We start from the raw sequence: 144179 nt of genomic DNA, 5'->3' as shown, positions 1-144179 counted from the left end.
CCACTCCCCCCCTCTCCCCCCCCCCACTCCCTCCACTCCCCCCCTCTCCCTCCACTCCCCCCCTCCCTCTCCCTCCACTCCCCTCCCCCTCTCCCTCCCCCCCTCTCCCTCCACTCCCCCCCTCTCCCTCCCCCCCTCTCCCTCCCCCCACTCCCCCCGTCCCTCCCCCCACTCCCCCCCTGTCCCTCCCCCCACTCCCCCCCTCTCCCTCCACTCCCTCCACTCCCCCCTCTCCCTCCACTCCCCCCTCTCCCTCCACTCCCCCCCACCCACTCCCCCTTTAATCTCCCCCTCCCATCCCCCAAAGTTAAATTCCCCGACTCACGGCCAACGTCAGTGGCAGCGATGATTGCTGATGGTTAAACCATCCCCGTGACGACCTGGGGGGGAGGGGGAGGAGGTCACAAACGCCTTCAATCCAGCAGCGGATAGAGCAACAGCGGCTCAACAGCGCCAGTGTGTAGACTCAGACCGCAAGGCCCGGCCGCCTTTGTCTCTCCGGTGCTCGGGGCTTTGCGAATCCACCACCAGCGGAGGAGGATGGAGAGCCGTGGCCGGGAATTCAACTTGACTCGGGAGGGGTGGTGGTTGGGTGGTGTAGTTGGGGGAGGGGGGGGGTTACCGCAGTGCGCTAACCACTCGCGCCACCGCTCCCCGCACATCCGGTGACAGACCGCACGGCGTGAACATAGCGGGGCACAAATTTTTTACTCGAAATTTTCGTGACTGCAGGAATTCATATCCTTGGTTCTTTCGGTAAAGTCACGTAGGTAGAAAATAAAAATTTAATTTAAAACATTTATTAAAATTTTAAGCAAAAAAAACACTTGCTTTTAATTTTAATTTATCTGAATTTTTTTATTTTTATTTTCTATCTACGCGACTTTACCGAAACACCCAAAGGACACGGGCGGTGCTCGTTTAAGGCTAAGTCTACCTAGTGGTGGTGGGGGGTGGCTGGACCCGCTTTCACAACATTGGCGAGGTCGATGGAATTGTCACTGAACTCGTTCCAGGCGATGTTCGGAATCGCGGTGCGCTAACCGCTGCGCCACCACTCACAACGTACACAATAAACAAAGACAAAGGTCCCATCTCCACCGTGTAGCCTTCACAGACTGTAGGGCGAGAATCGAACCCGGGTCGCCAGGTTCGTAGCGCAGCGCGGTAACCACTACACCACCGCTCCTCCACATAACACAGACACACACACAGACACGAATCTACGTTAACATTAACAATACCACCAAAGGTACAATTAACATACAAAACAAGGGGGTGGGGGGGGCATAAACCCCTCCAATCTGTTTGTAAACAAAACCCAAACAACAATAGCCAAACAACAATAGCCAAACAACAATAGCCAACAACAATACCCAATAACAATACCCAACAACAATACCCAAACAACAATAGCCAACAACAATACCCAAACAACAATAGCCAACCACAATACCCAAACAACAATAGCCAACCACAATAGCTAAACAACAATAGCCAAACAACAATAGGCAAACAACAATAGCCAACCACAATACCCAAACAACAATAGCCAAACAACAATAGCCAAACAACAATAGCCAACCACAATAGCTAAACAACAATAGCCAAACAACAATAGGCAAACAACAATACCCAAACAACAATAGCCAACCACAATACCCAAACAACAATAGCCAACCACAATAGCCAAACAACAATAGCCAAACAACAATAGCCAAACAACAATAGCCAAACAACAATAGCCAAACAACAATAGCCAAACAACAATAGCCAACAACAATAGCCAACAACAATACCCAAACAACAATAGCCAACCACAATAGCCAACCACAATAGCCAAACAACAATACCCAAACAACAATACCCAAACAACAATACCCAAACAACAATAGACAAACAACAATAGCCAAACAACAATAGCCAACAACAATAGCCAACAACAATAGCCAACAACAATACCCAAACAACAATAGGCAACAACAATACCCAAACAACAATAGCCAAACAACAATACCCAAACAACAATAGCCAACAACAATAGCCAAACAACAATACCCAAACAACAATAGCCAACAACAATACCCAAACAACAATAGCCAACAACAATACCCAAACAACAATACCCAAACAACAATAGCCAAACAACAATACCCAAACAACAATAGCCAAACAACAATAGCCAACAACAAACGGCGCTCGCACACGCGACATTGAAACAGCACGAGATTCGCTACGCTAATGATCGTGCAATTAACCGTCGCTTATTAACACACGAGTCGCGTAAATAGTATCACACACACACAAATCTCTCTCTAACACACACACACATCTCTCTCTAGGACACACACACACATCTCTCTCTAGGACACACACACACATCTCTCTAGCACACACACACATCTCTCTAGCACACACACACATCTCTCTCTCTCTAACACACACACACATCTCTCTCTAGCACACACACACATCTCTCTCTAGCACACACACACATCTCTCTCTAGCACACACACACATCTCTCTCTAACACACCCACATCTCTCTCTAGCACCCACACACACATCTCTCTCTAGCACACACACATCTCTCTAGCGCACACACACATCTCTAGCACACACACATCTCTAGCACACACACACATCTCTCTCTAGCACACACACATCTCTCTAGCACACACACACATCTCTCTCTAGCACACACACACACACATCTCTCTCTAGCACAGACACACATCTCTCTCTCTAGCACACACACATCTCAAAAGACAAAGATCCCCCGTATAGCCTTAACAGACTGTAGGGGCAAGTGCTGTTAGCGAGCACCTATGAAGGCCGGAACGGTACACGAGGGGGTGGGTGGCCAGCACCACGCCCGACCGCCTTTGTCTCCCCAGTGGCGATGTTTACACACCGCACCAGGTACTCATTTAAGGCTGAGTCGACCTTGGGGAGGCCCAGGACCGGTTCAGATAATCGTCACTGGTGTTAGCCGTGAGCGGGAATCGAACCCGGGTCGCCAGGTTCATAGCGCAGCGCGCTAACCGCTACACTACCGCTCCCCACACACACATCTCTAGCACACACACACACACATCTCTAACACACACACACATCTCTCTCTAGCACACACACACACACACCTCTCTAGCACACACACACATCTCTCTCTAGCACACACACACACACCTCTCTAGCACACACACACATCTCTCTCTAGCACACACACACATCTCTCTCTAGCACACACACACACACATCTCTCTCTAGCACACACACACACATCTCTCTCTAGCACACACACACACACATCTTTCTCTAGCACACACACATTTCTCTCTAACACACACACACACATCTCTCTATAGCGCACACACACACATCTCTCTAGCACACACACACACACGTCTCTCTCTCTAGCACACACACCCATCTCTCTCTAACACACACACACGTCTCTCTAGCACACACACACAATCTCTAGCACACACACACAATCTCTCTAGCACACACACATCTCTAGCACACACACATCTCTCTCTAGCACACACACACACATCTCTCTCTAGCACACACACACATCTCTCTCTAGCACACACACATCTCCCTCTCTAGCACACACACATATCTAGCACACACCTCTCTCTTACACACACACACACATCTCTCTCTAGCACACACACACATCTCTAGCACACACACATCTCTCTCTAACACACACACACATCTCTAGCACACACACATCTCTCTCTAGCACACACACACACATATCTCTCTAGCACACACACACACATCTCTAGCACACACACATCTCTCTCTAGCACACACACACATCTCCCTCTCTAGCACACCCACATCTCTAGCACACACACATCTCTAGCACACACACATCTCTCCCTCTCTGGAGCACGCACACATCTCTAGCACACACACACCTCTCTAGCACACACACACACATCTCTCTCTAACACACACACACATCTCTAACACACACACACATCTCTCTAGCACACACACATCTCTCTCTAGCACACACACACACATATCTACCACGCACACACACATCTCTCCCTAGCATACACACACACATCTCTAGCACACACACACACCCCATCTCTCTCTAGCACACACACACACACACATCTCTCTCTCTAGCACACACACACATCTCTCTCTAGCACACACACACATCTCCAGCACACACACACACATCTCCCTCTCTAGCACACACACATCTCCCTCTAGCACACACACACATCTCCAGCACACACACACACATCTCTCTCTAGCACACACACACACATCTCTCTATAACACACACATACACATCTATAGCACACACACACACACATCTCTCTCTAGCACACACACACACACCTCTCTAACACACACATCTCTCTATAACACACACATACACATCTATAGCACACACACACATCTCTCTCTAGCACGCACGGTATAGCGGACGTGAACACCGCAACGCACCGTCAATGTCACGTGCACACCCCGTACGTACACACATACACGCGGCTTTGTTATGCAATAAGCACTTTGTGTGTTGCTATTTAACGCAAATACAAAGCGCTCGTTCTCTCGATAAAGACCACTTCCACCCCCCCCCCCAGTGGTATTGCACGGCACACCAAAGCGTTGGATGGAGGGGGGGGTAAGCAACCACGCCCGGCCGCCTTTGTCTCCCCAGTGGCGAGGTTGACTCGTTTGAGGCCGAGTCTACCTAGGGGAGGGCCCGGAAACGGTTCGAATAATCGTTGACCGGGGTTGTTGATGTTGTTGTTGATCGCGAGCGGAAATGGAACTCTGGTCGCCGGGTTCGTTGCGCAGTGCGCTAACTACAGCGCCACCGCTCCTCTCCCACCCTCCCCCTCCACTATTGAACAAAACCAAAGACAAAGATCCCCCTTAAAGCCTTAACGGAACGTTGGGGCAAGTGCTGTTAGCGAGCAGCACCTATGAAGGCCGGCACAGTGGCACACGAGGGGGAGCAGGGTGGCCAGCACCACGCCCGGCCGCCTTTGTCTCCCCCAGTGCCGATTTTAACGCACCGAAGCAGGTGCTCGTTTGAGGCTGAGTCGACCTAGGGGAGGGGGGAGCCTCGGGATCGGTTCAAATATCTGCCACCCGTCATTGGTTCGTGAGCGGGATTTGAATTCGCAGCGCAGTGCGCTAACCACTGCGCCACCGCTCCTCGTTGTCTCCGCGCTCCGGGCAACGCTTCGATCGAAACGCTAAAATCGACGCGAAGATGAAGACAACGTAGAGACGACGTCTAACGCGGAGATACAAAGGTGACCAGGGCCACCTTTGTATATCCGCAGTGATGCGAGGCTGTGTGTGACAGCAGCGGTTTAGTGGTGATGTTGATGCGCGTGTGTGTGTGGTGTGTGTGTGTGATGGTGGTGGTGGTGATGGTGCGTGCTGCTTGTGTGTGTGTGGTGTGCGATGATGATGGTGATGATGTTGGTGGTGGTGATGATGTTGGTGGTGGTGATGATGTTGGTGGTGGTGATGATGTTGGTGGTGGTGATGATGTTGGTGGTGGTGATGATGTTGGTGGTGGTGATGATGATGGTGGTGGTGATGGTGGTGATGATGATGGTGGTGGTGATGATGGTGATGATGGTGGTGGTGATGATGATGATGGTGGTGCGTGTGTGTGTGATGGTGGTGATGATGATGATGGTGGTGATGATGATGCTGATGATGATGATGGTGGTAGTGGTGATGGTGGTGGTGGTGATGATGATGATGTGTTGGTGGTGGTGGTGATGATGATGGTGGTGGTAGTGATGGTGTTGGTGGTGATGGTGTTGGTGGTGATGGTGTTGGTGGTGATGATGATGATGGTGGTGGTGGTGATGATGATGATGTTGGTGCGTGCTGCTTGTGTGTGTGTGCGCGATGATGATGGTGGTGGTGATGGTTGTGGTGGTGGTGGTGGTAATAATGATGGTGATGTTCGTGTGTGCTGCTTGTGTGTGTGTGGTGTGCGGTGGTGGTGGTGATGGTGGTGATGATGGTTGTGGTGGTGGTGATGATGGTGATGGTTGTGGTGGTGATGGTGGTGGTGTTGGTTGTGGTAATGATGATTGTGATGCACAATACGTACATACGCGTGAAGACGGCACGGGGCACGGGCAGCAGGAAACCCAACAACAAAAACGACCGCTCAAGACTCGGATGCCCGAAGCAGGAAGCAAAACGCGATGGTGATGTTGGTGGTGATGATGATGACGGGACTGGGCGAGGGCGAGCCGGGGTTGTGCTTTGGTTGGTTGGTGATGGTGAGGCGAGAGAGAGAGAGAGACAGAGAGAGCGAGGAGGAGGAGAATGATGTTGATGAGGAGGAGAATGAGGAGGTGACACAACAGAGCCGGCGTCCGGTTCACGCCCCTCCGTTTCGCAGCTGCTGCTGCTGCTGCATCGTCGATTTCAAAAAGGGACGCACCAATCCACGCCCCGCCCCCGCCGATGACTCTCCACCGGACGAATTTGTCGATTTAAAATTAAAATAATAACGTGGGCGGTGTTGGGTCGCGTAAAAATGTTGTGTCGTTAAAGCCGCCGCCGCCACCACCCGACACGGTTAATTGGTAAGGGGCTTGTCACGCGAACAAACCGTGGCCAATTCGTTGGTCGTTCAGCAGTAACCGGTTGTGTGTCTGGGAATAAACCCACAAGATTTGCAATTAGTGATCAAAGTTTTTTGGGTTAGATCGCGTGAATATTAATGTGTCGTGAAACCCGCCACCACCCGACACGGTTAATTAGTAACGGGCTTGTCACGTAAACAAAAGGTGGCCATTCGTTACTAGTTCAGCACTAACCGGTGTGTTGAAGAGTAACCCACAACAACATTTACAATTCGATTACCGTAACGTCTCGCCAGAAATTACAGCAATAGACGGGGGGTAGCTATGATGTCATCACTTGTGTGGCAATCAGGTGCGTGTGTTTTATGAAGGATCATTGCCCGAAACGTCAGCTATTATATATGTGCCCACCCCCGCCTTCCCTGTGTCCCCCCACCCTCTCCCCGTTTTAAGTATTACGCCGTGTGATTGATGATTGTGTTAAGTTGTTGTTAAATGTGATTTGTGTACAAGGAATATATTTTCGTGAACTATCTACGAGGGTTGTTCATGCGCATATAAGGTCGGAGGCAGGGGGGGGTGTCGTCTCAGATGGAGCTGTCCAGGCCTGAGCTCCAGAAAAAAAAATTTAATTCCCCGATAACATACATGCATTCTAGATTTGAAGCTTTCGTGACTGCAAGGATTCGTATTCTTAGGTTTTTTCCGGTAAAGTCACGTAGGTAAAACGTTAAAATTAATAAAAGTAAAATAAAATAAAAATCACGACGTTTCGGATGTTGTTTTACCTACGTGACTTGACCGAAAAAAACTAAGAATTAAAAAGAGAAATTTATTTATTTGTTTTCTCTTTTTAACCTACGTGATTTTACCGAAAAAACCAAAGAGAACATACACGCAGTAAACACGTAGGTACGCATGTTAAATTGCACACATCAAGATTACATTACGTGACACATTGCGTGAAAATTCCATCGTAAACCACATGTAGTCGATTCAACTATTTAATGGAGACCAGCCCCCAACATTCATAGGAAGCCTTTGGTGGGAGGGTCCAAATCATGCGCGTGTATGTATGTATGTGCCAGCCTCAAATTCGTACCTGGTGCGGTGTGTAAACATCGCCGCTAGGGAGACAAAGGCGGTCGGGCGTGGTGCTGGCCACCCACCCCCTCGTGTACCGTTTCGGCCTTCATAGGTGCTCGCTAACAGCACTTGCCCCTACAGTCTGTTAAGGCTACACGGGGGATCTTTGTCTTTTGCCAGACCCCCAAAGCTAAGGTGGATTGAGCCTGGATAGCGCTTGGAATTTGTGACCACCATGTCCAGGTGTAGCAAACATCAACGAACTAAAACAAAAAAACCGATTAACTTGTTTTTTTACCAGCTAGGGCTCCACCTGAGCTGTGTAGATCTTATTCAGGAGCTATCTGGCGATCGCAAATGATATAGCACAGCGAAGTGGGCTTACCGTCGTGTGGAAATGTATAGCAGTCAAACACTTATCGATGTTGATTCTTGATTTGGCGGGACAAGTCGGAGGAGCCGGAAAAAAATCCACGTGGCGAAAGGGAGAGAGAGAGACACGCAAACTCCAAATATACAGCAGTAGGCGTCAGGGTCGGAATGGAACCCACGACCTCCTGCATACCAGGCGAGGTAGTTAACATCGCCTAGCCACCGTGATGATGATGAGAGAGAGAGACGCAAACTCCAAATATACAGCAGGCGTCAGGGTCGGGATGGAACCCACGACCTCCTGTACACCAGGCGAGGTAGTTAACATCTCCTAGCCACCGTGATGATGATGAGAGAGAAACACGCAAACTCCAAATATACAGCAGGCGCCAGGGTCGGGATCGAACCCACGACCTTCTGTACACCAGGCGAAGTAGTTAACACCTCCTAGTCACCGTGATGATGATGAGAGACGCAAACTCCATATACATCAGGCACCAGGGGTCAGGATCGAACCCACGACCTCCTCGTACCAGGCGAGGATGTTAACATCTCACCACTGTAGTGATGATGATGAGAGAGAGACACCACAAACTCCAAATATACAGCAGCAGGCGCCAGGGTCAGGATCGAACCCACGACCTCCTGCGTACCAGGCGAGGGAGTTAACATCGCGCCGCAAGATACTATGTACGACTACGCACACGCAGTCAGATGGCGGGACAAATCACCAGAGGTGTGGACTCGAGTCATGTGACTTGGACTCGAGTCAGACTCGAGTCATGAATTTGATGACTTGCGACTCGACTTGGACTTGCATAACAATGACTTTGTCCCACCTCTGCAAATCACCGAGGGTATGACGCAGCGTTACTGAGTCGCTCATGCTCAGCCAAGCAGCTCAAGAAAGTAGTTCGGCGTTCAATGCTCAGCCAAGCAGCTCAAGAAAGTAGTTCGGCGTTCAATGCTCAGCCAAGCAGCTCAAGAAAGTAGTTCGGCGTTCAATGCTCAGCCAAGCAGCTCAAGAAAGTAGTTCGTCATTCAATGCTCAGCCAAGCAGCTCAAGAAAGTAGTTCGGCGTTCAATGCTCAGCCAAGCAGCTCAAGAAAGTAGTTCGGCGTTCAATGCTCAGCCAAGCAGCTCAAGAAAGTAGTTCGTCATTCAATGCTCAGCCAAGCAGCTCAAGAAAGTAGTTCGTCGTTCAATGCTCAGCCAAGCAGCTCAAGAAAGTAGTTAGTCGTTCAATGCTCAGCCAAGCAGCTCAAGAAAGTAGTTCGGCGTTCAATGCTCAGCCAAGCAGCTCAAGAAAGTAGTTCGGCGTTCAATGCTCAGCCAAGCAGCTCAAGAAAGTAGTTCGGCGTTCAATGCTCAGCCAAGCAGCTCAAGAAAGTAGTTCGTCATTCAATGCTCAGCCAAGCAGCTCAAGAAAGTAGTTCGGCGTTCAATGCTCAGCCAAGCAGCTCAAGAAAGTAGTTCGGCGTTCAATGCTCAGCCAAGCAGCTCAAGAAAGTAGTTCGGCGTTCAATGCTCAGCCAAGCAGCTCAAGAAAGTAGTTCGTCATTCAATGCTCAGCCAAGCAGCTCAAGAAAGTAGTTCGGCGTTCAATGCTCAGCCAAGCAGCTCAAGAAAGTAGTTCGGCGTTCAATGCTCAGCCAAGCAGCTCAAGAAAGTAGTTCGTCATTCAATGCTCAGCCAAGCAGCTCAAGAAAGTAGTTCGTCGTTCAATGCTCAGCCAAGCAGCTCAAGAAAGTAGTTAGTCGTTCAATGCTCAGCCAAGCAGCTCAAGAAAGTAGTTCGGCGTTCAATGCTCAGCCAAGCAGCTCAAGAAAGTAGTTCGGCGTTCAATGCTCAGCCAAGCAGCTCAAGAAAGTAGTTCGGCGTTCAATGCTCAGCCAAGCAGCTCAAGAAAGTAGTTCGTCATTCAATGCTCAGCCAAGCAGCTCAAGAAAGTAGTTCGGCGTTCAATGCTCAGCCAAGCAGCTCAAGAAAGTAGTTCGGCGTTCAATGCTCAGCCAAGCAGCTCAAGAAAGTAGTTCGTCATTCAATGCTCAGCCAAGCAGCTCAAGAAAGTAGTTCGTCGTTCAATGCTCAGCCAAGCAGCTCAAGAAAGTAGTTAGTCGTTCAATGCTCAGCCAAGCAGCTCAAGAAAGTAGTTCGGCGTTCAATGCTCAGCCAAGCAGCTCAAGAAAGTAGTTCGGCGTTCAATGCTCAGCCAAGCAGCTCAAGAAAGTAGTTCGGCGTTCAATGCTCAGCCAAGCAGCTCAAGAAAGTAGTTCGTCATTCAATGCTCAGCCAAGCAGCTCAAGAAAGTAGTTCGGCGTTCAATGCTCAGCCAAGCAGCTCAAGAAAGTAGTTCGGCGTTCAATGCTCAGCCAAGCAGCTCAAGAAAGTAGTTCGGCGTTCAATGCTCAGCCAAGCAGCTCAAGAAAGTAGTTCGTCATTCAATGCTCAGCCAAGCAGCTCAAGAAAGTAGTTCGGCGTTCAATGCTCAGCCAAGCAGCTCAAGAAAGTAGTTCGGCGTTCAATGCTCAGCCAAGCAGCTCAAGAAAGTAGTTCGTCATTCAATGCTCAGCCAAGCAGCTCAAGAAAGTAGTTCGTCGTTCAATGCTCAGCCAAGCAGCTCAAGAAAGTAGTTAGTCGTTCAATGCTCAGCCAAGCAGCTCAAGAAAGTAGTTTGGCGTTCAATGCTCAGCCAAGCAGCTCAAGAAAGTAGTTCGGCGTTCAATGCTCAGCCAAGCAGCTCAAGAAAGTAGTTCGGCGTTCAATGCTCAGCCAAGCAGCTCAAGAAAGTAGTTCGTCATTCAATGCTCAGCCAAGCAGCTCAAGAAAGTAGTTCGGCGTTCAATGCTCAGCCAAGCAGCTCAAGAAAGTAGTTCGGCGTTCAATGCTCAGCCAAGCAGCTCAAGAAAGTAGTTCGTCATTCAATGCTCAGCCAAGCAGCTCAAGAAAGTAGTTCGTCGTTCAATGCTCAGCCAAGCAGCTCAAGAAAGTAGTTCGTCGTTCAATGCTCAGCCAAGCAGCTCAAGAAAGTAGTTCGTCGTTCAATGCTCAGCCAAGCAGCTCAAGAAAGTAGTTCGTCATTCAATGCTCAGCCAAGCAGCTCAAGAAAGTAGTTCGTCGTTCAATGCTCAGCCAAGCAGCTCAAGAAAGTAGTTCGTCGTTCAATGCTCAGCCAAGCAGCTCAAGAAAGTAGTTCGTCGTTCAATGCTCAGCCAAGCAGCTCAAGAAAGTAGTTCGTCGTTCAATGCTCAGCCAAGCAGCTCAAGAAAGTAGTTCGTCGTTCAATGCTCAGCCAAGCAGCTCAAGAAAGTAGTTTGTCGTTCAATGCTCAGCCAAGCAGCTCAAGAAAGTAGTTCGTCGTTCAATGCTCAGCCAAGCAGCTCAAGAAAGTAGTTCGTCGTTCAATGCTCAGCCAAGCAGCTCAAGAAAGTAGTTCGTCGTTCAATGCTCAGCCAAGCAGCTCAAGAAAGTAGTTCGTCGTTCAATGCTCAGCCAAGCAGCTCAAGAAAGTAGTTCGTCGTTCAATGCTCAGCCAAGCAGCTCAAGAAAGTAGTTCGGCGTTCAATGCTCAGCCAAGCAGCTCAAGAAAGTAGTTCGTCATTCAATGCTCAGAAACCGCGTTATATAACGGTCGCGAACCGCGTTGTAACGCTGCGCGAAAAGCGTTCCCGAACGGAAGAACCGCGTTATAGCGGAGACGCATTAGGGGCCGTCCATAAATGACGTCACGCGATTTTGGACGATTTTTGACCCCCCCCCCCCTCGTCACACGGCGTCACAAAAAGTCAGACCCCCCTTCAAATATGACGTCACAAAGCTCTGCCGCCCCCCCCCCCTCCAAAAAAATAAAAATGATGCTTCAAATCGCTTTAAACTATTGCCATTGTAGTGCGTATTTAATGTGGCGCTGCACTCTGATGTTGTAGGAGAAAACATTTATAAAAAAAATATTTAATAAAGTAGAACGCGTTGCGTATATTCATTTAAAGTTGCGCATTTTGATATGACGTCACATTTCTCAAACCACCCCTCCCCCTCGTCACACATCGTCACAAATGTCCGACCCCCACCCCCGCCCCTAGGTGCGTGACGTCATTTATGGACGGCCCCTTATATCATTGTAGTGCGTATTTAATGTGGCGCTGCACTCTGATGTTGTAGGAGAAAACATTTATTAAAATGTCTATTTAATTAAGTAGATCGTGTTGTGTATATTTATTTCAAGTTGCGCATTTTGATGTGACGTCACATTTCTCAACCCCCCCCTCCCTCATCTTCTTGGTTTTTTCGGTAAAGTCACGTAGAAGGGAAATAATAAAATAATAAAAATAAAACATAATAAAATAATTCTCACGACGTTTCGGCCACAACACAAGCAGCCGTCTTCAGGTGGAGAACAGGTCTGTCACACATTGTCACAAATGTCTGACCCCCACCACCCCCCCCCCCCCAGGTGCGTGACGTCATTTATGGACGGCCCCTTATCGTGCCAACGCCCGCACGTTCGGGCGGGCATTGGTTGCGATGCCCTCTGCTGGTCACCACAAAGCACAGCTTCTGAGGCAGCCTTTGGTAACCCGATGGTGCTTTCGAGGGCGTCTTTCGAGGCTTGACTCCTTCGAATTCTCTTCTTCGTAATTTGATATCTACCCCAACTGATTAGCTCACAAGTGACGGCATCACATTGATCCCCCGTCTATTGAAGACCAAAACAGCAGGAGGATTCATCCCACAACTCCGTGTATCCACCGCACGAGGTAGCTATCACACGCGAGTCTGGGTCTACTTAGGGCAGGGGTGTCCAAACTTTTTGCAAAGAGGGCCACATTTGATCAAGTGAAGATGCCCGAGGGCCAATAGTTCCTTCTGACATTGTTTTAACCACAAAAGTTGCGTGGAAATACACACTGTTATAAAACAATTTTCATTGACACAATTACCTTTATTTTTCAAATGACAATGTAACCAAATATAAGCCACTCAGGCAGACGGGAACAACTCTAAAAACGCAATTCTGCCTTTCATTCAGTCAGATAACATTGAACAAACTGTATAGAAAACCTTAAATTTCCATGAGTTTTATGATGTATTTATTCTGACAGAGCTAGCGAGCCATAAATAACACGTTATAAGACCGAAGCTGCATGCCGTATGAAATCTGACCGCGGGCCGTGATTGGCCCGCGGGCCGGACTTTCGACATGCCTGACTTAGGGGATCCCCAGAATCGGTTCAGATATTCGTCAGCGATGTTGGCCATGAGCTGGAATCGGCTTGTCGCCTGATGACGCTGGTTGTGATTACAATGGTACATTCTGTGGGTTTAATCTCCTACACACCAGTGCGTTGAACTAGTGACTAATTGGTTCTTTCTGGAAAGTCACGTAGGTAAAGAAATAACAAGTATAACCCGTAAAAACAAAGTTTTTCCCTATAAATCCTTTATATGCGTCGCGGCTAGAGTCCTCTCGTCCTCTGGCTTGAGATGGCTGCCACCTATGGGTCAGATGATTGCATGCCACCATTAAGCAATTGGTAATTAAATATAATATTTTTGTCCTAAAAAGTGTAAAATTTTGGAAAAAAAATTTCACGAACATTAATTGTCACGCACAACGAGTCTGTGTGGAAAATGTCAGCTCGATTGGTATCACGGGAAGTGGGTTAAAAAACGACCGAAAGATTTGCACGGTCGTAAGCAAGCAAGCAAACTTAATATAAAGGATTAAAAAATGTTTTTTTTTATGATAGAATATAGTATTGTCATCAGTATGACATAGGTATTTCACGTTTGCCGTCGACAGCACATTGGGAAGTGGGTTAAAATTGAGTTACAATATTTGAGGATACGACAACGACAACAACATAGTGAGTTAAATAAATAAAAACGTGTAATAATAATAAAAAGACTAATTTCAACAACAAAATGCCAATTTCTATGGATCGCTCTGGAGGAGAGTACCGTGCCGTATGTGGGCGTGACCCTGGCTCGCTCGGCAGACACCTCCAGCTGCGATGTGAACGCGAAGCTCATTTGTGATCGTACGACTCCCTTCATTATAAATAATAATAATTATTATTGTTGTTTACTAAAGGAGGCGGGCAGGCTGGTCAAGCAATTAACACGAGTAACCGGTTTGGTTATTTTGTGTGCGCTGCTGCGTGTGTCACAAACGCAGCAAATTGCCGATATATAACTGCGAGTCTGGGTTCTGTGTGCGAGTCTGTGGGTCTCTGTGTGAGTTTATGGGTCTCTGTGTGAGTTTATGGGTCTCTGATTATGCGTGAATCTGTCTCATTGTGAGTACATGTGTCTCTGTGAGTCTATGGGTCTCTGTGTGAGTCTATGGGTCTCTGTGTGAGTCTCTGTGTGAGTCTATGGGTCTCTGTGTGAGTCTATGGTTATCTGTGTGAGTCTATGGGTCTCTGTGTGAGTCTATGGTTATCTGTGCGAGTCTATGGGTCTCTTGAGTCTATGTATCTCTGTGTGAATCTATGGGTCTCTGTGTGAGTCTATGGGTCTCTGTGCGAGTCTATGGGTCTCTGAGTCTATGTATCTCTGTGTGAATCTGTGGGTCTCTGTGTGAGTCTATGGGTCTCTGTGCGAGTCTATGGGTCTCTGTGCGAGTCTATGGGTCTCTGGATATATGGGCCTCTGAGTCTATGGGCCTCAGAGTCTATGGGCCTCTGAGTCTATGGGCCTCTGAGTCTATGGGCCTCTGAGTCTATGGGCCTCTGAGTCTATGGGCCTCAGAGTCTATGGGCCTCAGAGTCTATGGGCCTCAGAGTCTATGGGCCTTAGAGTCTATGGGCCTCAGAGTCTATGGGCCTCAGAGTCTATGGGCCTCAGAGTCTATGGGTCTGTTGTGGGTCTATGGGTCTGTGAGTCAATGGGTCTCAGTGCGAGTCTGTGTGTTTCTCTGCAACTAAGCAGAAATTTCCCACCCCCCAAACATCTGAAGTCTATTTCTTTTTACACATCCCATCAGCCGTGTATGCATGGCTTTTGAGTGTCCCAGAATGCCGCGTGACGTCACCCGGCCAACACACACGTGATTTTGCTTGTATCAGAGCCACGTGGCATAGTGTTGAAGAGCAGTCGCGATCAATGATTTAACCCAGTTAACGTCTTACCGGCTTAAAGGACCACATGAAAGCTAGTGCGGGGCCTGTAGCATATATAAAAGGGCCCTAAATAAAAAAAAACCACGTAAATATTAAAACAAATGTTTTACTTGCATCGCAAAGAAATTTTATTTTTTTCATTTGCTATACAGCCAGATAATACGACGAATCGCTAACCTTAAACACCCAGTCGTTCGTAAAAGTTGAAGGCGGTATAGTACTATAGTAATAGAGCAAGTGCAGAATCACTGAATCGGAATTGATAGCTTGAAAGCATTTAGTGGGGAGGGGCCTTGAATTTTGCGGGGCCCGTAGCATTTGTAGCTACTGTTGCTACGAGTATAATCCGGCACTGCATGAAAGTCAATGTCCACGCTCATCAGAAGCTCAGCGTGGTTTGTGTGGCTGCTGCTGCGGTGGCTAGGAGATGTTAACTACCTCTCCTGGTATGCACGAGGTTTGTGGGTTCGATCCCGACCCTGACGATGCCTGCGTGTATATTTGGAGTTTGCGTCTCTTTCTCTCTCCCAGTGGTCGCGTGGATTTTTCTCCGCGTCCTCCGGTTTTTCCCTCCAACATTAATTTAGAATCAACGTCACTGAGTTTAGATGTGTGTGGTTGCTGCTGTAAATTGCTCATGATGATGAGGCCACTTCGTTGAGCGATGATTTGTGATCGCCAGGTCGCTTCTGAAAGCACATTCCTGCGGAGGGAGCTGGTAGGAACGTTGGGTTGCTCGGTCAATGGCCAGGGTCAATGGCGGCGTGGTGTATTCCGCAAATATGCCCGACTGTGAGGGCGGGCACAAGCCGGCGTGAGTAGGTTAAACGTTGAGTTTTATAAGAGCACCACGGGGTGACCAGCCCCTCCCCACCCAGCCCCCACCCAGCCCCACCCTCCCCACCCAGTTCCTCCCTCCCCACCCAGCCCCTCCCTGCACGACGGAAGGACGGACACAATAATCCCCTGTGGGCTGGTGTAACCAGGAGGTTCCTACCAGTAAAACAGCTACATAGCTCAGTGGGCCGTCCATAAATGACGTCACGCACCTGGGGGGGGGGGGGGGGGTCAGACATTTGTGACGATGTCTGACGAGGGAGAGGGGGTTGAGAAATGTAACGTCACATCAAAATGCGCAACTTTAAATTAATATACACAACACGTTCTACTTAATTAAATAAATGTTTTCTCCTACAACATCAGAGTGCAGCGCCACATTAAATACGCACTACAATGACAATAGTGTAAAGCGATTTGAAGCACGTTATATTTTTAAAATGGAAATATGGTTTTGGGGGGGGGGGAATGGGCAGACCTTTGTGACGTCATATTTGAGGGGGGGGGGTCTGACTTTTTGTGACGCCGTGTGACGAAGGGGGGAGGGGGGGTCAAGAATCGTCCAAAATGACGTGATGTCATTTATGGACGGCCCCTTGGCCACAAGTGTCCCCACCACGCTACCATCTGGCTGCTTGAACACGTTCCTGCGGAGTGGGCAGGTAGGAACTTGTTTGGACAGCACATTCGTGCACGACAGACAGACAAATAATCCCTGGTGGGCAGTGTGGAACCTGTTGTTCCTACCTGTATAAAAGATAACTTGACTTTAGGTAGCCAGGCAGCCAGCCAGGTAGCCAGCCCCCTTAACTATCGGTCCCTCCCCCTTGCTTAGGCCCCTCCCCTGACCACCCCCCCCCCCCCCATATCCTTAGGCCCCTCCCCTGACCCCCCCCCCCCTCAGGCCCCTCTCCTGACTCCGCCCTTCCTTAGGCCCCTCCCCTCTCCGTACCCGGCAGTAGGTCTCCACCAATCAAAGAGCTGTTTATATTATACATTTATTTATGCACGACAGACAGACAAATAATCCCTGGTGGGCAGTGTGGACCATTGTTCCTACCTGTATAATCAACAACAGTTCACGAGCAACGAGGTGTTTAGGATACAGGGCGGTCCAAAAGTCAGGACACGTCGGGTTATTTATTCATTAATGTCGTCTCAACAACTGATCCTTATGGCGGTACCCCGGGGTAACCAAATAATACAAAATGGGCCGAGGAAATGAAATATTTTATTTCTGGGACACTATTTTTGTCCCAGGGGTGTACTTCAACTTCGCGACTGGGGTACCAATTAATCCGAAATCAGTGCCACTCCGCGATGTCGAAACGCCAAACATTGGCATAACAAAATCCCGATTTAAAGCTTTCGTGACTGCAGGGATTCATCTTCTTGGTTCTTTTGGTAAAGTCACGTAGAATGGAAATAAAATAATAAAAATAAAACATAATACATTTTTTTTATTATGTTGAAAAATAATTATGTTTTATTTTTATTATTTTATTTCCATTCTACGTGACTTTACCGAAAGAACCAAGAAGATAACAAAATCCGTCATCGAAAAATTCTACTTTGAAGAGTGCATCATGCACAGCTCGCCGAGATGAGTCGATTGCCACATCGCCGACCATCGACAGACTAAAAATGACTGCATCACGCCATGAGGTTCAAATCGTAAAGGGTTATTTAAGTTTCGATTTAAAGCTCTCATGACTGCAGGGATTAATCTTCTTGGTTATTTCGGTAAAGTCACGTAGAAGGGAAATAATAAAATAATAAAACATAATAAAATAAAATTTTCTCACGACGTTTCCAATGAACACTGCTAAGCAGCAGCCTTTCAGCTCTGTCTTCACCTGAGGACGGCTGCTTGTGTTGTGGCCGAAACGTCGTGAGAATTTTATTTTGTTTTATTTTTATTATTTTTATTATTTCCCTTCTACGTGGCTTTACCGAAAGAACCAAGAAGGCTATTTAAGTTATTTTAACAAACGCACAAAGCCGGCTTCCGTTTATTAACACGCAAACGCACGTTACACGAATCGTCTCTGAAATTAATTTAAGACGTTTCTTTTTTGTGTAAGATTAGCAGGTGTTATCTAAAAACATTCACCAATTGCAATGTTGATCTCAATTCCGTTCATTTTCTTCCCATTTAAAAATGTCACCTGAAATGGAAAGCGGGTCATGACTACCACCACCACCTCAACCACCACTACCACCACTTCAGCCACCACCACCACCACCTCAGCCACCACCATGTGGGGTTGGCGTGGTGGCGTTGGCAGTGACATCGCGATTTGAAATCGGCAAATTGACGACGCGCAGACGGGAAATGCTAACTAACGTAGTACCTTTAATTGTTCAAAGTTACATAGTTTCATCGTCAAGTACATAAAAAGTTAATACAAAAATAATAATCGTCATGACGACGACGACGACGACGTTGCTGCTGCTGCTGCTCCAGGCGACACAAAAATATATTTTATTTACAGAGAATGCGATGACAACGAATGCGACGCAAGGCTAAAACACGGAGCGCAGGAGCCGTTTGCAAAACGGTGGGAGGCGCGATGCACGAAGACCGGATGACCTCGACGCAGACAGACGCACACGCGGCAAAGTCCGCAACTTCACCGTTCTTCGTCGTGCGACACAGGGTGACGCACGCACTCGTCATCGTCATCGTCGTCGTCATCATCATCGTCACGTCGTCGTTTAAAATCACCGACGGGAGCCGCCCGCCACGAGAACTATGTCGCGCGCGATAAAAAAGAATTGTTCGCAAGGCGCGCCGAGCGCTTAAAAATTGGGGCCGCGTCAAAGTACACCCACGCTTGCAACAACAACAACAACAAAAAGGGGCTTTGCAAATTATTTTGGCCAAAAGAAACGTATTTTACGGTCCGGTTAAACGTATCCTATTAAACTTCCTATTTCCGCACGGTGGCTTGGTGGTAATCGATTCTAACAACAGAGCCATTGAATGCTTCGGGCGTGTTTGCATGGTCCTTGTACCGCTCGCCTTTTTGGCGTCCTTTGGGTCCTTCACCAGCGCCGGCGAGGCAAAGCCACAGAAAGGAGGCCGACTCTGGTGTAGGCCAATCAGTTTCAAGGACAATGCGAGGCAGCTTTTCGCGTGTTTCGTGCGTATGTACGTTGAACGTCCGTCGCGCCGTACGTAGCCAACCCGTGTCTTACCGCAAGCAAGTGCGGTCGACGCAGACTTGCAATAGGCGTCTGCGTGGCCGTTCGGACATGTCAATGCCGCTCGTTCCCGATTCGAACCGCTGTTTGGTGGGTGGCTGGGTGTGGCAAGGTTGTTCATTTGAAATCGAGCACGCCGATAATTATGAAGTCCGTGAGATTGAGCAGCGAGTCGAGAGACTATCGGCTTTCGACACTCGCTAGAATGTTGCTACGACACCCGCAATGTATTTTTTATGGGGGGCGGTGCTATCTCGACCACCGCCACTGCCGATGAGAGGCAGCGAAGGCGAAGCCGCCAAAAAAAATAAAAGACCGCTGGGCCCCAGAAAAAAGACGCCTTTGGGAAGGATGTGGGTCGGGGAACGGGGCTCACGTCGCGATGCGCGGAGCCACCGCCCGCTCACGTTTCTTCATGCGGTGTGACCGCATGATGATGACGACGATGACGACGATGAAAAGAAACAAAACAGGCAGCAGTCTCCCCGTGCGGTGTAGCGTTGCGCGCCCCTTTCTTTTTTGGAATGCATCTATTACTAATAACTACTACTAACTGCTACTACCACCGCCGCCGTACAGAGCGAGAGGAACCAGCACTGTTCTTTCTAAGGCGACGAGCGTTTGTTATTTGACAAATGTGTTGGGGTGTATTGTTGTTGATTTTGCTTGTTCACCACTGTCAACGCGGCAGCAGCAACAGCAACAGCGGGAAATACAAGGACTCCTCTGCTTGCGAACATGCGACTTATGAACTTTCTGAGATACGAACAAACATGTCCGTATGTCCAGTTGTCTGTTCGGATCGAGAGTCGTAAGTTCAACCGCCGCGCAATAAATGGCGGTGGTGGCATCTACATCTACAGAACGTGAAGAACCAATGGCATCTACATCTGCAGAACGTGAAGAATCAGTGGCATCTACATCTGCAGAACGTGAAGAACCAGTGGCATCTACATCTGCAGAACGTGAAGAACCAGTGGCATCTACATCTACAGAACGTGAAGAACCAGTGGCATCTACATCTGCAGAACGTGAAGAACCAGTGGCATCTACATCTGCAGAACATGAAGAACCAGTGGCATCTACATCTGCAGAACGCGAAGAACCAGTGGCATCTACATCTGCAAAACGTGAAGAACCAGCGGCATCTACATCTCCAGAACGTGATGAACCAGCGGCATCTACATCTGCAGAACGTGAAGAACCAGCGGCATCTACATCTGCAGAACATCAATAACCAGCGGCATCTACATCTACAGAACGTGAAGAACCAATGGCATCTACATCTGCAGGAGATTATACAACTTGTAAAGCCATTCCCTGTGTTTAGTGTACATCCCGTACAGTGTGTTGGGAATCGACAGGATTAAAATTGGACTTACGAACAAATCGACTTACGAACAGTCACCTCTGGAACCTAACTCGTTCGTAGGTAGAGGAGTCCCTGTCATTTGATTTAGACTCTACTTCCCCACCCTCCCCAAAGGCTCAAACTCAACATTCTAAACGCGTCCGTTTTAAAACCGCAGTCGCACACCGAATTTCCGGTCGGCCGTCGCGACGTTTTGGTATCACGTTGCACGCTTCCTAACGTGCGACTTGCTGTGTAACGTAACAACAACAAAAAGTAACTAAATATAAACGTGTGTATACATGAATGAAAACTCCCCATTGGCGTCATTCAATGAGGCAGGTTTGTAGTGAAAAATACAAAAGCAAAGTCTCAACGTACGGCCATCGATTCGGGCAGCATCGTCGACGGTAACCGTGCCGGCTATTGTACGCATTGGGCGAACAAATCCATCCATTTGAAAGCGACTGAAATCATCGATTCTTTTAAAGCTCGCAACACACACCATTCAAACGGGACGCTTGTTCAATTCGGGATATGTAGTACGTCGCCGAGCCCGCCCGCCGCAGCCACTGGAGGCGCTGTCATTCTCACCACGTGTCTTCTTTTCGTTTTAATCGAAACCACGACCCTCAAGAACGCCACCGATCTTTGCCGGGGAAGGGGTGGGTGGAAGTGGGGGAAAGGGATTGGTGAGGGTGAGGTGGTGAGGGTGGGCCGGATCGTACCACCCATAATTATCTCTTTCGTCACCGATGGAAGAACCTAATTGGACTAAACGTTTCCGTAAATTACTGGAATTCACGCCGATGTCTAAAACGGACAACGGTGACCTCATTACACATTCGGGCACGAGGTCGTAACTGAAGTCACTTGATAACAACGGGTTTGGTCTCAGCCACGTAACAACAACAATAATAATACAGCAATAACAATTAAAAAATCTCACTTCATTTGAAATACAAGTTATGCACTTGGACAAACGTTTGTACCTCGAACGCGAGTCGGCAGGCAGTCTTGAGAGGCAGGCAAAAACTGGTTGATTTGAATGGATATTGCTTTGTGTCGGCCTGTAGTGTAAAAAAATAAGCCCCAAAATAACACCGACAACACAAAGTTGCCACGCGCGAAGTCTCTCGCAACAGGAGAGGACGTGACGCGCAACAACGGGCAACGCCGAGAGAATTCTGGAAGTAATTCCGTCGCTAAAACACAATCCCCGGAACGCGGGTGCATTCCTCTTGTAGAAAATAACACTTAAACAACAAAACAAAAATTCACGGTAAAAAGACGTTTTCGCTGTCCCTTAAGAGCACGTCTGGCGTCACAGACAGCGAGAGAGCGAGAGAATATCCAATCGCGTGCGAGTTCTTACAAGTGGATCCGTGCCTCGGCCAATCGGTGCGACCGCTCATGGGAGCACTGTGACGTCGCTCCCAGGTTTGGCTGCGATTGGTTAAACAAACGCTCGCTCGCTTTTGGCGGGAAAGTCTTGCCGATAGTAAAAAAAACGACCAACGCTCACTCGCTCCGACGCCAAACGGCCCGTGCGTGGTTACATCTTCGTGATGCGAATGCGCTTATGCTGGACACGCACAATCGGGAAAACGACAACGCTCTTGTTTGCGTGGTAAAAATGTCAAATGTACAGCAGCTTTGTCCGCGGGTGGGTACCTTTAACTGGGGGGGGGGGGGGGGGCTACAGCTAAACCCTCGACTCGTGATTAACACAATAAATACAGATTCGGTGTATACTTTTTTTACCCTCTAGAGAAAAAAAACTCAACTATAAAGAGAACAAAAATGAGGCAAAAGTTTGTTTTAAAAAAATGTACTTTTAAAATGCCTCAACATTTCTCTCTCTTTGATACGCAAACTACGTTTCCTGGAATTCGTCGACACGAATGAGGCAACAACAACAAAAAAAGTTTGAATATATTTCGTAAAAAAAAAAACTCCCGACAAATTAAGACTAGCTTGTAATGTAATAATATTTAATCTTTTTTTTTTACGTTTTTTTTCTTACTTTTTTTAAAAAGAATTTCGTATAAAAAATACACGGCTAAACTACGTCATGCTTAAACATTAAGGCACTGTCGTGAATGCATTTCGGACGAACACTTTATATACACGCGCGCGGTTATAGAGAAAAATAACTCGAATATTTATCGTCATTCCTACATCTAAAAGAAACAAGGGGGTATCAAAAGCAGCACGTCTATAAAAAGGTACGCGGTAAACGAGGCGATATTCAATGCTTCCGATTGTTTGTTCTGCGGGTTCGGCACATTTAATTCAATTTCGCCCTCTTTCCGACCGTTAAAATTCAGCTTTTCTTTCATTTTCCCTGCCGGTGATGTTTCCACTTTTCACGTGTTTTTTTATTTTTCACGCTTCAACCTTTTAAAAATGTTTTTTGTTGTTGCGAAGGACCGTACCGCATCGTCGCCATGGTCCACCGGCAAATTGAAGAGACAAGCGGGCGCCACGGGGAAACGTAACCGCGCGGAGGTACGGTTGAAAAACTAAAATAACAAACAAACCATATTCCCAGGATATAAATGTCAGTTTGCAATTTGTACATTTTTTTGCCGGGCGGAGGCTTTGTAGGGAGGAGGAGTTTTTTTGTTATTCGTGCCGATTGCATTTTACTCGGTCAGGTGTCGTGGGTGCCAATCAACCTCGGGCCCATCATTCCTCCGGGACAGATAAAATACGGTACTAAGTTCGTGGGGAGGAAGGAAAAAAAATATATATACTCAAGTGTGGCACTGCGGGAGGGGTGGCCTTCGTCTAGCAGTGGATAGATTATGCGTGGGGGAGGGGCGGAGGCGGGGGAGTGATATCACTGGTCAATAAAAAAAAACATGTTTTTCCGGCCTGGACTTTTGCAGCTGTTTTAGACTAATTTCAGGGTGCTGATTCCAAATCTGATCTCAGATTTGCTCTATCACATCTCATTTTATGCTATCGGCATACCCGATTTTCATTTATTTTACCCGAAATTAACTCTGTCACTTATGATTGCAAGTTGTTGCGAGTCAGTGACTGCTTTAGTGTTAAAATATGGTGCTGTATTTTAGGATAGTGTGTTTATATCATTTTATGTAGATATCCACATTTATTTAATATTTTTCTTCTGCAGTTTTTATTGAAAATGCAATATTTGATATCTCAAAAAACCTGATGCGATAGACAAAACTCATGCCAGATTTGGAATCAGCACCCCAAAATTACCTTACAACCTTTGGAATACCTTATTATGCCAGAAAAAGTGTGTTGACCAGTGTATTCGAACCGGTCCTCGGTTTTCCTCCGCTGCCGATCCGTTCACCAACCCACACTGATCGGCGTGTGGCCAAGGAGGCCCCTTCCGCCGATCGGCGCGGTTCGCGAAGGCCCCCAAACCAGCGGCAGATTGACAAGAGGGCTGTGCACGATTATCATCATCATCACCATCGCCACTTTCTACGTTAGACTCGCACAAGTCAGCCTTGTCGTTTGTACGTGTGTGTGAAAGAAAAAAAACAGAAATCTAAACGTCCGGCGTTGACGCGCACGCGCGTCCATCGGCCATGGCAATTCCACATTCCTGTGGCGGTGGGCGGCCTGCCCAAAGAACATTTCGCTGTCGACTTGCCAGAGTGGCGCCACCTTAGGGGAGGGGGGGGGTCGGGGGGGAGGGTGCGGGCTCGCGATAATATGAGGGGGGGGCGATGGTCGCGTTGACGTACTCATGTCGGTGATGGTGGGGGGGGGGGGGGAGCAGCAAGAGTAAACTCAACTCCTCTGGGGCGACTCTGTGCTAGCGTTGGAAATTCCACATTCCTCTGGCGGGAGACGGGGGTGGGGGAGCGTCCGGATAAAACACCAACTCTTGGCTCGCGGCGACGATGCGGTGGCGCATGTAATAGCGACGATGATGATGATGATGATGATTACGATGACGATGGGTTAAGTTTTAAAATTAACTCCTGGTGGTGGCGGTGGCTAGCAGATCTGTCACAATGGCGGGAGAGAGGCGTGTGCGTGTGTAAGTAAAAAAAAACTAAAACCTCAGGCATGAATGGTGGTCACTGTTTAAACGATTAACGCAGCAGCAACACCGCCACCGCTATCACCACCGCCACCACCACCGCCACCACCACCGCCACCACCACCGCCACCACCACCGCCACCACCACCGCCACCGTCACCACCACCGCCGTCACCACTGTCACCGTCACCACCGTCACCACCACCGCCGCAACCACCACCGCCGCAACCACCACCGCCGCAACCACCACCGTCACCACCACCACCGTCACCGCCACCACCACCGTCACCACCACCGCCACAACAACGACGACCGCTCGCGATCGTCGAGTTGCGCCGTGCGACTTCGTCGCGAACGCCGGCCGGAATTCCGCGCAACCGTTTGACGAGATTTCAAAACGATGGCGGCGGTTGATGGCGGCGGTTGATGGGCGGCGATGACAACTACGATGACGCCGCCTCCTCCGCAAGATTCCCCAGGTGAAGGCATGCAGCAACGCACAAAGTAGCGCCAGGGAGAAGAATGTTTACGAGGTTTGTTTCGGGGTTTCTTCTCGCCTATTCGAAAGCCCTAAGAGCCTTTGGGTTTTCAAAATACCGCGATGGAAAAAATATTCTTCTACGGCTTCGGCTTTCGTTTTTTTCGAGATCGGAACGTTTGAAAGCCAACGGCGCAAGTCCACGTCGAATATTAACAAAAAGGTTTTAGTGACAACGAGAAATAGAACCCTGCAGGGCGACACACGCTGGGTTCTGTTCTCCAGTACAGACGTGAGGGCCGTGAGTCTACGGGTCTCTGTGTGTGAGTCTACGGGTCTCTGCGCGAGTCTACGGGTCTCTGTGTGAATCTATGGGTCTCTGTGTGTGAGTCTATGGGTCTCTCTGTGTGTGAGTCTATGGGTCTCTCTGTGTGTGAGTCTATGGGTCTCTCTGTGTGTGAGTCTATGGGTCTCTCTGTGTGTGAGTCTATGGGTCTCTGTGTGAGTCTATGGGTCTCTGCGTGGGTCTACGGGTCTCTGCGTGAGTCTACGGGTCTCTGCGTGAGTCTACGGGTCTCTGTGTGAGTCTACGGGTCTCTGTGTGAGTGTATGGGTCTCTGTGCGAGTCTACGGGTCTCTGTGCGAGTCTACGGGTCTCTGTGTGAGTCTATGGGTCTCTGTGTGTGTCTATAGCTTTCTGTGCGAATATGCGGGTCTCTGTGCGTGAGTCTACGGGTCTCTGTGTAAGTCTATGGCTTTCTGTGCGAGTCTACGGGTCTCTGTGCGTGAGTCTCTGTGTGAGTCTATGGGTCTCTATGTATGTCTACGGGTCTCTGTGTGAGTCTATGGGTCTCTATGTAAGTCTACGGGTCTCTGTGTGAGTCTATGGGTCTCTGTGTAAGTCTACGGGTCTCTGTGTGAGTCTACGGGTCTCTGTGTGAGTCTATGGGTCTCTATGTATGTCTATGGCTTTCTTTGCGAGTCTACTGCACACCCGATGCCTCGTAGTAGGCGTCTCTGCGGTGTTTGTGCCTCTTCCTATTTACGCGCTTTTGCAAATACTCGACGTGTGTGCGTTGTAGCGCCCAACGCATTATCCCCGGTCGCTAGGGGTTAAGCAAACCCCGATCGCCAAGGAACTGTTTAGCCAAAATTTGCGTCTCCAAGGAGGAAGCGCTCACACACACACACGCGCGCAAACTCTACCGCGTGAGGCCGGTACATCGAACAAAGATCATCGCAAGATCTGTTTGTTTTTTTTGCGGCTCTTGGGTGGTCTGGGTCGCTCACAGGTCAGAGGTCGGCGAGATGCCGAGCCGGCGCTGCTGCCGGGTTCGAATCCGGGGCGTCGCGGCGGCGAGACGTTGACTACCGCGCCCCGGCTACACCCTGCGACAGGCTTCACCGTGGCCGCCGTGTCAGTTAGCCCGCTCCGTTAGAGAGACGGCGCGCTGCATTCCGTGCGTTAGTTTGACGTCGCTTCCCCCGCCACCCGAACCTCCGAAGAACGCGGTTGGCTGCGTAGAAGTTGACCACACAAAGACAAAGGTCCCCCTCCCGCCCTTCCCCCCGTGAAGCCTCGGCAGACTGTCGGGGCGAGTGCTGTTAGCGAGTGTCACCTACGAAAGGTGGCACGGCAGCACGAGAGGCTGAGGTAGCCAGCACCACGCCCGGCCGCCCTTAGTCAGTGGCGATGTTGACTACACACTGCACCCAGGTACTCATTTTAGGCTGAGTCGACCTAAGGGGGGGGGAGGCCCAGGACCGCTTCAAATGATCGTCACTGGTATTGGCTGTGAGCGGGAATGGAACTCAGCTGGCCGGGTTCGTAGCGCAGCGTAGCGCTAATAGAGGTTTTGTTGGGTTAGATCGTATAAATATATAAATGTGTCGTTAAACCTGCCACCACCCGACACAGCCAATTAGTAAGGGTTGTCACGTAAACAGAACGTGCAAATTCGGTACGAGTACAGCACACCGCTTGTGTGTTGGAGAGTGAACCCACAACGTTTAGCACTCAGATTGTGTCGGGTGGTGGCGGATTTCACGACACATTTACGCGCGATCTAACCCATAAAACATGTATTTTTCATATTGGTCGCGAAAGCCTACGTGTTAAACCCGCTGCACCACCGCTCCCCACAATATTGTTCAACACACACACACACACACGCGTGCGCGCACAGACTCACATCTTTTTCCGACGCCGTCACCTTCCCTCTATAGGTGACCTCCGGGTGACCTCTCTCTCTCTCTCTCTTCGCGCGTCTATCAACTGCGGTGTCGCCAATCCTTCAACTCGCTCCCCCAGTCAACATTTGCATTCTTGAGAAGCTGCTCAGAATTAAACAAACAAAAAAACGCCGTCCGCTCGAACCACGTGGCAACAATGTTCCGGATCATCTTCCTTCTTAGATGCGCACCGCGGAACGCGAGGTTGTCACTGAGCTGTGTCTGACGACCCCCTCCGTCCACATGTCCGTCCGTCCGCCCGTCCGTCTGTCCATCTGTCTGTCCGTTCGTACGTCCATCCGCGTGTCCGTCCATCAGTGAGTGTGTTCGTCCGTCCGTCCATCAGTATGTGTGTCCATCCGTATGTCCATCAGTGTGTGTGTCCATCCGTGTGTCCGTCAATCAGTGTGTGTCCATCCGCGTGTCCGTCAATCAGTACGTGTGTCCATCCGTGTGACTGTCAATTAGTGTGTGTGTCCGTCCATCAGTATGCGTGTCCATCCGTACGTCCATCAGTGTGTGTGTCCATCCGCGGGTCCGTCCATCAGCGTGTGTCCATCCGCGTGACTGTCAATAAGTACATGTGTCCGCCCATCAGTATGCGTGTCCATCCGTATGTCCATCAGTGTGTGTGTCCATCCGTGTGTCCGTCAATCAGTACGTGTGTCCGTCCATCCGTGACGTGGGGGGGCACGATAACTCGCGTCAAGTCGATGGAAGAGGAGCGAAAGGTCAGAGTGCGTACCGTCACGCCGCTACGCGGGGACCCGGCCCTTATTCGCTGTTGAAATACGGCACACGCAAATTACAGCCCTTTGTCATTCCACACCCATCATCATCAGCATACTTAGAATCCACAGCCCATCATCGATCCAGTGTCGCTTAAATGAGTACCAAGTTTGTGGGAAGTCCCACAAGAAATTGGGTTTGTCGTATTTTTAAAATCCTAACGCCCGGCATAGGAATGTGGAATTTCCAGCAGTGACTAAAGGTTGCCGTTTGGAGGCTTGCAGAGCCTTGACGCCCATCGCTTTAGCGCAGAGGCCTCCGATTGAAACCCCTTGACACTTTATTTGAAATGGGGTTTTATGTTAAAAGTCTTCTCACGTTTGTGCAAAATTCAAGGCCTTCAGCCCCCATCACCACAATGACTGCAAGACCAAACAACAAAAAAGTCGCATTGAATGTGGCGGCTCACCTCGCTTTGAAAATTGCCTAAATTCCGCTCCCTCAGAATGATAAAATACTCGTTTGTCGAGAGGACGAGAGCGAGAGGAGAGATCGGTTGGTAAAGTGGTGCCCCCTACTGTTGCGCAAGGACCACAGTTCACCGGAAGGAGCCTCGAGAGGGGAAAAAAATAGTTCCGCGGGACTGTTCACCACCACGCGGAGGGGGAGGGAGGAGAGGGGAGGGAGGGGAGGAGGGAGGAGAGGGAAGGGAGGAGAGAGGGGAAGAAGGAGAGGGGAGGGAGGAGAGAAGGAGGGAGGAGAGGAGAGGGAGGAGGAAGGAGAGAGGGAGGGAGGAGGGGAGAGAGAGGGAGGAGGCGGGAGTGAGTAGGGATTGCGCTGCCCCGTGACCGCTCCGAATGGATTTCCATCAACGCACGCCAAGAAGACGACGCCGCCGAGCCCGACAGCGTGGCCGGGATGTACAATTGCAAAGAGTGGAACAACAAAAAACAAAATGCAATTCAACAATCGCTCTCAGTGACCCGAGAACGATTGTTTAAGCGTCGATTCGTCAATTAAAACGATGGTTATTATTTCGGGCCCAGGGTACTGCCACATTCGACGAAACATTCATTACTTGCGGGACTTAAAGCGGCGGGTGGCGTGTGCGTGCGTGCTCTTCGAAGACGTGAAAAACCTCCTGAAGAGATTTCAAAAGTAGTTCTACGTCGTCGTGTTCTGGGGGGCGGCGGGGCTGAGGGTGGGCGCGCGGCGGCGCTGTCCCCATCACGCGTGGCAGCGTCTCCGTGTCGAGGGCTCGACTCCGACGGGACAATCAGAATATATAGGTAGAAATCGGGCGACGAGTAACAAGAGTAGAAATAATACAAATTAACGAATACCAAAAATACCTACGGCACAATACTGCCTGGCCTGGCCCTGCCTCTCTTAATAATCCCACACCGGCGCAGTCTGGAAAACACCCACACACCCAAACCTACACACACCTACACACCCCTACACACACCTAAACACACACACCCACACCTACACACACCCACACACACCCACACACACCCACATCTACACACACCCACACGCCCAAACCTACACACACCTACACACACACACCTAAACACACACACTGACACCTACACACACCCAAACCTACACACACCTAAACACACCCACACCCACACACACCCACACACACCCACACCTACACACACCCGCACACCCAAACCTACACACACCCACACACCTACACACACCCACACACCTAAACACACCCACCCCTACACACACCCACACACCCACACCTACACACAACCACAAACACCCACACACACCCACACCTACCCACAAACCACCCCTGTTGCCATCATTGTCACTTGCGCAGCCCTCCCAACTATCGGAGACGCGAGTGATTCCACTTCGGTCATCTTCTTTAAGCCGGCGCTTGTTTAAATTTAAATGTATATTTTAGAAAATTTTTTATTTTATTTTATTTCATTGCGATGCTTCTAAAGCTGGGCCGATATCCTGCTTGCTCCTGGGCTCGCTCGCTACACCGACCACCGTCAAAAACAAAAAAACGCGCGGCTGGAAGGCCCCCGCCCCGCTCCGCCCCCCCCCCCAACCCTCTCGACGTTTTGCGGATCGTTCAGCTCCGGGCTTAAGTTTTCTCCCGGAACCTCCCCCGCCCCATCAGCTGGTAAGATGCAACGCAGGTAAGCACGTGACTAGGACTAGCTAAGGCCCCACGGCGAGAGGGCTTTCAACGGCGGTTGCCATTTAAGCGGCCGCCGCTTTCGCCGTGCGCCCCCTGCCACGGGAATGGGGGAATTCCCCGCGCCGGTTGGGGCGATCGTTTTCCATCCGGTTGAATCGGCGCGGCGATCAAAGGGCTCGTCGACGGCCTCGGACGCCGATAGTTGCGGCCAAACCTCCGTTATCTCCACCGCCGAGCTGCGGCCGTGAGGTGACCGCGGGTCGGGGCGGCCTCCAAACGGAGACGCCCCGAAAGAAAACAATTGCAGGGTCCGTCAAAAAAAATAAAGTGTGTTAACACTTTTGAGAATTTTCAAGAATAACCGTGAGAAGTGTGCCAACCGGCGCTCTGGAGACCACCTGGAGAAGATTCCGGGGCACGCGTTCGCAACTGGTGGCGAACGAGTGGAGGACTCTTTGAAGCTATTGACATTACACTTGTTATCATGTTGCAGTGTATTAGTATCCGTTCGTTTTACATTAAAAACGAATATGAGTGTTAACATTTTTTTGCACCCGGTATTTCACTTTTCTTTTTACAAAGCAGCCCCCTTCCTTACCCAACGACTTGGCGACCCGCCAACCCCTTCCTGACCTTCGACATCCTTGCAGCTTCCTCCTCCCCCCTCGCCCTCCGTCCGCCACACCTGACTCACACCTGAACGACACCGAACTGGAAGAAATCCAACCCAACCCACCGCCCGCCCGCCCCATCCACGCACCGCCACCGCCACCACCCATCCAACTCCCGGCAGCGACCTCGCGATCACGAGCGAGCGCCCTTTGGCCGAAAGCGACGGGAAGCGACGGGAAGCGACGGGAAGCGACGGGAAGCGACGGGAAGCGACGGGAAGCGACGGGAAGCGACGGGAAGCGACGGGAAGCGACGGGAAGCGACGGGAAGCGACGCACTCAGAGCCACGTGAGGAGGTTCTCCTGCTCCAGCTTCGAGGGGTTCAGCACCGACTCCACGTCGCTCAGCAGGTCGGAGCTCAGCGCCTCCTGCAGCGAGGGCATCAGGGAGTCCTCCCCGTCGACGCCCATGCCGTCGGCGCCCTCCAAAGCGCCCAGCTCCCCGGCGGTGCCCTGCACGGCTTCGAGGAAGTCGGGGAAGCGCGTCGAGGTCTGGGGCCCCGCGCCGCACGGAGGGATGGCCCCGTTGGGCCCCAGGCTCTCGCCTGCGTGGACGACCAACGGGGCGGGGGGAGGGAGGGGGGAGGTTAAGGGTCGGCGGCGGGTTGCGCGTGTGTGTGGGTGTGCGTGCGTGCGTGTGTTGTGCGTGCGTATGTTGTACGTGCGTGTGTATGTATTTGCCTATGTTGTGCGTACGTGTGTATGTACGTATGTGCCTATGTTGTACGTGCACGTGTGTCTATGTTGTACGTGCGTGTTTGTGAACGCACGTGCGTATGTTGCACGTGTGCGTATGTTGTACGTACGGCCATACGTGCGTATATTGTGCGAGCGTATGTTGTACGCGTGTGTGTATGTTGCGCGTGTGTGTGTATGTTGCGCGTGTGTGTATGTTGCGCGTGTGTGTGTATGTTGCGCGTGTGTGTATGTTGCGCGTGTGTGTGTATGTTGTGCGTGCGAATGGTGAGCTTCTTTCGCGCGGCATGTAGCCAACCGTGCCAACTGGAGGTTTGCCGCGGGGTGGCGGATAGGGGGTCGGGTGCAGGGGGAGGGTGCGGGGGGAGGGTGTGGGGGGAGGGTGTGGGGTGAGGGTGTGGGGTGTGGGGTGAGGGTGTGGGGTGAGGGTGCGGGGGGAGGGTGCGGGGGGAGGGTGCGGGGGGAGGGAGTGGGGGGAGGGTGTGGGGTGAGGGTGCGGGGGGGAGGGTGCGGGGGGAGGGAGTGGGGGGAGGGTGTGGGGTGAGGGTGTGGGGTGTGGGGTGAGGGTGCGGGGGGAGGGTGTGGGGGGAGGGTTGCGGGGGGAGGGTGTGGGGGGAGGGTGCGGGGGGAGGGTGCGGGGGGAGGGTGTGGGGGGAGGGTGCGGGGGGAGGGTGTGGGGGGAGGGTTGCGGGGGGAGGGTGTGGGGGGAGGGTGCGGGGGGAGGGTGCGGGGGGAGGGTACGGCAACGCTACCCGTGTCCATCTCCTCGACGTTGCCCAGGAAGTCCTCCGGCGTGCGGGGCAGGCTGTAGTTGCTCAGGCCCAGGCCGCTGTCCGTACTCTCGTCACGCGAGTGGAACGTCCCGCCGCTGCTCGTCCGCCCAGCGGATAGACAAACGCACACACGCACACACACACGCACACGCGCACACACACACGCACACGCGCACACACGCACGCACACACACACAGGCACGCACACACACACTCGCACACACACACACGTACGCGCATACACGCACACACACACGCACGCACACACTTACACACGCACGCGCACGCACACACGTGCACACACACACGCACGCACACACACATAGGCACGCACGCACACACGCACGCGAGACGGGCGAACGTGAGTTTCGAACGTAGATTTTTTTTTTTGGCCATAAACCCCCAACTCAACAGATGGGGGAAGTCTCATTTGGGTCACAGAGAGACACCCGCAGTGTCACAGAGACGCACAGATATCCATAGAGACACAGAGAGAGACGGGGAGATACAGAGAGACTCACAGAGAGACAGGGAGATACATAGAGATAGCCATAGAGAAACAGCGAGATGCATAGAGACTCACAGATACACAGAGATACATAGAGATCCATAGAGACACAGAGAGAGACGGGGAGATACAGAGAGACTCACAGAGATACATAGAGATCAATCGAGACACTGAGAGATACATAGAGGTCCATAGACACTGAGAAACACAGAGATCCAGAGACACAGCGAGATGCATAGAGACTCACAGATACACAGAGATCCATAGAGACACAGAGAGAGATCCGTCAAGACACACACAGAGAGACAGATCCATAGAGACATAAAGACTCGTCGAGACACAAAAAGACAAAGATCCCCTGTATAGCCTTAACAGACTGTAGGGGCAAGTGCTGTTAGCGAGTAGCACCTATGAAGGCCGGAACGACACACGAGGGGGGTGGGTGGCCAGCACCACACCCGGCCGCCTTTGTCTCCCCAGTGGCGATGTTTACACACCGCACCAGGTACTCATTTGAGGCCGAGTCGACCTAGGGGGAGGCCCAGAACCGGTTCAGATAATCGTCACCGGTGTTGGCCGTGAGTGGGAATCGAACCCCGGTCGCCGGGTTCGTAGCGCAGCGTAGCGCTAACCGCTGCACCACCTCTCCACACAAGAGACACACACAGAGAGAGAGAGACGCAAGGAGCAGTGGGCGATGGAGGAGGCCGTGTGCTCGGTGGCAGATGACGGGGAGCTCTGCATGCTGATATGAGCTACCCGTCGGAGGCCGTCGGACTGCGAGAAGGGCTGCATGCAGAACGAGAGAGAGCGAGAGAGAGCGAGAGAGTGAGCGAGAGAGTGAGCGAGAGAGTGAGCGAGAGAGTGAGCGAGAGAGTGAGCGAGAGAGTGAACGAGAGAGTGAGCGAGAGAGTGAGCGAGAGAGTGAGCGAGAGAGTGAGCGAGGAGAGTGAGCGAGAGAGTGAGCGAGAGAGTGACCGAGAGAGTGAGCGAGAGAGTGAGCGTGAGAGTGAGCGAGAGAGTGAGCGAGAAAGTGAGCGAGAGAGTGAGCGAGAGAGTGAGCGAGAGAGTGAGCGAGAAAGTGAGCGAGAGAGTGAGCGAGCGAGCGAGAGAGCAAGAGGGGGGGGGGGGGGTTTACATAAAGCCAAGTTAAAAAAAAAAAATTACGAAATGATGAACGAAGCAAAGTGCCGAATACACCGAGCATCTTCTTGTTTCCACTGATCGTAAAAAAAAAGAGAGAGACGCACAGAGACCGCGCGGGTTTCAAACTCGACGCGTTCAACCGATGCAGCGACTCGAGGGAGCGGGGGGGATGAGCCTCATGCCTGCTGAGGAAGGGGTCGGAGCTGGTGGTGATGGCGCGCATGTCCGCCACCATTCCAGGCGGCGACACGGGGTGCTGCGGAACCGCCTCCATGTCCATGGGGAGCTGAGTCCTCAACACGCGCTCCTGGGGGCAGAATCAAGTGGGATTTTAGGAGGGGAGGGGAGGGAGGGAGGGAGGGAGGAGAGGGAGGGGAGGGAGGGAGGGAGGGAGGGAGGAGAGGGAGGGAGGAGAGGGAGGGGAGGGGAGGGAGGGAGGGAGGGAGGGAGGAGAGGGAGGGAGGGGAGGGGGAGGGGAGGGAGGGGAGGGAGTGAGGGAGGGAGGGAGGGAGGGGAGGGGAGGGAGGTGCTATGGTGCTGGTAGCGCAGAAACAGGGGATGTGGTGATGGGTTTTTGAGGGTGATTTGTGTTTCTTGTTGGTGTCTATGAACACAGTGACACACAGTGGGACGAATGTTACACGGGAAACTCGCGTTATATCTTTGAAAAAAAAATACAAACAAACGACATGATGAACGAAGTAAAGTGCCGAAAGACTGAGCATCTTTCTCGTCTGATCGTTTTAAAAAAAAAGGAGGGAGGGGAGGGAGGAGAGGGGGGGGGAGGGAGGGGAGGGAGGGAGGACCTCTGGCAGAAAATTCCACGCGACCACGGGGAAAGAGGACACGCAAACGCCACACACAGCAGGCATCGTCAGGGTCGGGATCGAGCCACGACCTCCTGTATGCCAGGCGAGGTAGTTAACATCTCCTAGCCACGGTAATACCCCCCCCCACTCTCCCCCACCCCAACTCTCCCCCACTCCCCCACTCACCCCCACCCCCCACTCTCCCCCACCCCCCCCACTCTAATCTAACTAATTGGCTGTGTTGGGTGGTGGCGGGTTTAACGACACGTTTCTATATTTACGCGATTCAACAAAAAAAAACCTGTCTTATGGACGATATTGGTGGCGAAAAGCCTACGTGTTAAAGAGCTTCACAGCTCTTCTGATTCCTCCAGTGAAAATAAATATTACGATTCTGATTTCAGGGGGGGGGGGGGGGTAAAAAAAAACGGGCTTCAAAGCCTCATCGGGGATTCCTCCAGGGATATAAAAAAAAATATCTAAAACATTCCGATTCCAGATTCGGTTCGCGAGACCCGAGTCGGCTGTCGTTCGGCCACTTGCCACTGGGTGGCGTATGTGAGCCGGAAGAAAAGAAACCCCGAGCAAACTTTCGGTGACGATTTCGATTTAAAGCTTTCGTGACTGCAGGGATTCATCTTCTTGGTTCTTTCGGTAAAGTCACGTAGAATGGAAATAATAAAATAATAAAAATGAAACATAATTAGTTTATTATGTTTTATTTTTATTATTATAGCATAATTAGTTTATTATGTTTTATTTTTATTATTTTATTATTTCCATTCTACGTGACTTTACCGAAAGAACCAATTATGTTTTACTTTATTTTATTATTTCCATTCTACGTGACTTTACCGAAAGCACCAATTATGTTTTATTTTTATTATTTTATTATTTCCATTCTACGTGACTTTACCGAAAGAACCAATTATGTTTTATTTTTATTATTTTATTATTTCCATTCTACGTGACTTTACCGAAAGAACCAATTATGTTTTATTTTTTTTATTTTATTATTTCCATTCTACGTGACTTCACCGAAAGAACCAATTATGGTTTATTTTTATTATTTTATTATTTCCATTCTACGTGACTTCACCGAAAGAACCAATTATGTTTTATTTTTATTATTTTATTATTTCCATTCTACGTGACTTTACCGAAATAACCAATTGTTTTATTTTTGTTATTTTATTATTTCCATTCTACGCGACTTTACCGAAAGAACCAATTATGTTTTACTTTTGTTATTTTATTATTTCCATTCTACGTGACTTCACCGAAAGAACCAATTATGTTTTATTTTTGTTATTTTATTATTTCCATTCTACGTGACTTTACCGAAAGAAACCAATTATGTTTTATTTTTGTTATTTTATTATTTCCATTGTACGTGACTTTACCGAAAGAACCAAGAACCTTTCGGTGACGAGTTGAAGCTGGCGAAGAGGAAAACGAAGCCCCCGTTCTGTCCGATTGTCGTGGTCGTCTACGTACGGCGCGAAAGAAGTTCAACGCGCGGTACACTTTCCTTCGTGTTAATAATCGGAAGATAGGACAATTTTTTCCAAGTGGCGTTCGCCCTCTTAATTTATTATCCGCATTATTATTATTATTGTACATGGCGTTTGTCCTGCGAAGGTCCGACGAAGGCCCCACGGAGGCCCCACAGAGGCCCCACGAAGGCCCCCGTGCTCAGACGACGTTGGCGGGGAGCAGGGGGGAAGTTCCAGGGGTTTTGCCGTCGCGCCGTTTAGAGCCGCCAGACCTGACAGGGTTGCCCTGAGACGTCCGCTTCGAACATTCCACCCCCCCCCCAGCCCCCCCACCACTAAATACTGACAGCCCCCCCCCCCCCAGCACTTCAAGAGATACCCCCCCGCCATCAGCCAGACATAAGCACACTCACCCATCCACCCACGATGATGAAGATGTCGATGATGCTGATAAGGACGATGACGGTGACGACGATTATGATGGTGACGACGATTATGATGATGACGATGCTGATTATGACAAAGACCATGGCAATGATGACGATGATAATGACGGCGATGATGACGATGACAACGACGATGACGACAATGACCGTGGTGGTGACGACGTTGACGACGACGATGTTGATGTAGAGGACGATGATGACGACGATTATGATGATGACGATGCCGATTATGACAAAGACCATGACAATGTTCTAGATTTGAAGTTTTCGTGACTGCAAGGATTCATATTCTTAGGTTTTTTCGGTAAAGTCACGTAGGTAAAAACATTAAAATTAATAAAAGTTAAATAAAATTAGTTTTATTTTATTTTACTTTTATTAATTTTAATGTTTTTACCTACGTGACTTTACCAAAAAAACCTAAGAATATTAATACCATGACAATGATGACGATGATGACGAAGACGACGACGATGATGACAACGACGACGATGTTGATCTAGACGATTACGACGACGACGACGTTGACGATAACGACCACGGTGACGGCCATGAAGGAGGCGATCATGACGACGACGACGCCGACGACAATGATGACGACGTTCGAGCCAATGACCAACAACCACCCCGCGCTCCCACCTGCCGTATGAGCTGCTCCTGCCGCATGCGTAGACGGTCTTTCTCCATCTGCAGCCGCTGGAGCCTCATCTTCTGCTGCCTCTGCTGCTGCTGCTGCTGCTGCGCCACCATCGCTGGGGGGCTGCCCAAGGCCATGAGTGGGGGGCCCGAGGTCGGGGGACTCTGCGGAGCCATGCCCAGGGAGCCCATGCCCCCTCCGCTGGGAACCATGGCTGCTGCTGCTGCTGCTGCTGCTGCTGGGACATCACTGCGACACGTGGGGGGGGGAGGGGTCAAAGGGCAGGCATCGCAATCGTCATCATCGTCGTCGTCGTTATCATGAGCGTGATTCAGCATTGTCGTCATCATCATCATGGTCATCACTGTCATCATCACCATCATGATCATCATCATCATCATCATCACCACCATCATGATCATCATGATCATCATCACCATCATCACCATCATCACCATCATGGTCATCATCATCATCATCATCACCATCATGGTCATCATCATCATCACTATCATGATCATCATCATCACCATCATGATCATCATCACCATCATCACCATCACCATCATCATCATGATCATCATCACCATCATCACCATCATCATCATCACTATCATGATCATCACTATCATGATCATCATCATGATCATCATCACCATCATCACCATCATCATCATCATCACCGTCATCATCACCATCATGGGTCATCATCACCATCATCACCATCATGGGTCATCATCATCACCATCATCACCACCATCACCACCATCATCATCATGATCATCATCACCATCATCACCATCATGAATCATCATCATCACCATCATCACCATCATGGTCATCACCATCATGAATCATCATCATCATCATCACCATCATGATCATCACCATCATGAATCACCATCATCATCATCACTATCATGATCACCATCATGGTCATCATCATCATCATCACCATCATCACCACCACCATCATGATCACCATCATGATCACCATCATGATCACTATCATCATCACCATCATCATCACCATCACCATGACGGTCATCATGGTCATCATCATCACCATCATGGTCACCATCTTAATCACTTTTATCATAACACTCATCGTCGCGATTGTCATCATCATCCCGATCGTCACCACTCAGGGTGGAGCGGTGGTGCAATGATGAGCGCACTGCGTCGAGAACTCGGCGCTCCGAATTTCATTCTTGGCCACGGCTAACATCAGCGGCGAGTGGATATCACAGACCGGAGCACGTGGAGGAGAAGTGCACGCCACCACGGGGAGAAACACGCAAACTCCAAACATACAGCAGGCGTCAGGGGTCGGGATCGAACCCACGACCTCCTGCATACCGGGCGAGGCAGTTAACATCTCTCCGAGCCACCGTGGCGCCCCGATACGATCGAATGCGTTACGCGAGTTATTCAACAAGTGTCACTAGTGCCGGGAGAGAGAGAGAGAGGGCGGCGGGTGTGGGGACAAAGCTGATGTTATCATTTCGCTCGTTTGCAACCGTGCAGATTGTCACCGCTCGCTCTCACGCACCCGAAGCACCGCTCGGTTTGCGCCGGGGAAATTCGTTTTCTGAGCGCAGACACGCGGCACAAACTGAAAACGTGAAGACAAATATCCCAACACCACCCACTTCCACCGGCGCGCAGGCTGTTGGGGGGGGGGGGCGGCAAGTGCTGTCAGCGAGCACCAAACCAATACCGATACCAGCCGACATTCGCCACCAAGCGACGGTGAAAGTCACCACGGCGCCTGCGCCAGGCCAGGTGCACTTCCGAGGCCACGCCAAGTGTCGAGCGCCAACGCTTGCGCACAGGCACGCGATCGCAAGCCCGGAGCGACGAAGTTGTTGTTTCGATTTAAAGCTTTCGTGACTGCAGGGATTCATCTTCTTGGTTCTTTCGATTGGATCACGGGAAGTGGGTTAAAAAACGACCGAAAGATTTGCACGGTCGTAAGCGCGCAAGCAAGCAAGCAAGTGAACTTAATATAAAGGATTTAAAAAGAGTTTAGAATGGACGGAGCGATGGACCGACAGACAGACAGACGGGAGACGTGGCTAGTGAACGGACGGATGGACAAACGGACACGTGGATGGAGAAACAGGCAGACAGACTAAATGGATGTTTCCCAAGTCACATGGTCAGATGGACGGACAAAGACAAAGACCCCCCACATAGACGGACACGTGGACGCAGTGACGGACAGACAAATGTACGGTCAGATGGACGGACACAGAGACGGATGCGCGGACAGTTGGAGAGACAGGGAGAGACAGCCGGAGTGCGGCAGGAGCAGACAGCCAGGCGGACCCACGGACAGATGGAGATCGACGGGGAGATGTTTGGTAGAGTGGACAAGCAGACAGACAGATGTAATAACAAACAAATATACGGGCAGACAAGACAGAACGAAGTACAGATGGACAAGCAATCACACGCGGGTGCAGAAGGACACACGGAAGACAGCAGACACCCTGGCACCACGAGCATCCGATGTAAACGGATAAGTTTTATTTCACAATCTGTCAAATGAATCGTTACGGTCGGTAGCTGCATGGGAATTTGACTTCGCGCGTGACACAGAGTGGGGGGAGGGCGGTTGGGGGGGCGGGGACAGGGATCAGCCATGGACACAACGGGGAGATGATAACGGAGAGATGATAACGGAGAGATGACAACGGCGAGATGATAACGGAGCGAAGACAACGGCGAGATGATAACGCGTCTGCTACGATTTACGGAACCAGTGGAAACGTGAACCATGGCGCGTCTAATCTGTCACGTGTGCGCTCACGTTAAACAACAACAACAAACGAACAAAACACCGTGCGAAAAAAACAGGGAGTTCACGCCACGCTCTCGGAAGCGTTATCTTCAGCAGGAAAACGACCTCCGATTGTCACGGTTGGCTACGTACGGTGCGAAAGAAGTTCAACATACACGCATAAATAAACTCACGCAAAGACCCACAGGCTCACACAGAGACCCATAGACTCGCAAAGAGACTCCTAGTTTGTTGCTATCCTTCCCCCGCACTTCCGATTAGCGCGGTTGGCTACGTACGGTGCGAAAGAAGTTCAACATACACGCATAAATAAACTCACGCAAAGACCCACACAGAGACCCATAGACTCGCAAAGAGACTCCTAGTTTGTTGCTATCCTTCCCCCGCACTTCCGATTAGCGCGGTTGGCTACGTACGGTGCGAAAGAAGTTCAACATACACGCATAAATAAACTCACGCAAAGACCCACAGGCTCACACAGAGACCCATAGACTCGCAAAGAGACTCCTAGTTTGTTGCTATCCTTCCCCCGCACTTCCGATTAGCGCGGTTGGCTACGTACGGTGCGAAAGAAGTTCAACATATGTACGTGCATGCAACTCATAAGACCAGGATAGCCTCCGATTATAGCACGGTTGCCCGCCCCGCCCCTCGTCATAGGAATGTGGAATTGCCACCGACTTGTTTCGTTGAAGGAAACGGCGACGCTCCCGCAAGCGAAGGCGTTTGTCTCCGTTAATTTTGTTTTGTTTTCCCCTTTGTTTTAAACGTCAAGAGCACGCGACTATTTGTGGGCCATTATCCACCCCTCCACCCCCCCTTCTCCAACCTCCCGTCAGAATATAGTCATTTAGGGGTTTTTTTTCCCCGTGTGTTTTTTAAAGCCACGCGGGAACTGTCCACGCCGCCATCTCCCCCTGTTTTCATTTGTCGCTCCGTTTGATTCCAGACGAAGTCACGGTGACCCGCATGCACGCACAGAGACACGCACGCACAGAGACACGCACGCACGCACAGAGACACACAGAGACACGCACGCACAGAGACACGCACGCAGAGAGACACGCACACACAGAGACACGCACGCACAGAGACACGCAAGCATAGAGAGACACGCACGCACAGAGACACGCACGCACAGAGACACTCACGCACAGAGACACTCACGCACAGAGACACGCACGCACAGAGACACGCACGCACAGAGACACGCACGCACAGAGACACGCACGCAGAGAGACACGCACGCACAGAGACACGCACGCAGAGAGACACGCACGCACAGAGACACTCACGCAGAGAGACACGCACGCAGAGAGACACGCACGCACAGAGACACGCACGCACAGAGACACGCACGCACATCACAGAGACACGCACTCACACACGCACAGAGACACGCACGCACAGAGACACTCACGCAGAGAGACACGCACGCACAGAGACACGCACGCAGAATGACACGCACGCACAGAGACACGCACGCACAGACACACGCACGCACAGAGACACGCACGCACATCACAGAGACACGCACTCACACACACACGCACAGAGACACGCACGCACAGAGACACACACTCACAGAAACACGCACGCAGAGAGACACGCACAGAGACACGCACACTCATAGACACGGACTCACACAAACACGCACAGAGACACGCGCCAACACGCACTGCAACCACCGCCGATTCTCCCGCGGAAGTCCAACATTCTGCAAGCACATTTTTTTAAAAATTCAAAACAATCGCACGAGAACATCCTCTGCCCGTCCGCACGATACGTGGCCAATCGTGCTAATCTGTGGGTGTCTCTGTGGGTCTCTATGGGTGTCTCTATGGGCCTGGGTGTCAGTGAGTCTCTGTGTGCGTACGTATGTTGAACTGCTTTCGCACCGTACATGGCCAACCATGATAATTAGAGATGCTGGGGGTGGGGGTGGCGGGGGGGAAGGTCAACAAACTACCAGAGGTGTGGACTCGAGTCATGTGACTTGGCCTCGAGTCAGACTCGAGTCATGAATTTGATGACTTGCGACTCGACTTGGACTTGCATAACAATGACTTTGTCCCACCTCTGCAAACTACCGTCAATGAGCAGTTTCTAAAGAAATTTGTTTTGATTTAAAAGTGCACAGCTCCAACAACTTCGACATTTACACAAAAAAAATGTTTGCGGTAAGGAATTTATTAAATCCAGTCAACATATGCCGTATTATCCAGATCATGTACACAGGTCCGTGGGTTTGATCCCGACCCTGACGTCTGCTGTGTTTGAATGGTGCGCGTTCCGCGTTATAACAGTCCGGCGTTCCGCGTTCTAACGGCACGGCGTTCCGCGTTCTAACGGCACGGCGTTCTGCGTTCTAACGGCACGGCGTTCTGCGTTCTAACGGCACGGCGTTCTGCGTTCTAACGGCACGGCGTTCTGCGTTCTAACGGTACGGCGTTCTGCGTTCTAACGGCACGGCGTTCTGCGTTCTAACGGCACGGCGTTCTGCGTTCTAACGGCACGGCGTTCTGCGTTCTAACGGCACGGCGTTCCGCGTTCTAACGGCACAGCGTTCCGCGTTCTAACAGCCCGGCGTTCTGCGTTCTAACGGCACGGCGTTCTGCGTTCTAACGGCACGGCGTTCTGCGTTCTAACAGCCCGGCGTTCTGCGTTCTAACGGCACGGCGTTCTGCGTTCTAACGGCCTGGCGTTCTGCGTTATAACGGCACGGCGTTCCGCGTTCTAACGGCACGGCGTTCTGCGTTGTGCGAAAAGGAAGAACGCCGTTGCAGTGACAACGCGGTTACGTGGCGTGAACGCCGCAGCGCTGTTAAGCAACGGCTCACGCCGTGATTTTGTTTGCCCGGTAAGAGGCAAAAGCACCGACTAGGCTCACAAACGAGCAATGGACGAGATCGGGCAGCGATGCTGTCCGATTTCAGAAAGGGAATATGTTTTTATATTGTCGGAATCCGACGGGCTATAAAGCAATTATTTACAGATGTCCAGTAGGGGCACGAGGTAAGAGCGTCACAACAACAAACACGATAGGAGTGCAAAGGTAAACAAATCACCCAAACACAAACAACCCATCCACATCCTTCCAGGCGAAGCTCAGAGGTATTAACTTATTTTTCAGAAGCGACCTGGCCACAAACGATAGCTCAACAAAGTGGCTTACCATTTGGACATTTATGGCACCTAAATAATCTAATTAATCTCACTATAGTTCATGTTTCAGAGTTAGACTGATGGCATTCAGCTAAGTTGTCTTGTGGTTGTTGTTGTTGTTTGACTTGCATCCCACTGGGATTTTTGCACACAGTGTTTGGTGTACGGTGCTTTTTCTGCAATATTTTGCTGTCTTTTCTTGGATTTTCTGTTTGCACATAGTCACTACAAGATGTTTTCTTGTTCATGTTTTTGTTTTCTGTTTGTTGCAGTTGCACCCGATTCAAGAGCCGAATGGCTCACAGGGCTACACCTAATAAATCAACTTGAACTTGATGTTTCTAAACGTGGAGGGAAAAATCAGAGGAACCGGAGAAAAAAAAATCCACGCTACCACGGAGAGAGAGAGAGACACGCAAACTCCAAATACACAGCAGGTGTCAGGGTTGAGATGGAACCCACGACCTCCTGCATACCAGGCGAGGTAGTTAACATCTCCTAGCCACCGTGATGATGATGAGAGAGACACGCAAACTCCAAATATACAGCAGGTGTCAGGGTTGAGATGGAACCCACGACCTCCTGCATACCAGGCGAGGTAGTTAACATCTCCTAGCCACCGTGATGATGATGAGAGAGACACGCAAACTCCAAATATACAGCAGGTGTCAGGGTTGAGATCGAACCCACGACCTCCTGTACACCAGGCGAGGATTTGGTGCCGAAAGGCAGAGGGCCCTATGCCGAGAAGTAAATACCGCCAAGATATAAGAAACGCGTGATAAAAAAAATTAACCCGTAAAAACAAAGTTTTTCACTATAAATCCTTTATGTGCGTGGCATCGGTTTTATTTTATTATTCATTTGTGTTTCTTGAGTAAGAGTTTCATTTTTATCACATTGGTATTTTAAATAAAATATGAAAATTTTTTTTTCCTAAAAAGTGGAAATTTTTTTAATTTTTTTTCACGAAAATAAATTGTCACGCACAACGAGTCTGTGTGCAAAATGTCAGCTCGATTGGATCACAGGAAGTGGGTTAAAAAACGACCGAAAGTTTTGCACGGTCGTAAGCGCGCAAGCAAGCAAGCGAACTTAATATAAAGGATTAAAAAGAAATCTACATCTAAAATTCCCCAGTTGTTGTTGTTGTTGCTGCGGCCACGCTTAATGCGCGCAGCTGTCGTAAGAACGCAAGCTACGTCCAGAAATGTGGCTCCCCGCCTTGACCGCATCTCAAGAGTCTACCCCCCCCCCCGTCCACACGGCTCACGTCCGCGGCAGCGCGCACGGGAACACATCGCCGCCTGCGAATATCGAGGCCCCAAAAAAACTAAATAAAAACATTACGAGGCTTTTTTTATTGATTTAAAAAGAAAATCTAGAAAAAAAAAACATTAAAGTCCCCCCCCCGGTTATTGTTTGTTTTGCCCACGTGGGCTGTTGAGGCACTAATTGCCCCCCCCACCTCCTCGCCTTGAGAAAGTGGTGGAAATTCCACATTCGTATGGCATGGGCGAAAGGCGAGATGGGAACTACCTCGCCTGGTGTACAGGAGGTCGTGGGTTCGATTCCGACCCTAACGGCTGCTATGCATCTCTATGGGTCTCTATGAACCTCCATGGATCTCTAAGCATCTCTTTGTGTCTCTATGCATCTCTATGGGTCTCTATGCATCTCTATGGGTCTCTATGCATCGCTTTGGGTCTCCATGCATCTCTATGGGTCTCTATGCATCTCTTTGGGTCTCCATGCATCTCTATGGGTCTCTATGCATCTCTTTGGGTCTCCATGCATCTCTATGGGTCTCTACGCGTTCAGAGCATTTGGCTGCTGCTTTACAATTCCACACCACGACGACGATGATGATGATGGCAAGCCGCCACTTTGTTGAGCTATCATTTGCGATATTTAGAGTCGCTTTTGACAAAAAGATACGTAACTCGGCGGGGCCCTTGCACCCGGTAAAGCCAAAAAAATAAATTCTAGTTCAGTTTTAGAGTTGCTTCATGGGACAACCGCCGTTGGACTCCGCCGCAAAGCGGTTACCATTTTATCGACCCCGGGGGGAAATGATGATGATGATGGGCTGAGTCAACCCGCAACCAGGAGTTGAACTCGTACGTAACTTGCGAGCCGCTCGCTCTCTAGCCGAGCTGCCCGGCCGGTTTAACTTTATTTATTTTATTAGGGGCGTGCACGTTTCACTTGTGGTGACAGAGGCTTATCTGTTACATATTTTTGTTCAAACGTTCACTTTTACAGTTGAATACCCACGGTTAAATGACGTTGGCGTATGCCCACCACCGGATAACAACAACAACAACAAAAAACCTATAAACTATTTTAATTTTTTACTAGGTAAGGCCTCAAAACTAAGCTGGCATGATAATTGGTGTTTTACCCTTCTATCTGGCAACAAAACTGACACCTTTTTTTACAAGGAGTCATGTTTGCATAGACCACAATACCTGCAGCCATAATGCAAACAAAAAACTCTCATAATATCTGCACTGTCCTTGAAGTTGATTGGTCCACACCCGAGACAGCTTTCCTTAGAGCCTAGTCTCACATGGGTTGGACCAGATGACGTCAAAAGGCGCACAACTCAAGGACAACGCACCATCAGAGTATGAGGGCTCGGGGTGCAGCATTTACACCATTGGAACCTCATTTGCCAGTAAAAAATATGATAATTGGTTTTTTACCCTTCTATCTGGCAACAAAACTGACACCTTTTTACAAGGAGTCATGTTTGCATAGACCACAATACCTGCAGCCATAATGCAAACAAAAAACTCTGATAATGTATGCACCAGAGGTGTGGACTCGAGTCATGTGACTTGGACTCGAGTCAGACTCGAGTCATGAATTTGATGACTTGCGACTCGACTTGGACTTGCATAACAATGACTTTGTCCCACCTATGAGATGTGGACTCGAGTCATGTGACTTGGACTCGAGTCAGACTCGAGTCATGAATTTGATGACTTGCGACTCGACTTGGACTTGCATAACAATGACTTTGTCCCACCTCTGGTATGCACTGTCCTTGAATTTCGATTTAAAGCTTTCGTGACTGCAGGGACTCATCTTCTTGGTTCTTTCGGTAAAGTCACGTAGAAGGGAAGTAATACAATAATAAAAATAAAACATAATAAAATGAAATAATTTTTTCATTTTATTATGTTTTATTTTTATTATTCTACGTGACTTTACCGAAAGAACCAAGAAGACACTGTCCTTGAAGTTGATTGGTCCACACCCGAGACAGCTTTCCTTAGAGCCTAGTCTCACATGGGTTGGACCAGATGACGCCAAAAGGCTGGCATGTTGCTCTTTTTTCAGAAGCGACCAGGCTACCCACAAACGATAGCTCAACGGAGTGGCTTAGCGTGGAGACATCTACAGCAGCAGCTACAACGTAACAACTCTCAAACGCGTGCTCACGTCGATTCTAAAAACGTGGAGGGAAAAAACCGGAGGACCCGGAGGAAAAATCCACACGACCTCGGGGAGAGAAACACAAAAAACTCAAAATTTTCAGGCGTCAGGGTCAAACAGACGACCTCCTGTACACCAGGTGAGGTTGTTCACATCTTGACATCACGGCACCCTTTAGATACACTCCACCCTGAATGCTCCCAATCTCAGAAACGACAGTGGGGGTTTAAGCCTCGACGCCTGCTGCATATTTGGAGTTTGCGTGTCTCTCTCTCTCATCATCATCATCACGGTGGCTAGGAGATGTTAACTACCTCGCCTGGTATACAGGAGGTCGTGGGATCCATCCCGACCCTGACGCCTGTTGTTGTATATTTGGAGTTTGCGTGTCTCTCTCTCTCATCATCATCATCACGGTGGCTAGGAGATGTTAACTACCTCGCCTGGTATACAGGAGGTCGTGGGATCCATCCCGACCCTGACGCCTGTTGTTGTATATTTGGAGTTTGCGTGTCTCTCTCTCTCATCATCATCATCACGGTGGCTAGGAGATGTTAACTACCTCGCCTGGTGTACAGGAGGTCGTGGGATCCATCCCGACCCTGACGCCTGTTGTTTTATATTTGGAGTTTGCGTGTCTCTCTCTCTCATCATCATCATCATCACGGTGGCTAGGAGATGTTAACTACCTTGCCTGGTGTACAGGAGGTCGTGTGTTCGATCGTGACCCTGACGCCTGCTGTTGTATATTTGGAGTTTGCGTGTCTCTCTCTCTCTCTCTCCCCGTGGTCGTGTGGATTTTTCTCTGTGTCCTCCCGTCTTTCCCCTCCACATTTAGAAGCACGCATTGAGAGTATCTGCCTGCTATACATTTCCACGTGATAAGCCACTTCTCGTTGAGCTATCATTTGCGATGGGCAGGTTGCTGGCGAAATAAAAAAACAAAGCAGTTTCAATTTAGTTTATAATACTGTCCAGTAAATTTCCCATGAAAATGTTCTCAGACCTTTTAACAGCAAGATACGTTACGGTGTGTGCGGACGTGCGCACGCCTGCCGCTGATAAGCACCAACAATAAAACAAAAATGCTGGTATTAGCCAGCTCAGGCTTAACCATCGAGATGCTTCAATGCCGTTTCAACTTTGACAAAAAACGACGAAGAAAAAAACCCTCCAGAATCAGGAGGCGTTTTCTCCGTAACTGGACCGGTCATCCTGAACCAGGGCCGGATTAATGTTCTTGTAGGCCCTAGGCACTTATGTTTCGTAGGCCTTCAGTGATAATTTTCCAAAAGTTGCTACTGCTGCTCATGTCACTACTACTACCGCCGTTGCCACGCTCTTGTTTCACGTGTACACTTTGTTCAGCCGCTGGACAGATGTCGTTTTAGTGGTACGTTCATTATTTAGTCCGAGCCCTAATTCGATGGAAGCGCGCGCTGTGTGCCGCAGATAAGCAGATGAAATTTTTAATTATTGAGAGAGAGAAAAAACAAGATTAGCCTAAAAATAATTTCGGGGAACATTTCTTCAACAATTTTTTGGACTATTATTATTACTAATTTACCATGATTATCACTTGGGATGACGCAGCTTTAAAAAGGATGCCATTGATTTCCATCGATCGTGAAGATATATCTTGGTTACATTTTTCTTATCATTCAAACACAACAAAAAAACGCGGTCATAGTTTTCGTAGGCCCTTAGGCACAGTGCCTACTGTGGCCTCTTGGTTAACACTAGCCCTGAACGGAACTCTCTCTTCCAACTGCACACAAGCAGCATCCAAGCATCATCATCATCATTATCCACCTTCAAAGCAGTAGATGATGTTCCTCAAATGGGGAATGGATGATGAGGACGACGATGATGATGATGGATGATGGCGATGATCGGAAATGTTGATGACAGATATAAAAGCCGGATCCCGGTAGATGCAAAAACAGCGGCAAACCTTTAAATACAATGCGGATACATTTTTAAAACAGCCCACAATAAAGAATGAAAGATTGATGAAATCACTCGTCAAAAGGTTAGTGGTGGATTAAAAACGAAGATGTAGGTGCTAGCGAGTAGCGCCACCTATGAAGGCCGGCACGGCACACGAGGGGGTGGGTGGCAAGCACCACGCCCGGCCGCCTTTGTCTCCCCAGTGGCGATGTTTGTACACACCGCACCAGGTCAGTACCGGATGATCCTAGTAGCACAAGTAGCTACACATGCTACTGGCCCCGCACTTTAAAGGGCCCTGGCGCTAAATGCTTTCAGGCTATCAATTCCGGTTCAGTGATTCTGCACTTGCTCTATTACTATAGTACTATACCGCCTTCAACTTCGACGAACGACTGGGTGTTTAAGGTTATCGATTTGTTGTATTATCTGGCTGTATAGCAAATGAAAAAATATAATTACTTTACTATGCAAGTAAAAAAATGTGTGTTTTAATAGTTATGCTACTAAATTTAGGGCCCCTTTATAACAAATGCCACAGGCACTGCACTAGCTTCATCCGGCACTGCACCAGGTACCCATTTTAGGCTGAGTTGACCTCGGGGAGGCCCAGGATTGGTTCAGATAATCGTCACCGGTGTTGGCCCTGCGAGGGTATCGAACTCGGGTCGCCGGGTTCGTAACGCAGCGCGAATACCGCTACACTACCGCTCCGCACACACACAGATGTACACACAGACATACACACGCACACAGATGTACACACACACACAGACACACACACACAGATGTACACACACACACAGACACACGCACACAGATGTACACACACACACAGACACACACACACAGATGTACACACACACACAGATGTACACACACACACAGATACATGCACACAGACACAGATATACACACAGACATACACACGCACACAGACGTACACACACAGATGTACACACACACACAGATACATGCACACAGACACAGATATACACACAGACATACACACACACACAGATGTACACACACACACAGACACACACACACAGACACACACACACAGATGTACACACACACACAGATGTACACACACACAGATACATGCACACAGACACAGATATACACACAGACATACACACGCACACACATATGTACACACACACACACAGATGTACACACACACAGATGTACACACACACACAGACACATGCACACAGACACAGATATATATACACACACACACAGATTTACACACACAGATGTACACACACACACACAGACACATGCACACAGACAGATATACACACACACAGTCACATGCGCACACACACACAGATATACATACACACAGACACATGCACAGACACGTGCGCACACACACACATTTCAGGCCTCTTGCAGTGTTTTTTTTTAAACGGGCAGAGAGGAGGGGGAATTTTGGCGGGAAACTTCTAAGCAAGTCGTAAAACACAAACCACCACCACCACGGCCGCCACCACCACGGCCACCACCACCACGGCCACCACCGCCACCACCACCACGGCCACCACCACCACGGCTACCACCACCACCACGGCCACCACCACGGCTACCACCACCACCACGGCCACCACCACCACCTTAAAGCACAAAATGGAGGTGTGGTTGCCGCATGCGTGGGGCAGTGGACGCAAAGACAAAGATCCCCCCATATAGCCTTCTCAGACTGTAGGGGCAAGTGCTGTTTGTAGTGAGTTAGGAGCACCTGTTAAGGGGGGTGTGGGTGGCCAGCACCACGCTCGACCGCCTTTGTCTCCCTCGTGGCGACGTTTTCATACATCGGGCACCAGGTACTCATCTGATGGACGTATTGTTTTGCTTGAACGGGCGGGCAAGCAAACCCCATGGTGCCTCACAGGGCGAAGGGCTGCCGTGCCTCTCCATGCGTGCAGTCGAGATGCTCCTTGCCCGGTTCTGCTTGGGTTCTGTGCAACAATGTTCTTGTTTGTTTACCAGGTAAGGCGCACCGAGCTGTTACAGCTCTTTTTCACAAGTGACCCGGCCACACAAAAGTGGGCTTATCGTGTGGAAATGTATAGCGGTAGCCAAACACTTCTAAACGCGGAGAGACCCATAGAGATGCATGGAGACCCAAAGAGATGCATGGAGACCCAAAGAGATGCATGGAGACCCATATAGGTTCAGAGACCATAGACATCCATGGAGATGCATGGAGACCCATAGAGATTCAGAGACCATATAGATCCATGGAGGGTCATAGAGACCCATAGAGATGCATAGAGATCCATGGAGGGTCATAGAGACCCATAGATATGCATAGAGATCCATGGAGGGTCATAGAGACCCACAGAGATGCATAGAGATCCATGGAGGGTCATAGAGACCCATAGAGATGCATAGAGATCCATGGAGGGTCATAGAGACCCATCGAGATGCATAGAGATCCATGGAGGATCATAGAGACCCATAGAGATGCATAGAGATCCATGGAGGGTCATAGAGACTCATAGATATGCATAGAGATCCATGGAGGGTCATAGAGACCCATAGAGATGCATAGAGATCCATGGAGGGTCATAGAGACCCATAGAGATGCATAGAGACCCATAGACGTGCATAGAGAGGGAAAAACAGGAGAACCCGGAGAAAAATTCCACGCGTCCACGGAGAGAGAGAGACACGCAAACTCCAAATATACACAGCAGGGGTCGGGGTCAAACCCACGACCTGCATACAATGTAACTGATTTCAGACAAATATCACAGTGATGAAAATTGAGACTGCAAATGACTGATTTGGGATTACGTAGCAGCAGCAGCATCGCCACCTGCTGAAAACAATGGTTGAGATGCAGTGAGACTCTCCTGGGCCAACCACAGTGGCTAGGAGATGTTAACTACTTCGCCTGGTATACAGGAGGTCGTGGGTTCGATCCCGACCGCGGCACCTGCAGTATATTTGGAGTTTGCGTGTCTCTCTGTCATCACCATCACGGTGGCTATGAGATGTTAACTACTTCGCCTGGTGTACACAGGAGGTCGTGGGTTCGATCCCGACCCCGGCACCTGCAGTATATTTGGAGTTTGCGTGTCTCTCTCATCATCATCACGGTGGCTAGGAGATGTTAACTACCTCGCCTGGTGTACACAGGAGGTCGTGGGTTCGATCCCGACCCCGGCACCTGCTGTATATTTGGAGTTTGCGTCTCTCTCTCTCATCATCATCACGGTGGCTAGGAGATGTTAACTACCTCGCCTGGTGTACAGGATGTCGTGGGTTCGATCCCAACCCTGACGATGCCTGCTGCTGTATATTTGGAGTTTGCATGTCTCTTGTCAAAGGCTGCAGCCACTAGAGGCCGCTATGTTAAAAAAGAAATCTCTCCTAGAAAAAAAATGTACAATTCTCGTGTTGCTCAAACCTTGCTCGTCTCGATCGGACACGCATCGGAGATGGCGGTGGAAATTCCACATTCCCATGACGGGCACCAAGTCTACTCCACACCAGCACCGATTGTGTCCGCTGTGTGACCCCTCTCTCTGACGGCGGGGGGGGGGGTGTGGCGCCAATGCAGAAGCAGTGCGGCGTGGGAAGGGACCCCCAGACCCTGGGAAGCAATTACGAAGCGGCGTAAACAGTCGATTACGCCGCAGGAGGGAGTGGTGTTCACGCACGTGTACATTGAACTTCTTTCGCACCGTACGTAGCCAACCAATGCTAATCGGAGGTGCGTTGCGGCGGGGGTGGGGGGGGGAGGGGACACAAAATTTAACGCAAAAAGCAGTTCTACAAAAAATGAGTTTTCAATCTGGACTTTAAACATAAAAATTAGTTTTCAATCGAGAAGGACGGGGCCAAATTTCTATTTAAAGCTTTCGTGACTGCAGGGATTCATGTTCTTGGTTCTTTCGGTAAAGTCACGTAGAAGGGAAATAATAAAAGACTACAAATTGAACATAATAAAATAAAATTATCAGGACGTTTCGGCCACAACGCAAGCAGCCGTCCTCAGGTGAATAAACAGAGCGTCCTTAGGACGCTGTCTTTCCGACAGCTCTGTTTCTTCACCCGAGGACGGCTGCTTGCGTTGTGACCGAAACGTCGTGAGAATTTTATTTGATTACGTTTTATTTTTATTATTTTATTATTTCCCTTTCTACGTGACTTTACCGAAAGAACCAAGAATAAGGACGCGGGCGTTTAGACGAAGCGCTGCTCTGCGCTCCACTGCTGGTCGGCTTGTCACTGTCCAGTCACAGGGCCCCGAATGCGCCCGGCTGCTGGTAGTGGGGGGGGGGTACGCAGGAAAAGCCTCACCAAGTCTGCCAAGTTGGTCTTTGTGCAATAGGTGGCGACGTTGCCGTTTGTTATGGAAGGGAACCGTTGCGGAGCCGGCCCGACAACAAGCAAACTTCGCTCGCTCGCAACAACCACAACAACAACAACCGCCACAACAACAACAACAACAACCGCCGTTAGTCACCAAGTGGCGGTCGATGTCACCACGGAGAACCTCGGGCCCGAGACGTCATCGACTGACAACGGGCAAAGCCAGAGAGAGGACGAGCGCGACGATTGTACACTGGTCAACACACTTTTTCTGGCATAAGGTATTCCAACGGTTTTAATGTAATTTTGGGATGCCGATTCCAAATCTGGCATCAGTTTTTGTCCATCACATCAGGTTTTTGAGATATCAAATGTTGCATTTTCAATAAAAACTGCAGAAGAAAAATATTAAATAAATGTGGATATCTACATAAAATGATATTATAAACACACTATCCTAAAAATACAGCACCATATTTTAACACTAAAGCAGTCACCGACTCGCAACAACTTGCAATCATAAGTGACAGAGTTAATTTGGGGTAAAATCAATGAAAATGGGGTATGCCGAAAGCATAAAAACGAGATGTGATAGAGCAAATCTGAGATCAGATTTGGAATCAGCACCCTGAATTAGTCTAAAGCAGCTGCAAAAGTCCAGGCCAGAATTTTATTTTTGTTGACCAGTGTAATTAACGCGCGCGGCCGGCCGGATACAGGGGCTCCTCTGCTTGCCAACATTCGACTTACGGACTTTCAGAGACACGAACAAACCCTGTCCGTAGGTCCAGGTGCCCGTTCAGACTGAGAGTCATAAGTTCAGCCACCACGCAATCGATGGCGGTGGTGGCATCTACATCCGCAGAACGTGAAGAACCAGTGGCATCTACATCTACAGGAGATTATACAACTTTTAAAGCCATTCCCCGTGTTTAGTGTACACGCCGTACAACGTGTTTAGAATCGACGGGAGTAAAGTTGGACTTACGAACAAGACCTCTGGAACTTAACTCGTTCCTAAGTAGAGGAGTCCCTGTATATTTATCGATGCCAAGTGAACCGGACGGACGGCTGCTCCCCACCTCCTCCCGTTCGGTCGGCCAACACGGGGGGCGGGAGGGGGGGGGAGGCCCCCGATACCCGTAATCCCTGATACCCATAATCCCTGATATCCGTAAGCCGGCACTTTGGGGCAGGGGGGGGGGTGGTTTTGGGTTTTGTTGGCGGCACAGGAAATGAGGTTGGCTTCGCGAACCCGTTCTGCGTTGCGAGCGCTTTGGGGGTTGTTTGGCCACGGTGAATTTCCACGCGACGATCAAGGGGCCATCATTTTGTGTCCAGATTCTCTCGTGAGAAAGGGCTGCTCATAGCTCGGTGGGCCTCGCCTGGAAAAATAAACGGAGTTTACAATTTATTGTTTTCACAGACCTAACATTGCCCCACTTACTAACATCGCCCACAGACGGCCCCATCACCTGTAGAGAAAAACATTGCCGGCAGACTAACAGGTTCTTGGGTATACAAAGCACTGTCTACATAGAAGTGTGAGCTCAAGTGCGAGTCTGGCGTGACGGTCTTCTTCGCTCCTTGCTCTCAAAACTTTTCCACCGCTTCCTCCCTCCCTCGCTTGCCTCCCTCCCTCTCTCCCTCTGGCTCGCTCGCTCCCTCCCCTCGCCCGTATCACGTGTATCTATCTGCTCAAGACTGGAAAACACCAACGAGCGGCCTGGGTTCGTTATCGGCCTTCGCTATTGTGCGGCAGCGGCAGCAGCAGCGGCGACGGCATTGAGTCACTTGCGCCTTAGTTTAGTCTGGGAGTACGGCGCACTTAAGCGATGACCTTAGATAGGATTGGTGCGGGCACAAAAGGCAACAACAAATTCCACCCGTATAGCCTCAATAGACTTTGCAGGGCAAGTGCTGTTCAGCGAGGAGGCACCTTACGAAGGCCACCAGGGCACACGAGGGGGTGGGTGGGTGGCCGGGTGGCCCAGTGGCGATGTTTACACGGAGCACCAGGTACTCATTTGAGGCCGAGTCGACCTAGGAGAGGCCCAGGACCGGTTCCGATAATCGTCACTGCCGTTGGCCGCGGGCCGCGAATCAAACCCGGGCCGCCGGGTTTGTGGCGTGGTGCTCTCGAACCGCTTGCGGGTGCGCGCACACCCACGCACGCACGCACAGGCACCAACGGCCGAACATCGCATGGGAACGCGCAATAATCACAAAGCCGTGCGGGCCGTCTGTCTTTGGCAAACTCCCCGTGACCACGCGCACCGCCGATGTCATAACCAAAAAAAACATTACGAACGAAAAAAAAATCGCAGGCAACCATAAGAAAAACAAGATTGTCCCGACAGCTTTTAAGGGACGAGATTCGAGGTTTTGAACGGAAGTGGGCCGTCAATCAAACCGCCCGGGACGGGATTGGAAGCCGTCTATCGGTCGAAAGACGCGGCAACGGGTCAGAGGGGAGTGGACGGACCGATCGCACGGGGGGGGGGGGGGGAGGTTACTGAAGGAGGAGAAGGAGGAGGGGGAGATCGTGGCCCCAATAAACCCAACAGGACGGGGCGGTGGGAAAGCCACTCCGTGCCCTTCATGTGGCGTGCGAGGAGGTAAAGCCGGATTTCACGGCTCTCGCACGCCCACAGGCGGAGACGCGTCTGAGGTCACTCGAAGGCATGCCGGAGGTAAAGCTCTCTCCTGATTTGATTGAGATAATTTCATTTATTGTTTTATTATTATTTTTTACCTACGTGACTTTACCGAAAAGCTCTCTCCTCTCCGCTATCGCATTCCGTGGGCCGCTCCCTCTAAATCAGAGGTCGCAAACGGGTTTTGATTCCTTACCCGTACCCGGCCGCACCAGGGTCGCAAACGGCTACCCGGCCGGGTACGGGTAGCCGGGTATCGGGTAGGGTACGGGTATCGGGTACCCGGTCCCGAACGGGATAAAAAATATATATAGTGGGTGGGGGGGGGGGGGTTCTTTTTTCAACAGCAAAAAAACTAAATCTAAAGTTGAGTGTTATTCCAAAATCTCCCCCGTTGGAAAAACAAAAACGTCGTAAAAAAAACCACGTTATTTCGGTTCGTTCTCCGATGTCGAAATGTTCCAGGGCAAGTTTGCAAGAATGCGCGCACAATAAAAAGGTACGAGCGTGCGCGTACTCGCACGTAGCGGTGAGTCAAGCTCGTGCGCACGCGACGGCGTTGGCGGGGATTTCTTCCACACGTTGAATTGTAACTCATGGAACATTCCCCCCCCCCCCCACCAATTTATGTTGGCTTAACCCACGACAAAGAGAAGCTTTCTCTAAATATGTCTATTTTTTTTTATTTCTTCACCTGGCAAAGAAAACGCTTTGGCAACGGTTTTTCGCAAATGTAGAAAAAAATCACGCCGTGCCAACCAAAATGTGACTCGGCTCACTGAGAGCAAAGACAAAGCTACCTCCTCCCCCCGTATAGCCTTCAACGGACTGTTGGGGCAAGTGGCGGTGTTTACACACCGCACCAGGTACTCATTGGAGCTTGAGTCAGTTTCAGTTTCATGTATTTGGTATAGCCCTGTGAGCCATTCGGCTCTTGAGTCGGGTGCAACCGCAACAAACAAAAACATGAACAAGAAACATCTTAAAGTGACTACGCGCAAACAGAAAAATCCAGGAAAAAACAGCAGAGTCTTCCAGATAAAAGCACCGTATATCAATGCTGTGTGCAAAAATCCCAGTGGGATGCAAGTCAAACAATAACAACCATAAGACAATTTAGATTAAAGTTATCAGTCTACCTAGGGTGGAGTCCAGCACCACCCCCGGACAAAGATAAAGATCCCCCATATAGCCTTAACAGACTGTAGGGGCAAGTGCTGTTAGCGAGCACCTATGAAGGCCGGAACGGTACGCGAGGGGGTGGGTGGCCAGCACCACGCCCGACCGCCTTTGTCTCCCCAGTGGCGATGTTTACACACCGCACCAGGTACTCATTTAAGGCTGAGTCGACCTAGGGGAAGCCCAGGACCGGTTCAGATAATCGTCACTGGTGTTAGCCGTGGGCGAGGATCGAACCCGGGTCGCCAGGTTCATAGCCGCTACACTACCGCTCCCGGACACACACAGACACACACACAAATACACACGGACACCAACACACCGATGCACAATACCACAAACGTCACCACCACCCCTACACGGATACCTGCCCGGGCCCACCCAACCACCTACCCTCGCCTAACAGCGCACCCGAGATCCCTCTCCACCAATCCTTCCCTCTCTCCCCGTTACCCCTCCTCACCCCCTTTCCTCTCCTACCCCACATGCCACCGGACCAATTTCCAAACCTCCCGGGGCACAAAAAATGAGAAGCAGATGTGGTGGGAAAGCGCCGAGGTCCTTGGTAGCGCGGGTAGAAGGGCTCCTCTGTTCAGACGCCTCGGATTCGTCATTATTTGCACGGTGTTTTAAGCGCCTGTGATAATCGCGAATGATAATAATCATTATTCTTTATTGTTAATTATACTGTTATTAATTCTAGTTATATAATCGTTGTGATAGTAATTGTATAATCATTAATGTTATGTAAAAATAACAATTAGTATAATGGAATAAGTATATAATTATTGTTAATAATATAATAGTATTATAATAAGTATTACTACTTATTTAAATAATTATGAATGATACAATTATTCGTGATGTTTGAACATTTTATTATTAGAAAAGCAAAGTTAGAATAACTTTGCCGACTGTCCCATTATTATAAAGACTATTATAATTATTATCACGTGACGTTTCGTATCTTAATTATTGCCATAATTATTACATTGGTCAACACACTTTGTCTGGCACAAGGTATTCCAACGGGTTTAAGGTAATTTTGGGGTGCCGATTCCAAATCTGGCATCAGTTTTTGTCTATCACATCAGGTTTGTGAGATATGAATTAATAATGCATTTTCAATAAAAACTGCAGAAGAAAAATATTAAATAAATGTGGATATCTACATAAAATGATATTATAAACACACTATCCTAAAAATACCGCACCATATTCTAACACTAAAGCAGTCACTGACTCGCAACAACTTGCAATCATGAGTGACAGAGTTAATTTCGGGTAAAATCAATGAAAATGGGGTATGCCGATAGCATAAAAATTTGATGTGATAGAGCAAATCTGAGATCAGATTTGGAATCAGCACCCTGAAATCTGTCTAAAACAGCTGCAAAAGTCCAGGCCAGAATTAGTGTTAACAATCAGGCGTCGATTCATTCATTAACATCAGCGGCCACAGGCTCACCGTCGTGTTATCGCGTGCGCGTCAAATCCGTACACGTGAGATGGGCAGGATCTGAAAAAAAACCTCCCAAGGGCTCGGGTTCTGGTGTTTGAAACGTTTTAAATAGGTCCGTGCATCGACGGACACAATAACCAATAGCGATTTAAAAACCACATTCATTCAATGCATTTTCTGTCGCACGTATCAAGGGTCGTAAAGTATACGTTGATGACCTGGATTGATCCAACATATCCGTAAAACCGGGGGGGTGGGGGAGGGAGGGCCTAAGATACAAAACCTCACGATCGATCCTGGACACGTGTGGATTCTGATGACCATTCTGATATTTTGTAGGCCCACTCCGACAATTACCACGAAGAAGTCACAGCTGAGCAACGGCAGTGCGGCCATCGGAAATTGTTCGTCTCCGAACCTCCGGTTATATTATCGTCCACGACGTGGCCGGCAAACTGAAGCCAAGGGGAAAAACGAAATTGTTTCCAAGGTTCGAGTGCGGTGACTTGCCGCGTCTCGAACGTACCTTTCGAGTCGAATGAACGCGTTCATTTCGCACACGTTCGTCAATAAACGTTCGACCACTTCACGTGGTTGTTCACGATATCTAATGCGCGCTTAGTCCGTCTCTCCCCTCCGATCAAGCAGCCTCAGTCCCCCTCATAACCTTTGCGTGAACAGTCACCCACGCTTCCGCGGCCGTCTGGAACGCTCTCTTCCCTTCCGATATTGGGAAGCCACTGGGAGCCATGCACTTTTAAATCGCCATCGTCTGGATTGTCAAACGCACCTTTGTTTCCCCCCCCCCCCCCCCAATTCACGGAACTGCCTTTTGTGCGTTTAGATTAGCGCGGTTGGCTACGGTACGGTGCGAAAGAAGATCAACATACGCAGGCGTGCGTAACCTCTTCACTTGTGCGTAACCTTCACCTGACGATGTCGGCGCGGGGTTGAGAGGGAGGGTCAGGAAAACTCGCTAGCGGTTTAAGCCCGTCGCCCGCCTGCCCGCCCTCCGGCGCCAAAGCCTCGGAGGCCTGGAGAGGGGGGTGGGGGTGGCGAGTTGTACCGGGGCGATACTCTCGCCGGCGGCAGAGAGCCTCATTTAGCGGTCATTTGCCAGGCGCGCAAAAACCAGCGGGCGAGTGGAGGCGCTTCTCTGTCTGCGGCCACGCGAAGCGGTGGCGGTGGAGTGGTCGCTTGCTGCTGCCGCTTGTGTTGTTGTTGTTGTGTTGTTGTTGTTGGTGGTTGCTGCGGATTTGATCGCCAGCTGTTGCCATGAAGTAAAATGGAATCTCGAATCCCTTCACCCCCCCGCCTCGACCCTTAACCCCTCTCCCACCACCGCCCCCCCCCCCCGCCCCTGGCACTCGCCACCCCACTCTCCCACCGCCTCTTGTTTACGAAATGAAAATCTTCTGCCGGGACGTGTGCATGCCGCTGGCCTACCCAGCTACGTACGGCTGGCTTTGGGCCCAGGGCGCAGGACGACTGGCAAATGCGTGGCGTGCGGCGCACACGGGGGTGCTGTACGTGCAAAAGGCGAACAAACAAAAAAGAAAAAAACGCCCCAAAAAAATTTTCGGATGTTACGACGACAACAACAAAATATGAACTGTTGAATTAAAATGACAGACTAGGGTGCAGCAAGCGGTTGAAACTTTGGCCAACTTTTCCCGAGAGAAAAAACTATTTTTTTTTACTATTTGACGGCAACGCTCGTCTCGGAGAGGGCCTGTGGGGCTCGAATTGCGAGAGAGGGAAAAATAAACTACCAGCACCACAACCACCACCACCACAACCACCACAACCACCACCATAACAACCACAACAACCACAACAACCACCACAACAACCACCGCCACCACAACCACCAAAACAACCACCAGCACCACAACCACCACCACCACCACAACAACCACCACCACCACCACCGCAACCACAAACATCACTACAACCACCACCACAAACATCACTACAACCACCACCACAACAACCACCACCACCACCGCAACCACAAACATCACTACAACCACCACCCCTTACCGGTTTTCCAGGTGCCACATTTTAGCTACTGCGTCGTGGTGAAGCCCAAGGCGCACGTTTTGCGGCATAATTAAATTGCAAACAATTAACGTGATACCACAGGGCCCGCATGTGCAGCGGGGTAGAATTAATGTGAATTAATGTGAATTAATGTGAATGATTTAACGTGAATTATGAACAGCCCCCGGTTCGTCCATCGACCGCTGGATGAAGGCCTCCACGCGCCGTGTCATTTGTGGCGGTCATCGTCGTTTGACCGTACTTCACCGCGCTCGCCAGTGTGGGTTGGTGAAGCGGTGGGCGGGGGGGTTGGGGGGGAGCGGTGGTGCAGCGGTTAGCACGCCTTGCGCGAGGCACCCGGCGACCCGAGTTCGAATCCCGGCTACGAGTATTTAAACTGGTCCTAGGGACTCCGCCCTAGGTCGACTCAGCCTCAAATGAGTACCCAGTGCGGTGTGTAAACATCGCCACTAGGGGAGACAAAGGAGGCTGGGAGTGGTGCTGGCCACCCACCCCCTCGTGTGCTTTTCCGGCCTTCATTAGAACGTGAAGAACCAGTGGCGTCTACATCTGCAGAACGTGAAGAACCAGTGGCGTCTACATTTCCATAACATGAAAAACTAGTGGCATCTACATCTGCAGAACGTGATGAACCAGCGGCATCTACATTTGCAGAACGTGAAAAATCAGTAGCATCTACATTTGCAGAACGTGAAGAACCAGTGGCATCTACATCTGAATAACGTGAAGAACCAGTGGCATCTACATCTAAAGAAGTTGAAGAACCAGTGGCATCTACATCTGCAGAACGTGAAGAACTAGTGGCGTCTACATTTCCATAACATGAAAAACTAGTGGCATCTGCATCTGCAGAATGTGATGAACCAGCGGCATCTACATTTGCAGAACGTGAAGAATCAGTAGCATCTACATTTGCAGAACGTGAAGAACCAGTGGCATCTACATCTGAATAACGTGAAGAACCAGTGGCATCTACATCTAAAGAGTTGAAGAACCAGTGGCATCTACATCTGCAGAACGTGAAGAACCAGTGGCGTCTACATTTCCATAACATGAAAAACTAGTGGCATCTACATCTGCAGAACGTGATGAACCAGCGGCATCTACATTTGCAGAACGTGAAGAATCAGTAGCATCTACATTTGCAGAACGTGAAGAATCAGTAGCATCTACATCTGCAGAACGTGAAGAACCAGTGGCATCTACATCTGCACAACATGAAGAACCAGTGGCATCTACATCTGCACAACATGAAGAACCAGTGGCATCTACATCTGCACAACATGAAGAATCAGTAGCATCTACATCTGCAGAACGTGAAGAACCAGTGGCATCTACATCTGCACAACATGAAGAACCAGTGGCATCTACATCTGCACAACATGAAGAACCAGTGGCATCTACATCTGCAGAACGTGAAGAACCAGTGGCATCTACATCTGCAGAACGTGAAGAACCAGTGACATCTACATCTGCAGACCATGGAGAACCAGTGACATCTACATCTGCAGAACGTGAAGAACCAGTGGCATCTACATCTGCACAACATGAAGAACCAGTGGCATCTACATCTGCACAACATGAAGAACCAGTGGCATCTACATCTGCAGAACGTGAAGAACCAGTGGCATCTACATCTGCAGAACGTGAAGAACCAGTGACATCTACATCTGCAGACCATGAAGAACCAGTGACATCTACATCTGCAGACCATGAAGAACCAGTGGCATCTACATCTGCACAACATGAAGAACCAGTGGCATCTACATCTGCAGAACGTGAAGAACCAGTGGCATTTACATCTGCAGAACGTGAAGAACCAGTGACATCTACATCTGCAGACCATGAAGAACCAGTGACATCTACATCTGCAGACCATGAAGAACCAGTGGCATCTACATCTGCAGAATGTGATGAACCAGCGGCATCTACATTTGCAGAACGTGAAGAATCAGTAGCATCTACATTTGCAGAACGTGAAGAATCAGTGGCATCTACATCTGAATAACGTGAAGAACCAGTGGCATCTACATCTGCAGAACGTGAAGAACCAGTGGCATCTACATCTGCAGAACGTGAAGAACCAGTGGCATCTACATCTGCAGAACGTGAAGAACCAGTGACATCTACATCTGCAGACCATGAAGAACCAGTGGCATCTACATCTGCAGAACGTGAAGAACCAGTGGCATCTACATCCACTGGAAATTATACAACTGTTAAAGTAATTCCCCGTGTTAAGTGCACATGCCGTAGAACGTGTTTGGAATCGACAAGAGTCAAGTTGGACTTACGAACAAATCGACTTATGAACAGACCTCTGGAACCTAACTCATTCGTAAGTGTAGGAGTGTGTGTGTGATGAGCGTGACTTACAAGTGCGGTAAGTAAACAGTAACGCAACACGCTCGTCAAAAACACGGAGTGCTGTGCGGCCTTGAAAATAAATAAAGCAAATCATATTAATAATAGGGCAACGTTACAGGCAATCGCCACGGTGGCTATGAGCTGTTAACTACCTCGCCTGGTATACAGGAGGTCGTGGGTTCGATCCCAACCCTGACGCCTGCCGCTGTATATTTGGAGTTTGCATGTTCTCCCCGTGGTCACATGGATTTTTCTCCGGGTCCTCCGGTTTCCCCCCCTCCACATTTAGAATCAACGTCACGCGTCTGGGAGTACTTGGCTTCAATACATTTCCACTCGACGACGATGGTGGTGAGCCCACTCCGTTGGGCTATCATTTGCGATAGCCTGGTTGCTTCTGAAAAGTTTAGTAAGTTCAGAGGCCCTACCTGTTAATATAAAAAATAGTTTAGTTTTAGTTGCCATAGCGCGTGGCCACAAGCACAGTCGCGTCGTTGACGATTGCGCCGACACTTTTCCCGTTTTGTTCAACCGCGCTCGAACCGCCATCCGCCGACCGCGAAACGCCGTCACGAAAGTAACTCGAGCGAGAGGTAAGCGAAGCCCGGATCTGACGGATCGATCGACGGATCGATCGATCGAATCGCGGGAGGGGGGGGGGGGTGGGGGGGGGCGGGGAGAGGGGGGGGGGGCCAAAGAGCGCTTTGTGTCCAAATGGTAAAGCGTCGCCACGGACTTACTGTAGCGAGGGTCAAGTCGTGGATCCAGCCATGACGTGGTTTTGTTTTTGTGATTTATGAAATAAATTTCGCCTTCAGGAGTACAGGCTTGCTCCCAGCCTTCCGGAAGGGGACCTGCATTAACACAAAGGACACGAGAGTGTTAGAATTTGTTTAATGTTTTATTATTATTATAATTGTTTTCGATTTTTTTTATTTTTGTTTAACCGGTTAAATCTACACTACGTTAGAGTTTCAAGGTAACCCGCGGTTTAATGCCGATGAAAAATAAAATAAATAGGATTGCGTGCTGCTGCTGCTGCTGGATATATGTTGCTTTGCGTTCAGTCGGCTCCGCTGTGACCGCACAACTCTTTAAATCAAATAAGCGCCAAATTTGTGCCCTTCATTTTACGCCTTTGGTCGACCGGTTGGGTGGATTGTTCGCAAAAGCCTTAGCTGGAGGCCCGAGCCGTGGAGGTGGTGGTGGTGGGTGCTTCGACTCTTAAAAATGCCGACAGCCAAAGCTTCGCGAGGACAAAACCTGGGATTGTGAGGAGAGAGTGAGTCTGTGAGGAGAAAGTGAGTCTGTGTCTGTGAGAGTGAGGAGAGAGTCCGTGTCTGTGAGTGTGAGGAGAGAGTGAGTCTGTGAGAGTGAGGAGTGAGCGAATCTGTGTCTGTGAGAGTGAGGAGAGAGCGAATCTGTGTCTGTGAGAGTGAGGAGAGAATGAGTCTGTGTCTGTGAGAGTGAGGAGTGAGCGAATCTGTGTCTGTGAGTGTGAGGAGTGAGCGAATCTGTGTCTGTGAGGAGAGAGTGAGTCCGTGTCTGGGGGATGAGAGAAAGAAAGCCATTGGCCGAGACTCCAAACTGAAAACGTTCCTGGAAAATCAAAAACCCCGCCGGAAATGTTAGTATTTTTGTTCGCTCAACAAAAAAAATGTTGCGCAAAGGAATTGCTTAAATCCGGTCAACACGCGCCGTGTTATCCTGATCATGTACACAGGAAGTCGTGGATTCGATTCTGATCACGACGCATGCACGACGTCGCACACGCGCATCACGCACACACCTGTGACGTCACACACGACACGCCCATGCGAGACTGCTACGTCACGCGCACACCTGTGACGTCACACAGGACACGCCCACGCGAGACTGCTACGTCACGCGCGTCGCGCGCACACCTGTGACGTCACACAGGACACGCCCACGCGAGACCGCTACGTCACGCGCGTCGCGAGCGCACCTGTGACGTCACACAGGACACGCTCACGCGAGACCGCTACGTCACGCGCGTCGCGAGCGCACCTGTGACGTCACACAGGACACGCCCACGCGAGACCGCTACGTCACGCGCGTCGCGAGCGCACCTGTGACGTCACACAGGACACGCCCACGCGAGACTGCTACCGTCACGCGCGTCGCGAGCGCACCTGTGACGTCACACACGACACGCCCACGCGAGACTGCTACGTCACGCGCGTCGCGAGCGCACCTGTGACGTCACACACGACACGCCCACGCGAGACTGCTACCGTCACAAAAGATCCCCGCGACGTCATTGGCAGGCCGTGGCGACCCGCCCCACCGCGCAAGCGGCGGCGGTTCAATTAATAATTTTTGTTTAAAAACGACCTCGCGAAAATCATCCCGGGGAGAATTTTTTTTGTTTCGTCTTCTCGTCTCCCGACCACCTGCGGAACCATGGGGCGGCGGCTGCCGGCATCGCGCGCGAAGATCGACCGGAGGCAACGCACGAGACGACGCCGCTGCTGCGTTACAGTCGTCGCCTACCGACGACGAACGCAGTGACCCCGCGCTCCCTGGCCATGCTCTCACACCGTGAAGGACGGGGGGGGGGGGAGAGGGGGCCTCTAAATATGCACGAAAAAGAAAGTGAATAATAAGTAAACAAATTTAAAAAAATTGACGAATAAATGTTTTTAATCGGTCCGAAGTAAAGTATGAAACGAATGAAAATGTGTACCGTTAAGTGAATAAAATAATAATAAAATACATGTTAATTAATCAATTGAACATAAACAACATACAAAATGTGGAGAAATGCTAAGTGAATATATAAACCAGTACAGCCCAAAAAAAACTACGAATCAACACGAAAAACGAGGGAGATCGGGATACAAAGTTCTCTCAAGCGATAATATTCTTTCAGATGCGATAAAAATCTACAGGCAAGCCCTCGATGGGGCCTCTTAGGCTTGATGTCGCTGAGAGATACAGCTTTGTCATGGTGGCGAGATGTTAACTACCTCGCGCCTGGTATACACGAGATCGTGGGTTCGATCCCGACCTTGACGCCTGCTTTATATTTGGAGTTTGCGTGTCTCTCATTCATCATCACCACGGTGGCTAGGAGATGTTAACTACCTCGCCTGGTATACAGGAGATCGTGGGACCGATCCCGACCCCGATACCTGTTGTATATTTGGAGTTTGTGTGTCTCTCTCTCATCATCATCACGGTGGCTAGGAGATGTTAACTACCTCGCCTGGTATACAGGAGATCGTGGGTTCGATCCCGACCCCGATACCTGTTGTATATTTGGAGTTTGCGTGTCTCTCTCTCATCATCACCACGGTGGCTAGGAGATGTTAACTACCTCGCCTGGTATACAGGAGATCGTGGGTTCGATCCCGACCCCGATACCTGCTGTATATTTGGAGTTTGCGTGTCTCTCTCTCTCTCTCCCCGTGGTCACTTGGATTTTTATCCAGGTCCTCCGATTTTTCCCCGCCACATTAAGACACAACATCGCGCGATTAGACTATCTGGCCGCAGCTATCAATTTCCACACGACGACGATGACGATGACGATGACGACGACGATGACGACAAGCCACCACTTCGTCGACCTATCATTTGTGACGGCCGGGGTCGTGTCTGAAAAACAGCTGCGTAGCTCAGCGGGGCCCTTAACTGACAAAATAAACAAAATATTTCGATTTAAAGCTTTCGTGACTGCAGGGATTCATCTTCTTGGTTCTTCCGGTAAAGTCACGTAGAATGGAAATAATAAAATAATAAAAATAAAACATTATAAAATAATTCTCACGACGTTTCGGTCACAACGCAAGCAGCCGTCCTCAGGTGGAGAACAGGTCTGTCGAGAAGACAGACCTGTTCAGACGCTGTCTTCTCGACACACCTGTTCTCCACCTGGGGACGGCTACTTGCGTTGTGACCGAAACGTCGTGAGAATTATTTTTATGTTTTATTTTTATTATTTTATTATTTCCATTCTACGTGACTTTACCGAAAGAACCAAGAAGATAAACAAAATATATATTCATTGTTCCACTCCCCCCCCCCTCATACAAAGCCTGAAATAAGCCAAGCAGGGTGGAGGGTCGGGAAACAGTGACCGAGGGACGAGGGACGAGGGGCGCAAACCGCCGCAGAAAAGACGGGAAGCCGGATCCGGAGGGGTGCAGGGAAACACACATTGCACCATATTCTTGGTTCTTTTGGTAAAGTCACGTAGGAGGGAAACAATAAAATAATAGCCTTAGGTTTTTTCGGTGAAGTCACGTAGGTAAAAAATAATAATAAAAACCTAAGAGTACGATTTCCTTGCAGTCACGAAAGCTTCAAATCTAGAATAAAATAATAAACAAAAATTCTCACGACGTTTCGATTGCAACACAAGCAATCGTGCTGTGGTTTTCACACCTGATGATGATTGCTTGTGTTGCGGTCGAAACGTCGTGAGAATTTTTATTGTTTTATATTTGTATTATTTTATTACTTCCCTTCTACGTGACTTTACCGAAAGAACCAAGAATATGAATCCCTGCGGTCACGAAAAGCTTTCAATCAAAATGTAAACATTGCACCGTTTAGGCCGCCTCTTCTGTTCTTTCCTTTCCGTTCTTTACGTCAGGAGCGTGTTTTTGTTGTCCCCCTCTCTCCCTTCCACCCGTACTGAAAACAAAAAGTTCCCCTCTCCTTTCCCCCTTTGGGTGGGTGAGACGGACCCCCACACCTCCTGCCGTATGGTTTGGGGGCAGCGGCCCCATTCCCTCGCTTTGTATACCCCCCCCCCCCCACTTTTCATAATCGGTTTGGCTTCATGTTGACGGTGTGTGTCTGTCTGCGCACGTGATGTATCGGGGCCGAAAATTGCCTCGATGAAAATGAACGTGTCAAATAACGATGAAGCTAATGGTTTAAAATATATATATAAATGTTCAGTTTTTTTTAATTTCATGTCATAATCAGCATAATTCAAAATCACGGAGAGCGAGTTTGTGAATATCCAGGGAGCGCTGTGTTGAGTAATTCAAAATCTCGGATAGTGAATTCGTATATATAACCAGGGAACGCTTTGTTGTGTAATTCAAAATCACAGATAGTGAATTTGTGGAAACCAGGGAATGCTGTATTGTGTAATTAAAAATCACAGAGTGAATTTGTGGAAAGCAGGGAATGCTGTATTGTGTAATTAAAAATCACAGAGTGAATTTGTGGAAAGCAGGGAACGCTTTGTTGTGTAATTCAAAATCTCGGATAGTGAATTCGTATATAACCAGGGAATGCTGTATTGTGTAATTCTAAATCACGGATAGTGAATTCGTGTATAACTAGGGAACGCTGTATTATGTAATTTAAAAAAAATCGCAGACGGCGAGTTTGTGACGAACAAGGGGATGCTGTAGCAGCCCCGGGCCGTTCAAGGTGCAGGGTTCTGACTTACCCAGATTCTGCTGCTGCTGCTGCTGCACTCCCATGCCACGCTGCTGCTGCTGCTGCTGCGTCGCTGGGCTGGCTGGAGAAGGGAGAATCATTTGAGGGCCCAAAGATTTCCGGGGATCTTGCCAGGTTGTCGTCTGGTCGATGTGACTGCATTCGGAGACACACACACACAGCATCGTCGTCGTCGTCATCGTCACCTTCAACATCATCGATCATCGTCAATGATCAACATCATTTCGGGGGAAACAGTGACACGGCAGTTTATGGAATCAGAATATGACTTTATGTACTGGAGGAACAAACGGTTGAAAAACACGATAGGAGTGTAAAGTGTAGGAAAGGTAAACAAATCGCTAAAAATAAATACGAAAAAAACTAATCTATTTTTTTAAATCTTACCAGGTAAAGCCCACTGAGCTATTAGCTTCTTTTTCAGAAGCGACATGGCTATCACAAATGAAAGGTCAACAAAGTGGCTCATCATCATCATCACATGGGAAATTTAAAGCGGCAAAATAATCTCAATCATGTAAATGCACTCAGCCTCGAGACACGAGTTCGATTCCTGGACACTTGCTAATCTACGCACACCACGCACTCAGCCTCGAGACACGAGTTCAATTCCCGGACATGTACTAATCTACGCACACCACGCACTCAGCCTGGAGACACGAGTTCGACTCCTGGACATGTACTAATCTAAGCACACCGCACACTCAGCCTGCAGACACGAGTTCGATTCCCAGACACGTGCTAATCTAAGCACACCACGCACTCAGCCTGGAGACACGAGTTCGATTCCCGGAGACGTGCTAATCTAAGCACACCGCACACTCAGCCTGGAGACACGAGTTCGATTCCCGGAGACGTGCTAATCTAAGCACACCGCACACTCAGCCTGGAGACACGAGTTCGATTCCCGGAGACGTGCTAATCTAAGCACACCGTGCACTCAGCCTGGAGACACAAGTTCGATTCCCAGACACGTGTGACATCTCAACCAGCCCTGCCTATCCAGCGATGGCACCAACCCGCAATGACCGGCATGGTGAAGTATGGTCAAACAACTGCTGGGGGGGGGGGGGCGAGATGCACCTTTCTGGGGGTGTGCGAGACACGGGCAAATTCTTCTTTTTGAAGGTAAATCATCGAAAGCGCAACTCGAGCACGGGCAACGTGAGTAACGACTTAGTGTGTTTCATCAAGCCCGACGTATTTATTAACATTATATATATAAAATAAACATTGCGATTGAAAACCAATGGGGTGCAAGGCTGCAATAAAGCTCAAGAACCATTGATCGCGAATTCGTAATTCGGTGCGGCGGGAGGGGTGGGTGGCTGGGTGATTGACTCATTGCCTCAGTCCATCATCTCTCCGGGTGGGGGGTGGGTCGCTAAAACGAGTACCAACTTCGTGGTGGTGGTGGTGGGATATCGAAAGGGTGTGGAATGTCCACGGCTGCTGCAAACAGCTCCCTGCCCCATTGCTCATTTCAGTTGAAATCCGCCGCTCATCTTTCAGCAACAGCAGCACCGCACTGCCCTTTATGACGATGGAAGAAAGGAAAAATAGCGGAGAAAGGAGGGTGGGCAGGGGGGTATACAGGAAGGATGTAAAATAGATGGGGGGGGGGCGGTGGGTCGGGGGGCGGCGGTGGAGAAGAGAAGTGAAGCTATGGGGTGGAAAAAATCAAGTGGGTGGGTGTGTGGGTGGGTGGTTGGATGGAGGGATGGGTGGTTGGGTGTGTGGATGCGTGGGTGTGTGGATGCGTGGGTGGGTTGTTGGGTGGGTGAGTGTGCGTGGGTGGGTGAATGCATGGATGGGTGGGTGAATGCGTGGGTGGGTGAGTGAGTGCGTGGGTGGGTGGGTGAATGCGTGGGTGGGTGGGTGAGTGCGTGGGTGGTTGGCTGCGTGGGTGAGCGTATGCGTGGGGGGGGTTTGGTGGAAAGTGTGAGTGGGTGGGTGGGTGAAAGGGTAATTGGGTGGGTGAGTGGGTGGGGGGCAGCTGGGGCGTTTAATGTCGCCTCTTTTTTTCCACTTCCGTGACCTTTGGCCCAGTTGAGTTCTGAGGTTGGTCACATGACACGGGGCCAGCGGGTCACGTGGTCTCCTGGATCCGATACTCGCAGAAACTACGACTGCGGCGGCAACAACAACCGCACAAAAAAAAAAAACAGCTGGTGGCCAAGATCACCTTACGAGTGAATGCGGTGGTCCGGGCACAAGCGGGATTAGGGGGCCGGCGAGGGGGGGGGACCGCCGAGGGTACGGGCAGGCCAGCCCCTGGTGCTTAATCGAGGGAGTCATACTCTTTCGTTTTTTCGGTAAAGTCACGTCGGTAAAAAATAAATAAATGAAAAAACAACTAAATTAAATCACGACGTTTCGGAGGCAACGCAAGCTTCCGCGTCTTCAGGTAGAACCGTTGCAGACAAATTCATTCGTTTATTTTTTTACCTACGTGACTTACCGAAAAAAAACAAAGAGTGTGACTCCCTTGCAGTCACGAAAACTTCTTATTCATTTCCTTCTGCCCTTCGCCAGCGCCAGTCGCACCGCCATCGTCGCCCACCAAACTTCTTTCGCGCCGTACGTAGCCGATCATGCCAAATCGGGAGCACCTTCTTTTTTGAGCAGCAAGCTGACTGTCGCGTGGTCACGGCTGCCGAACGCGCGACGTTGCTTCGAAGCGCCGAGTAAAACAACCAGGGGCACCCGGAGAAAGAAATAAGTATAACCCGTAAAAACGAAGTTTTTCACTATAAATCCTTTATATGCGTGGCAGCGAACTTAATATAAAGGATTTAAAAATATATTCGCCTGTGGAGGACGTGGGGATCGATCCCGCGACCTTTGGCATGGGAAGCGAGGGCGCTACCAACTGCGCTACTCCGCCACGGCCTGTGGAGGGGTTACGCTCTGGGCTCTTACACTGACGTTCAGCCAAAGCCATGAATGCGTTATATTTGAATATATGTAAAATAAATTTTTTTTGCCTAAAAAGTGTAAAATTTTGGGAATTTTTTTTCACGAACAATAATTGTCTCGCACAACGAGTCTGTGTGGAAAATGTCAGCTCGATTGGATCACGGGAAGTGGGTTAAAATACGACCGAAAGATTTGCACGGTCCTAAGCAAGCAAGCAAGCACGCAAGCAAGCAAGCAAGCACGCGAACTTAATATAAAGGATTTAAAAAGAACTAAAACCACGCGACCACGGCGGAGAGGGAGATCAAGAGAAGGAGAGACACGCGCAGGCTCCAAATACACAGGCGTCGGGCGTCGGGATCAAACCCACGAACCTCCTGTATGCCAGGCGAGCTAGTCAACATCCACGCTACCCTGGTGCGTCCAATACAGCTTGCAGCAGTAGAAGCAGCAACGGGACGGGATCATCCTTCTCGACATGACACGGGACCCGCAGCGTACTTGTTCCACGCACCTGGCCACGGAAGTTCGAACAGCCTCGACGGAACGTGCGTGCCCGCTCGCGTACTCACACACGTACTCACACGCGTACTCACACGCGTACTCACACACGCGCGCACCAATACAATGCCCGACATTCGCCATTAAGTGACGGTGGCGTCACCACGGCGCCCGTGCCAGGCCAGGTGCACTTTGAGGCTACCACGTGAAGTGGTCGAAGGCTCGCTGACTGACAGGTGGAGGTCTCGGGACAGACCCCACGTGGTGCCATGGGTTGGCCGACTAAGATGATCGGTAGATGCACCACCAGCTGTACCCACCCTACTGTGCCAGGCTAGGTGCAGGAGGAGGTCTCGGGACAGACCCAGCAGGTGCCATGGGTTGGCTGACCGAGATGACCAGTCGATGCACCGCCAGCTGTACCCCCTACTGTGCCAACAGTACCGCTCACCACCACCACCACCGCACGCGCAAACAAATCATAGGGACCCCCCCGGCCTGCCCCAACTCCACCCCCCCCACTCCACCACCCCCAAGGTCCACACGCTGCGGAAATTAATTAAGCGGAGTGACGATGACACCGAACGCGGTGTCGGGGAAGTGAGAGGCACGGGGGGGCCGCTGCTAAACTTAGCCTGGGTACAGTCGGCCGCCAGAGAAGCCTCAACGTGGGGTCACCCATGTGGATCAACATCATCGCCATCATCATCATCAACAACAACAACATCACGATCATCATCACCGCCACCACAATCATTATCATTATGATCACCGCCGGCGCCACCACCATCACCACCGCCATCATCACCATTATCATCACCGCCACCACCGCCATCATCACCACCATCACCACCATCATCACCGCCATAATCACCACCATCACCACCATCATGATCACCACCATCATCACCGCCACCACCGACATCATCATCACCACCATCACCACCACCATCACCATTATCATCACCACCATCATCATCATGATCACCACCATCATCACCATCATCACTGCCGCCACCACCGCCATCATCATCACCACCACCACGAAGCTCTTTCTAAACAGATGTCCAGTAAGGGGCAAAGTCAGAAAAGTGATTCAGCACAAACGAACGCCGACGGACGTCACAAGCGGTGTAAAACAGACGCGTGCAAAATGGCTCCGTTGGAATTGAGCAGAGCAACGTCGACTGACTCCACTGCTTGGAGCAGCGAGGCGGGCGTAGAACCCGGCACAGACGCCCGCTCGCCCCACCGCTCGCCCCACCGCTCGCCCCACCGCTCGCCCCACCGCTCGCCCCACCGCTCGCCCCACCGCTCGCCCCACCGCTCGCCCCACCGCTCGCCCCACCGCTCGCCCCACCGCTCGCCCCACCGCTCGCCCCACCGCTCGCCCCACCGCTCGCCCCACCGCTCGCCCCACCGCTCGCCCCCCCGCTCGCCCCCCCGCTCGCCCCCCCGCTCGCCCCCCCCGCTCGCCCCCCCGCTCGCCCCCCCGCTCGCCCCACCGCTCGCCCCCCCCGCTCGCTCCCACGTGAAGAGTTCTGGCACCTCCGAGGTGTCTGGGTGGCACTTTAAAACATAATAACAACAACAACGGCATTGAAGTGCACAGATGTGCAATCGTGATCTCTCTCACCCCCCCCCACCCCGGCAAAAGCGACGATCGGTTGGAGATGGGTGTGAAGAGGGGTGATGATGATGGGTGTGACGAGGGCTGTGGAAGGGGTCACGAGGGCTGTGGAAGGGGTCACGAGGGCTGTGACGAGGGTTGCGGCTGGCTGGGTCACGTACGAAGACGAAGATCCGCCAACCGTACCGGTCACTCGCACCTCCGATGAACACGGGTTGGCTGCGGCTGGCTGCGTGCGGTGCGAAAGATGTTCCAATGTATACACGGGGTTGGTATCCCCTCACCATCACCACTACCACCACCGCTAGCACCAAAGGCAAAGATCCCCCGTGTAGCCTTAAACAGACTGCCGGGGCAAGTGCTCTTGGTCAGTAGCAGCAGCACCTACGAAGGCCGGCACGGCACACGCACCGCACCAGCTGCTCATTTGAGGCCGAGTCGATCTAGGGGAGGCGCGTGATCGCGTCGGATTATTGTCGCCGGCGTTGGCGGTGAGCGGGAATCGAACTCGTGTACAGAGCACGCACGCACACACACGCACACACACACACACACACGCGCACACACGCGCACGCTCACATGCACACACACGCACACACGCTCACACGCTCACACAGACACACGCGCACACACATGCTCACACGCTCACACGCGCTCACACTCGCTCACACGCGAACACACGCGCACACACACACGTTCACACGCTCACACATGCTCACACGCACACACATGCTCACACGCTCACATGCACACACACGCTTACACTCTCACACAGACACACGCGCACCCACGCTCACACATGCTCACACACACACTCTCACACACGCACGTTTACACACTCACACACGCACGTTCACACACACACACTCACACGCTCACACTCACACACGCACGTTCACACACACACACTCACACGCTCACACTCACATTCTCACACACGCACGTTCACACACACCCACACTCACACGCTCGCACACACAAACGAGGTATTGCGTCGTTGAAGCCGCGTGTCTGTGTGTTGGGAGCGGTGGTGCAGCGGTTAGCGCTACGCTGCGCTACGAACCCGGCGACCCTTTTCGATTCCCGCTCACGGCTACCAACACCGGTGACGATTATCCGAACCGGTCCCCGGGCCTCCCCTAGGTCGACTCAGGCTCAAACGAGTACCTGGTGCGGTGCATAAACATCGCCACTGGGGAGACAAAGGCGGTCGGGCGTGGTGCTGGCCACCCACCCCCGAGCATGCCTTCACAGGTGCTACTCGCTAACAGCACTTGCCCCAACAGTCTGTTAAGGCTACACGGGGGATCTTTGGGGGGGGTGGGTTGTCTTCGTGGGGAGCGGTGGTGCAGCGATGAGCGCTGCGCTACAGAAACCCGGCGACCCGAGTTGGACCAACACCGGCGGACGATGATTTGGGTCGATCCTGGGGCCTCCCCCCGAGGCCAACCCCCCCACACCCCCCCCCCCCCCAAAAAAAAAAAACAGCCTTGCGAAAGCTACACGGGGGAGCTTTGTCTTTGCGCGAGTGCATCTGGCACACATTTGGTGGCTGGGAGTAGGGGGGGAGTAGAGGGGGAGGGGAGTAGGGGGGAGTAGGGGGGGAGGGGGGTAGGGGGGGAGAGGGGGGGGAGGGGAGTAGGGGGGGAGTAGGGGGGGAGGGAGGTGGTGGACGTGGCGGCAGTGGGGGAGGGGGGGGGGGCACGGGGGGGGCACGGGGGGGGGGGGGTGGCAGAGGGAGAGGAGGGGGTGAGAGGGAGGAACGGCTGTGTCCATCCTCACCACATCCTCACCAACAGCCTCACCACTTTATCCTCACCACATCATCCACACTACATCATCCTCACCACATCATCCTCACCAACACCCTCACCACACCCTCACCAACACCTCTCCAGAGGTGACAGAGCGAGCACACTCACCACAGTCACCTGCACCTCCGATTCACACGGCTGGCCACGTACGGTGCAAAAGAAGTTCCAACGTGCGCACATATATACACAAAGATAAAGATCCCCCGTATAGCCTTAACAGACTGTAGGGGCAAGTGCTGTTAGCGAGCACCTATGAAGGCCGGAACGGTACACGAACGAGGGGGTGGGTGGCCAGCACCACGCCCGACCGCCTTTGTCTCCCCAGTGGCGATGTTTACACACCACACCAGGTACTCATTTAAGGCTGAGTCGACCTAGGGGAGGCCCAGGACCGGTTCAGATAATCGTCACTGGTGTTAGCCGTGAGCGGGAGTCGAACTCGGGTGGCCAGGTTAGGTTCGTAGCGCTAACCGCTGAGCCACCGACCACCCTACACACTCACTGACCCACCCAGCCCCACTCACCCACTCGCTCACCCACCCACCCACCCACTCGCTCACCCACCCACTCACTCACTCACCCACCCACCCACCCACTCACTCACCCACCCACCCACCCACTCACCCACTCACTCACTCACCCACTCACTCACACACCCACCCACTCACCCACTCACCCACCCACTCACTCACTCACTCACCCACCCACTCAACCACTCACCCACTCGCTCACCCACTCACTCAACCACTCACCCACTCAACCACTCACCCACCCCCCCACCAACTCACCCACTCAACCACTCACTCACCCCCCCACCAACTCACCCACTCACTCACTCACCCACCCACTTGCTCACCACACTCGCTACCCACCCACTCATTGCTTAATAACTGGTGTTGACGACCATTAGCGGGAATCGAACCAACACCACGCCCCGACCGACCGCCTTTGTCTCCCCAGTGGCGATGTATCTACACACCGTACCAGGCACTCATTTGAGGCCCAGTACCAGTTAAAATAATCGTCACTGGTGATCGAACTCGGGTCGCCAGGTTCGTAGCGCAGCGTAGCGCTAACCGCTGCACCACCGCTCCCCCCAACGTGTTCGCTTACCGACCATTCCCCTGTTCACGATGGGCTCTTGCGGGTACAGTAAATATTAATCAATGCATCGCTTAACCGCGTTTCATTTAAATATTACGTGTTCACAACGGTGTTAGTATCTTCTTGGTTCTTTCGGTAAAGTCACGTAGAAGGGAAATAATAAAATATTAAAAATAAAACATAATAAAATAATTCTCACGACGTTTCGGCCACAACGCAAGCAGCCGTCCATAGGTGTTAGTATCTTTACGTATTAATATCCATTGTTAAAATATTTACAAAGCACGTTTTTTCGGGTAAAAAAAATTGGGGTTAACTTTCAATGCTATCGGAACCGAACTAAGCCTTCGTAACGCGCATATTTCCTATCCTCGCTTAACGACCAAATCACTAAACGATCGGTCTCGTCGAGCCAATTACCGTCGTTAGGAGGAGAGGAGCTATCTACTCCTAATTCGTTCAAGTCGCGTGGTTGTGCGGCCCAAGCCAGGATTCAAACCCAGGTCTCTCTCCGCAGTGCCAGCTCAGCGGCTCTTGACTTCCCCCAACCCTGGCCACCTTGTTCACCTCACCGGGGCACACTTTCCTAACCCCCCCTTTCCCCCCCCCCTCCCAACGACGCGCGCGCAACTTCGTTCGTTTCCGTACGTCATCGGGAAAACGGAAACGGAGGAATTGCTTTTGAACGAAAACAAAATAAACAAAAGAACTCCGCCGGTACGCCCCAACGCCTCGCCCGCAAAGGAACGCGCGGCACGGTTTTTTCGCCGCTGGTCGCGAGCGACGACGCCTTCATAGGAACGACGGTGAGGCCGAGTAAAATTCAAGCCGCGCTCGCCGATGTGGACGTGGACGCAAGACCGACCGACCGACCGACCGCGCCCTGCTAAAAAAATAAACTTTTACAGAACCTATAGTAGTAGGTATTTACCCTTTAAACTGGTACAAAACTGACACCTTTATACAAGGCATCATGTTTGCAATAACCACAACACAAGCAGTCAAAATGCAAACAAAAAGAAACAAACTCTGATAATGGTAATAATATGCACTGTCCTCTCGAAACAGTGAAAGGGTTAAGCAACAAAAACTAAAACGCGACGGGAATCTTCAAAGCCTTGCGCTGCAATGCGCGTGCCACGTGCGCGCACCATCACTCGGTGCCCAGTGTACCTTTAAAGAACAGGTGGTTCCGGTTGGCATGGGTATTTATTTATGTATCCATCCAATCCCCCCCTCCTCCCTCCTCCCTCCTCCTCAACTCACTCTCAACGTAACGGGTCTGGCGGCTCCAACACACAGCGTGGGATCAAAGTCTCCGCCACAACCACCACCACTTCATTTTTTTTTTCGCCGCCCCCAATGCGGTTGGCATCGCGTTAAGGATTCGGTGGCAGGGGTGGTCTGCATTTTGTTGCTGTTGCAACAACAACAACAACAGGAGAGAGCGAGAGAGAAAGGAGACATTTCAACATATTTACTCACTTTCCCGTGAACATTTTTTTCCAACGGGGGGGGTTTTGTTTCGGTGGCAGGGGTGGTCTGCATTTTTTTGCAGCAACAACAACAACAGGAGAGAGCGAGAGAGAAAGGAGACATTTCAACATATTTACTCACTTTCCCGTGAACATTAATTTTTCCACTGGGGGGTTTTATTTTCCTTTACCACGGAGATCAATCCCACACGCAGGCCAACAACAAACTCCTCTGGCCAAGGGTTTGCTTTCAGCATTTTTATATTTTTTTATGGCGGGCAGGAGTTGCGACCACTTAAGAATAATATGCGTCAAGGCTGCGCGGTTTTATATTTTCGCCGCCACAGGCTAAGGAAGACATCGGATAAATTCAAGCGGGGGCGGTGGGGACGAAACAACAGGATTTCTCCACGAATCTGACTGTCCCGCCTGATAATGCTCGTTGTAATTACTGGCGAAACGTCGGACTCAGATTGCAAACGTTGTGGATTTGCTCTCCAGCACACTGCCGGTGGCGCTGTAATAGTACACTACACTACACACTACACTATATATTACACTATACACTACACTATACATATACACTATACACTAGTGCTGTTCTAGTAACGAATAACGCCTGCTGCTGTATATTGAGTTTGTGTGTCTGCCCGCTTTGTCGACCTATCATTTGCGGTAACCAGGTCGTTTCTGAAAAATAAGCTATGCAAGCTCGGTGGGTGTGGGGGGGGGCCTTACCTGGGAAACAAACAAAAAAATGGTTTAGTTTAGTTTTAATAGCCGCTTTGCCTGCCGCTCGGAAAGCAAAACTCCCGTCACTGTACGACGCCGAGCGTCGGTCGCGTTTCACCGGCGCATTACCGGCAGCGGTGCAATCCTGCCCTGGTGTTTGTGGGAGTTTCTTTTTTTTAAATCCTTTATATTAAGTTCACTTGCTTGCTTGCTTGCATAGGACCGTGCAAATCTTTCGGTCGTTTTTTAACCCACTTCCCGTGATCCAATCGAGCTGACATTTTGCACACAGGCTCGTTGTGCGTGACAATTGATGTTCGTGAAATTTTTTTCCAAATTTTTACACTTTTTAGGACAAAAATATTATATTTAATTACCAATTGCTTAATGGTGCAATGCAATCATCTGACCCATAGGTGGCAGCCATCTCAAGCCAGAGGACGAGAGGACTCTAGCCGCCACGCATATAAAGGATTTATAGTGAAAAACTTTGTTTTTACGGGTTATTCTTATTTCTGCTGTTGCTTTTTCGTTGACGTCAGCCGGCACGCTGAAACTCGCTGCGAGTCGAGTTGGGGGTGTAAAAAAATGGAGCGGGATCAGCGCTTCTTAAATCCCCCCCAACCCCCCAACGTCTGGCAAGTGTGGAAGAGTAGGCCAAAATCACATCATCTCAGAGCCCCCAAGTTGACAGGCCCCTCCTGCCGGCAGTGGCAGCAGGAGAAAGTGAATTGCAAGGCGACGCTTCCATAACCTTGCGACCACCTTCCTGCCCCACAATTCCGCAGTCTCTCTCGGTGACCGGTGTACAGTACACCGGTCACCCGTCCTCTCCGAGCGTGTCAATGTTTAACCGACCCCACTCGCACCAAGGGCACTCTCCATCGATGTTTTTAATAAATCCATGTCCTTCAACCAGGAGCGAGCGACCTGCGAAAGCTGAAATACTTCATCCCGTCACGCGGGGGGGGGTGGGGTTAGCGAACGCGGGCGTGCCCCATGTCGCCCACGGTTTTGGGAAGCAACTTTTAACATCGTCGAGATTGAAAACTGATTTTTTTTATACTTATTTTTTTGTGTTCGGTTTGTCGTCCCCACCTTCCCGCACCTCCGATTAGCACGGTTGTGCGGGTACGTACGGTGCGACAGAAGTTCCCCATACGAACACTCAGCCACCCACCCACACACACAAAGACAAAGATCCCTCCCCCCCCCCCGTATAGCCTGCACAGACTGTTGGGGCAAGTGCTGTTAGCGAGCACCTATGAAGGCCGGCACAGCACACGAGGGGGTGGGTGGCCAGAACCATGCCCGACCGCCTTTGTCTCCCTAGTGGAGATGTTTACACACTGCACCAGGTACTAATATTAGGCTGAGCCGACCTAGGGGAGGCCCAGGAACGGTTCAGATAATCGTTACCGGTGTTGGCCGTGAGCGTGAGCGGGAATCGAACTCTGGTCGCCAGGTTCGTAGCGCAGTGTGCTAACCACTACACCACCGCTCCCCCTACACACTCACCGACCCACCCACCCCCACTCACCTACTCAAGCACTTACTCACCCATCCACTCATTTCCTTCGAACTGATTTTTGTCTTTAGTTTGCTGTCCCCCTCTCCGCACCTCCAATTAGCAAGCATACACCCATCCACCCACTCACCCACCCACCGACCCACTCATACACTCACCCACCCACCCATACATTCACCCACCCACCGACTCATACACTCACCCACCCACCCACTCATACACTCACCCACCCACCCACTCATACACTCACCCACTCGTACATTCACCCACCCACCCGCTCAACAACCCCCCAACACAACGACGCTTCTGCGACGCAGTTAACATCGCCAAGCCGCGCCCAGCACCACCACCACCGCCGCCACCTCCCGTCCAGCGGCACACATAGGGGGGGGGGAAGAGGCGAGGCAGATTTAACCCCACCACAACTACGCAGTATTCTCACCTTCACCGGTGGAAACCGATGATCGGACGGGCAATTGATTCATTGATATTCTTGGTTCTTTCTGTAAAGTCACGTAGAAGGGAAATAATAAAATAATAAAGCATAATCAAATACAATTCTCACGACGTTTCGGCCACAACGCAAGCAGCCGTCCTTGCTTGCGTTGTGGCCGAAACGTCGTGAGAATTTTATTGATTTATTTGTATTATTTCCCTTCTACGTGACTTTACCGAAAGAACCAAGAATATGAATCCTTGCAGTCACGAAAGCTTTAAATCGAAATACAACTACTTTGTTTCATCAAACCCTTCGTATTGATTAACATTATACTTTTTGTAATAGCTTTTTACCCTTTCAACTGGTACAAAAACTGACACCTTTTTACAAGGCATCATGTTTGCAATAACCACAACACAAGCAGTCAAATTGCCGCCTTGTATGAAGGTGTCAGTTTTTGTACCAGTTGAAAGGGTAAAAACCTATTACTATATTTTGCCACTGGTAAAGGAGATGTCTCATAGTGTAAATTATACTTTTGTTTGCTAAAGATTGACAACCAAAGAGATGCAAGGCCGCAGTAGAGATTCAGAACCACGCTGCTCCACGGATAGTCTCACCCACTGCCCCCCTCCATAGGAATGTGGAATTTCCACCGCTGGGCTCAGAGGCGTCTGTGAACAGGAGATGATCGCCAATGGCTCATTCGTGTAGGAAACCGCTCTGGCTTGTTACCGATTAATTTTAATCCAGCTTCACCCACTCCCCCACCGCCCGATCTGGGATTTGACCTCCTGACCTCCCGATTTGGGAAGTCTTGAGCGCGACCGCCACGTTTCCCCCGCTAGCCAAGGCGGGACCTGGCTCTCTGCGAGCCTAATAACGATCACTAAAACTCAACCATTTTATTTAGTTTTACTAGTTAAGGCCCACCGAGCTAAAGGCCCACTCAGCTATTGGAGCTGTATTCTTGATTTATTTCGGTAAAGTCACGTAGATAAAAAAATAAAAAAGATAAATAATTCTCTCTGCCTGATGAAGGCCGCTTGTGTTGCGATCGAAACGTCGTGTTTTTTTTTGCTTTTATTTTTAATGAAATTTTAAATTTTTTTCTTTTATTTAAAAGTTATTTTTATTTTCTATCTACGTGACTTTTTTTTCTATCTACCAAAAGAACCAAAGAACATGGATTCCTGCAGTCAAGAAAAGTTTTAAGTCAACATCTATTGCAGCTGTTTAACAGGAAACGACTTGGGGCCCGTCGCAAACGACGTCTCAACGATGACGAAGGAGGAGGCTTGGGAGAAGAGGCTTATCGTTGCGTGGAACATTTACAGCAAGCGGCCGAACCCCAGAGGTCGCAAACGGGTTTTGATTCCTTACTCGTACCCGGCCGCACCAGGGTCGCAAATGGGTACCCGTACCCAGCCGTACCCGTACTCTACCCGTACCCGGCCGGATACGGGTAGGGTACGGGCACGGCCGGGTACCTGATTGCGACCTCTGGGATGAAGCCATGTTGCAGGCGCGAGTGGGTTGATTCTAGGAACTTGAATTGTGAGAAGAGACAAGACGTTGGGAAATGAGTGACAAACGGTGACTCACCAGTGACTCACAGCCTACCCGTACCCGTACCCGGCCGCACCAGGGTCGCAAACGGGTACCCGTACCCGGCCGGGTACGGGTAGCCGGGTATCGGGTAGGGTACGGGTATCGGGTACCCGGTTGCGACCTCTGCCGAACGCTCCCAACTTCTCTGGGGATGCGAGCGAGAGATCGGTGAAGCAGCCCCGTTACACGGGGAGCGCAACAACTCGGCCATTGATGGGAGATGGAAGTGGACGACGTGGAAGACAAAGCGGATGCTGTGCGATGAGAGTTGGACTGTGCACAACTCCTTCAACTGTCTTTAACCCCACCACCCACGCACGCACACACACACACACACACGTCCGCACACACACACACACACACGTCCTCCCACACACACACACACGTACACACACACACACACACGTACACACACACACACACACGTACACACACACACACACGTCCACACACACACACACGTCCACACACACACACACGTCCGCACACACACACACGTCCTCCCACACACACACGTCCTCCCACACACACACACGTCCTCCCACACACACGTCCACACACACACACACACACACGTCCGCACACACACACACACGTCCTCCCACACACACACACGTCCACACACACACACACACGTCCTCCCACACACACACACGTCCACACACACACGTCCTCACACCCTCACACACACACGTCCTCCCACACACGTCCTCCCACACACACACCCTCACGTCCTCCCAAGAACAAAAAATAAAGATCCCCCGTCTAGCCTTCAACAGACTGTAGGGGCAAGTGCTGTTTGCGAGCAGCACCTGTGAAGGCCGGCACGGCACACGAGGGGGGTGGCCACCGGCACGCACGGCCGCCTTTGTCTCCCCCAGCGGCGATGTGCTTAAAAACATTGCACCCAGCTACTCATTTGAGGCCGAGTCGACCTAGGCGAGGCCCAGGACCGGTTCAGACAATCGTCACAGGCCATGTCGGGGTGGCGGCGCACGGCGAAAAAATAAAACCCGGACCGCACGGATCGTAGCGCAGCGCCTTGACCGCTACACGACCTGCTGACCACACGCTCACACATTACATAATGCTACGCACACAAAGGCAACCACCCCCCCCCCCCCCCCCTGTATAGCCTTTGATAGACTGTTGGGGCAAGTGCTGTTAGCGAGCACCTATGAAGGCCGGAACGGCACACGAGGGGGTGGGTGGGTGGGTGGCCAGCACCACGCCCGACCGCCTTTGTCTCCCCAGTGGCGATGTTTACTACACACCGTGCCAGGTACTCATTTGAGGCTGAGTCGACCTAGGGGAGGCCCGGGACCGGTTCAGATAATCGTCACCGGTGTTGGCCGTGAGCGGGAATCGAACTCGTCTGGCCGAGTTCGTAGCGCAGCGTAGCGCTAACATCTACACCACCGCTCCCACGTGCCGGCCTTCATAGGTGCTCGCTAACAGCACTTATCCCAACAGTCTGTTACAGGCTATAGGGGATCTTTGTCTTTGTCTACACACACACACACAATTACGCACATTCATCGACGCTCACATATGGACTCGTTCACAAACACACAATGACAAAGGTATAGATAGAGTAGCCCTTTAACGTCCAGTGTTGGGGGCAAGTGCTGTTAGCGAGCACCTATGGAGGTCGGCATGGCAAACGACACACGCGCAATTACATAACCACAAATACACACACACATGCACACACAATCTTATGCACACACACACACACTATTTCTTAACACCGGTTGTAGTATTGCCAGAGAGGGTAAAACACACCCATGATAATTTTTCATACTTCGCAGACTCGCACGAGCGCATTTTAGTCACGTTCCAAAAATCACTCTCATGACACACAGAAGGCCGCCAGGTACTTTCGAGTGAAATGATCAAGTTAGTTTTTATTCTTTACTACATCAAACGCGCCTCGTTTGTGGAAGGAAGCCGACAGCGGCACGCGCCGGCGACGAGTCGGTTTTGCCCGAACCCTCGCGACAACCACGACGTTCTATGGGGAAATGTTCCTCTTCGTCATAAAAGCACCCCCCCCCTCGACCCCCCCCCGACCCCCCCCCCCCTCCGTCAGGACCCATTCAGATATCATTCGCCAGATATCACGCGCGTCGCCGCAGGATCCATCGCACAGCGCGGCGACCCGCTGGCATCCTCTGCTTTCCCAACGAGTGTGTTGTCAGGTCGCACTCATCGCAAACAAAAGCGCTGCTTGCCACAGATGAACCGCAATGCCTCGCCGAGCTCGTCGAAGAGCACAAGCAGAGGTCGCAACCGGGTACCCGATACCCGTACCCTACCCGATACCCGGCTACCCGTACCCGGCCGGGTACGGGCACCCGTTTGCGACCCTGGTGCGGCCGGGTACGGGTAGACCGTGAGTTACTAGTGAGTCACCGTTTGTCACTCATTTCCCAACGTCTTGTCTCTTCTCACAATTCAAGTTCCTAGAATCAACCCACCCGCGTCTGCAACATGGCTTCATCCCAGAGGTCGTAATCGGGTACCCGATACCCGTACCCTACCCGTACCCGGCCAGGTACGGGTAGGGTACGGGTACGGCCGGGTACCCGTTTGCGACCCTGGTACGGCCGGGTACGGGTAAGGAATCAAAACCCGTTTGCGACCTCTGAGCACAAGCCATCGTCGCGCAAACTCCGATCATCATCCTTGCAGCAGCAGCAGCGGTGGCGGCTTTCGTCTAACCTTCGAACAAAGACGGTGGCGGTCACCGCATTGCGCGGCGCTTTCAGACGCGCTTCTGCGGCCGTCTGGAACGCTCTCTTCCTTCCGATGTTAGGAAGCTGCTGGGAGCTGTCCACTTTTAAATCATCATCATCATCATCGGGATTGACAAACTCGCTTCTTTAGAAACTGATTTTTGTGTTTTAGTGATTGTTGTCCCCCACCCCCCGCACCTCCGATCGGCACGGTTGGCTACGTACGGTGCGAAAGAAGTTCAACGTACAAACATTACAAATGTGTGCAAATATGCCCCCCCCTCTCCCCGCCCCCCCACCAGGGTTAACTAGACATTCCACATTGCCATAACAGGGGCCATTCCATCCGTGGGAGGAAAGGACAACTGTGAAACTTGCTACAACGCGGCAGTGTAGCGCTCAAATTTAATCGAGCGCAGAGATGGGCTTTGAGAGACGACCCAACCTGGGATTCAAACCCACCAAATACGTGCCAGATGCACTCATACAATGACAAAGATCCCCCCAATAGCCTTTAACTAACAGCTGGGGCAAGTGCTGCTAGCTTGCACCTATGAAGGCCGGCACGGCACGGCACACGAGGGGGTGGAGTGGGCATCACCACGCCCGGCCGCCTTTGTCTCCCCGAATTGGGGGGCGCCACGGTGGCAAGATGTTAACTACCTCGCCTGGTATGCAGGATGTCGTGGGTTCGATCCCGACCCTGACGCCTGCTGCTGTATATCTGGAGTTTGCGTGTCTCTCTCTCCCTCTTGCCGTGGTCCGTGTGGTTTTTTCTCCGGGTCCTCCGGTTTTCCCCTCCACATTTAAAATCGGCATCACGCGTTTAGTGTACTTGGCTGCTGCTCTACATTTCCCACGTGATGCTGATAAGCCCACTTCGTTACGCTATCATTTCTGGGCCAGGTCGCTTCTGAAAAAGTAATATTAAAAAAACTTTTTGAAAACACGCTTTTATGAAATGTACTCGTAATGGAAGAACTCCTCGACTCTAGGAAGTGGCCCCGAGGCTTGCCATAACGTAAGGGGCCGTGGCCAATTACAGCCAACGTCAGTTGACCGTGGACAATTAGACCCAAGCCGAAACAGAACATATAAAAAAAGAATGTTTAAAACTTTTTGTTTTATGATACAATATAGTATTGTCATCAGTATGACATAAGTATACCAAGTTTCGTGACTGCAGGGATTCATCTTCTTGGTTCTTTCGGTAAAGTCACGTAGAAGGGAAGTAATAAAATTATAAAAATAAAACATAATAAAATAATTCTCACGACGTTTCGGCCACAACGCAAGCAGCCGTCCTCACATGAGGACGGCTGCTTGCGTTGTGTTATGTTTTATTTTTATTATTTTATTACTTCCCTTCTACGTGACTATACCAAGTTTGCAGTCGATACCACATTGGGAAGTGGGTTAAAATTGAGTTACAAGATTTGAGGATACAACAACAACAACAGACAGAGTGAGTTAAATGAAAGCGTGTAAAGAGAGCGATCTGGAAGCTCAATGGGGCCCATACCTGGTAAATAAAAGAAAACGTGTATATTTTTTCGTTTTGTTTTACCGGGTCAGTTAGTGTGCACCACCGCTCCAGACCACCATGGGAAGGACAATAAAACCCCTCCTTAAGTGGGGACCCCTATCAGCTGTTTCGGGTGGGGGAGATAGGACCTTGTAAAGCCAAAATGGAGAACCATTTGTAAGGTTAGTGTCAAATCATCCAAGACGTGGGCAAGTCAAGCTTTGTTTATTGTCAACAAAGGCCCCCCCCGCGTGTCCCTTTGATGGCCCTCCGTGGGACTGGCCCCCACCACCCAGACAAGCCACCCAGAAAAATACCCTCAGCTGCCCCCCCCCCCGCAAACTCTGAAGCCACTCAGCCACGTAGAGCAGCAAGCTCCGACTACCCCCACTCACCACCATCAAAGACAAAGATCCCCCGTGTAGCCTTGACAGACCGTTGGGGCAAGGGCTGCCTGTACAAAGACAAAGGTCCCCCGTGTAGCCCGTGGCAGACTGTTGGGGCAAGTGCTGCCTGTACAAAGACAACGATCCCCCGTGTAGCCCGTGACAGAATGTTGGGGCAAGTGCTGCCTGTACAAAGACAAAGGTCCCCCGTGTAGCCTTGACAGACCGTTGGGGCAAGTGCTGTTAGCGAGTAGCAGCGCCCTATGAAGGCCGGCACTGTGGCACACGAGGGGGTGGGTGGCCGGCACCACGCCCGGCCGCCTTTGTCTCCCTCAGTGGCGATGTTCACTACACACCGCACTCAGGCGCTCACTGGTGTTGGTGGCTGTAAGCGAGAATCTAACTCGGGTCGCCGGGTTTGGAGCGTGGCACGCTAACCGCTGCACCACCGCTCCCCACCACCATCAACAACAACAAACAACAACACTGCCCCGTAGCTCTCCGATGACGCGTCTTCGGGATGTGCCGTGCGTCGTTTCGACACGGCGTCCGACGTTTCCGCCCCGCGTCGTCTTCCCAGCGCCCGGGGCGAAACGTCGGACGTCGGGCCGCATAACAACGCGGTGGCTAGGAGATGTTGACCTCCTTCAGTTTTTCAGTTTCATTTCAGTTTCATTTATTAGGGTTAACCCTGCGAGCCATGCGGCTCTTGACTCGGGTACAACCGCAACAAACAAAAACATGATGAACAAGAAACATCTTAAAGTGACGACACGCAACAGAAAAATCCTGGAAAAAGTCGTGGGATCGATCTCGACCCTGACGCCTGCTGCTGTATATTTGGAGTTTGCGTGTCTCTCTCTCTCTCTCATCATCATCACGGTGGCTAGGAGATGTTAACTCCCTCGCCTGGTCTACAGGACGTCGTGGGTTCGATCCCGACCCTGACGCCTGCTGTATATTTGGAGTTTGCGTGTCTCTCTCTCTCTCATCATCATCATCACGGTGGCTAGGAGATATTAACTCCCTCGCCTGGTCTACAGGACGTCGTGGGTTCGATCCCGACCCTGACGCCTGCTGCTGTATATTTGGAGTTTGCGTGTCTCTCTCTCTCTCGCTCTCCCCGTAGTCGCGTGAATTTCTCTCTGGTTTTCCCCCTCCACACTTAAGAGTATTCAGCTGCTATAAATGTCCGCGCGACAATAAGCCTCCACTTCGTTCAGCTATCACCAGGGTCGCTGCCGAGAAATACAAGAGCTGCGTGTGTATATATTGCTCCGGTGGAGCGGGGGAGGGGCTTACACCCTGGTGTACAATATAAAACTAAAAAAGTTTATTTTCTAAAGTTTCGTTTCAAGGCGCGGCACGACACGAACGAGGCAGCGGCAAGGAAAGCGCTGCCAAAATAAAATAAAGACTCTGCAGCAGCAGCAGCGTCCTCAACTCCACCTAGACCCCCACGATACCCACCCCAGACTCCTCCACTCCGAAGCCAGAGAGTGTCTCTGGGTTGAAGCCTCCCCACCAGTCCCCCACCACTCCCCCACCATCACCACTCCCCCCACCACCACCACCTCCCCACCACTCCCCCACCACCACCACCTCCCCACCACTCCCCCACCACCACCACCTCCCCACCACTCCCCCACCACCACCACCTCCCCACCACTCCCCCACCACCACCACCTCCCCACCACTCCCCCACCACCACCACCTCCCCACCACTCCCCCACCACCACCACCTCCCCACCACTCCCCCACCATCACCACCTCCCCACCACTCCCCCACCATCACCACCTCCCCACCACTCCCCCACCACCACCACCTCCCCACCACTCCCCCACCACCACCACCTCCCCACCACTCCCCCACCATCACCACCTCCCCACCACTCCCCCACCACCACCACTCCCCCACCACTCCCCCACCATCACCACCTCCCCACCACTCCCCCACCATCACCACCTCCCCACCACTCCCCCACCACCACCACTCCCCCACCACTCCCCCACCACCACCACCTCCCCACCACTCCCCCACCATCACCACCTCCCTACCACTCCCCCACCACCACCTCCCCACCACTCCCCCACCATCACCACCTCCCCACCACTCCCCCACCAAAGCTTTCATCCACTGACGCTCTGGTGATTCAGCAGTTCTTTATTTACGTGCGTTAACTTCCACCCCCCCCTCCTCCTCCACTGCCGCCTGCTTCACCTCCTTGCACCCCCTCCCCCATTGCCACTAGGGATTTGTCTTAGCCTCATCCCCCTCCTCACCCCCCCCCCTCCTCATCCTCCCCCCCTCCCCCTCCTCATCCTCACATGACAACTCCATTCCCCCCGCGCCCACCACACAAGGCCGCCGTTTGCTTTCGCACGGATGCTGACGGAAGCCACGGGGCAGCGTCTCTCTCCGCCGCGGCGAAGCCGAGCGTTTGAGGCCGAGTTGACCTAGGGGAGGCCCATGCCCGGTTCAGATAATCGTCACCGGTGTTGGCCGTGTGAGCGGGAATCGAACCCGGGTCGCCGGGTTCATAGCGCAGCGTGCTAACCGTTACACCACCGCTCCCCACGTACACACAGACTTAAACACACACTCACGCAGACTTATTTCAGGGGAAGGGGTCCTACCAAGAATTTTCTTTCTTTGTAACCGGGGGATGAGGAGGAGGGGGGCAACGTTACTCCGTTGTGTGATCCCAATCGAGTAAAATGCCAGGGATTGTTTAGCAATGAAATATATTTGGGCAATACCAAAATTATATTGTATTGGGGGGGGCAGAGCGGGTTTGAGGTTTTCGAGGAAACGTGGGAACCCAGAGGGAACCCAGAGGGAACCCATGCAAGAAACAACGGCGGGGAGGACATACAAAGTCTACGCAGAAAAAATGCGCCCGGGGTTCGAGAATTGAACCCAAGGCCCCCCCGTCTTGCCACGTGACGTCGTTATTCGTTGGCCTCCGGGAATCGAACTCGGGTGCAGGCTCACCACGGCGCCGTGCCATTTCCGCCACGTGCACGTGCGCCAATGGGCGGCGTGCTTCTGGCGCGCGTGAGAAACACAACGCGTGGAGCCACGAGTGTCGATTCAGAATGCCCCCCTCCCTCACCCGCCCCCCCGACTGCGAAGGGGACGATCGGTGCAAAAATCTGTGCAAGCGACTCCTCGCGACGAAGTACGCCGCGCACACAACTTGGATCAAATGGCGATATCGTTGACGCGCAATCGCCCGTTCACCGGTTGTGTTGGGCGACCCGCAGAGACTGATCCGACGGAGCCCGCAAGACCGCAACGTGGGAACCGCAGTTTTCCCCGCGTGTACGAGCGCACTCCCACATTACCGGCTGGTTTAACGATCAACATGCGTCTTCGGGTGAATGCATATCACGGGTGTGGGCAACTGTCCTTCCACATCTTCTTGGTTCTTTCGGTAAAGTCACGTAGATGGGAAATAATAAAATAATAAAAATAAAACATAATAAAATAATTCTCACGACGTTTCGGAGGCAACACCGAAAGAACCACGAAGATGAATCCCTGCAGTCACGAAAGCTTTAAATCGAAATTTGTCCTTCCACAGTAAACTAAACTCCCATTGTAAGTTGGACTTCCATGGTAAACTGGACTCCCGTAGGTCAGGCGTCTGGGCAAGCCAAAGTAACAACAAAACAGCACTCAAGATTTAAAGAGCCCGCAATGCAGTCCCTGAAAAGAGCAGTTACAGCAGGCGTACGCACAGGCTCCTGGGAGCCACCGCAGGTTTTTGCCGACCCCCTGGAATAGCTAAACCACACAAACCGTGAGTTAATAAGTAAGACCCCACCCCAGCCCATGGTGGCCGGTGGGCGAAATTGTCAGTCATTAAAATTTGCTGAGCAACCCAGAGAGAACAATTCATACCCTGGGGGAGGCGGGAGGGGGCCCATCTTGATTGCGATCTTTCCCCAGCACTTGAATGTTCGGGGTTAAAATGTTGGGGGGAGGTTGGGGGGGGGGGGAGGTTGGGGGGTGAGAAACCCGCACCCATTTTTGTTATCTCGCTCGTGTGTGTGGTTATCGGGGAGAGGGAGAGATGGTGGCGATGGGGTGATTGTTTGGTATCACCCAGTCTCCTGGCTAATCACTAACCAATCTCGGTGCCCCCCTGCCCCCGCCCCCCCCCGATCTCATTATTCCATTGTGCGAAGATTACAAACACACTCCTTTTAATTCCCACCCACTTAGCCCAAGGGCTAATCTCACCTCGCACCCAAAGTTAACTCAGTTTCGGATCAGGGTTTTTCAAAAAAAAGAAAAGTTAAATAAACACAAAGACAAAGATCTCCCCCGTGTAGCCTTCGACATGCTGTTGAGCAAAGAGCACCTGAAAAAGGCCCGCACGGCACACACAAAGGTATGGGGGTTGGCCAACACCACCCACGGCCGCCTTTGTCTCCCCCAGTGCTGAATTTGTACCGCACCAGCCACTGCAAATATCCGCCACGATTGTTGGTCGCGAGCGGGAATCGAACTCGGGGGTCGACGGGTTTCGTAGGGCAGCTTGGTGGTGTTTCATTCTTCACCTGAGGACGGCTGCTTGCGTTGTGGCCGAAACGTCGTGAGAATTATTTTATTGTGTTTTATTTTTATTATTTTATTACTTCCCTTCTACGTGACTTTACCGAAAGAACCAAGAAGATTTCGTAGGGCAGTGTACCAGTTCTCCCCGTAACAAAAATATACACAAACCCCGGCTTAACTCAGCTTTTTCGGAGAGGGGAGTTGGGGGGGGGGGTGGGTTGGGGGGGGGGAGCTGGGAGGGGTTTGGGGGTGGGGGCATCATCGAGGTCACCATCCTGAACTTTGGGCTTATGAAGGAGAAAGTCGGACCCTTTGAAATCTTTTCAAAGTCTCGTCGGTAATTAATGTGCCGCTAGGATGCTGTGTTTTTTTTTACATTTCCCCGTTTTTGCCGATGCAAGGTGACCGTGTGGGGGGTGGGGGGGGGACGACTCGACGCAGTGGCATTCGCGAACTGCTGTTTATTTATTTATTTATATCCCGGGTGCTTTTCTTCTCTTGAATAAGCCGCTGCTGGGATGGGCCCATCTCGACGCGAGCCAACAGTGTGAGTCACGTCAATGTGTTATTTCCACTCAACTGCGTTGTTTTGTTTTAGTTCTACGCCGGCTGACCGTTGGCCGATTCAAAAACGCAGTCGGGTCTCAATATGTGAAAAACAGCTTCATAGCTCATCGGATTCCTCCAGCATGTAAATAATAATTCTTCTGATTCTGAATCACGGTGGCTGGCTTTCTCTCTCTCTATGCCCAAGATGCATCCGGTCGGTGTACGGGCCAACGTTATGGCAACGTTGGCCCCTGCGTTTGTTGAGAAGACACAGAAGCGCTGGTCCCGATGATGGGGCCCCGGGTGTACGAGCGGTGGAAATTCTGCGTAAACATTCGCCAGGGCGCGAGTCCATGGGTCTCTCTGCGTGATGAATCTACGTCTTTCTGTGCGAGTCTATGGGTCCTTCATGTGCACATGTACGTTGAACTTCTTTCGCACCATACGTAGCCGACCGCGCTAATCGGAGGCGCGACAGTTTGGTGCACAAACTAAAAAACTCGAACACATCCGTCGATAATCCCGCTGTGGCCTTCAAAGGTAAGAAAAAAATTAACCCGTAAAAACAACGTTTTTCACTATAAATCCTTTATATGCGTGGTGGCTAGAGTCCTCTCGTCCTCTGGCTTGAGATGGCTGCCACCTATGGGTCAGATGATTGTCTGGCAGCATTAAGCAATTGGCAATTAAATATTTATTTATTTTTCCCTAAACAGTGTAAAATTTTGGAAATGTTTTTCACGAAAATTAATTGTCACGCACAACGAGTCTATGTGCAAAATGTCAGCTCGATTGGATCACGGGAAGTGGGTTAAAAAACGACCGAAAGATTTGCACGGTCGTAAGCAAGCGAACTTAATATAAAGGATTTAAAAAAACCTACAATCGGTGACGTTTCACGCAACGGTGAAAAATAGCAATAATTAGCTGGGAAGAAGAAGCAGTTCCCGAAACGTCACCTGTTTATTATTTAACTTGAGGCCACGCCGTTTATTATTGACTAATGTGAGGAAGGGAAAGGGGGCTTAATTGATAATTGAGAAATACTCATCGCGCGCGTTTTCAGGTGCGCTTCTCATGCCGTCTGGAACGCTCTTCCTTCCGATATTAGGAAGCCACTGGGAGCTGCGTTGCACTTTAAAATCATCGTCAAGATTGACAAACTCACTTATTTAGAACTGATTTTTGTGTTGTAGTGTTTGTTGTCCTTCCCCTCCCGCCGGCACCTCCAATTAGCACAGTTGGCTATGAAATGTGCGCGACATGAAGTTCAACGTGCATACGTACATGCCAATGCAGCAGCAGCAGGAGCAGCAGCAGGAGCAGCAACACAACTGCGTGATCAATGATTACCCACGTGTTTGACATGCTTGTCTGAAATTGTAGAACTGCCCAGGCTTCAAAGACGCTTATCCTGAACCAAAGTTATTGGTAATTTCTATAGACAAAGCGGAGAGACTTTTGCAAATGCCAAAACCAAAGCCCGCCAACGGTAGCCGCATTGAATTGTTTCAAATAAAATGTTAGGACATTTTTAAAATATCAAAAAAGGTTTTTGCGTTTTCCTTTCTTTTTTTTTTAATCGGAACACATTTTGCGACGATAAAAAAAACTTTCTCTCCACTGCGATCTTTTTTTAAATATACATCTCGAACGACCGCAAAAGAAATTATAATTTTTTTCATCCCTGAGAATCTTTGAGCTGACCTATCGAGTGAGCTTGCGTGCGTCTGCATTTAACCGACTGTTGGGGCAAGCGCTGTTCGAGTGGTAGTTGTAGCGAATTAGCTCGCAAAGCTACGAACTCCTGCGACCCGAGTTCGATTCCCGCTCACGGCCAACACCGGTGACGATTATCTGAACCGGTCCTGGGCCTCTCCTAGGTCGACTCTGCATCAAATTAGTACCTGGTCGCGGAGTATGAAACATCGCCACTAGGGAGATAAAGGCGGCCGGGCGTGGTGCTGGCCACCCACCCCCTCGTGTGCTTTTCTGGTCTTCATTAGGTGCTCACTAACAGCACTTGCCCCAACAGTCTGTTAAGGCTATACGGGGGATCTTTGTCTCGTGTGTGCATTTGAGACGAGTTTGAGGAAGAACATTTTGGGAATTTTTTAAGGACAATATCGTACCCTTTTAAAATATTCCACTCATTTTCTCGGTTCTTTCGGTAAAGTCACGTAGAAGGGAAATGATCAAATAAGAAAAATATTAAACAATTAAAATTCTCACGACGTTTCGACTGCAGCCACAAGCAATCATCATCAGGTGTGAAATCCACAGCAAGAACATTTTATGGATTTCGCGCCCCCCCCCCCCCCCGTGCCGGGCCTTCGTAGGCGTCGCTCGCTCGCTCACGGCGGCACTTTCCCCGCAAGAGCCTGCCGAATGGCTGACGCGGCGGGGGGCCTTCGGCTTTTGGGGGCGCGTACAGTCAGTCGGGGGCGTCTGGCGGGGTTAGCGCGGTTGGGTCGGTTGGGTGGCGGCGGCGGCGGCAGCGGCCGCTTGGCACTCCCGTCCGTAACGCGAGCTTCTCGGACCGGGCGAGAGTGGGGAGAGAAGAGGGGGGGGGGAGAGAAGAGTGGGGGGAGAAGAGAGGGGAGAGACGAGGGGGGGGGGGAGAGTGGGGAGAGAAGAGGGGGGAGAAGAGTGGGGAGAGAAGAGGGGGGGAGAGAAGGGGGGGGGAGAGAAGAGTGGGGGGAGAAGAGAGGGGAGAGACGAGGGGGGGGGGGAGAGTGGGGAGAGAAGAGGGGGGAGAAGAGTGGGGAGAGAAGAGGGGGGGAGAGAAGAGGGGGGAGAGAAGGGGGGGGGAGAGAAGAGTGGGGGGGAGAAGAGAGGGGAGAGACGAGGGGGGGGGGAGAAGAGGGGGGGGGGGAGAAGAGTGGGGGGGAGAAGAGAGGGGAGAGACGAGGGGGGGGGGTGGGGAGAGAAGAGGGGGGGGGGGAGCGCACGCCGGGCGAGCGGGCTGTGACTGTGCAGGGGAGTTGAGAGAATGGGGCCCGCGCAAGGGGAAACCCACACTTTTTGGGGGGGGGGGGGGGGTTATACCGCACACAACAGCGGCTCTGTGTGCGCGTGCTTGGGGGAGGAGGGGGGGGGAGCGGTGGCGCAGCGGTCAGCGCGATGAGCTCCGAACCTGGCGGCCCGAGTTCGAATCCCACTGACGGACACCCGGTGACGACAACCGTGCCGCGGTTTGTCGTCCCTTCGCCCGCCTCCACCGCAGCTGCGATTGGCGCGGCTTGGCTACGTACGGCGCGAAAGAAGTTCAACGTGCGTGCATCTGCAATCGGTCCTGGGCCTCCCCTTGGTCGGCTCGGCCTCGAAACGAGTGCCTGGTGCCGTGTGCAAACATCGCCACTGGGGAGACAAAGGCGGCCGGGCGGGCGTGGTGCTGGCCACCCACCCCCTCGTGCGCCAACAGGGCCGGCCTTCATAGGCGCTGCTGCTACTCGCTAACAGCACTTGCCCTCAACAGTCTGTTACAGGGCTACACGGGGGACCTTTGTCTCTGTTACGTGCGCGCGTGAGGGGGGAGATGCCAACTCCCTCCGGATCAACTTACAGGGACACGGCAGCACGGCGAGAGGGAGAGATGGTGGTCACTCCCGGCTGTGCGGTGGTGACTCCCGGCTGTGCCACACAGCCATCTCCTCCACCGTGTGTGTGAGTGAGTGTTCGGGTTTGATTCACGTTGGGTGCAATGTCGTCGTCTTTGAAACTGATTTGGTCTATCTTCTTGGTTCTTTCGGAAAAGTCACGTAGAAGGGAAATAATAAAATAATATAAATAAAACATAATAAAATACAATTTTAAAATAATACAAATAAAACATTAAATACAATTTTTAAATAATAGAAATAAAACAATAAAATACAATTCTCCCGACGTTTCGGCCACAACGCAAGCAGCCGTCCTCAGGTGAAGACCAGGTCTGTCGGAAAGACAGCGTCTTATTTGGTCTACACCAGACAGCAGCAGCCTTCTTTATGGCCTAGCCTCACCACCAGTGTTAGAGCCAGAGAACGACGCCACAAGGCGACCAGGACAAGGTCAATGCCACACGCATCAGAGCGTTTATAGCTCATGGTGAGCAGCAGCTGTATCGTGGGTTAACCTTGTTGGCCAGTGCCAAAGTACGCAAAATAAGCAGCATACTCTTCTTGGTTCTTTCGGTAAAGTCACGTAGAAGGGAAGTAATAAAATAATAAAAATAAAACATAATAAAATAATATTTCATTATGTTTTATTACTTCCCTTCTACGTGACTTTACCGAAAGAACCAAGAAGATGAATCCCTGCAGTCACGAAAGCTTTAAATCGAAATTTTATTATGTTTTATTTTATTATTTTATTACTTCCCTTCTACGTGACTTTACCGAAAGAACCAAGAAGATGAATCCCTGCAGTCACGAAAGCTTTAAATCGAAATTTTATTATGTTTTATTTTATTATTTTATTACTTCCCTTCTACGTGACTTTACCGAAAGAACCAAGAAGATGAATCCCTGCAGTCACGAAAGCTTTAAATCGAAATTTTATTATGTTTTATTTTATTATTTTATTACTTCCCTTCTACGTGACTTTACCGAAAGAACCAAGAAGATGAATCCCTGCAGTCACGAAAGCTTTACATCGAAAAGAAGCATACTCTTTGGTTCTTTCGGTAAAGTCACGTGGGTAGAAATAAAATAAAATAAATCACGACGTTTCGATCGCAACACAAGCGGTCGTGATCTCCTTTGCCTGACGACGACCGCTTGTGTTGCGATCGAAACGTCGTGATTTATTTTTCTTTTATTTCTACCCACGTGACTTTACCGATAGAACCAAAGCGTGTGGATTCCTGCAGTCACGAAAGCGTCAAATCACGATTAAATAAGAAGCGGTTTTACCCTTTCACGCAAACAAAACGGGAGTTGTGTCGAGATGTTCAAACACCCAGATAGAAACATTTAGCAAGGAATCAACTTACTGCATTAACCACACGCAAAGTACTTGTGCTGAACATGCAAACAAAAACGTGGCTCTGATAATAATCTATGAAGCATTGACTTTTAAACCAACTGGCCTACAGCAGAGACAGCTTTCTTAATGGCCGAGTCTCACCGAGGCATCTCTGTTGGTGTCTGAGCATCTTGACACAACTCCCGTGCTTAATTGCCAGAAAGAGTGAAGCCTCTTCTTTTAATTTTCATTATTTTGGATACTACAACTGCTCGACACGAGCTATAAATGCCCCGATACGTGTGGCATTGTCTTTGGACTGTTTATTTTTATGGCGTTCTCTGGGGTCTTAACACCGTGAGCGACGCCTTGCAAAAAGGTAACCTATTTGGCGATTGGAAATCTTAATTACCTCCTGTTTTAGTGCCACCAAGGGGTAAAACTTACTCTTATTTTTCATGATTTTATTTCATACTGGCAGAGAAAACGTTCGATGAGATGCAATATTGTCCATCGCTCATGTTCTGACACGGTTTGTTTTTTGCTATGATTTTAATTGACGAAAATTAGATTTGTACTTTAATTGAGCAACTAATTTTTATTTGCTGTAATTACATTTTTGCTCAAATGTTCCTATAATTTGCGATGATTTTTAATGGCCATCATTTATGCTTGCTTTAATTTGCTACAATTTTTAAATGCTATAATTGAATGTTTGCTAACATTTTTTGCTATCGTTACATTCGCTTCTCTCTACTCTGGGGGGGGAGGGGGAGGAGAAGGGGGGAGCAATGTGGAAGTGCGCTCGTACACGCGGGGAAACTGCGGTTCCTCCGTTGCGGTGTTGCGGCTTCAGTCCTATCAGCCATCCGCGGTCACCCTAACACAACAGGCGATTGATTGCGCGTCAACGATATAGACGGCGGCGATTTGATCCGAGTTGTGTGCGCGTCGCACTTAAAACATTCTTGGGAGTCACTTTGCGCAGATTTTGCACCAATCGGATCATTCGCAGTCGGGGGAGTGGGAGGGGTCACTGTTGCGAAAAGATGCTCATCCTGGTCACTCATCATTGCCACTCGCATCACTCCTCTGGCTGGGCGAAACCAAAATCAACGTTGAATGCTTGAACTAAGCGACGTTTAAGTTTGAACTTCTGAATTGGTTCAGTGTCAACCAGTGCCGGAGTAAGGTTCTTGTAGGCACTTGTGTTTCGTAGGCCTTCAGTGATAACTGCCTACAGGATGGTACTGCTGCTTGCCCCGTGTCACTGCTACTACTACCGCCGCTGTCACTCCGCCTGGTTCACGCGTAGAGCAACAACGCCGCCTTTGTCTCCCCTTGCACTGCTACTCTCTACTGAGAATGAGATTGTGCGAAAAACGCCGCTTGAAGGATGTTTATTTGGTAATTTTGCAAGTGTAAAATATCTCGAGAAGTTCATCTCCTCTGTGAATTTCTTATGAAAAAAAATCCAGATTGACATGACTCTGCCTCTTTGTATATACACTGTTGCCTATCCTTGCTATATATAAATATATTTTTGTATTAAAGAAGATATCTTGGTAAATTTCGTATCATACAAACAACAAATAAACAATGTCAATATATTTTTTCATAGGCCCTTTTAGTTTTCATAGGCCGGAGGCACAGTACCTACTGTAGCCTATTGGGGTGGGTGAGTGAATGAGTGAGTGGGTGAGTGGGTGCGTGGGTGGGGGTGAGTGAATGAGTGAGTGGGTGAGTGAGTGAGTGAATTAGTGAGTGGGTGGGTAAGTAAGTAGGTGAGTGGGTGGGTGGGTGAGTGGGTGGGTGGATTAGTGAGTTAGTGGGTGGATGAGTGAGTGGGTGGGTGAGTGAATGAGTGAGTGAGTGGGTGAGTGAATGAGTGAGTGGGTGGATGAATGAGTGAGTGAGTGGGTGAGTGGGTAGGTGGGTGGGTTAATGAGTGAGTGGGTGGGTGAGTGGGTATGTGAGTGGGCAGGTGAGTGGGTGAATGAGTGAGTGGGTCGGTGAGTGAGTGAGTGGGTGAGTGGGTAGGTGAGTGGGTGAATGAGTGGGTGAGTGGGTGTAAACGCTTGATGTTCATATGTACACACAGCCAGACTAAGCACAACTTTAGCTGAAAAGATAAACACCCGGGCAGCCGTGTAACCCGAACTATGAATCACAGCGTACACTCAAAAACTCAGCGATACATAGAGACCCGTAGAGATACACGGAGACTCATAGAGATAGACTCAGAGATACATAGAGACACAAATATACTAACATGACAACAGAGACTCATTAAAGACAAGCCACACCAGTGCAATAGTGGCCGTGTAACCCAAACTATGGACCACAGGGTAAACTCAAAGACTCGTAGAGATACACGAAAACTCAGAGATACATCGAGACTCACAGATGCAGAGACTCGCAGAGATGCATAACCACCCGAGAGCTCGTGCAGCCTGCATTAAGAGAGTAAAATACATGATAAACAAGCCGCCAAAGTTTTAAAGCACGGCGAAACGGCGCATTGTAAATCCTGCAAACGACATCGTGTCTACTACGATTGTATTTGGCCGCTCTAAAATCACACGGGATGATGACGAGCCCACTTCGTTGAGCTATCATTTGTGGTGGCCAGGTCGCTTCTGAAAACAAAGGGCGCTACACGTAGCTCAGCGGGGCCTGACCTGGTAAAATAAAAATAAATAAAAATCGCAAAGCGGTTCCCACTTTATCGAACCCGGAGGGAGGAGATGATGAGGATGATGGGCTGAGTCAGCCCACAACTGCGAGCCGCTTGCTCTACCGCCGAGATGCCCGGCCGGTTTAACTTTATTCCCTTAATTTTATCAGTTAAGGCCGACCCGAGCTTTCATAGCCATAGATCAATGGGCCTTAGCTGCTAAAATAAACGTAATTTTAGTTGATGCAGTACGTTGAACTTCAGTCGCACCGTACGTAACCAACCGTGCTAAATCGGAATCGGATGTGCGGGCGGGGTGGTGGTGGTGGTGGGATGGGGCAGACAACCGACATTGGCTCAGCAAGCGACAGCAGCTGACGGAGGCGGCGGCTGCTGCAGTTGTTTTTGCAGAGACCGAGGTGCTTCCGGAGTGATTCACTCACTCACACACTCACTCACACACTTACACACTCACACACTCCACAATCACACACACTCCACACTCACACACACACTCCACACTCACTCACACACACACTCCCCACTCACACACACACTCCCCACTCACACACACACTCCCCACTCACACACACACTCCCCACTCACACACACACTCCACACACACACACTCCACACACACTCACACACACACTCCACACTCACTCACACACTCCCCACTCACACACACACTCCCCACTCACACACACACTCCCCACTCACACACACACTCCACACACACTCCACACACACACACTCCACACACACTCACACACACACTCCACACTCACTCACACACTCCCCACTCACACACACACTCCCCACTCACACACACACTCCCCACTCACACACACACTCCCCACTCACACACACACTCCCCACTCACACACACACTCCACACTCACACACACACTCCACACTCACACACACTCCCCACACACACACTCCCCACTCACACACACACTCCCCACTCACACACTCCACACTCACTCACTCACACACTCACACACACACTCCCCACTCACACACACTCCCCACTCACTCACACACACTCACACACACACACTCCACACACACACTCCACACTCACTCACACACTCACTCACACACTCCACACACTCCACACACGCCACAAAAAAAAACAAAGATCCCCCGTGTAGCCTTAACAGACTGTAGGGGCAAGTGCTGTTAGCGAGCACCTATGAAGGCCGGCACGGCACACGAGGGGGTGGGTGGCCAGCACCACGCCCGACCGCCTTTGTCTCCCCAGTGGCGATGTTTACACACCGCACCGGGTACTCATTTGAGGCTGAGTCGACTTAGAGAGGAGGCCCAGAACCGGTTCAGATAATCGCCACTGGTGTTGGCCGTGAGCGGGAATCGAACTCGGGTCGCCGGGTTCGTAGCGCAGCACGCAAACCGCTACACTACCGCTCGCTCACACTCACACACACACGCTCACACTCGCGCACACACACACACGCACACTCGCTCACACACACTCACACACTCACACTCGCACCCTCGCTCACACACTCGCTCACACACACTCACACACTCACACTCGCACACTCGCTCACACACACGCACACTCGCTCACACACACACACGCACACTCGCTCACACACACACACGCACACTCGCTCACACACACACACTCGCTCACACACACACGCACACTCGCTCACACACACACGCACACTCGCTCACACACACACTCACTCGCTCACACACACACTCACTCGCTCACACACACACCCACCCACACACACGCTCACACACTCGCAAGCACACACCCACTCACTCGCTCACACACACACACGCACACTCGCTCACACACACGCACTCTCTCTCACACACACACTCGCTCACACACACTCTCACACACTCGCTCACACACACACTCGCTCACACACACACTCGCTCACACACACACTCGCTCACACATACACTCGCTCACACACACACTCGCTCACACATACACTCGCTCACACACACACTCGCTCACACACACACACTCGCACACTCGCTCCTACACAGACAGAGAGACCACAGCCAGCCGTCACGAGAGGAGCCCTGCGCACCGTGTGGCGCCTTGCGGGTGGGTAGCGAGTCACGCGGCTTAGCGGGGGGGTGGGGGGGTCAAGACGAGACAAAGACAAAGGTCCCCCTCCACCCCCTCCCCACACGTAGCCTTCACAGACTGGTGGGGCAAGTGCTGTTAGCGAGCGTCTGTGAAGGCCGGCACGGGGTGGCCAGCACCACGCCCGGCCGCCTTTGTCTCCCCAGAGTGGCGATGTCGTTACGCGGTGTACACGGGTGATCATTTGAGGCTGAGTCGACCTAGGGGGAGGCGGGCCCGGGACCGGTTCGGATAACCACTATCGCTGGGTGTTTGGCCGCGAGCTGGGAATCGAACCCGGGTCGCCAGGCTTCGTAGGGCACACGCAGACACACACAGGCACATACACACACATACACACACACACAGACACATACAACAACAACCGCCATTCGCCACTAAGTGGCGGTGACGTCACAATCGACGCTTGTGCCAGGCCAAGTGCACCTTGAGGCCACGTGAAGTGTCAAACGCCCGCTGGCAGGAGGTCACGGGGCAGACCCAGTAGGTGCCACGGGTCGACTGACCGAGATGACCGAGATGACAGACACATACACACACAGACACATATACACGCACACACAGACACATACATACATACATACACACACAGACACATACATACACACACACAGACAAATTCATACATACACACAGACACATACATACATACGCACATATACACACACACACAGACACATACACACACACACAGACACATACATACACACACAGACACATACACACACAGACACATACACACACAGACACATACATACACACACAGACACATACATACATACACAGACACATACATACGCACACAGACACATACATACACACACAGACACATACATACACACACAGACACATACATACAGACACACACTCACACACAGACACACAGACACACATACACAGACACACACAGACACATACATACACACACAGACACACGTATACACACACATGCACACGCATACACACAGACACACAGACACACACTGACACACCAGGCAAACAAAAAAAGTGAAACCCACGGCCCATTCACAAAATCCGCGGCTCATCCCTCCAGCGTCACCACGTGACGTTGGACCACCGCCATGCAAGGGGGGGCAGGGGGGGGGCAGGAGGGGGGCGGGGGGGGGGTAGGAGGGGGGCAGGGGGGGGGCAGCCCGGTTGTGACGACAGCGGACATCCAGAGCGGCACACCGTCAACCCCGGTGACCCCGAGTTGGATTCCGGGCCCAGCAACGTCAGTGGCGAGCGGCGGGGATCGGGGGGGGGGGGGGGTCAGGGGGGGGTCGGGGGGGGGGTCGGGGGGGGGGTCGGGGGGGGGGGTCGGGGGGGGCCAGAGTTCGAATTCCCGAGGCCACAGCGGCCAACGTCAGCGGAGAGCGATAGCGATATCCCAACTTGCTTCGAGGCGACCCCCCTTCCTCCTCCTCATCGGCACGCGGAGGCCTTCGATGTCACCGCCGCGGAGTGACGAACGCCCGTAAGTTGCGGCTAGAGCGTTAAGGTGCGGTGCGCGATCTCGTTCACGAGTGATGAGATCTTGCGAATGGCCACGGGACAGAGAGGTCCCTTGCCCGGTGGAAACGTTTGGCCGAACGCGACGGTCGTAATATATAACAATCAATAATAACACTGGTCAACAACGAAACATTTTTTTTTCCGGCCTGGACTTTTGCAGCTGTTTTAGACTAATTTCAGGGTGCTGATTCCAAATTTGATTTGCTCGATCACATCTCATTTTTAAATCCTTTATATTAAGTCACTTGCTTGCTTGCTTGCGCGCTTACGACCGTGCAAATCTTTCGGTCGTTTTTTAACCCACTTCCCGTGATCCAATCGAGCTGACATTTTGCACACAGACTCGTTGTGCGTGACAATTTCTTTTCGTGAAAAAAAATTCCAAAATGTTCCACTTTTTAGGTAATTTTTTTTTTATATTTAATTACCAATTGCTTAATGGTGGCAGGCAATCATCTGACCCATAGGTGGCAGCCATCTCAAGCCAGAGGACGAGAGGACTCTAGCCGCCCGTTTCAAAGACCAATGTGGGCTGGGTTGTGGCCCATTGAACACGCATATAAAGGATTTATAGTGAAAAACTTTGTTTTTACGGGTTAAGTTTTTTATGCTATCGGCATACCCCATTTTCATTGATTTTACCCGAAATTAACTCTGTCACTTATGATTGCAAGTTGTTGCGAGTCAGTGACTGCTTTAGTGTTAAAATACGGTGCTGTATTTTTAGGATAGTGTGTTTATAATATAATTGTATGTAGATATCCACATTTATTTAATATTTTTCTTCTGCAGTTTTTATTGAAAATGCAATATTTGATTTCTCAAAAACCTGATGTGATAGACAAATACTGATGCCAGATTTGGAATCGGCACCCCAAAATTACATTAAAACCGTTGGAATACCTTATGCCAGAAAAAGCGTGTTGACCAGTGTAATCGACGATTAAAAGGTAACACACGCCCTGCATCGCGGCTAAGAAGAGAGTTTTCAATCGGCGCTTATTGCAGCCGCTCCGAAGGTTTGCGGAGGTTTAGAAAAGTAATAATAATAATAAAACACACATCTAACAAGTATAACCCGTAAAAACAAAGTTTTTCACTATAAATCCTTTATATGCGTGGCATCGGTGCGGCTAGAGTCCTCTCGTCCTCTGGCTTAAATGGCTGTCACCTATGGGTCAGATGATTGTCTGGCAGCATTAAACAATTGGTAATTAAATATTTTTAAAAAATTCCCTAGACAGTGTAAAATGTAGGACATTTTTTTCACGAAAATGCATTGTCACGCACAACGAGTCTGTGTGCAAAATGTCAGCTCGATTGGATCACGGGAAGTGGGTTAAAAAACGACCGAAAGATTTGCACGGTCGTAAGCAATCAAGCAAGTGAACTTAATATAAAGGATTTAAAAATCGCTTGACGTGACCGAGCTCACGGTCCCACCCCCTAAACCGCATCGTCCACCGCACAAACCGTGACAGCAGCGGATGACAGCTGACGACGACGATGCACAAGTGAAAAAAATTAAAACCTCTCCAGCAGTGCGCGTCTCTGGTCACCCAGAACAGAGACCCACACAACGATAGAACGACGCATAGCCCCCATCCACAAATACGAAGGAGAGGCATCATCACAGCGATGATACATCACTCCGTCGCTTGCTACTGGAAGAGGGCTCGATCCACCTGAACGCGAAATTGCAGTTGGATTTGCTGCAACTGCATCTCTCCCGTCAGCTGTACCCCAAGGAAGAAGGCTCGAAGGGAAGGATTGCACGGCGAATCATTGTCATACATCTTGGGGGCCCTTGTGAGAAATTAAAAATTGGGTGATGGCAGTGTCTGTCTCTCGCTGTCTGTCTCTCGCTGTCTGTCTCTCGCTGTCTGTCTCTCGCTGTCTGTCTCTCGCTGTCTGTCTCTCGCTGTCTGTCTCTCTCTGTCTGTGTCTGTCTCTCTCTGTCCGTCTCTCTCTCTCTCTGTCTGTCTCTCTCTGTCTGTCTCTCTTTGTCTGTCTCTCTCTGTCTGTCTCTCTCTGTCTGTCTCTCTCTGTCTGTCTCTCTCTGTCTGTCTCTCTCTGTCTGTCTCTCTCTGTCTGTCTCTCTCTGTCTGTCTCTCTCTGTCTGTCTCTCTCTCTCTCTGTTTGTCTCTCGCTGTCTCTCTCTGTCTGTCTCTGTCTGTCTCTGTCTGTCTCTCTCTCTGTCTTTCTCTGTCTCTCGCTCTCTGTCTGTCTGTCTGACGCTGGGGAGCCAGACAAGCCCTCTGTACCAGCGTGGACGGCACCCTCGTGGTGTTCACCTTCTGAAGCGCTCGCTCGTCACCGTGGCGTGCGCGATGACCACCACAACCACCACGTGACTTTTCTTTCGTGTTGTGCGCGCTGCATTTAGCGCCACAGCGTGTGGATTTATAGCGTTCGTTTTCATTTGTTTGCTGGTGACTTTGTTTCATATCGGAATCGCCTCCAGTGCTTTTGCTGCTGGCGGCAATAAAAGTTGTTTAAAAGTCAAAAGTCTGTCTCTCTCTCTCCGTCTGTCTCTCTGTCTGTCTCTCTGTCTGTCTCAAGCGAGCATTGGGGGTAAGCGCAGATTTCCATCACAGTCTGTCTCTCCGTCTGTCTCTCTGTCTCTCGTCTGTCTCTTTGTCTGTCTCTTTGTCTGTCTCTTTGTCTGTCTCTTTGTCTGTCTCTTTGTCTGTCTCTTTGTCTCTCTCTCTGTCTCTCTGTATATCTGTCTGTCTCTCTGTCTGTCCCTCTCCCTGTGCCAAGCGAACATTGGGGGGGGGAAGCGCAGATTTCCACCGCAGGCCCTGAGGCCTGCGGTGGTGTTAACTACCTCGCCTGGTATACAGGAGGTCGTGGGCTGGATCCTGACCCTGACGATGCCTGCTGTTGTATATTTGGAGTTTTCGTGTCTCTCTCTCATCATCATCACGGTGGCTAGGAGATGTTAACTACCTCGCCTGGTGTACAGGAGGTCGTGGGTTCCATCCCGACCCTGACACCTGCTGCTGTATATTTGGAGTTTGCGTGTCTCTCTCTCATCATCACGGTGGCTAGGAGATGTTAACTACCTCGCCTGGTGTACAGGAGGTCGTGGGTTCGATCCCGACCCTGACGCCTGCTGTTTTATATTTGGAGTTTGCGTGTCTCTCTCTCATCATCATCATCACCACGGTTCCTGGGAGATGTTAACTACCTCGCCTGGTGTACAGGAGATCGTGGGTTCGATCCCGACCCTGACGCCTGCTGCTGTATATTTGGAGTTTGCGTGTCTCTCTCCCCCCGTGGTCGCCTGGATTTTTCTCTGGGTCCTCCGGTTTTCCCCCCTCCACATTTAGGATCGATGTCACGCGTTCAGACTATTTGGCAGCTATGGATTTCCACGTGATGATGATGATTTTTATTTTATTTTTTATTTTACTTTTATTAATTTTAATTTTTTACCTACGTGACTTTACCGAATAAACTTAAGAATATGAATCCTTGCAGTCACGAAAGCTTCAAATCTAAAAATAACAAGTACGTCTTAGCCCATCAGCCTATGATTTGCTTTCCAGACCAATGCGAAACAGCAGCGTTTGCTTAAGCAAGCAAACTCGGGAGCAATTTCGGCCTGTTGTGTAATTAAGCGAATCCAGCTGGGGTAACGTTGGTCTGGAAAGGCAATACACAAGGCTGACGGACTCCAACAAATATGTATTATTTCATACGGGGAAAGGGAATGGAGTTATGCTTACAATTGTTTTTCTCTATTTCTCCAAATTGGTCCTCATTTTTAAATCCTTTATATTAAGTTTGCTTGCGTGCTTGCGTGCTTACTTGCTTGCTTACGACCGTGCAAATCTTTCGGTCGTTTTTTAACACACTTCTCGTGATCCAATCGAGCTGACATTTTGCACACAGACTCGTTGTGCGTGACAATGTATTTTCGTGAAAATTTTTTTCCAAAATTTTACACTGTTTAGGGAATTTTTTTAAATTTTTTAATTACCAATTGCTTAATGGTGGCAGACAATCATCTGACCCATAGGTGGCAGCCATCTCAAGCCAGAGGACGAGAGGACTCTAGCCGCCACGCATATAAAGGATTTAGAGTGAAAAACTTTGTTTTTACGGGTTAATTTTTCCAAATTGGTCCTCATTTTTAAGTGATTTCACTGTGAAGATGATGCTATACGGGAAAAAAAAACCCATCATTTTTTTTAGTTGAGCAGGTAAGGGCTGTAATATCGCTCTTTCTTTCAGAAGCGACCTGGACACAAATGATCACTCGACGAAGTGGCTTATCTTCGAGTGGAAATGTATAAGCAGCCAAATGCTCTGAACGCGCGTCGATTCTAATCGCGGCGGAGAAGAAAATCCACGCGACCACGATGGGAGCGAGCGAACGAGCCAGGGAGGGAGGGAGGGAGCCAGCGAGGGAGTGGGTTGTGGGTTTGAGAGAGGGCCTTGCATGTGTCTGGGCTCGTGTTTACTTTGGGACACGGGGAACAGCCGAGAGGGAGCTACAGTCTTCCCTCCCTCCCACCACCACCACCACTCACCAGCCCCCTCCACCATCTTTAAACCAGCTCCCCTTTCTTTTCGCTGCTTTTATATACACCACTGTAGAGGTTTTCCGTCCCGATCTTTTTTTTTGTTGGCGCGAAAAGTTTTTTTTGTTCTCTCTCCCCTCCTGCCACCCCCCCCCCCCATCTGTGTAAGGTTTTGAATTATAAGTTGACGTCGTGAAATAGTTTTAAGCGATATTAATAACGCGGCAGAATTTGCAACCCCTTTTGCCGAGCCACAAGATGGATGGAAGGGGCCTTCCCCGCCCCCCTTCCCCTCCTTTAGGCCATGTCAGCCGCAAGGGTTGTTTGACCATACTTGACCACGCTGGTCATCAGTGCGGGCGCGTGACAGTGGGGTGCTCAGGACCGGTTTAGACATCAACTCGCCAACATTTCAGTGGCACCCACGGTGGCTAGGAGATGTTAACTACCTCGCCTGGTGTACAGGAGGTCGTGGGTTCGATCCCGACCCTGACGCCTGCTGCTGTATATTTGGAGTTTGCGTGTCTCTCCCTCTCATCATCATCACGGTGGCTAGGAGATGTTAACTACCTCGCCTGGTATGCAGGAGGTCGTGGGTTCGATCCCGACCCTGATGCCTGCTGCTGTATATTTGGAGTTTGCGGTGTCTCTCTCTCTCTCCGTGATCGCGTGTATTTTTCTCCAGGTCCTCCGGATTTTTTCCCCCTCCACATTTAGAAACACGCGTTTACAGTATTTGACTGCTACAAATGTCAACGTGTGACGAGGTCGCTTCTGAACAAGAGCTAGGTCTAGTTTAGTGGACCTTACCTGGTAAAATAACAAGTAAACCCGTAAAAACAAAGTTTTTCACTATAAATCCTTTATATGCGTGGCGGCTAGAGTCTTATCGTCCTCTGGCTTGAGATGGCTGCCACCTATGGGTCAGATAATTGTCTGTCAGTATTAAGCAATTGGTTATTAAATATTTAATTTGTTTTCCCTAAACAGTGTAACATTTTGGGAATTTTTTTTCACGAACATTAATTGTCTCGCACAACGAGTCTGTGTGGAAAATGTCAACTCGATTGGATCACGGGAAGTGGGTTCAAAAACGACCGAAAGATTTACACGGTCGTAAGCAAGCAAGCAAGCACGCAAGCAAGCAAGCAAGCGAACTTAATATATAAAGGATTTAAAAATAGTTTAGTTTGTTTGATGCTGGCCATGGCCACGAATAGAACTTAGCTCGCAGGATTCATAATATGCAATAACTTTGCTGGACAATGCATGTTTATAAAGCAGGCTGATGTGAACTGGAAAACACTGGTTACGTACAACTGTCATGTTGTACGGACTAATAGTCCAAATTTGCACTGCACTGGAATTGTCAGACAAAAAACAAAAGTGCCACCGTGCTTGCAGGAGTGTTTGGGCAGTATCCATCAATTCCACATCTCTATGGCCGAGGTCAGTTTGTGCAATGTGGCAAAGATACAATCTTGTAAACCCTCGATAAGTTTCAAACCCAACAAACGCTGTTGTCCGTGCTTTCAATCTCTCTTTCCCTCTTTATACATCTTTAAATGCTTACAGCTCAAGTGCCTATTCATTGTTTTTGCGTCCAAACACACAATTGGCAAAGATGCGTCGCAAGCTTGCATATTCCCTCTCGATCACCCTCCACCAACCCTGCACCCCATCTCGCGTTCGATCTTTCTCCCTGCTTGCCCCCCCCCCCCCAGCTTACACTGGAGTCAACTCCCTCTCCACATCTTCTAGGTTCTTTCGGTAAAGTCACGTAGAATGGAAATAATAAAATAATAAAAATTAAAAACATAATAAAATAATTCTCACGACGTTTCGGCCACAACGCAAGCAGCCGTCAGAAGACAGAGTCAGACAGAAGACGGAGTCAGACTCTGTCTTCTCAGACTCTGTGACTTTAACGCTCAAACTGACTTTAACGCTCAAACTGACTTTGACGCTCAAACTGACTTTGACACTCAAACTGACTTTGACGCTCAAACTGACTTTAACGCTCAAACTGACTTTAACGCTCAAACTGACTTTAACACTCAAACTGACTTTAACACTCAAACTGACTTTAACACTCAAACTGACTTTAACGCTCAAACTGACTTTAACACTCAAACTAACTTTAACACTCAAACTGACTTTAACACTCAAACTGACTTTAACGCTCAAACTGACTTTAACACTCAAACTGACTTTAACACTCAAACTGACTTTAACACTCAAACTGACTTTAACGCTCAAACTGACTTTAACACTCAAACTGACTTTAACACTCAAACTGACTTTAACGCTCAAACTGACTTTAACACTCAAACTGACTTTAACGCTCAAACTGACTTTAACACTCAAACTGACTTTAACACTCAAACTGACTTTAACACTCAAACTGACTTTAACACTCAAACTGACTTTAACACTCAAACTGACTTTAACACTCAAACTGACTTTAACGCTCAAACTGACTTTAACACTCAAACTGACTTTAACGCTCAAACTGACTTTAACGCTCAAACTGACTTTAACACTCACACTGACTTTACCACAATATCTGCACAATGACACCCTGCCATATTTGCACTATGTTACCCTATTTGCATTTTTGTAATTTTATATTGTATTTTATAGCTGTTATATATTTTAGATGTATTTTATTCAATTTTTACATACTTTAGCTCCTTAGTATTAGTTAGACTTGTACCTTTAGTATAGTTAGACTTGTAAACCACTTATTAAAGATTTAAGATTCCTAACTGTTGAATGTATGCACCTTCCGGCCAAAGTAAATCCCTTGTCTGTGCGAACTTTCATGGCGAATAAAACCCTTTCCCCTTTAAAACTCTTTCTTTTCGACGACGTTTTCATTTACCTGATCGTTGTTATCCCCTTTACAAGCTGCCCCCCCATCCCCGTTGCCAGTGCAGTCACCAAGCCGAACAAGAAAGCGGTTGGGCCTCTAAACACAGGGGTTTCGCGCAATGCACCGTGAAATATTATATTATGCTCTTGATATCACTGGACTCTTCATAATACGGAGGAGTTAATGCTCTTTGGTTCTTTGGGTAAAGTCACGTAGATAGAAAATAAATTAAATAATAGACAACACAGACAGTTTGTGTTGTCTCTCTCTGCTTGTGTGTCTGTCTGTGTGTTTATGTTGTGTGTCTCTCTCTGTCTGTGTTGTCTCTCTCTGCTTGTGTGTCTGTCTGTGTGGCTCCGTGTCTGTGTTTTGTCTCTCTCTCTCAAATTTAGTTCTACCTGATGACGGTTGCTTGTGTTGCAATCGAAACGTCGTACTCTATTATTTAATGTATTTTCTTTCCACGTGACTTTACCGAAAGAACCCAAGAGTAGCAAGTGCAGCCTTCAACTCTTATCCGGCCACTCTCTGTGCATGTGCTATGAAGATGGCCCATTGCCTGAAACGTCACCAATTAAAAAAATAATATGAGGCCACACACACACGGTGCTACTGATGAAAGGGTCGAGTGGTTCTTTCAACACACGCGCAAAGTGCGCCCGTGTTTTCGCCCGCGGTTTGTGGAGAGAGGTGAAACGGAGGTTTATTACGCGCCAATCCCAGCAAACCTGGGTTGGATTCACAGCTGTGGATAACGAGAGGGGGCAGAGTCGTGGTCTGAACCTGTCATGGGCCTCCGGCTTCGATAGACTTCTCCGAAAACCAGAACCTGATACGTTTTTAACGTCAGCACTGGGAAGACAAAGGCGGTCCGGGCGTGATGCTGGCCACAAGCACCCTCTCTATGTGCCACGCCATCCTGGATGTTATCTCCCTCGCCTGGTATGCAGGAGGTCGTGGGTTTGACCCCAACCCTGGTGCCTGCTGTAATATTTGGAGTTTGCGTGTGTCTCTCTCCCCGCGGTCGCGTGGATCTTTCTCCGGGTCCTCCGGTCTAGAAAATACGCGTTCAGAGTATTTGGCCGTTCGAAATTTCCACGCGATAAGCCACTTCCGTGCGGGCTATCATTCGTGATGGGCCAGGTTGCTTCTGAAAAATTATCTACATGGCTCAGTGGGGCCTTACCTGGTAAATAACAAGTTTAGTTTAGCAGTTTAATAGGTGCTCCCAAACAGCATATGGCCCAACAGTCCATTCGAGTAACACAGAGGCCCTTTGTCTCGGCGAGTGCTCGTGTATTTATGCGAGCGAGCACGTCTGCGTGTGTGTGCCAGTGTGTTCGTGAGTGAGTGTGTGTCCGTGTGCGAGGGTGTGTGTGTGTGTGCCCGTGTGTGCGTGAGTGAGAGGGTGTGTGTGTGTGTGCCCGTGTGTTCGAGTGCGAGAGGTTGTGTGTGTGTGTGACCGTGTGTGCGTGAGTGAGAGGGTGTGTGTGTGCCTGTGTGTTCATGAGTGAGTGTGTGTGTGCGTGTGCCCGTGTGTGCGTGAGTGCGAGGGTGTGTGTGTGTGTGCCTGTGTGTTCGTGAGTACAGGATGTGTGTGCCCGTGTGTTCGTGAGTGAGTGTGTGTGTGTGCCTGTGTGTTCGTGAGTGCGACGGTGTATGTGTATGTGCCCGTGTGTTCGTGAGTGTGTGTGTGTGTGCCCCTGTGTGCGTGAGTGCGAGGGTGGGTGCCTGTGTGCCCGTGTGTTCGTGAGTGCGAGAGTGTGTATGTGCCCGTGTGTTCGTGAGTACGAGGGTGTGTGTGTGTGCCCGTGTGTTCGGGTGCGAGGGTGTGTGTGTGCCTGTGTGTTCGTGAGTGAGTGTGTGCCTGTGTGTTTGTGAGTGTGTGTATGTGTGCCCGTGTGTTCGTACGAGTGTGTGTGCCCGTGTGCCCGTGCGTTCGCGAGTGAGAGAGCGCGCGAGTGTGTGCGCGTGTCCGTGTCTTCGTGAACGAGTGTCTGTGCGTGCCCATGCGTACGCGAGCGAGGGTGCGTGCGCGGCGCGTGCATGCCCGTGCGTTGTGCGCGTGCGCGCGCGCGCCTGATCCGCGGCACAGGAAACCAGGGTCTCCGCCGGGAGCGAGAACACAGGAAATCGTTGAAACGTGTTCAGACGCGTACAGTGGCTGATTTTTCAGATTTTCGGTCGCACTCTCCGCTTCGCGGGGTCCGCGGTTCCACTTAGCGGCACCCCAGCCTGTAGACACAACACCCACCCCACCCCACCCTGAAGGATGAAAGACCTTGCCCCCCCCCACGCCCTCCCACGCTGTGCTGGTCGTGAACCATACTTCACCATGCAGGTTGTCGTTTTATGGGGGGGGTGGGGAACAGTCTAAGATGCCATGCTACGCCACTCACGGATGTTAGCCGTGGCCACGAATTCATTTCAGGTTAGGGTGGGCTTCCTAACATTGGACGGACAACGCATTGCGTTTAGATGATTTGGCCACTGCTGCTGCTGCTGCTGTAGATTCCCATGATGATGATGAAGTCACTTCGTTGAGCGGTCCTACTCGTGATGGGGCCAGGTGACTTCTGACAGAACAGCTCCACAGCAGCAGCTTAGTGGGGCCGCACAGCTGGCAAAATACACTTAACAAAAAGTAGAGTTTGAAACAGTTTAAACAGTCTGGAAAGCCCATAGGCTGACCGGGACTGGAAGAAAACCGATATTCGTCTCAGTAGCTGGACTCATAGCACACCTTCTGGCTCTACCACACAAGAATGAATGAGGTCGTGAGATAGAGAGGGGGAGAGCGAGAGGCAGGAGAGAGATGGAGAGGGGGAGAGCGAGAGGGAGGTAGGAGAGAGATGGAGAGAGAGATGGAGATAGTTCCAGAGAGATAGGAAAGAGTTATAGAGAGAGGGAGGTAGGAGAGAGATGGAGATAGATATTTAGAGAGTTTGAGAGAGATAGGAAAGAGTTATAGAGAGAGGGAGTTAGGAGAGAGATGGAGAGAGAGATGGAGAGAGAGAGATGGAGAGAGAGAGTTTGAGAAAGATAGTAAAGAGTTCGAGAGAGAGAGAGATGGAGAGAGAGATGGAGAGAGAGAGAGTGTGTGCGCAGCCTCCTATGAAGGCCTCGTTTCGAGTCCCAGAGACCGCCCTTCCTCCCCGCCGTGTCGCCTCTAAGAGGCTGTGTGTGGCGAGCGCTGCGAGCAGCAGCAGCAGCATCAGCGATGAAGAAGGCCGGCACTGTGGCACGCGAGGATGGCGCCACGCTCGCGGTCCCAGGCACTGAACGCGGCGTCGCGGACACGCACGCGGCCGCCCAACGGGCCGCTGGGGGTCTCCTCGCCGCCAATAACGCATCGGCTCCACGGAAGCGACGATGATAGATGATGATCGACGAGCGAAGGAGACGATGACGATCAACGACGACGATCAACAACGATGATCAGTGACGATGACGACGACTCCGACGATAACGATCAACAACGACGACGATCAGTGATGATGACGACGATGACGATCAACAACGATGATGATCAACAACGATTATTGATGATGACGACGACGACGATCAACAACGACGATCGATGACGACGACGCTGACGGACGATAATGATCAACAACGATGACGATCATTGACGATGACGACGACGACGATCAACAACGACCAATGATGATGATGATGACGACGATCATTGACGATGACGACAACAACGACGACGGCGAGCGTGCGCACCTCGGCCAGGAAGCCCGTCACAGCCACGCACCGCGCCGCTCGTTCTTGCACCCGGAGGCAGCTGGGCCTGACCCCCGCGACCCCTGTGACCCCCTCGCAGCGACGGAGTTCACGAACCCCTTTCCGGTCGCGAGAGACGTCCGCGAGTCCGCGGGGCGCTGGGGTGGCAGCGGCGCTGGGTCGGCGTCCCCCTTCGCCGACGAATCTGGGAAACGCGACCGCACGCGCCCCCCCCCAAACCTCTTCTCCCGCGTGGCCTTGCGGGGAGCCTCGGTGTAATTCTAGATTTGAAGCTTTCGTGACTGCAAGGATTCATACTCTTAGTTCTTTCGGTAAAGTCACATAGGTAAAAAATAAAATTAAAATTAATAAAAGTAAAATAAAATAAAAATCACGACGTTTCGGAGGCAACACAAGCTTCCGTCTTCAGGTGAAACCGTCACAGCAAAATATCTGTACCTTATATAGTGGAGTACCCATGAAATGACTTTATTTTACGTTTTTCGTGTCCAGTTTCGTTCCGATGATGCTACGCACGTACGTCACAACGCGCGCGCCTCTGTCCACCCAGCAGCAGAAATGGGCGCAAGCACGGTTTGTTCGATCGGCAGGCGGGTTCGGAACAGCGACGCGATCTCCACGCGGAACTGGAGTTCCGTTTGTATTGGATCGCCTTGTACATGCGTACCCGTTGTTTCTTCCGTTAATTGATAGTTGTACTTAATGATACTTGATTGAAAAATTAAGGTGGGTAAATGACCCCGATTAAACTAACCTTGCGATCCAAATTCCCCTCCGCCCCCCAATCCCCATAACAAAACGAACCTCACAGCTGAGTTTGAAAAATGTTCCGGTAATAATAAATAATTTTGTACTACCAAGAGATTATTATTGTTATGATGATGTTTTGTGACCAGTGGTTGAAGCAGGGGTGTGCCTGGGCGGGCGGGGGGGGGGCCCACCAGAAATGTTTGCATCGGCCGAGTATCAGAGCGGTCCACGCGCCGATAAAAAAACACAACAATTGAGAAACAACCGATGATGTACGCGCAAAACAACGCGCGCGTCAAACCATTCTGTGGGATAGCCTCATCCCGGCAACGTAGCTTCCGACGCGTCTGACCCCGCTGCGGGTTTCCTGCGTGCTCGCATCGAACGGCACCGCGAAACGCACTCCACGCTCCAATTATTCACGGAGTGAAGGAGGGAACCCGCCGTGCCGCGGTTTTCACGTTTGTCAAGGAACTCGTTTCTTGACAAACGCTTTCCGTGCTTCGTTAAGCACGGTTGCCTGCGTTGCGGGTGCGAAACAAGTTCAACGTAGACAACGTACGTGGCAAATCGTTCAAAAAAAGAATTGGGGGGGGGGGGGGGACGGTAGGTGCCGGACATTAACAAAAAAATATCATATGCGCGGCAGTAAATTATTGCCACCTGGCAGAGTTGGAGAGCGCGGAGAATGGCACTTGTCCCAGTTTAACCCAGAATTCTGCGGCATTTCTGCCCGCGTCTGTTGCTTTTCCCCTTCCTCTGCTGCTGCTGCTGTTGCACCGTGCTCGAGACTAACCCTGCGATCGACAGGGCAATGCTAAAAGCTGCAAAGGAGGAACGACTTATTTTTTTTTGACACTTGAGAAGTCATTTTAACAGGCGACCAATGTCATCCATAATAAGAGGATTTTGGGTTTGACCGCGTAAATTTAAATGTGTTGTTAAACCCGCCGCCACCACCACCAACTGACACGGCCAATCAGTCTCACTGTGTCACGTAAACAAAACGCGCAGATTAATTGGTTAACTAGTAGAGCACTAACCAGTTGTGTTGGACAGTAACCCCAATTAGCTACTACTACAGCACTAACCAGTTATGTTGGAGAGTAAACCCAATTAGTTATATCATCACAAAGACATGGGTCCAATCATCGCGAAGAAATTGATCAGATCATCACGAAGACATTGGTCAAATCAACACGAAGACATTGACCAAATCATCGCGAAGACATTGATGAAATTCATCACGAAGAAATTGATCAAATCATCACGAATAAATTGATCAAATCATCACGAAGAAACTGATCAAATCATCGCGAAGACATTGGTCAAATCATCACCAAGATATTGGTCAAATCATCGCGAAGACATTGGTCAAATCAATACAAAGACATTGGTCAAATCATCACGAAGCCAAGCGGAGTTGAGGGCTGCTTGATGTTTTGGATGGGCGGCCAAACAGGGCTTGCCAGGTGTCGTAGGCACAGGGGGCTGCTGCGATGGAGAATGGAGAGTTGTTGTTGTCCGACAGCGGCGACCAAACTGACCGCTCCTCTGTCCAGCCCGGGTTGAAGGGGGAGGGGGGGCCAAGGGTCGGTTCGGGGTTTCACTCGTCACCGATGAGCAGAGGTCGCAAACGGGTTTTGATTCCTTACCCGTACCCGGCCGCACCAGGGTCGCAAATGGGTACCCGTACCCGGCCGGGTACGGGTAGCCGTTCCCTACCCGTACCCTACCCGAAATGAGTGACAAACGGTGATTCACCAGTGACTCACGGCCTACCCGTACCCGTACCTAGCCAGGTACGGGTAGCCGGGTATCGGGTAGGGTACGGGTATCGGGTACCCGGTTGCGACCTCTGCCGATGAGGGCCGTGGGTAGGCCCCACTGGAAACTGAACCGCGATGGCACGGGATCACAGCGCACCACTCCTCCTCCGTGCCGACCTTCAGAGGTACCCGCGCTACTCGCTAACGGCACTTTCCCCAACAGTCTGTTGAGGCTATACGGAGTATCTTTGTCTTTGTGGTGCTGGCCACCCATTCCCCTCCCTCCACCTCCTCCCTCCCCCATCCCTCCCCCATCCCTCCCCCATCCCTCCTTCCTACTGCTTCGTAGCGCAACATCAAAAAAAGACCTCCCGTACACTAGGCAAGGTAGTTAACATCTCCTAGCCACCGTGATGATGATGAGAAAGAGACACGCAAACTCCAAATATACAGCAGCAGCAGGCGTCAGGGTCGAGATCGAACCCACGACCTCCTGTACACCAGGCGAGGTAGTTAACATCACGCCAATCTTAAAAGCTTATCACGCCATGCCAGTCATCGGGAGTGTTTTGACCATACTTCACCATGCGGATCAGTAGAGCATTTGGCGGAGACGGGGATAGTGTTGGATGTGGCTCGCTTGCCCGTGGCTGGGGAACGAACTCGGGTCGCCCCATGTGGTGTGCTAACCGCTCCACCACCGCTCCCCACGACATCATCATCATCGTCATCAGCTGATGGTCATCGACACTGCTTGCTTCTGTTACTTTGCGTGAAGATGTAGTACAAGACACACTCCTCGCCCACCGTGTAGCCTCGGCACACTGCTGGGGCAAGTGCTGTTAGCGAGTAGCACCTATGAAGGCCGGCACGGCATACGAAGGGGTGGGTGTTCAACACCACGCCAGACCGACCGCCTTTGTCTCCCCAGTGGCAATCTTTTACACATCGCGCCAGGTACTCATTTGAGGCCGAGTCGGCATATGGGAGGGCCAGGACCAGTTCAGATAATCGTCACTGGTGCTGGCGGCCGTGAACGGGAATCGAACTCGGGTCGCTGGGTTTGTATTGCAGCGCACAACAAAGATCCCCGTATAGCCTCAACAGACTGTTGGGGCAAGTGCTGTTAGCGAGTAAGCAGTGCCTATGAAGGCCGACACGGCACACGAGGAGGTTGGGTGGCCAGCACCACACACTGACACCACCATCCCACCACCACCACCACACACACACCACGCTAAACATCTCACCCAACTCACCGCTTTACCCCCCCCCACCCCTTAGCGGTCCTCACCATCACACTCCAGCCCCCCCCCGCACCACCTCTTAACCCAGAGGTCAGAAACCCTTGGGTAACCTACTGCCTGGACTGTCAACATTCCTCCGGAACACACACACAGTGGGAACATACACACACACACTGGCAACACACACACGCACAGTGGGAACATACACACACACTGGCAACACACACACGCACAGTGGGAACATACACACACACTGGCAACACACACACACACACTGGGAACACACACACAGTGGGAACATACACACACACACTGGCAACACACACACGCACACTGGGAACACACACACGCACTGTGGGAACATACACACACACTGGGAACACACACACACTGGGAACACACACACGCACTGTGGCAACACACACACACATACACTGGCAACACACACACACATACAGTGGGAACACAAACACACACTCGGAACACACACACATACAGTGGGAACACAAACACACACTCGGAACACACACACACACAGTGGGAACACACACACACACAGTGGGAACGCACACACACACAGTGGGAACGCACACACACTGGCAACACACACACACTGGGAACACACACTGGGAACACACACACACACAGTGGGAACACACACACACACAGTGGGAACACACACACACACAGTGGGAACACACACACACCCAGTGGGAACACACACACACACAGTGGACACACACACACACAATGGGAACACACACACACCCAGTGGGAACACACACACACACAGTGGACACACACACAGTGGAAACACACACACAGTGGGAACACACACACAGTGGGAACACACACACACAGTTGGAACACACACACACAATGGGAACACACACACACAATGGGAACACACACACACAGGACACACACACACTGGGAACAAACACACACTGGCAACACACACACACTGGCAACACACACACACTGGCAACACACACACACACACACAGTGGGAACACACACACACACAGTGGGAACACACACACACACAGTGGGAACACACACACACACACAGTGGGAACACACACACACACACAATGGGAACACACACACACCCAGTGGGAACACACACACACACAGTGGACACACACACACACAATGGGAACACACACACACCCAGTGGGAACACACACACACACAGTGGACACACACACAGTGGAAACACACACACAGTGGGAACACACACACAGTGGGAACACACACACACAATGGGAACACACACACACAATGGGAACACACACACACAGGACACACACACACTGGGAACAAACACACACTGGCAACACACACACACTGGCAACACACACACACTGGCAACACACACACACTGGCAACACACACACACACACACAGTGGGAACACACACACACACAGTGGGAACACACACACACACAGTGGGAACACACACACACACAGTGGGAACACACACACACACACAATGGGAACACACACACACCCAGTGGGAACACACACACACACAGTGGACACACACACACACAATGGGAACACACACACACCCAGTGGGAACACACACACACACAGTGGACACACACACAGTGGAAACACACACAGTGGGAACACACACACAGTGGGAACACACACACACAGTTGGAACACACACACACAATGGGAACACACACACACACAATGGGAACACACACACACAGGACACACACACACTGGGAACAAACACACACTGGCAACACACACACACTGGCAACACACACACACTGGCAACACACACACACACACAGTGGGAACACACACACACACACACAGTGGGAACACACACACACACACAGTGGGAACACACACACACACACAGTGGGAACACACACACACACAATGGGAACACACACACACCCAGTGGGAACACACACACACAGTGGACACACACAGTGGACACACACACACAGGGAACACACACACAGTGGGAACACACACACAGTGGGAACACACACAGTGGGAACACACACACAGTTGGAACACACACACACAATGGGAACACACACACAGTGGGAACACACACACACTAACAACCACACACACTGGACACACACACACACACTGGGAACACACACACAGTGGGAACACACACACACAGGACACACAGTGGGAACACACACACACTGCACACACACACACACACTGGGGACATACACACACACACACTGCACACACACACTGGGGACATACACACACACACACTGCACACACACACTGGGGACATACACACACACACACAGTGGGAACACACACACTGGGGACATACACACACACTGGGGACATACACACACACACACAGTGGGAACACACACACACTGGGGACATACACACACACACACAGTGGGAACACACACACACACAGTGGGAACACACACACACAGTGGGAACACACACACACTGCACACACACACACACTGCACACACACTGGGGACATACACACACACAGTGTACACACACAGTGTACACACACACACTGCACACACACAATGTACACACACACACTGCACACACACACACACTGCACACACACACACACACTGCACACACACACACACTGCACACACACTGGGGACACGCACAACAGAGGCAAGGGGGCGAGCTTTTGTCGATTGCTGGAACTGAACCGGGGTGACGATGGGATCGGGAGGAGGGGTCGGGGGGGGAGGGCAACTTAAATAATTCCACGGCTGGGAACTTTAAGTGACCGCAAGGGCTTGATGTCAGGTCGCGTGCTTGCTGGCACGCGAGCTGGGTTGGCCCTGGGTTGGGGCTGGGTTGGCGCTGGGTTGGGGCTGGGTTGGCGCTGCACGCGGGCTGGGTTGGCCCTGGGTTGGCGCTGGGTTGGGGCTGGGTTGGGGCTGGGTTGGCGCTGGGTTGGGGCTGGGTTGGCGCTGCGTTGGGGCTGGGTTGGGGCTGGGTTGGAGCTGGGTTGGCGCTGGGTTGGGGCTGGGTTGGCGCTGCACGCGGGCTGGGTTGGCGCTGCACGCGGGCTGGGTTGGCCCTGGGTTGGCGCTGGGTTGGGGCTGGGTTGGGGCTGGGTTGGCGCTGGGTTGGGGCTGGGTTGGGACTGGGTTGGGGCTGGGTTGGGGCTGGGTTGGCGCTGCGTTGGGGCTGGGTTGGGGCTGGGTTGGGGCTGGGTTGGCGCTGGGTTGGGGCTGGGTTGGCGCTGGGTTGGCGCTGGGTTGGGGGAATTGACGACGACTTTCAATCCCGGATCGCGGCGTTGGTCCTCGCCGTTGAGGACCCGGTTTGGTTCGACGCTTCCGTGACAAGGTGACGCTTTAAGCGAACACCCCCCCCCCCCCCCAAAAATATGAATATACACTCACACACAAACGCGTTCAAGCGCGAAACAATTTGCCCGTGAATAACGGAACAACACGTGTACTCGCGCGCGCGCGCGCGCGTGCGCGCGCGTGCGTGCGTTGAACTTCTTTCGCACCGTACATCGTCAAACGCGGTGAGGTTTTTTGGCGAGGTGCGAGGAACGCGAGCGCGCAGCGACAAATAACGACTCGCACAAGACCGCTGATTCGGGGCGAGTAGGATGGCAGGGTACACGAGGGGGGTGGGGGGGGCAACACCACGCCTGGCATACACCTACAAAGACAAAGATCCCCCGTGTAGCCTTAACAGACTGCTGGGGCAAGTGCTGTTAGCGAGCACCTGTGAAGTCCGACACGGCACACGAGGGGGTGGGTGGTCCAGCAGCACGCCCGACCGCCTTTGTCTCTCCAGCGGCGATCTTTACTAGACACCGCAACTCATTTGTGGCTGCGTGGACCTAGGGGAGGCCCAGGACCGGTTCAGATAATCGTCACCGGTGGTCGGGCGCGAGCGGGAATCGAACTCGGGGCGCCGGGTTCGTAGCGCAGTGTAGCGCTGCACTACTGCCTGCACACACACACCAAGGGTCTTTTTATATTAAACCCGATCATCTGAGATTGGGAGAAATCCGGTTTAATTGGTTCTAATTGCAGAACCGCACTTCGCCAACTTCTCAACGATGGCCTTCATCCATTCCAAGCGAAGGAACTCACTGGCGCCCACGATTGTGGAGGAGAAGCTCCTCGTGTTCATCAAGACCAACCTGCCCGCCGCATTCTACGACTACCCCGTGCCTGACGGCCCCCCGAGTACGATGATAGCATCACCGACGAGGAAGCAGCCTAAGCCTTGGATCAGAGTTTCGTATGCATGAAACCAGGTTTTAATTCCCCGAAATCGGGTTTAATTGTATTAAAGAAAAAAACACGATGCCCTGCCGCTGGAAAAATCGGGTTTTTTCCACCCATGACACACACGCCCGTCAACACACTCCAACACGTGCACTTCTCAGGCACATAAACAACGACAGCGGGATGGGGGGGGGGGTTGGGGGGACAGGTAAATGCACGGTGGTGGGTGACGGACGAAGCACAAAGGGATTCCACACCCCCCCCACACTACCCGAGGCTAGGAATCTCCGCCGCCAGCAGTCTCAAGACGCCAGCAACCATCAATCATGTAAAGGACGAGGTGGGGGGCAGCGGGGGTAAACCACCATTCATAAGAGGCGCACGGATGTACGTTCGTGCGCTGTGCCACAGCATCCACCGGGGCCGTTCCACGGATTAACGAAACGTTTGTCGGCAAGGGGTTTTTCTCTCTGCGTTTGCATGCATCTCTGCACAAATGGACATCACGGCATGTGCGTGTGTGTCCTGGGCCTCCCCTAGGTCGACTCGGCCTCAAATGAGTACCTGGTGCGATGTGTAAACATCGCCACTGGGGAGACAAAGGCGGCCGGGCGTGGTGTTGGCCACCCACCCCCTCGTGTGCCGTACCGGACTTCACAGGTGCTAGCTAACAGCACTTGCCCCTGCAGTCTGTTAAGGCTACACGGGGGAGCTTTGTCTTTGTTTTGAAGAGAAGCCAAGCCGGGCCACAACTCATTTCCAAGCCGTGCTCATCGGAGGGGCTCGGGGCGGGGAAAAAAAAGAGGGCAACGAAAATCGAACACGAAAAAAAATCGGCTCCACACACAAACGAGTTCATCGATCCAGACGGATGATTTCAAAGTGCATCATAGCTCCCAGTGGAAGAGAACGTTCCAGACTGGCCGCAGCAGAAGCGCGTCTCAAAGCACCGCGCGATGCGGTGACCCGTTTTTGTTCGATGGCCGAGCAGCCAAAAGCCGCCGCTGCTGCTGCTGCTACCGCTGCGAGGATGACCGGAGTTAATTTGCGCGATTGATGGTTTATTGCTCCTTGATGAGATAGGCGATGTGTCGGTGGTGCACTTGTGGCGAGCGCTGCGTTGCGTGTCAACGAAGAGACTCTGCGAGGCTTCGCCCGAGTCCACACGCACAGCGGTGATATGATCACAATGACTGAAGCAGTACGTATGTAATATTGAACTTCTTTCGCACCGTACGTAGCCAACCGTGATAATCGGAGGTGCGCGGGGAAAGGAGAACAAACTGTGGGTCTCTGTGTGAGTCTATGGGTCTCTGTGTGAGTCTATGGGTCTCTGTGCGAGTCCGTGGGTCTCTGTGTGAGTCTATGGGTCTCTGCGTGAGTCTATAGGTCTCTCTAAGTCTATGGCTCTCTGTGCGAGTCTATGGGTCTCTGTGCGAGTCTATGGGTCTCTGTGCGAGTCTATGCGTCTCTGTGCGAGTCTATGGATTTCTGTGCGAGTCTATGGGTCTCTGTGAGAGTCTATGGGTCTGTGTGAGTCTATGGGTCTCTGTGCGAGTCTATGAGTCTGTGCGAGTCTATGGGTCTCTGTGAGAGTCTATGGGCCTCTGTGTGAGTCTATGGGTCTCTGTGTGAGTCTATGTGTCTCTGTGTGAGTCTATGGGTCTCTGTGTGAGTCTATGGGTCTCTGTGTGAGTCTATGGGTCTCTGTGCGAGTCTATGGGTCTCTGTGCGAGTCTATGAGTCTCTGTGCGAGTCTATGGGTCTTTGTGCGAGTCTATGGGTCTCTGTGCGAGTCTATGGGTCTCTGTGTGAGTCTATGGGTCTCTGTGTGAGTCTATGGGCCTCTGTGTGAGTCTATGGGCCTCTGTGTGAGTCTATGGGTCTCTGTGTGAGTCTATGGGTCTCTGTGTGAGTCTATGGGCCTCTGTGTGAGTCTATGGGCCTCTGTGTGGGTCTATGGGCCTCTGTGTGAGTCTATGGGTCTCTGTGTGAGTCTATGGGTCTCTGTGTGAGTCTATGGGCCTCTGTGTGAGTCTATGGGCCTCTGTGTGAGTCTATGGGCCTCTGTGTGAGTCTATGGGTCTCTGTGTGAGTCTATGGGGCTCTGTGCGAGTCTATGGGTCTCTGTGTGAGTCTATGGGTCTCTGTGTGAGTCTATGGGTCTCTGTGCGAGTCTATGGGTCTCTGTGCGAGTCTATGGGTCTCTGTGTGAGTCTATGGGTCTCTGTGCGAGTCTATGGGTCTCTGTGCGAGTCTATGGGTCTCTGTGTGAGTCTATGGGCCTCTGTGTGAGTCTATGAGCCTCTGTGTGAGTCTATGGGCCTCTGTGTGAGTCTATGGGCCTCTGTGTGAGTCTATGGGTCTCTGTGTGAGTCTATGGGGCTCTGTGCGAGTCTATGGGTCTCTGTGTGAGTCTATGGGTCTCTGTGTGAGTCTATGGGTCTCTGTGCGAGTCTATGGGTCTCTGTGCGAGTCTATGGGTCTCTGTGTGAGTCTATGGGTCTCTGTGCGAGTCTATGGGTCTCTGTGCGAGTCTATGGGTCTCTGTGTGAGTCTATGGGCCTCTGTGTGAGTCTATGAGCCTCTGTGTGAGTCTATGGGCCTCTGTGTGAGTCTATGGGCCTCTGTGTGAGTCTATCTATGTATGTATGGTTGAACTTCCCGGAAAGCCCCCAAGTTTACAACACGCAGCAGACACGTGCGGACGAAGCACTCAAACCTCTCGCGCGAGAGAGGCAAACAAAATGAGCCCCCGAGGGAGTTCCCATCCATCACGTGGTCCCTCTCGTCCTGGGTCACAGTCGCCTGGACATCGGTAGGAAAAGAGCTTTGCAGCTCATCGGATTTCCTCCTGCATTCATAAAATATTCTGACTCTTAATTTGAGAAGATTTCGGCGTGAACTGGGAGACATGCACTTTTAAATCACAGAAATGTAAAGCTCATTTCTTCAAAGCTGCTTTTTGTGTTTTAGTTTTAGTTGTCAATTTCCCGCTGGCACCTCCGATTAGCCACGGTTGGACACTAGGTACGATGCGCGAAAGAAGTTCAGCACACACACACACGGACACACAGACGCATGGACACACGGACACACAGACACATGGATAGCAACAAACGAGATGGGATCGGTGCCCGTCGTTGTCAGCTCCCGCCTGTGTGGTCACCACCGTCAGGATGGGTGGTGACCACCACCCACACCTTTTAACCACCGGTTTTTTCGGTAAAGTCACGTAGGTAAAACATTTAAATTAAACGTCATGATTTTTTTTATTTTACTTTTATTAATTTAAATTTTTTACCTACGTGACTTTACCGAAAATACTTAAGAATATGAATCCTTGCAGTCACGAAAGCTTCAAATCTAGAATCCTCTAAAGTCGCCTATAGTCGACGTCGTTTCACCCCCCCCCCCTTGCCACCCATAGAAGTGACTACCCCTCCCCCCTGCCTCCCCAGCACGTGGAGGGCAGGGGGCATAGGGCAGGGGGCAGAGGGCAGGGTGGGGGTGGATGTGGGTTGGGGGTCATCTCTCGCCGTTACCGTGCCGAGCACCCAACCACCCCATCATTGGCGGCGGCGGTGGTGGCCGTGCCATCAACCCCATTGGTCGGGGCGAGGTGCTGCTTAGCCGGGCAGCACCGCACCGATGAAGGAGGGACCCAACACGGGCGCGGGTGCGTTGGTGTGGGTTGGGTCCTCCCAGTCTGGTGTAACCCAGGCCAGATTGTAGGCAGGCCAGCCTGAGTGTTGCAAAGTGGCCACAGATGTTCCTTTAACCCCCTTCAACCACCCCACCCTCCCCAACACGTTTCACAGGCATTGGGGTGGTAGGCCATGCCAGTAACTATTGGCCAAGCGTAGATAAAGACAAAGATCCCGCTCGTGTTGCCCGAGTAGGCTGTTGTTGTTAGCGAGCAGCACCTATGAAGGCTGGCAAGGCCACACGTGGAGGGGGGGGGGGGGGCTAGCACCACGCCCGGCCGTCTTTGTATCTCCTAGCAGAAATGTTTTTCATTTGAGGCTGATGAGACCTAGGGGAAGCCCAGGACCGGTTAAGGTAACCGTCACTGGGTGGTGGCCGTGAGCGGGAATCGAACTCGGGCGGCCGGGTTTGTAGCGCAGCGCGCTAACCGCTACACGACCGCTCCCCGCACACACACCCACGTGCACACACCCACGTGCACACACACCCACGTGCACACACAGACGTGCACACACACGTCCACAGACACACATACATGTGCACACACACACACGTGCACAGACACACACACGTGCGCACACAGACGTGCGCACACAGACGTGCGCACACAGACGTGCGCACACAGACACACACGTGCGCACACACACACACACACGTGCACACACACACACGTGAATACACACAGACACACACACGTGCACACACACACACAGACACACACACGTGCACACACACACAGACACACACACGTGCACACACACACGTGCACACACACACGTGCACACACACACAGACACACACGTGCACACACACACACACGTGCACACACAGACACACACACGTGCACACGCACAGACACACACACGTGCACACACACACGTGAATACACACACACACGTGCACACACACACACAGACACACACACAGACACACACACGTGCACACACACACAGACACACACACACACGTGCACACACACACACACGTGCACACACACACACACAGACACACACACGTGCACACACACACACACGTGAATACACACACACGTGCACACACAGACACACACACGTGCACACGCACAGACACACACACGTGCACACACACACGTGAATACACACACACACGTGCACACACACACACACAGACACACACACAGACACACACACGTGCACACACACACAGACACACACACGTGCACACACACACGTGAATACACACACACGTGCACACACACACGTGAATACACACACACGTGCACACACACACGTGCACACACACACACACAGACACACACACGTGCACACACACACGTGCACACACAGACACACACACGTGCACACGCACAAAATCTCTTCCACAGCCTGGGGAATTTCGCTTCGAAAAACTGGTCGATCCACATTTATTAACCGTCTTTTTTAACCCCAAAAAACCACCGCCGGATATGTAAAAAAAACAACCGCCGCACGCAACACAAGTCGGCCTCTTTAACCTGCAGCCGCGAGATCCGCTTGCCAACCCGAGCGTCGTTCCTTCGTCCAGCGTTTGGGACACACCGTGGCAGAGCGAAACGTCGGACGTCGTGCAGGGGATAAACCACGGCGGCGACCAGAATACCCCCCCCCCGTCCCCACCGATTAGCGGCGGTTGGCTATGTACGGAGCGCGAAATAAACTATTTTTAAATCCTTTATATTAAGTTCACTTGCTTGCTTGCTTGCTTACGGCCGTGCAAATCTTTCGGTCGTTTTTTTAACTCACTTCCCGTGATCCAATCGAGCTGACATTTTGCACACAGACTCGTTGTGCGTGACAATTAATGTTTTCCAAAATTTTACACTTTTTAGGACTAAAATATTATATTTAATTACCAATTGCTCAATGGTGCAATGCAATCATCTGACCCATAGGTGGCAGCCATCTCAAGCCAGAGGACGAGAGGACTCTAGCCGCCACGCATATAAAGGATTTATAGTGAAAAACTTTGTTTTTACGGGTTATACTTGTTCGTTATTTTACCCACTGAGCTATGCAGCTGGGCTGTCCGAAGCGGCCCAGCTATCAAAAACTATAGCTCAACAGAGTGGGCGGCGTATCATCATCATCACCATCGCGTGGAACTTTACCGCAGCAGCCAAATGTTTTGAACGCGTGACGTTGATTCAGGAGAAAGGACCCACGCGACCACGGGGAGAGAGTGCGGGAACACACAAACTCCAAATTAATCAGCAGGCGTCAGGATCGGGATTGAACCTACCTCCTGGAAACCAGGCGAGGTAGTTAACATCTCCTAGCCACCGTGGTGATGAGAGAGAGACACGCAAACTCCAAATATACAGCAGCTGCAGGCGTCAGGGTCGGGGTCGAACCCACGACCTGCTGTAGACCAGGCGAGGTAGTCAACATCTCCTAGCCACCGTGGTGATGAGAGAGAGACATGCAAACTCCAAATATACAAGAGGCTTTAGGGTCGGCAACGAAGCCACGACCTCCTGCATACCAGGCGAGGTAGTCAACATCTCCCCTAGCCACCGTGGAGTTAACCGTACAACACGCTATGAATCCGATTAGCTTCATAGCTCATCGGATTCTCCCGGGATAAATCGAGTCTCTGATTATGACACACACACCTGCCGGATTGTAATTTGCATTCGAAACTTTGACTTGAAAATACGGGGGGGGGGGGGGGTAGAAGCGGCGGCGTTCTTCTTAATAAGCGGAGGACACGGTCAAATTAAAATAACGGATGTTATTTCGATTTAAAGCTTTCGTGACTTCAGGGATTCATCTTCTTGGTTCTTTCGGTAAAGTCACGTAGATGGGAAATAATAAAAATAAAACATAATAAAATAATATAATATAATAAAATAAAATAGTTATATAATATTATAAAATATAATAATATATAAAAAAAAAAATATTTCATTTTATTAAAACATACTAATTCTTGTATTATGTTTTTTTCCCCATCTACGTGACTTTACCGAAAGAACCAAGAAGATAACGGATTTTAAATGACAATTTTTTTCTCCCACCAGGCCGGCTGACTCGGAGCTCGCTTGGAGCTGGATTCGAACCCGGGCACCACAGAGACCCGTGCCCGCTCAGTGTTTCTGGCAAGGCATTTGCCCCCTCACCCCCACGCCCCCCCCACGCCCCCCCCACGCCCCCCCCACGCCCCCCCCACGCCACCCCCACGCCACCCCCACGCCACCCCCACGCCACCCCCACGCCACCCCCACGCCACCCCCACGCCACCCCCACGCCACCCCCACGCCACCCCCACGCCACCCCCACGCCACCCCCACGCCACCCCCACGCCACCCCCACGCCACCCGCGCTGAGAAACCCGAAATATCCAACCACCCCAAACCCCTCTGGAAACGCTCAATTTATTTAGCGTTTTAAAAAAAACTAAAATCTACCCCGCGAGCTTTTAAAAAACAGAAAAAGTCAACAAAAAACGGCCAGAGCAAGTAAAGCCAACACTATTTGCTTATTTCGGTAAATTCACGAAAAATTTAATAAAAATAATATTTTATTTTATTTTTCTAAATAAAATAAAAATAATAATATTTTATTTAATTTTTCTACCTACGTGACTTTACCGAAAGAACCAAAAAGTATGGATTCCTGCAGTCACGAAAGCTTTAAATCAAGATTCAAGTAAAGCCTCCCCCCCCCCAAGATGAACGCGTGATCAGTTACTAGGCGGGACTATTTTGGTAAACAAACACAGTCGCCCGCGTCCCCCACCCCCCCACCGTGTTACTTCTCAAGTCAACAAACGTGATGTTGTTTACGTTAGTTCACAGGCAACATGACAGTTTAACGGGAGAGTGGTTTGCAAAATTGATCCCAGTGTGTATCAGTCAAATTCACGTGTTCTCATGAGCGGGGCGAGTTTTGCACTTCTATTGAAGAACTTGAATATTAGCGCTGTTCCTCATATAATCAAACACCCCCCAGGCACCTCCGATTAGCAGGGTTGATCTACGTACGGTGCAAAAGAAGTTCAACATATCTACATAGACTCACAGAGGCCCATAGGCAAACAGTGACCCACAGTTTGTTGTCCTTCCCCCGCAACTCTGATTAGCACGGTTAGTCGACATACGGTTTGAAAGAAGTTCAACATATCTACATACATAAGACTCACACAGACCCACAGACTCAGAGAGACCCACAGACTCAGAGAGACCCACAGACTCAGAGAGACCCACAGACTCACACAGAGACTCATACAGAGGCCCACAGACTCATACAGAGGCCCACAGACTCACACAGAGACCCACAGACTCACGCAGAGACCCACAGACTCACGCAGAGACCCACAGACTCACGCAGAGACCCACAGACTCACGAAGAGACCCACAGACTCACGCAGAGACCCACAGACTCACGCAGAGACCCACAGACTCACACAGAGAACCATAGACTCACAAAGATACCCACAGACTCATAAAGAGACCCATAAACTCACGCAGAGACCCACAAACTCACACAGAGACCCACAGACTCACACAGAGACCCACAGACTCACAGTGACCCACAGACTCACACATACGTAGCACAGTGGGCTATGTATGGTGCGAAATAATTTCAACGTACATACAATAGGTTTCTGTTCTCTCCGGTACCATTCTCTGATGAGCAGGGTTGGCTACGTACGGTGCGAAAGAAGTTCACCATACATACAAACACAACCGCTAGCCTGCTCAATTTAACTGTGTAATACATCTTTTTGTCCCTGGGTAGTAAGTGTTATTTCCTAATTGCGGATGCCTCAAAATTACAGAATATGACTATTATTCCCCACAAACTTTGCTTTTGTGACCAGGACAGTGATATTTTGAAATTAACCTATTTTCAATGGGAAAACGGGAGCGCTTCCACCAGGATATACTGGACTTTGAACGCCGCTACCAAGGACAGTATAACGAGAACATGATGGGAGACTGCATTTGCGGGCTGATTCATGAAAGTGATTTACAGTATAATCGTAAATCTCGATAAACTACTCACTTCTACCCACCCACTCACCCACCCACCCACCCACCAACTCACCCACCCACCCACCAACTCACCCACCCACCCACACACCAACTCACCCACCCACCCACCCACCAACTCACCCACCCACCCACTCACCCACCCACCAACTCACCCACCCACCCACCCACTCACTCACCCACCCACCCACCAACTCACCCACCCACCCACCCACCAACTCACCCACCCACCCACCCACCAACTCACCCACCCACCCACCCACCAACTCACCCACCCACCCACCCACCAACTCACCCACCCACCCACCAACTCACCAACTCACCCACCCACCCACCCACCCACCAACTCACCCACCCACCCACCCACCAACTCACCCACCCACCCACCCACCAACTCACCCACCCACCCACCCACCCACCAACTCACCCACCCACCAACTCACCCACCCACCCACCCACCCACCAACTCACCCACCCACCCACCCACCAACTCACCCACCCACCCACCCACCCACTCACCCACCCACCCACCAACTCACCCACCCACCCACCCACCCACCAACTCACCCACCCACCCACCCACCCACCAACTCACCCACCCACCCACCCACCAACTCACCCACCCACCCACCCACCAACTCACCAACTCACCCACCCACCCACCCACCCACCAACTCACCAACTCACCCACCCACCCACCCACCAACTCACCCACCCACCAACTCACCCACCCACCCACCCACCAACTCACCCACCCACCCACCCACCAACTCACCCACCCACCCACCCACCCACCAACTCACCCACCCACCCACCCACCCACCAACTCACCCACCCACCCACCCACCAACTCACCCACCCACCCACCCACCCACCAACTCACCCACCCACCCACCCACCAACTCACCCACCCACCCACCCACCAACTCACCCACCCACCCACCCACCAACTCACCCACCCACCCACCCACCAACTCACCCACCCACCCACCCACCAACTCACCCACCCACCCACCCACCAACTCACCCACCCACCCACCCACCCACCAACTCACCCACCCACCCACCCACCCACCAACTCACCCACCCACCCACCCACCCACCAACTCACCCACCCACCCACCCACCCACCAACTCACCCACCCACCCACCCACCCACCCACCAACTCACCCACCCACCCACCCACCCACCAACTCACCCACCCACCCACCCACCCACCAACTCACCCACCCACCCACCCACCCACCAACTCACCCACCCACCCACCCACCAACTCACCCACCCACCCACCCAGCCACCAACTCACCCACCCACCCACCCACCAACTCACCCACCCACCCACCCACTCACCCACCCACCCACCCACCCACTCACCCACCCACCCACCCACCCACCAACTCACCCACCCACCCACCCACCAACTCACCCACCCACCCACCCACCCACCAACTCACCCACCCACCCACCCACCCACCCACCAACTCACCCACCCACCCACCCACCAACTCACCCACCCACCCACCCACCCACCAACTCACCCACCCACCCACCCACCAACTCACCCACCCACCCACCAACTCACCCACCCACCCACCAACTCACCCACCCACCCACCAACTCACCCACCCACCCACCCACCAACTCACCCACCCACCCACCCACCAACTCACCCACCCACCCACCAACTCACCCACCCATCCATCCACCCACCCACCCATCCATCCACCCACCCACCCACCCACCAACTCACCCACCCACCCACCAACTCACCCACCCACCAAATCACCCACTCACCAACTCACCCACCCACCAAATCACCCACCCACAATCAGGTTAAACGGCCAGGACTAGCAATGGTTGGTAAAGCCCAATTTAAAGAGGCGAGTTTTCAAAACAGAACTCAGATTGCCTTAACGACTCTGATCACCTTGATGCCAAAGGCACAAAGCGTTGTGTGTTCCAAACCCTGGGAGCTGCACGCTGCCAAAAGCCACATCACCCCAGGAAATGAGCCTTGACCCCCCGAGTACTTAAAGGCGAACTTAAGATCTCAGGGACCTCGTTGGAAGTTTAACAATAGATCAGTTCCCGCAGGGCATTGAGGGGATAGCCTATGTCTAATGCTATATATGGCTTCTATAACGGGTGAACCGGGGGGCCACGGTGGCTAGGAAATGTTAACTACCTCGCCTGGTATACAGGAGTTCGTGGGTTCGATCCTGACCCTGACGATGCCTGCTGTATATTTGGAGTTTGTGGGATATCTCTCTTATCATCATCATCACGGTGGCTAGGAGATGTTAACTCCATCGCCTGGAATACAGGAGGTCGTGGGTTCAATCCCGACCCTGACGTCTGCTGCTGTATATTTGGAGTTTGCGTGTCTCTCTCTCCCTCTCCCCCCGTGGTCACGTGGATTTTCCCTCTGGGTCCTCCGGTTTTCCCCCTCCACGTTGAGAATCAACATCACAAGCGTTTAGAGTCTTTGGCCTACTGTTATGAATTTCCACACGACGATAAGCAACCTGGCTATCACAAATCATAGCTCAATGAAAGTGGCTCTTTGTCGAGCTATCGTTTAGTGATAGCACGTCGCTTTCTGGCAAAAGAGCTCTAACCGTATGACCTCACAGTGTTGCGCCTTACATGGTAAAATTAAAATACAGGTAACTGCAAAGATAAAGGTGCAGCCCTGCAATTGCCTGCTCACGATGCTTGCTGGCAGAAGGCCCCGATAGAGGAAGCTCTTGAGAGATAGAGGAAAAGAAACCCACATGGGAAGTTTCTGCCCCGACAACCGGACTAAGTTGGTCAGCAGAGGGCAGTGACAACAAAATAAAAATGTTGTACTGTACTATGCCCCGCGACGTCTATGATTCACCGCCTCGCAACAATGCCGCTATGACCAAAAAATGTGCGTTCACATTTGATTAAAGTTAATATTCTATCTATTATCGCGATTATCTATTTTTACACTTCTTCCTTTGTCAAGATGGCATTTAAAAATAAAAATATTTTTTTATTAAGACGAACGAGTTCAATTATCAAAAAAAAATTAGGATAGGCGTTTTAACCTTTCTGGCAATGACACAGGGAGGTGTTAAGATATTCAAACGCCAAATAGAAACATTCTGAGAGGGATCAAGTCTCCATTAACCACACGCAGGCCCTGTGGTGAACATACAAACAAAACACGTGGATCACCGTGTAGCAGAAATTTTTTTTTAATATATATTTTTGATATTTTTTTTATAAACTTATTTTTTATATATTTTTTTTTATAAAAAAAAAAATTTGTTCCTGGGTAGTAAGTGTTATTTTCTAATTGCTTACGCCTCAAAATTACAGAAAATGGCTATTATTCCCCACAAACTTTGCTTTTGTGACCAGGACACAAAGGCTAAGTTAATCATCCACTCCATTAATAACACTGTGTAACAAATGTGTTTTTTTCTGGGTAGTAAGTGTTGTTTCCTAATTGCTTACGCCTCAAAAGTGCAGAAAACGACTATTAGTCCCCACAAACTTTGCTTTTTGTGACCAGGACAGTGATATTTTGAAATTTACCTAATTTCAATGAGAAAACGTGGTGTGCATGTGTGCGTCATTCCTTCACTTAAAATCCAGGTCACACAATCTAAGTTTGTGGGGAATAATAGCCGTTTTCTATACTTTTGAGGCATACGCAATTAGAAAATAATACTTACTACCCAGGAACAAAAAAAAATATTTCATAAAAAAAATAAAAAAAACTATTTTTCTGTTACACGGTGATACTGTATCTATAATATATGCTGCATTGTCTTTGAAACTGATTGGCAACACAATAGAAACAGCTTTCTTCATGGCCAAGTCTCAGTGTCAGACCCAGAGAACAACGTCACAAGGCGAATAGGACAATTCGTTGTTGATGCGTGCTTAGAAAACAAAAAGTTAGACGTTCTCTTTAAATTAATTTCAACGGAAAATTCATGCGCGCGTAGATTAATGTTAATGGGAGTCGGGGGGGTGAATGTTTGACAAAGTAAATTAAGTAACCGCCGTGCGAGTTAATCACAGAAAAAATAGACCAACTCCTTTAAATTTCGATTTAAAGCTTTCGTGACTGCAGGGATTCATCTTCTTGGTTCTTTCGGTAAAGTCACGTAGAATGGAAATAATAAAATTATAAAAATAAAAACGTAATAAAATAATTCTCACGACGTTTCGGCCATACCGAAAGAACCAAGAAGACCAACTCCTGTTTCACACGTAGGCTTTCGCGAAACGCGAGGATTTCTCCACAAATCTGGCTATCGCCTGATGAAGCCAGTTGTGATTACCGGCGAAACGTCGTACTCGGATTGCAAATGTTGTGGTTTTGCTCTCCAACACACCGGTGAGTTGTTGTACGAATACAATAACCTAAACACTACACTATACACTACTATACACTACACTATACACTACTTTACACTAGACTACGCACTGCTTTACACTATACACTACTATACCACACTATACACTACTATACACTACACTATACACTACTTTATACCACACTACGCACTACTTTACACTGTACACTACACTATGCACTACTTTAAACTATATACTACTATACCACACTATACACTACTATACACTACACTACGCACTACTTTACACTATACACTACAGTACACTACACTATACACCACACAATACACTACACTATACACTTGTGCTGTACTAGTAACGAATTGGCCACGTTCTGTTTACGTGACAAACCTTACTAATTGGCAGAGGTGTGGACTCGAGTCATGTGACTTGGACTCGAGTCAGACTCGAGTCATGAATTTGATGACTTGCGACTCGACTTGGACTTGCATAACAATGACTTTGTCCCACCTCTGCTAATTGGCCGTGTCATGTTCGGGTGGTGGTGGGTTTAACGACACAACATTTATATATTTACGCGACCTAACCCTCCCCCCCCCCACCACCACCACGTGTTATAGATGACAAACCCCACGTGTGTCCTAACCTTTTGGGCCACAGGAACCCCCCACGACTCGTCACATCGCGTTCCGGGGAGGTGCCCGTTTTGCCAGCGATCGCTCCAAGATAAGCCCCTCAACAGCTACACTCACTGTGTGATCCCTACCCCCCCAAAGAGTTAATCACATTACATGCAGTGCATTGTTCGTTCTACCCACACTGTGCTCATCATCACAAACAAAGACCCCGTAGACTGGAGGAGGGGGCAAGTGCTGTTAGCGAACACTTTTGAAGGCCGGCACGGTGCGCGAGGGGGTGTGCGGTCAGCACCACGCCAGACCGGCCGCATTTGTCTCCCCAGTGGCGATGTTTTACGCATCGTACTGGGTACTCATTCGAGGCTGAGTCGACCTAGGCGAGGCCCAGGACCGGTTCAGATAATCGTCACTGGGTGTTTGGCCGTGAACGGGAATCGAACTCGGGTGGCCGGGTTTCGTAGCGCAGTGCGCTAACCGCTGCGCCACCGCTCCCCATCGCAAACAAAGACAAAGATCCCCCGTATAGCCTGTAAGATTGTAGGGGCAAGTGCCTTCACCCCCCCCCCCCCCCATTTGTCAATGTGTAACTTTCTCACTGGAAGAAGAAGAAAAAAAAGCGCTTCACGGCTCACTGGATTCTCTACCCAGCCTACATTTAACAACATTAATCCGACACCAATTAAATAACGGCGGTGATCAAATGTGCGATGAGAACAACAACAACAAACAGAAACACCAATGCGATTGTTCAACGCAAGGTCCCATCCATTCAGTCCGTGCTAAGAGCCCATCCATTTAGTCCGTGCTAAGGCCTCATCCATTTAGTCCGTGCTAAGGCCCATCCATTTAGTCCGTGCTAAGGCCCCATCCATTTAGTCCGTGCTAAGGTCCCATCCATTTAGTCCGTGCTAAGGCCCCATCCATTCAGTACGTGCTAAGGCCCCATCCATTTAGTCCGTGCTAAGGTCCCATCCATTTAGTCTGTGCTAAGGCCCCATCCATTTAGTCCGTGCTAAGGCCCCATCCATTTAGTCCGTGCTAAGGTCCCATCCATTTAGTCCGTGCTAAGGCCCCATCCATTTAGTCCGTGCTAAGGCCCCATCCATTTAGTCCGTGCTAAGGCCCCATCCATTTAGTCCGTGCTAAGGCCCCATCCATTTAGTCCGTGCTAAGGTCCCATCCATTTAGTCTGTGCTAAGGCCCCATCCATTTAGTCCGTGCTAAGGCCCCATCCATTTAGTCCGTGCTAAGGTCCCATCCATTTAGTCCGTGCTAAGGCCCCATCCATTTAGTCCGTACTAAGGCCCCATCCATTTAGTCCGTGCTAAGGCCCCATCCATTTAGTCTGTGCTAAGGCCCCATCCATTTAGTCCGTGCTAAGGCCCCATCCATTTAGTCCGTACTAAGGCCCCATCCATTTAGTCCGTGCTAAGGCCCCATCCATTTAGTCCGTACTAAGGCCCCATCCATTTAGTCCGTGCTAAGGTCCCATCCATTTAGTCTGTGCTAAGGCCCCATCCATTTAGTCCGTACTAAGGCCCCATCCATTTAGTCCGTACTAAGGCCCCATCCATTTAGTCCGTGCTAAGAGCCCATCCATTTAGTCCGTGCTAAGGCCCCATCCATTTAGTCCGTGCTAAGGCCCCATCCATTTAGTACGTGCTAAGAGCCCATCCATTTAGTCCGTGCTAAGAGCCCATCCATTTAGTCCGTGCTAAGAGCCCATCCATTTAGTCCGTGCTAAGAACCCATCCATTTAGTCCGTGCTAAGAGCCCATCCATTTAGTCCGTGCTAAGGCCCCATCCATTTAGTCCGTGCTAAGGCCCCATCCATTTAGTACGTGCTAAGAGCCCATCCATTTAGTCCGTGCTAAGAGCCCATCCATTTAGTCCGTGCTAAGGCCCCATCCATTTAGTCCGTGCTAAGGCCCCATCCATTTAGTCCGTGCTAAGGCCCCATCCATTTAGTACGTGCTAAGAGCCCATCCATTTAGTCCGTACTAAGGCCCCATCCATTTAGTCTGTGCTGAGAGCCCATCCATTTAGTCTGTGCTAAGAGCCCATCCATTTAGTATGTGCTAAGGCCCCATCCATTTAGTAGGTACTCAATGGATGGTCCCTACAGTTCGCGTCCCAGAGTATTTCTGACTTACAATGCCAAAAGGCGCGTTTCGGACCATTCACAACAGCGTTGTGCGCTTTTTGACAGTTTTGTATTCATCGGTGTTTACTCAGTGACGGATTATCCTCGGAGCAAAAGTAGCAAATGCTACGGGCCTCGCGCGCCGAATGCTTTCAAGCTATCAATTCCGGTGCAGTGATTCTGCACTTGCTCTATGACTATAGTACTAGACCGCCTTCAACTTTTTTTTATGAACGACTGGGTGTTTAGGGTTAGCGATTTGTCGCGTTATCTGGCCGTATAGTAAATGGAAAAAATACAATTACTTTACAATACAAGTACAAATTTTGTGTTTTAATGTTTAAGTTTTTTTGGGGCCCCTTTATAACATACTAGCGGGAAGTACCCGGCATTGCCCGGGCGAAAAATATATTTCAAATCTTCTCTTAAAAACCATACATATACATACACAGATACTAAGATATTGTGAAAGCCCAGTGGGCCGTTTGTCCATTTCTCCACCAACAAAATTATAAGAGGCTTGCACAAGTCCAAAAAGTTATAGATGCTACAGGCCCGCACTAGCTTAAACCGGCACTGTGTTTACTGCATCAGCATCATCGCCGTTATTATTGTCTGTGTCCCCACTTCGCTCTCAGTAGGGGCCATCTCCATCACCTTCGGTTTAAATCAAAGAAATACAAAAATCCCCCCCCCCCCCAAATCAACTTGCAAGGCCGCCTTGATCCAGCGCTGCGTAGACATTCGAGCACGTGGCCGACCCGGCTGAGGTTTCGCACTCTCTGAGTCTCATCAGCAGTGCCTTTGTCGGCCACCACCCATCGCCACAGCAGAACCACAAGGACGATAGCGCGTTGTTTACGTCTATTGCTCGTAAGGTCGCACACCTCCGGTTTAGCACGGTTGGATACGTACGGCGCGAAAGAAGTTCAACACACACACGTGAAATACATTGTTCCAGGTGGGCCCATCATCTGTGCGAAACACCACACAGTGTGTTGTTACTTTGTTCCAATTTTTCGTGATGCTGATGATGATGATGGTGGTGATGATGCACATGGCGTTCCTGTTGATGCCAGCGAGGGTATTGATGATGATGACGATGACAATGGTGATGATGATGGTGGTGTGGTGATGGTGTTGGTGTACATCAACGTGCGTCTCGAGTATTTGGCTGCTAGAGTCTCCACTGGATCACGACGACGAATGCGCCACCGATTGCACCTTGAGAGCCATCACTCGTGGCCAAGCTCGCTTCTGACAACAACCACAACAACAACAACGAGCTAACGATTCAAAGCCTTACACACACCTGGTAAAAGCACCACCACCACAACCACCACCACCACAACCACCACCGCCACCAGCACCACCACCACCGCCACCAGCACCACCACCACCGCCACCACCAACAACAAAGAAGACATTCGCGAAACCTCACTTACTTGAGAAAATATCTCTGCCCGGATTGCGTCTTGGCCATCTCCCATCCGGGAGGCAGCGGTGCTTCGTCTCCCACATCATAGGAATGCTGACGGAGATGAATCTGCCCTTGGCCCTGCTGCTGCTGCTGTTGCTGCTGCTGCTGCTGCATTGACGGTGGCCCTTGACCCCCAGCGGACACGGCCGACAAGGAGCCCAGCACCCCGGGCGAGAGGGCCAGCGACGCGGGCGACGAATTGGCTCTGATGTGAGTCGGCATGAGAGGCGACAGCGCCCCAGCCGCTGCGGCCGCCGAGTTCGACGACGACGATGATGAAGACGACGACGACGATGACGAGGAGGATGAAGAGGATGAAGAGGCCGAGGTGGATGACGACGGAACGACAGCCTGATGGTCTGTGGTCAAGCCACAGCCAACGCCGACGCTGCTGCTGCTGCTCGATTGCCGTGAATGCGAGCCGCCGCCAACGCCACCGGTAGCGTCGGGCTGCTTGAAGAACGAATCGGGCAGCTTCCTCATCCTCATGGGCAACTGCTGGGGGACGTTCGCCGACTTGGGGTTCATCACGGCGTTGAAGAGCGACTCGAGGTCGCTGTCCGAGTCGCCGCGCACGTGCAGTACTTGCTGGGGGCTCTGCGTGCCAGACATTGGATCCATGCTGATGGCAGCCGTGCGCTGTGGAGGTTTACTCCCTGTTCTTTGAGCGAGTGTCGTTTCTTCTGTGTGTGTGTCTCTCTCTCTCTCTCACACCCCTGTCTTCACGTCTTTTTGCTCGATTTTTTTCTCGCGGATTTGGTCTTTGATGGGTTTTGTCGTCGCGGCCGGCAAACGCGCGCTATCCAAAGTGCGTCGCCTTCACACGCGCGCGCGTCGTCACAGGCGCGTCTTCACGTGTGTGTGTGTCTTCCTTCGGAAGGGCCCCCCCCCCAACACACACACACACACGCTTCCCCTGCCAGCTATAGTCGGTTAAGTCGTCGACGAAGTTGTAGAAGCGTTCGTTAAACGATTTAAAACGCTACAAACTCGATGTGTTTTTTAAACCACACACACTCGCGCGCGGGGTACGGAGAGTGACGTCTCCTCCTCTCGCTGGGTGTTGCTGCTCTTCGCTGAAAGTTTCCGACAAGAAGTCTGACAAAACAAAAAAGAAACGGAATAATTAGTTATTATCCTTACCGACGAGATCCTAAGATCTCCCCCGTAACATCACTCGTGCACTCGCCACAACAACCACGAAACAACTCCAGAATAAAGCAGCAACTACATTGGAAAGAAAACTCCCCAAAAACTTGTGAAAGTTTTGGAAACTCCGTACGTCGACAGCACTCCGAGCTCGGTAAGGCGAACGAACGGGGGGGGGGGGGAGACGCGAAACGTGAAATGGTCGAGCGAATGTGAAACAAACAGAAAAGAAACCTCACCCCCTCTCACCCTCTCTCACCCCCTCTCTCCTCCAGCTCGAATCATCAAAAGTCTCTGGTGACAAACAATTGCTGGGGGAGGGGAGGGGAGGGAAGGCGCTTCACGCGAAACAAACTTTTGCCCGCCCAACAAACACGACGTCTGTTGCTGTTGTTGTTTGTTGTTGTTGTTGTCTTGGTCGTCGTCAGAATTCTCCGCGTAGCTGCGACTCAAACTTACGTGGCGAGTTGAGTTTAAACGGGAGCGCTGCTGCTGCTGCTGCTGCTTCGTCTTCTTGGCGAAGAGACGGCGATGATGATGATGGTGGTGTAAGGCTGCAGTGCCGTGTGTGGGCTGGGCTCACGACGGCGAAAAGTTGCTGGGGCTGATGGGGGGTGGGTGGGTGGGTGATGTTTTTGTTCAGAACGTCAGAGAGTTGAGTGTGTGTGGGATGTGTGTGGGTGGGTGGGGATGTGTGTGGGTGGGTGGGGATGTGTGTGTGTGTGGGGGATGTGTGTGGGATGAGTGTGTGTGTGTGGTGTGTGTGTGGGATGTGTGTGTGGGATGTGTGTGGGTGGGAGTGGGATGTGTGTGTGTGTGCGGGGATGTGTGTGTGTATGAGATGTGTGTGGTGTGTGTGTGGTGTGATGTGTGTGTGGGGATGTGTGTGTGTGATGTGTGTGTGTGGGAATGTGTGTGTGTGTGATGTGTGTGTGTGTGGATGTGTGTGTGGTGTGTGTGCGTGTGGGATGTGTGTGGGTGGGAGTGGGATGTGTGTGGATGTGTGTGTGTGGGGATGTGTGTGTGTGGGGGGATGTGTGTGTGTGGGGATGTGTGTGTGTGGATGTGTGTGTGTGTGAGGATGTGTGTGTGGTGTGTGTGTGTGGTGTGTGTGTGTGGTGTGTGAGTGTGTGTGATGTGTGTGTGTGGGGGTGTGTGTGTGGGATGTGTGTGTGTGTGTGGTTTGTGTGTGTGGATGTGTGTGTGGTGTGTGTGTGTGTGGGATGTGTGTGGGTGGGAGTGGGATGTGTGTGGATGTGTGTGTGTGGGGATGTGTGTGTGTGGGGGGATGTGTGTGTGTGGGGATGTGTGTGTGTGGATGTGTGTGTGTGTGAGGATGTGTGTGTGGTGTGTGTGTGTGGTGTGTGTGTGTGGTGTGTGAGTGTGTGTGATGTGTGTGTGTGGGGGTGTGTGTGTGGGATGTGTGTGTGTGTGGTTTGTGTGTGGGGATGTGTGTGTGTGGTGTGTGTGTGGGATGTGTGTGGGTGGGAGTGGGATGTGTGTGTGTGTGGGGATGTGTGTGTGTGGATGTGTGTGTGTGGGATGTGTGTGTGTGGGGATGTGTGTGTGTGTGGATGTGTGTGTGTGGATCTGTGTGTGTGGATGTGTGTGTGTGGTGTGGGGGTGTGTGTGTGGGATGTGTGTGTGGTGTGTGTGGTTTGTGTGTGGGGATGTGTGTGTTGTGTGTGTGTGGGATGTGTGTGGGTGGGAGTGGGATGTGTGTGTGGGTGGGGATGTGTGTGTGCGGATGTGTGTGTGGTGTGTGTGTGTGTGGTGTGTGTGTGTGTGGGGATGAGTGTGTGTGTGTGGGGATGAGTGTGTGTGGGTGGGATGTGTGTGTGGGGATGTGTGTGGGTGGTTTGTGTGTGGGGATGTGTGTGTGTGGTGTGTGTGTGTGTCTGGGATGTGTGTGTGTGGGGGATGAGTGTGTGTGTGGTGTGTGTGGGATGTGTGTGGGTGGGAGTGGGGTGTGTGTGGATATGTGTGTGTGTGGATGTGTGTGTGTGGTGTGTGTGTGGTTTGTGTGTGGGGATGAGTGTGTGTGGGATGTGTGTGTGTGCTCGCTAACAGCACTTGCCCCAGCAGTCTGTTCGGGCTACTCGGGGGATCTTTGTCTTTGTGTGTCTGTGGGGGTGGGTGGATGTGGGTGACAGTGGAGAATGGTAGATGGTGGGTGGGTGTGTGTGGGATGTGTGTGTGTGTGGGTATGTGTGTGTGTGTGGGATGTGTGTGTGTGTGTGTGGGATGTGTGTGTGTGTGGGGATGAGTGTGTGTGTGTGGGATGTGTGTGTGTGTGTGGGGATGAGTGTGTGTGTGGGGATGAATGTGTATGTGGGGATGATTGTGTGTGTGGGCTGTGTGTGTGCTCGCTAACAGCACTTGCCCCTACAGTCTGTTAAGGCTATACGTGGGTTCTTTGTCTTTGTTTGTGTGTGTGTGGGGATGTGTGTGTGTGTGGGGGGTCTGTGTGTGTGTGGGGATGTGTGTGTGTCTGTTAGCGCGCAGCGCTACGAACCTTGCGACCCGAGTTCGATTCCCGTTCCCCGGCTAACACCAGTGACGATTTTCTGATCCGGTCCTGGGCATCCTCTAGGCCGACTCAGCCTCAAATGAGTACCTGGTGCTGTGCATAAAAGCATCGCCACTGGGGAGACAAAGGCGGCAGGGCATGGTGCTGGCCACCCACCCCCTCGTGTGCCGTTCTGGCCTTCATAGGTGCTAACAGCACTTGCCCCAGCAGTCTGTTCGGGCTACACGGGGGATCTTTGTCTTTGTTTGTCTGTGTGGGGGTGGGTGGATGTGGGTGACGGTGGAGAATGGTAGATGGTGGGTGTGGGGATGTGTGTGTGTGTGTGTGGGATGTGTGTGTGTGGCAAAACAACCTCCTACCTCCTCGCGGTGCCGGACGGGCAACACTGTCGTGGGCAGTGCTGTGGGGGGAGGGCCAATGCCCATTGGCCCTCTCCCCTCATGGCGTCTGTGACCACCACAGTGGCTAAACGGGGGCTCTGGACGGGTGCGAGGGGCTGGTAACCCCTCCACCTTCAATTAACCACCACTAAACTACGAATTAAACATAAACCTGTAATTAATAAGCTTGTGCCGGAGGCCCCGGGGGGTCAGGCTTTTATGACGTCTCCTGGCCAAACCCCATTTGGCGGAGCCAGGAGATTGAATTTTCACCCTCGGGGCTCCTCCAGAAACAACGAAAAACCATTGCGGATGGCCACGTGGAATGTTCGAACGCTCACTGCGGAGGAGAGGCTGCCACTCCTCTGTCGGGAGCTGGACCGGTACCGCCTGGATCTCTGTGGCATTCAGGAGGTCCGGTGGACCGGTTCTGGCTCCTGCCACCATGAGGGGTGGACAGTCCTCTACTCGGGGTAGGAGACTGCCAAACAACAGGGTGTGGCTCTTCTTCTGAACAAAAGAATGAAGGG

General features: G+C 50.9%; 2 protein-coding genes across 5 annotated transcripts in view; both read right to left on the bottom strand.

Moving 5' to 3' along the window:
- The window catches only part of LOC144950157 (cAMP-dependent protein kinase catalytic subunit PRKX-like), a 175355-nt gene extending 168927 nt beyond the window's left edge, over positions 1 to 6428 (bottom strand). The window contains exon 1 of the mRNA XM_078880220.1: positions 6127 to 6428. The gene's annotated coding sequence lies outside the window, so the exon portion shown is untranslated. The remainder of the gene's footprint in view (positions 1 to 6126) is intronic.
- Positions 6429 to 31059: 24631 nt separating this feature from the next.
- Positions 31060 to 141296, bottom strand: LOC144950156 (transcriptional coactivator YAP1-like). Of its 4 annotated transcripts, none has more exons than XM_078880218.1 (6): positions 139556 to 139692; positions 68278 to 68423; positions 37420 to 37666; positions 34212 to 34336; positions 32355 to 32470; positions 31060 to 31451 (listed from the first exon to the last, which is right to left on the bottom strand). In XM_078880218.1, the coding sequence occupies exons 1-6, from the start codon at positions 139598 to 139600 to the stop codon at positions 31186 to 31188; spliced, it is 945 nt and encodes a 314-aa protein (XP_078736344.1). In that variant the 5' UTR covers positions 139601 to 139692; the 3' UTR covers positions 31060 to 31185. The 4 variants fall into 4 exon arrangements, 2 of the variants coding, with proteins under 2 accessions (XP_078736344.1, XP_078736345.1); XR_013640348.1 differs by lacking the exons at positions 31060 to 31451; positions 32355 to 32470 and adding exons at positions 63584 to 63697; positions 141199 to 141296 and having other exon boundaries at positions 139556 to 140688; XM_078880219.1 differs by lacking the exons at positions 68278 to 68423; positions 139556 to 139692 and adding an exon at positions 63584 to 63692.
- Positions 141297 to 144179: the final 2883 nt, after the last annotated feature.

The sequence above is a fragment of the Lampetra fluviatilis genome, chromosome 56, assembly GCF_964198595.1.
Source record: "Lampetra fluviatilis chromosome 56, kcLamFluv1.1, whole genome shotgun sequence".
Lineage (NCBI taxonomy): Eukaryota > Metazoa > Chordata > Hyperoartia > Petromyzontiformes > Petromyzontidae > Lampetra > Lampetra fluviatilis.
Note: the sequence above shows the minus strand (reverse complement) of the source record. Positions and strands in the feature narration are given on the sequence as shown.

Excerpts from the sequence above, each read along its gene's own strand:
- LOC144950156 (XM_078880218.1), bottom strand. The coding sequence starts at position 139,600 with ATGGGAGATGGCCAAGACGCAATCCGGGCAGAGATATTTTCTCAA. Across the intron at positions 68,424-139,555 it reads GGGCAGAGATATTTTCTCAA|TCACATCGACCAGACGACAA; the intron begins GTAAGTGAGGTT and ends CTCCGAATGCAG. Across the intron at positions 37,667-68,277 it reads GCAGCAGCAGCAGAATCTGG|TGATGTCCCAGCAGCAGCAG; the intron begins GTAAGTCAGAAC and ends CACGTGTCGCAG.